The sequence below is a fragment of the Scleropages formosus genome, chromosome 17 (genome assembly GCF_900964775.1).
Source record: "Scleropages formosus chromosome 17, fSclFor1.1, whole genome shotgun sequence".
NCBI lineage: Eukaryota > Metazoa > Chordata > Actinopteri > Osteoglossiformes > Osteoglossidae > Scleropages > Scleropages formosus.
Genome location: NC_041822.1, coordinates 15757042 through 15901220, shown reverse-complemented (window position 1 = coordinate 15901220; position 144179 = coordinate 15757042). Strand labels below are relative to the sequence as shown.

Below are 144179 nucleotides of genomic sequence, written 5' to 3'. Positions count from 1 at the left end.
CAAGAGTGGAATGGCATAGAATTGTTCCTTCAAAAAGATAATCAGTAATAAAAACTACTACATAATTTTAGGTAATAGATATATAATGCATAAATTTTATCAGTAAATAATATTATCAAGCAGGCATGTGACAATCATTGTAATGTGTCATTATTTATGTTTTAATTTCTCACATATTTAACTGCATTTCTTAACTTATGTTCTTTTCAGTTCAGCTGTAAATTTGCCCCGGAGTGTAATTATCTGCTCATTTCACTTGACTGGCACCATAGTTTTGATACTTAAGAAGAAATATTGAACTGAGCTCCATCTCTCTGTATGGAAGATGAGAACATTAATTCAATCCTACCCAATACTATTCATAGGGTATGAATCATATCAAAGCTGGCACCTGAAGGAACTCAGTCTTCAAAGAGTTTGGAAAACAAATTAAAGCAATTTTTCTCAGTCAGAACAAGGGAACTTAAATGAAGAAAATGGTGGCAATGGAGGAGTGTTCAAGTTCAGGAAATACTGATTGGATCAAAACTGAGAGTTAATCCTTTGCTGGTATGGTGTGTCAGTGGGTAACGTCAACACACGCCGAGTCCTTCAGCAGTAATTGAGATGGATGGATGAGAAAAGACAACACTGTAGTCTTGATTTACAGTTAAAAGAAATGTACCTCTCCCTCTCTGACATATTTCCTAAACAATAACAGGAAAGCCGGATTTGCATATCCCAGATGTTGCTCTCTTACCCATTTTTTTTTTACAAGCATAATCCCTAGCTGTGTGTAAGCAATGTCATATGTGCCTTCTAAACAAATCAGTATCACTGATGGTGTGAAGGGATGTTACAGAAAATTGAAAACAAACATTCAATCTAATGTTGAATTTATATCACGTAAAATTTTATGAGTTGTCAGATTTGTTTTTTTTTTTTTGGTTTTCTTGTCTTGCAGTAATAACTGACAGATACCCGCAGCGTATCCTTTAGCTATGATGACTGCTGAAATCCCACGTACTACACTCTACTACAACATATCTCACTCCATGAGCGTTTAACAGAAAGGCGCATTCGTAAAACTGAAAGTATGACAAATGTGACAAGGCCATGCTCATGAATTAGCGAGTTTGTCCGGATGAAGCAGGCTAATAAAGCCAAAAGAAAGCATACTACTAGGAGTTTTGCACTATGTGTTACATCGAGATGCCTCACTTACTTAGATGTACTATAGATCTATGACTTATTACATGACATGGCAAAGTGTGAGCAGGAAATAAACCGACATGTCTTCCCAGCTCTTCTGCAGCAGTTCTCACGATGTAGGACACTTGTGTGTTGCTTTCTTTCTTTTTTCCCTTCTGTCCAGCTTTTCCTATACAAGTATTGCCCAGGTTGCCCAAACATACACAAACCTTTCACTGGTACAGTATGATACAGCTTGTAAATACATTCCTCAAGCAAAATATATGTTTAATAAATAAATAAATAAATTTTCATTAACGGCTTATCCTGGTAAGGGTCAGGAATCACGGGACACAAGGGGCTGGGGTTATACCCTGAACAGAGCTTCAGTCCATCACGGTGTAGCCACAAGCACACACAATCAGCCACATATTCACACACAAATTTTGGCATCAGCAATTGACCTCAACTGCATGTATTTTGAATGTAGACTGTAGAACTTGGTGGAAACCTGTGCAGACATAGGGAGAAGAGCATGCCAACTCTACACAGACTGGGCAAGATTTGAACCTATGTTTGAACAGCCCAGGTGCTGTGTAGAGGCTACACAGCTGTACCGAGAGTTAATAATATACTTAACTCTTTAAGTCTAAATTCATCAAATTAAAGCTTAAAACACTTAATTAAATGTGGTTTATTGTTTTTTTTTATGACAGCAAGTTACAGTAGTGAAAAATAGCAAGTAATTAGCGCATGGGGTGCTTTTCAATTAATCTAAATCATGTGATGAATCTTTGCCACTCACTGTGTGGCGGTTAGCCTGGAAAGGCACTGTTTTCAGTACCTACATGCATTTTAGACTTGAATAAAGTCCAAACCATGTATTACTTTTAAAGGTACCCCCCCCCCCCCCCCCCCCTTTTGCCTTCAAGCGCTTACCCAAGCAGCAGATATTCTTTTTTAGCTTGAGACATCCCTTGGAGAAGCCCACTCTCCATTCTCTGTCCCGGCCTCTGTGGTGATTGCTGCTCCCGAGAGCTACTTAGAGGAAACTCGTCCCTGAGGATCTCTCAGGTTTCCGCCCCGAATGAAAAGGCACTTGTATTCACAGCAATTAGAGAGCCTAACCCCGGGCACAGTGTGCGCATGCAAACCCGCTTCCTCCAAAATGCAGCGGAGGGAAAATCACGGGACACCATTGCTCCCCCCCCCCCCGCCCATCCCAGTCCACCCCACCCCCCGAGTACAGACGTGAGACGTTTTTTTCACTCGGTCAACTTTAAAAGACACCATAACACAAGGCTTTAATTGCACTGCCGCTTGTCAGTTGTGCTTGGAAACATTTCCATTGGCTCAGTTTACTGTAAAATCATTTGTGGCAGCTGAGTAGCACGGCAAACCAAGGGCAAAGATTCAGTGTCAGAATGCTATTATGCGTTTTACACACTTGGTTTACATGAAAACTGCCAAACAAAAGTGTTTCTCCCTTACACTTCCATTCATACTTCAATTCTTTTTGGACAACATCTTACTGTTTTGTTAACTAAAGAAAGATTTTACTTCTGAGGCAATATTTCATAAGTTTAGCATATGTAAAAGACTTGCCATGAAAGAGATCCAGCTGAGGCTGTTGAGGTTTGGCCACAGCTTGGCAGGGAACCTGGAGCTCTAAAATTTGCCGTCAGTCGCACAGCTTCTGCGGCAACAGTAATGTCCAAGAGCTGGGCGGCATCAGGAGAATGAAGCTGAAACATGTTGGCTACGCCATTATTAAATAGAGCAAAAAGTTCAAAGTAACCAAGTGATCCCTGCTCCTTAAGTGAATTACATTAAATTGTCGGTTCATTGATGGTTTAATTTAGAGCATTTAATACTTAGCCATTTGCACAGCTGGTTATTTCAAAAAACAATGTCAAGTTAAGGGGTGCTGTGATGGACTAGCATACCAACCAGGGTGTACCGCCCCTGCCTTGTGCCCATTCATTCATTTCTGATTGTGCCCATTGATGAATTTCTCATTCTGAATGATAGCTACCATCTTGATACTGTACTTCAGTGCTTACTCTCTGGCACCCGGATGGATGTACTGATTGTGTTGAAGTTGTTCAATAAAAGGGCATGTGTAGACTTGAGGTTGGCAGTCTGAACAAAATGTGCATGCATACCATTTTACAGTAAGAATCTGACAGAAATGAACGAACGGACGAACAAACAAACGAACAGTTTTCATTCACGGAAAATACGTACAGCATGTTATATCAGAAAAGCAGTTAGATGCCCTTACAATGCATTCTACAAATATCCACAATATGTCAATCAATCACAGTAACATACTTGTTGAGTATGAACTATATACTGTAATTGGACAGAAAAAAGGTCTTACATCAGAACAGATCAACACCTCACAAATGTTTATTTTTACACTCATAAACCCATGGAAATATTGTGGAGGACTGCAGAGAAGCACATGAATATACAACAGTAGATAATGTATTCACAAGGGAATTCCTTCAGTGGAAAACACATTTGGAAACAGCAACCAGCCATCAAATAGAAGATGCCTCTGGGCTCTTTTTTCTCTTTTCTCCTTTTTTTAATACACTGCAAGGGCAAGTACAATCCATCAGGTTTATGAGGGCCCTTGCACTAGTTGCCATGGAGATTATAGTATTTTTTTTATTCCTCACCCCCTTCTTTACAGCAGTAGATGATGGGAGTGCATCTACTCCTCAGATCTTTTAATCATGCTATTTCTATTGATACATCTTCTCTCCCGAATGTGTAATCGCGTGTAAACCGTGCCTGCACACATGTTCCGACTGAAGCAACGGTAATCAGCGCTGACAACTCCAGCTGCCGATGTTACAGTCAGGTTCATATAATTGCTGACAGTTCAGGCAGCCTTGTTGCTCACAGCATTGCTGAGCCCATGGGCATAATAGACCTAATTGGAGCAAATATCTTTAGACCTATCAATCAAAGACAAGGGCAATATTAGTAAAATTGCAACAGGATTGAAAGACTGTTCATTTTTACAGGTGATAATTTAGAAAATAAATATATCTTAAGATACATTTAATAAGCTGAGAAGGGAGTGAGAGCACTTTAGTAACTAACAAGGCCAAACACTGAGCCCTGTAACAGGGATGACACAAGTCTTAATTTAGAGCAGTAATATGTTTTTGGTTGCCTATTCTGCTTTTTTGACTAGTTACACTATTGTGTAGAAAGTAGAATTTCAGGTTTTTGATTTACACAATAGGTGTTTCAGGTGCTATGGAGACATATGGCTCTTCTATAAAAAAATTGGAGAAACCATCCAGACTGCAGTATATGTGTTTATAATACCAGTGCGCTTCCCATGGCGTTCTATCAAAATACTGAAAAATGAGCTGCAGCAAACCTTGGTGGTGGAAGTCAAGTGTCATGACACCCCCATAACAAACACTTGCGCTTCGCCCTAATCTTCCATCGTCCTGAAATATAACCAAGTGCTGTGTCCAATTTTCCATGAACCCTATAAAAAGCGCACTAACTTTTTGACTGGAGTAACTGCTGCATTTTTCTTTTTCTTCCCAGAGTTGATTCTGCTTGACCCCTGGCAGCAGCTGGAAACCAGATCCATGCTGGCCCCCATTACTCAGCACTGTAACGAGCCATGCCAGGGGCCACGCCGAGAACAGAGCCACGAGTGCCTGGTGCTGAGCCACCAATGAGTCCATAAGTGTAGTGCTGTCGTTAATCGTTAACTGCACCCATGACACCGCTGGCGTTCCCACACAGTGAAGCATGTCAAGCATACCTTGCAGGCTGTCCTGTCCACACACTGACAAACACATAAAAGAAACCTCATTCAAATGTGTTAAAAGAATGTGAAATAGCTAATGGTTAGTAAAGGTGTCCTTGGCGGACCCAAGAAAATGACATCCTTCAGCGCTAAGAAAGAGGTGAGGTAAGTACCTTTGAGTCAAATTTAACTCATGGTGACCACTCACGTGGGTTTTCACGGTAAAGGAAAAATACTGAAGTGGTTTGTCATTGCCTTCAGATTCTGAACACAGGGAGAACATACAAATTTCACATACAAGGGTAGATTCAACCCTGCTCCTGAACATGCAGGTCTGGTGCTCTGAGGACTGCTGTGCCACCATTGTTCTCCAGTTCTAAGCTTTGTTGCAGTTGACACTACTTCATCCATACATCCATCAACAACCGCTTATCCAGAGCCAGAGCCTTAACCCAGCAACACAGCATGCAAGGCCAAAGGTGGAGTGGACACACCCAGGACAGGAGGTCAGTCTGTTACAGGGAACCCCAAGCTGGGCTTGAACCCCAGACCCACCACACCACAGCGCTCCTATGCTGTTTTACACTACATGTGAAACAGGTTATTCAGTCCTATGCAGCCTTCTGTGATTATTGCTTTCTGTATAGAACACTATAAATTTCCTTCATAAAGCAACACAGAAAACTATGTGAAATGTAATGAGACATGGAACCAAAAAACTGCAGAGCCTCATTATAAGAACAGATTAAAAATATTCATGCAGTGTAATTTGCTTAATTGATTGAATTTGCTTAATAATCTTCTAAACTAAACTTTTCAGTCAATGCCAGGAATTTACACATTCCAACTCTCCTGAGCATATTTTGGTTTATTTGGAACACTGAACTCACTGGCAAATGAAAATCTGTAAATGCATTGTTTCGTTCACATCATTTTAGCACACAGCGTTGTAAAAACTGATCAATAGAACCCAGTTTGTCAGTCAATGCCGTTACCAATTAAAATCAACAATTATCTGCAGATGACCACCTGCCCTGGGGAGTGTGGTGGTGCAGTGGGTTGGACCAGGTCCTGCTCTCTGGTGGGTCTGGGGTTCAACTCCCACTTGGGGTGCCCTGTGATGGACTAGCATCCCATCCTGGGTGTGTCCCCTCCAGCTTTATGCCCTGTGTTGCTGGGTTAGGCTCTGGCTCCCCATAACCCTGAATGGAACAAGTGGTTCAGACAGTGTGTGTGACTGCCTGCCCCTTTGGGATGGCAGAGGTATAATGCCATTGAAAATAAATGAGATACTTTATTGTCATTGTATGAAATACAGTGAAATTTGTGTGGCAACCCTCAGAACAACAGCAGCAGAAAGAACACTTACTGTAAGATAAATAATACCTTATTATTTTATCTATATTATCTAAGATAATATATATAGCTGACCTAGAGATAGCATGACTTGTAAATGGTGGAGCCAGTGTATTTATATACATTCAGATAGTAATTTATTATAATACATTGTATATATACTGTATAAAGGAGCAGCTAGTAACATTGTAGTTAGAGCTGAAGCCTTTGGATCCAAAAGGTCACAGGTCTGAATCCCTTCTACTGCTATAGTGCCTTTGAGCAAGGTATTTACATTGCCACAATTAAAAAAAAACAAAAACAACTGTAAATCGGCAAATAATTGTAAGTATCTTAACGTTGTAAGTCACTTCAAATCTACATAACGTATTAGAGATTTTAATCTAATAGAATTATATTCATAATTATGTACTGTGTATATTGTATATAATGCAGCTGCTATGTGTACCCTAAGGTAAATATGCAGCCACCTCTTTACCCTTGTTGGGGTATATGTCCATGGCAATCTTGAAGAATACCCACATCCCAATTTCAACCCCACATTACCCATTGCTTCCTGAACAAAGACCGTTGCTGCATTTATTCCCTGAGAAAGGAGACATGTAACCTGACTATAACCTTTTCATTCATATATAGTTTTTTCAGTTTTAGTTTTTAGAATCTGACTGACAGTATATACATAAAAAAGACTGTTCTGTAACAAATAACTAACAAAAATACTACTGAAGTAAAGCATTTCTTTTTCTCTTTTTTCCTCCCATTCTTTGGCCATTAATGCACAAAGTTTGAAAACATTTTTCTTCTGGTCTAGGTTTGCATCTTTACAGAAAGGAACAACCCGGTGCCCAAACTACTGTGACTTTTTGGAAACAAAGAATTTGTGGGTGGAAAAGTTCAGGTTGCTGCTGATTTTCCTTTATTTCATTTAGAGCAAAAGTAAGAGGGGCGGGAGGTGCGGAGGTGCTTGTGCTGCCAACATCTGGTCTCTGTCAGTGTCAGCAATACTTGCCATTGCTCCGCCACTGGACCGCGCTGTCGCTCGCTGGATAGAAAGCAGACTTGCTGTGATTAATTAAAGGTGTTGCTTCAAAATAAGGGGGCCTCTCTTCCAGAAAATTCCATATGTATATGGATTTGTGGGGGTGGGGGTAAACATTTGGAAATGTTTCTTGTGTCAGTGGAGGCTGGAACTCCCAATGAGTGTTACTGGTGTTAAAGAGCTTGTGTGGGACCAAGGCTTGGCCATTCCCAAGACAGATGAGTTTTTACTCAGTTCTCTAGTCATAATTATATACAGTACAGCTTATTAGACAAGTTTTTTGGGGATACAGCTTAAGTTTTTTGAGAAAGGGCATTGATCGTAAGACAAACTTGTCATATCTCAGTAGGTTTGTCATTCAAAATCAAGGCTCTGAAGTTACACTGATTGTATATTCACATCCTCTGATTAGTCATACTAAATCAGACACGTTGATATTTATTAGATCATTATCAAGCGTAGTCCAGTGCAGGCTCATAGTGACACAGAGAAATTATTTAAACTGATGAGTTACAATATAAATAAGAAAAACATCTACTCTTAATTGGTGATCTATAACAACACATACATGGTACACACAGTACCGTAGTAAATCATTATAGTACGGCATCATTTATATGATTCATGGACACAGGAAATTGATGTTTAAATTGATACTTAGAATTTCACAATTAGCTTTAACTTGCCTCTCCAGCACAATTGTCAAAGATTGCTTCCCAGATGCTCATGGGAATGGGCTAAACCTCTTAACAACTGTGACAAATTCTCATGATGTACACTATATGCTGCATTAAACTGAAAGATTTAGGTGTCAGCATTTCAAACATGTCCTCCTTATTTGCATCAAGGCATTTCAATTGTTAAACTGGATAGCTGATAGCTCTTGAGTGTTTCCTCATTATTTCCAGTACTTGAAAATTACACACACACACACACACACACACACACACACACACACACACACACATCATCTGAAACCGCTTGTCCCAGGTGGGGTCGTCGCGAACCGGTCAAGCCCACTATGCCACTGTGCTCCCTGTACTTGAAAATAAAATATCATAATATGTTAATTATTTTTAAATTCAAGTGTCTCAATGTGTCTCAGTGTCTCAGTTGGCAATTTTCTATTATATTTATCTATTATGATTCTATTACTGTATTTTTGAGTAATTTGAAAATGCTATGGGGGGGCAGGGTGGTGCATTGGGTTTGGCTGGGGCCTTCTTTCTGGCGGCTCTGTTCAAGTCCTGCTTGGGGTGCCTTGCGATGGACTGGTGTCCCCTCCGGGGTGTGTCCCCTCCCCCCCAGCTTTGTGCCCTGTGTTGCTCTGGTTCGCTGGGAGCAACGGTTTCAGACAGTGTTTATGAAAATACTATATTTAGGCATCCACACTCATATATGATATAAAAACTTGTGGTTTTTGCTCTGGTCACAGCAGTGAGAAAGCATTAGTCAAATTTGTTAAGGAAATGCAGTACAGTACTTTTATTCTGTGATGCAGGTACTTCTGCTCCACTAGTGCTTGTACACCTTGGTTCATTTTTGTTTGTGATACAGAAAGTGCACAATTTTGTATACATCAGACTGAGCTGTGCTACTTACTCCCAACACCATTCCCAACACCATTCCCAACTCCCAACACCAAGTCCCAACACCATTCTTGCCGCATTATAACAGAAAATTCTGCAGTGAGGAAGAAGAACCAGAAAGAAAGATCATTGTACACCAGTACTCAGTTCCCTGCAATGGATCCCAGTAGAGTTTAGGTCAGACTTTAAAATCCTATTACTTACTTTTAAGGCTTTTGAAGGGTTTAGTCCCTACTTATTTATTAGAACTCATTAGTGTACATAAACCAATACATCCCCTTTCATCACAAATTTAAGAGTTCTTGCAATTTCTACAATAGATACATCATATTGGTAAAAAAGTTTTTAGTTATAGGGTCCTTAAAATGTGATAATCTATCAGCAAATGCTGTGGAAGTCCCTTGGTTAGTACATTCAGATCTGGACTTAAGGCTCATTAATTTTCCTTAGAGCAGACTCCACATTAACCTGTTCATGATGTTGTCCAGCCACTGTCCATCTAAATCTGTATTTCTGTCATTAAGTGTACAAACCATGCATAGCTGTTCTTCTTTCCTCTAAATCACCATCACTGGCTGGCTTAACATCACTAGGTTTAGAGCTCCAGGCTCGTGATACTTGCTTTGCCCTGCTCATCACCTGCTAACCATAAAGGGGGAGTTATGATGACCACCTGACCAATTCAGAAGTTGCTCACAAACTACTAACATTGTAATATTGTGCAATATTAGCATGCCTAGGAGAGTTAGGCAGCCAATTGGCCTTGGACCCAAAGAGATTTTTTTTCCTCTGCACCAGCCTTAAGAGTTTTTTTTTTCCACATTTCCTGTGCTCCCTTCTGCCTTTTGGCCACACTTGTTTTTAGCTGTGTATAATCAGAGTTACTCATGCTCCTTTATGCAGCAAGTGGTAGGTAACAAACTAGGTTTGCTTGAGACTTTCATGTCTGCAGCTATGTCTCCTTCTCTTAATGTAATGCATAAATTGTACTTTTGCTGAGATGTACGTCACTTTGGACAAAAGCGTCTGCTAAATGAATAAATGTAAGTGTAAATGGGCTTGACCCCGTATGGGACAAGCGGTTCTGAAAATGTGTGTGTGTAAGCGTAAGTGTAAATGTACTTCTGTATTTTGCCCTATCCCGTGTTAAGTGCTGAAAGCCAAAATACAGGGAAGAATGTGCAAAAATAAACTGAACCAAACACAACTGAATCAAACTGAATTGACTGGAACAAGACAACTGCCCTATCAGAATTCAGGAAATCATTTTAGACACGTTACATTTCATTAGGTGGGTTTGGGCCAATTTACAGAGTTTACAGTAGTAACCAGTTTCCTACTACCACAAGGTGAAATTTTATTGGATATTCTTCTGAGTTGTTTCTTCATAGTGATCACATTCGTGTTGCCTATTTATGAATATTTTATCAGCTGTTTTTGGTTTCAGGCATATTTAAGCCTGAAACCAAACCTTTTGCTTGCTCACATATTCAGGACTCAACAACTAGGACTGGATCCTCTCTACTAAGAGCACATTTGTTTTGTCTCTAGAAGGAAAATAGAAAGCACAGAATTTTTATTTTCTGTATTTGTTTAGCGCAGGGAGCTAATCGGGTGGTAATGTATTCGGAAAAAAATGAAGAAATTAATATTTCAGTTAGTGCAGCATAGTGGTGCTTAAAAAAAACAAAAAGTAAATTGGAACACAAAAAGAATAAAAGTAAACCTTCAAGAAACATGAATTTCATTAATCACCACGGGAATATCTTGCTTAAAGAAACACTTAATTGCCAGCTGGTTTCCTTAGAGAGGCTGTATCGCTAAGCTTTATAAGATGCTATTCTTTTTTTCAAGGTTACCAAAGATGAAAAAGACAGCTCAAGGGTCCTTTCTGCAGCTATTGACAATGCAATAAATCCATTTCAGCCTCTTTAGTTTGATAAGGAGCTTTCATACTCTTGATGTGAAGAGTCCCAACTTGTGTCAAGATCAAATATGGTTTTTCTGGTTTGGAGGACAAAAAAAAACATATTTTTTACATCAGTTAAACAATGCAAAGCCCAAATCGATTTCTCCTTTGAATCCAAGCACAAGAGCCATGTGCAGCCGTCTTGAAGATGAATGGCAACTATCTTTTAGTTGTATTCAGTGTCACACAGACCTTTAAATAATGATTCCAATTGCCTGTCCAGTCATGTTCTCTCTTTGGTTCACTGGAGACAGATCGATAGTTCTGTAAACTTTTGTTGTTAAATCCTCTCATGTTAAATCCTTACTTTTCCTTTTGTCTTTCTTTCTCCTTGTTGGTGATCTGCATATCAGACCTTTTCAACATGAGGCACAAATTTATTTTTCGAAAAAGTAGGAGTACACAATATAGAAGACACTTATCAGACTTGTTTAGTCTGGAGTTTCTGAATCACGGTATAAAAAAAAAATTCTACCTTCTCTGGAATTTGTTGCGTTTTAGAGATATTTGTAATATTTCATGTGATATCATGTGACGTGGTTATACATTTCTATAAGGAAAAAACTGTAAAACAGGAACTGTTGTGCTATGTAATATGTAAGTATTCCTGCAATGCATGTGTAAACAATATTTTGGAGACCAAAGTTCTGCATGCATTTTATATGCTGTGATGTAAAACATGGTACTGTTAGACTTTCCAAAATCAACACAGTTACACAAAGAAGGCAAAATGTGGCTGGTTGCTGGGGATGTTGTCATGGGGACATTATTTAATGAAAAGGCAGGTCTCTTTTCCATAGTTCTTCTCTAACCATCTGTGTCCAAAAGAAGAGTCCTTTGAGAAGAATGTTATGTGCCTTGTGGGTGTTTGCTCCCAATTTTGCATACCCCTTTGCCTATCCCTTGAGGAACCTGCAGTAAAGGAAAATAACATATCATTCCTTCATGGCTGACTCCTGAAAACTCCTACACGGGCCACTCAGAACATACATGCAGCTGTACACGGCTGTCGTTCCTGGTGACAACACTCCAGTGAAGCCCGTAATTACATGTCTAACTGACATAAAAAATGTTGCAAGGCCTGAAATTAAGTCTAACTTCACCATGACAAAATAGAGGCTTCACTTAGTGGTTGCAACTACCAGAGGGAAATTCTTGGCCACCAATCTGAGGTTGAAAACCTAAGGATAATTCTGGATTCAAATGTCAAGCCCTGAATAACTTATCAAACTCTCACCAGTTTCATTTTACAATCTAAGAAATGCAGCCAGCGTACAGGATACTGCCTGCATGAGCCATATTATTACAAGAGTTGCTGACTTCCAGAGCCTTGCCACTAGTCAGACTCCCTTCGAACAGAATAAATCTACCAGGCTTTAAGCAAGAACAAAATGTTCAACATAAATATTGTCCTTGATCTTTCTGTGCTAGTTGATCTTGCTTTAGACTGTTTTTTAAGGCTGTTGTGTTAATTTTTCAAGGGCAATGGGGACTAGCACCAGGTTATTTTGGGTGCTGAGCAGCAGCTGGGACTGTGGCTAAGGGTGATTGCAGGTTTAAGTCCCAAAAGGAAACTGCCGTAGTACCCGTCAATTCCCTCATACAGTATGGTTTACAAAAGCAGTTTTTTTTTACGCATTTGCTACTTTAAAGTAAAAGGTTTTCTAGCGGTATTATCAGTATGTTTTTGTAATGCAACATAAACTTCATTTTACTTAAACTGAGCTAATGTCATTTACTAAATGTTGTCCTGTATTAACTTTTAATATGCTAATATGTTCTCTAGATACAATAGGTCACACGCTATAGAACTAAATATGCATTTAAAGTGATTCGACTTAAGCCAAACCAAGGATTCACTTGATATCTCAGTGTTACCTTCCACCGGACATGGGATGATAATGTAACTTTAGTATATGTCCCACTGCTGACCAACTATATTTAAATTATATTTGAAGTCACAATATACAACTAACTGCTAAAAACTGTTATGAAACCACCTTCCAGTTCCAGAAAATGATTTCAACGTTTCACAATGCTTTTTCAATTGGGATTTTACTGATCTATTTTATAGTCTTTGACTTAAGCCACATCTTTATCTCCAGGATAAAGGAGATGTTTTAAATTAGGCCATTTTCACGAACGTCCTTGTTTGAAGTGCCTTTTTTTTTTATCTTGGAATGGTAAAAGTCACACAAGGACTGCAGTATACACAATAAAGCATGCAATGACTAACACAGGCACAAACAGAATAGCACAAGAAAATGAGAAAGTAGGGAAATGATGTGTTATGTTTTCTTCAGTCCGCATATGAGTTGAGTAATGCACTCAGAGATATTTTAGTTCATAAAGAATTAAATGTTTATCCACAAGGGCCGGAAGGAAATTTCACTTACTCATGGGTTTGGAGCCTAACCGCTGTACAGTGGAAATGCACACAATGACACAAATAACTTTTTTTTTTCTGGTTTTTGGGAGTTTGTTATTGTATTTGCGCCATTTTTATCCAAAATAACATGGGGCACCGCACCTGCTAGAAAAGGTGTAACTCTCCACAGCTACGGCCGTTGTGAAGCACAATAGTTGACTGGAAATGAGAAATAACAGTGCTGCTGAAAAGCACTGTTTGCACCTCACACTTGCCACTGGCTTCCTTCATTTGGACTTGCTCAAATTAGAAGCAGAGATAGACATTGTAGAATTGTTGCAATGGAGCCCTGTTCCCAGAAAACATCCACAACTGTGTAAACAAAGTCTCTCTTATACAGAGGGTTATAATCATGATTGTAACCACTTACAGTATGTGTAAACACGTAAGGGCGTGTTGTCGAGCACACAAACACAGACAGGTTGCTATGTAACCTGAATGGCTGGACTGCAACAAGTCTGTCTCAGCTATGAGCATCTGGCCTTGAAACATTTGCAAATGAACGTTTAGAAGATTGAGAGTAAGCGCAACCTTGTACAGTCTCACAGGTCATCGACGTACATTACCATCACAAAGGATCGATCATACATTATTTTAAAAGTGAATACATTTGTGAAAAATCTTTAGCGTTTAAATTTCTTCCGGCGGGGCCCAAGAATCCAGCCGGCAGTTATTCTGTGCCCTATGTAATGACAGGACAACAATCTAAGAACAATTAAAATAAATTAATAGGTTTTTCTCATGATTGGAATTCTTGTCTCTGCAAAGGTAACCTTTCCAGTAAAATTGCTTATAATGTCAATCTCAGTCCAAAACCTGCTGTACGTTCAAGGTGTTAGTGGCATGCAGGAGGATAAAAAACAAGGTTCCTGAACAGTCACACCTGGGGAGGAAACAAGTGCCAGCTGTCAGTACTTGAAAATTGAATTTCGGTGAACTGGACTATGGAACCAAGTTTAACTATGTTTGTTTTTGTGTGGTTTATGAATTGTCTTGTGGTTGACAGTTTTTTTTTTTCTTTGCAGGCACGCATTTGTTTTGAAATAACCTCATTAAGTCTGCTTAATGCCTGGTCACTCCACAGACTGGAGACACGCTGGCTTGTCACAATGCTATTGCTTATTAGTGCTGCATAAAATTCTCATCAGAAAGAGGCACTTTGTGTTTTACTTTTCACTTAGATGCCATGAGGACAATATTTTCACATTCTGTGAACTTGCTGAACTAGCTAGGCAATGATTCATTTAGAACCTCAAAATCCCGAACAAAAGTTAAAGAAAAATTGCCAAAAAAGTGCAATTTCTTAATAAACCTGCTTATGTATAAGTAATGGAATATACAGTAGGTAATTTATTACAGCCTCTGATACCAACAGATTCTGCTGCCATGGAATTCAATTAACATTTACATTTGATTTATTCATTTAGCAGACGCTTTTCTCCAAAGCAACTTCCAATGAACTCTGTGTAGTGTTATCAGCCCACACACCTTATTCACCAGGGTGACTTACACTGCTAGATACACTCCTTACAACTGGTCACTTGTCCATGCATTAGTGGAACACACACACTCTCTCTGTCACTCACACACTATGGTGAAACCTGAACAGCATGTCTTTGGACTGTGGGAGGAAACCAGAGCACCCAGAGGAAACCCATGAGGAGAACATGCAGACTCCACACAGACTGAGCAGGGATCGAACCCACGTCCTCTCGCATCACCCAGGCTACTCGCTGTGCCACCCATTTAACACTACTCAAGAAATAAAAGTAATAAAGTTTCTTTAGCGGGTTACTCAACAGCAACAAAAACAGTAGGACTCAAACCAACAATGTGGAGGCAGGCTCCTGGAACAAAAACGATACACTCCTTCAATACATTTGGAGAGGCTGTAAGCTACTAACAACTTCTCTGATCATATTCACCACATATTTATATAAGATGGCTTAGTTACTGGATAGGTTTGGCAGATTCAAAGAACAAGAAAGGCAAAACATGGGTATATCATAAGAATAAGGGACTTAGGATACAAAGCAAGACAGAGAAATGGCATCTTGCACCTGGGGTCTCAAAGCAGTCATGTATATGTGACCTCTGCAGTCAGCAGTCCAAGACCAAACAACAGGCTGCACAAACCTTTCTCTCACACTGCTCAGTCTCTACACTTAACCTGAATGCTGTGCTCCTCCACCTCTGGGCACCTGATTGTCCCACCAATGAATGTTTTAAAATCGAAAGCCCAGCAGTTGTCAGTCATTGTCCTGATGTGGCAGAATGATCTTCCTCTCTCCCTCATAGCTGCTGAAAATCTTCCAACATTCAAGAAGGGTCTCAAAATCCATCTCTTTCAGATTTATTTCCCTCCCAAGATCCTGACAGCTTTGTAAGTTGGTCTTTCACCTATGCTACTTTTATCTAGATATTTTTCCATTTGTATGTAACTTTTACAGGCAAATTTTATAGACTAGTAAGGTGTGATGGCATTAAACAAACAAGCATTGCTTTAGTAACTGTTTATATCTAAAACTCTTTGCTCTAGAATGCAATTTTTTTTACTATGAATTCATGGTACTTTGGAGAAAATTGTCTACTAGATGTATCACTACAAAATGTATATTTTAATATGGATTAAGCTTTGATTATGGAGCAATTCAGTGTGTGCTGAAATGTACAGTTTGATCATTTTAAAGGAGTCTCTATTTGCTATCTAAATGGTTGACGAGCCAAGTTATATCCAGTACTATCGAAACTGAATAAAAGTCTAACGTTAAAATGACATCACTACTGAAGAAATGTCCACCATTTCTGCATTTTGACTTCGGCCTATAGTAAAAATCTGTTTGTCTGTTATATGTATCCTAAAAATATGAGTAGCAGATATAATATAGAAAGACACATTGACATTCTGTTTTGTCTTGGTCCTTGGAGTTAGACTGTACTTTCTGGATGTAGTCGTACAGATAAGGACTCTAGACAAAGTAGGCATTGTGTCTCTCTAATACAAAAGTGAAAACAAAGTATTTTTTAAAATTTATTGCAGCAATAGTCAAGATTTTACAGAATGTAGCCCTTATTAATAAATCGAGGGAAGTCTATGTTATTAAAGTTTTATTGATAGTGGAGATAACCAAGGAAGTTGGAGTTGTCTGAGGAACGCTGGACTTGCTTAAGAGATGAATCAGTCAACAGTAAGGGTTGGATAAGAGTACATGGATGATGTATTTTTGTTTTCATTAAGTGTAACTGAATTGTAATGTAAAGTTATTTACAACAATGTGTTATAGATTTTTTTATATATTATTCCTTTATAAAGTATTTAAAGAATGTAACCCATGAATATACCAAGGGTCATCTTTGTTATACAGCTTTTATTGATTGTGGTAGATAGGGTAAGGGCCACTGAGTGGAAGCTGACTAATGGTTGACTAATGCCTTGGTCTTTGTGGTAAGGAAGGGTGTGGAAGTGGTAATCATTACCTTCTTCCTCCTATGTCTTTTCACTGTGGGAAGAAACCTATACAAATATTGAGAATATACAGATTCCAAACAAAAAAAGCAAGGATTGAACTCCAGACCTGAAACCACAGCTCAGGCACTGCGAGACACCAGTACTACCCACTACACTATACTGCAGCCTTAATGATGAAGTGACTTTGATGAACAAATAACTAATGTGATGAACAGACTTCCAATACTAACAGAGTTTTGACATTGACAGCAAATATGCATAGCACAGAGAGAGATGTAGCAACACAACAAAGATTATGTAATTTAAAAAAAAAAAAAATTAAATGTGGTACAGTACATAAAATGACAAATTACAAATTACTCTGCACTCCTGACAACATTATCTTTGTACTAACAGTCAAAAGATAAATGCATGTATTTAGCTAGCAGAAAATATTAAATTTGATTATGGAGGATATGTGTTTATATGCTGAAGTGATTTCATTTTTGAAAAAAAAAAAAAATCTTTTTTGTCTTTCTGCCAAAAAGGTCTTACATCTTGTCTGAATTCATCTTGAATACAAAAGGCACAATTTTCAGTATTAGGAAATAATCAGAATTTGAGACTCTGGTGAGAGAGAAAAAAAATCTTGTATCCTATGGCAACAGCAGATCCAAAATGATCTGGTTTTAGGGAAAAATTCTGAAGCCAAAACATATCTTTAAACCTGGAGAAGCAGTTCTTGTCCTCTTAGTCCCTAGAAAAAATTCAAAGACTATTTCCAGGCAATCATACTCAGGGAAAAAACATAATTAAATAACTCAGACCCCTCTTCAGGGATTCTGTAACATGACTGCTATTTTTTCACAAATGTAATATTTATACTAATAACGATCTCTATCTACTCTTATATGTAAATTGGCAAATAGTTGTTTTGCAATGGAAAGGCAACCAAACCTAAGCCTTGAGATATACAATCATTTCCATTGCAAGTCACACAGCAGTTGTCCATTGTGTTCAGGGAAACGTAATATTAAAAACAAATATTTTTTTTCCCTGCTGTCAAAGTTTCCATAGTTCCACAATCCCTTTTCTGACTTTAAAATTTAACTTTAACCACAGCATATGATGTAGCACACTGGCTCTAAATTTCTCTTTCCTTTTCTCTGTCATCTTGAATTACTTTAAATTCTCTTACTGCAGTTTTGAAGCCAACTAACCTAATCATATTAAAGTGGGAAAGGTTTTTGTTCGAGTGCAGCTTGTTTGAATTGGCAAATCCTTGTTTGTCTGAGAATATCCCTTCTGGAAAAATTACCACCACTCCCAGTTTGATGAAAGGCCTTTCAGAAAGCATGGCACAGGGTTTTCAAGAGACAACACATATAAGACATGTGGCTTGAATGATTTCCTTTTGGCACTTGAAGGTTTTAAAGCGTTTTGAGTATGATTTCCTCAACATGATACGTTCTGTTTTTACATTTTATTATTTTGTAGAAGATATTTTTTGTCAAAGCATGTCTTTTGATTATACTCTATATTTATTTAATTTAGCGTAAATCTGATGTAAGATTAATACATGATGATTTCTGGAAAAGCACTGAATTTGGTCTGGCTGGACTAACTGCTGGTTTAACTGATTTAACCAGTGCTGGAACTAGATAAGGGCCGTAGAGCCGACCACAACTCTCAGACTTGGTAGCAGAAAGCCGTAATATCAGTGAACCATGTGAACTTAACTTTCTATTTCTTATGGTTATGAGTATGTATTACCGGTCAATTAAAATTAAGTACATTTTACTATAAATACCCTATCCAAAACAAGTTACAATTGAAAAGTCGATTTTTTAATACATAATACCAATATTTTAAATATTTGTTAAATACAGCTGTATAGCCAGTTTTCTGTTCTTGTTTTAGATATGTGAATGAAAGCCATTGATACATTAAGCTGTCCTACTACTAGTTAAGCAACAAGCCAGGATGCAAAAGGACAAACACAAGAAAACCAGCACTTAGTGTGTCATTAAGCAGTATGTACAAGATAATGATCAGCTGCCTTAGCAACATAAACTAGTCAATAAAAGAAAAGTTAGTTAGCCTATTAGTTTTTCTCGCTATCTTAGCATAGGTCTAAAAATCATGTATTAATGTTAAAGTTTCTCAGTCTGACGTCTCTGTTGACCACTAATGTAGTGATCAAATTATACTGTGTGCACTGAGTATTGTGTAAAAAAGTATTATTTGTCTGTTATTTCAGCTCTCTGTGGTCCTGTTTCTCAGTGCTCTATATTACTTCCAATACTGTATATTTATCATTCTTTGATATATATTTTAAAGCTGTCATCATCTTAGTATTGTTTTCGGCACAATGTGATTTCATGAATCTTTATGCCTAGTGTCCTTAGCAACTTTTTTGTGGAAAAGCCAAAGAGTAACCTTGAATAAATGTAAGTAATACCAATGTGGTTACTGGAATTTTATGTTGTTTTATGTTTATTTTGTGTTGTTTTATCTAATGACATTAGAGTAGTTTGAGATAGTAGCTGTAATAATGGTCCAATATAAGAACCAGGGGCATGAGATCAGCTCCTCAACTATGTCATGTCAGTTCATGTACATGAAGGTTGGCATTTAATTTTAATAAGGATTTGTTTTATGCAGAGGGGGTGCGGTGGTGCAGTGGGTTGGACCGGGTCCTGCTCTCCAGTGGGTCTGGGGTTCAAGTCCCACTTGGGGTGCCTTGCGACGGACTGGCGTCCCCTCCTGGGTGTGTCCCCTCCCCCTCCGGCCTTATGCCTTGTGTTTCCGGGTAGGCTCCGGTTCCCCGTGACCCCGTATGGGACAAGCAGTTCAGAAAGTGTGTGTGTGTATAAGAATCATAGTGTGGTTGCCTAACTAAAACTTGTATCTATAGCAGCTTGCAGTTATATGCAATTGGGGGCTCAGTATTTTTAATGGAACGATCTGCATTCATTAGCCTGCTCAAGGGTACAACTGGGCATCTTATAGCAAACCTTTCTAAATCTTTGTAAATCTCTGCTCACGCTACAGTATTCCCCTAATCTGGATTGTGGTCTATCCTGCAATGTGAGGAACACTTTCTGCAGTGCAGAACTATTTAGTTACTGTCCCGAAGGGCTGAATTTTGGAGGGTCTTGGTCCAGCTAGACAGTGAACTACTTGATTCATCTTAGTGTCTACACTGGACTCTTAACACCCTTTCAGAGCTCTTAGTTGTATAAGAGCTGGAAGGCATGCTGTATTGTCCTCCAATGCTGAATTTGAATAACCTCGCTGTAGGGACACACAAAGCGAGATTATGAAGACGGATGCATATAAAGGCTAACAGATTAGAAATCTCTACTGGCAGTGTTTTCAGTTGAGACTTTATAGTGCTGTTTGTCTTGCAATAAAAAAGTACTTTCAGATTAAATTTACAAATCTCCAGCCAGTAACATTAACATTGCTTAGATATCTTGATGTATTTGTAATATCAAGGTTATTGGTCTTTTCTCCAGTGAAAAAGGGCTTGTGCACATTCCATGAATTCTTCACACTCTTTAACTCTCTGTAAGACTGTGGAATATATTTCTGTCAAATCACAGTATGTTGCTGTTTAAAATGAGTTGCCGTAATTGCATTGCTCCCGCCAATCCTATTTACTGTTAAATACATTATGCTGTATCAACGCTGCATCAGTGCAAATTCAAAATCCACCCCTGTGTCTCTGAACTGCTGTGTAGAATTCATTTATTGGCCCTAATTGGACTTTCCTCTGACACATATTATTACCATGGTGAAGAGAACTTATAAAGATCATATATATTAATTTCACTGTAAAATATGATTACTTGGGTCAAAATCAGTTTAGCGCTGTGGTACCGTATTGCTGTGATGAAATACCGTGTGCCATTTTTAATAAGACCTTTTTAAGATTGGGTCTTTTTCAGGAACATAGAGTTGCTCTGAAGTCTTATGACATGTACAATAATTCATATCTGAAGAGTCTTCGTTAAGGAAGGCAGAATGAGTGCATTATGTCAAGACTGTCAGCTACAATCTGCTATCTGACAGTAGATGTCTGTCAGCGCCAGTGTTTGAGGCTGTGTTCTTTGGAAATTTCCTTCCAATTGATTTTAAAATTGCACCTGCTATATTCCTCTGACATAAATGAACAAGAAGAACATTTGTTGGGTTATTTTAATTTGATGCAATATAGTGTTGCCACATGATGCAATATAGTGCTAAAATAAGAATAAAAATTTTGTACATATATATCTGCTTGTGTAAATTTTGCTTTCTACAATATACTATGGACAAATATATTGTATGATTAAATAGATATTTTTTCCTGCTGTGTCTGAGTGCAACCTGGATTCACACACACACACACACTTTCTGAACCGCTTGTCCCATACGGGGTCACGGAGCCTACCCGGCAACACAAGGCTGGAAGGGGAGGGGACACACCCAGGACAGGACGCCAGTCCGCCGCAAGGCACCCCAAGCAAGACTCGAACCCCAGACCCACCAGAGAGCAGGACCCGGTCCAACCCACTGCACCATCGCGCCCCCCCTCAACTTGGATTCATGTATGCTAAATATGTTTCCTTTTAAATTTATCTGTAAAAAACACAGATGCTTAAAATATTTAACATAAGTCAGCTAAAATTCTTAATGTTAAGGTAATTTTTAAAAAACAGTTGACTTTATTAAATATTTGCATCAATATATTGGAACCGTTTTGTCTCTGTGGTTTTGTCCTGGACCAGTTTAATGTTTAGTCCAGAGAACTTTGACTCAAGTATTGTGAACATCAGAACAACATGTGGTTATAACTTTTAATCATTTATATGAAACCTCAGTGCATGTGCCAAGGAGAAATAGAGAGAACGGACTGTAACACCCATTGCTGCCTGCCAATATTTAGATTTATTGAACACAGAAATTCCAGACTGAGCACAGTGGAAGCCATCTAAAATGACAATGTGCTGTCTAAAAACCCCCTAATCTATGGCTATCCTGAGATTTTGGAACTTCATACAGTTTTTAGATTATGAAAAAGGTTCAATGAATGAATGAATGAATGAATGAACGAATGAATCAGTCAAGCAATCAATCAATCAATCAATCATGCAATCAATCAATCAATCAGTTTTTAATGATGTGTTCAGGTTTATGGGATCCACTACCTTCGAGACACAACTGAGAAAGTGTGGTCCTTTGATTTTGGACTCCCAAGCAAATGGAGGAGTACCCTGCAGGAGAGTAGAGAGTGGTCACATCCTGTAGGTATTAATGTATTACATATAGCCATATGTATGTGTACATAATACAATCTATGCGTATATACATACAGTACGTATGGAGATAAGAATTCTGCGTCTGCTGGAGTAACTATGGTCCGTAATCCATGGTCACTCCAAAAAAAGCTCTCTAAAGGCATATGCCCCCTTTTGATGAACTCCATAGAAAACAATTTATTCGCTTACAATAGCTTTACAATCATTAGACATTCCATAATTATACCGACTGAGATTTATAGAAGCAGGTTTTGTATCCTGGCAATGGAACTTTCTGGTTCCAAATGATTTCTAAAAAATTCTTCAACACTGTTACCTTGGTTACCATCAAACACCCAAAACCCATTGCAGATTTAGGGCCTAGCATGGAGACATTCTGCTTATCACTTGACAGAAATATCGCATTTCTTCCCCACTTTCCAATTTCTCATAAATGAATATTTATGAGTGAATCTTTCCATGCGTGAATGTGTAAAGCCTCAAAGTATAACCTAAAATCTTCCAGTGACACATTTAAAAAAATATACTTTGCATACAAAAGGCATATCTGACACCCTGACATATGTTTGAAATTACGGATGTTAATACTTGGTAATGAAATCGATGCTGTCTTTGTTGTGCACACATTAATTAGCAGGGGGATGTTGACAGCGAACAGTTGGGGACATGGAGAGAGACCACGAGCTGCGTTGAACCGAGGGCCTGTTTATGCAAGGGCCTGTGCGCACGGTGACAGAGCTTATGTCCAGCTGTCAACGCTGACAGGGGATCCGCTGCCTCACATCGAACCAAATTCACCGTGTAGCGTACCTGGGACAGACGTCTCTAGCTACCGTGCCAAGCACACCTGTCCAGGTTTTCCATCACAGAGTCTTGCTGTTCTCAGACACTCAGGCAATGAACCATCCGGTAAAATGCAGCCAAGTACACTTAGCAGTCACTAAAGTTGTGAAACCCTCTAGAAGTCACAAGGTGTAGATCCAAGTTTCTGAAGAAAAATTGGTTGGCTGCCCTGCCCTCTGTAACCTTTGCCATCAAACCAATGTTCCTTCTCTTTGTTTTTTCTCCTCCTCCACCCTGACTCCAGAAATATGCCATCCCTTTGTTTTGGAGGGATGTCCTCAAGTGTCCTCTTTAACTGTTTATATGTGTTGCCCCAAAACACTGAATCGGTAGCTTTTAGCTCAATATCTTTATATTTAAGCATCCGTATTATTAAACCGATGAAAACCAGCCTGAATACTGGCCCAGGTTTCAGTTATTTACAAATGTTTACTTAAGAACCATTTCACAAAATTCATGGATTTTTCACTTATGGTCCCAAAGGGACCATGATGACACATAGTTACTGCATGACAGCAAACCGCTGAGTTTCAGTTCTTGACCGAACCTGTTTAACCCCCTTTCTGTGGTAATAGTGGTGTAAGAAGAGCTTTGAAACCAGTAAGCTCTCTAAGACTGTGGGTTCAATGGCCATGACAAAGACGATACACATAAACATGCACATAGCAGGCTCAGCCGAACCACCGTGAAGAAAAAGACCCCATACATACACCAAAGGCTAACACTGACCTCTCACTTTACAAAGTACTTATTTAAATCATTATTAAATTCATGCTCCTTTAAAATATTTATCGAAAGGAAATGTAGGTAGTAGAACATACTGTCCATTTATAATTACTTGATGAGTAATAGATTGTCTACTAATAGTGTTGAAAAGAGCACTCTATAAAAAAATAAATCAAAAACAAAATTGGTGCTTGGTCTTCATTACTAAATATTAACAGTACCAGACACACTTTTGAACAACTAATTCAAAAACACAATGTTAACTCACCTTTGGTTATCATCCTCGTGCTGATCATCCTCGCGACTTTCTGATCAATGGTTATTAGGGCCTTGTCAGTGATTATTAATTTAGTTATAAAACATTTTTGCACTGTTTATTAGATGTTTTTTTTTTTCCCCTCAGGAAACAGGCACTGTTTGTATAGCTGTCCTTATGTTGCTTTGGAGTTTCATTTACAGCAGCAATAAATAAGCCAAGGCGTGCAGCACTTTCGATGAGGGTGAGGGAAGTTTGGCAGTGCAGTCATTAGAATGGATTTTTCCTTTCTGAGGTTTCCTGAAGTTAACACCATTTGTTTTAAAATGACATTCTAAACTTACGTCCATAATAATTCACACAACTTAACCCCTGTGTTAAAATATGCATTACACTCTTTGGAAGTTCATGGTTTTATCCCCCCAGATTGAATAATGTGATTTGTGTGACTATATTCTCTAAACACAGACTGGTGGAAAAGTCTATAGTAAGGGTGTGATGACAGCTTGCTCCTTTCTCTCCAATAAGTCACCTAACAGTGAGTCATTCTGCTTTCAGCCCTGGGTGGGCCCAAAAGGGAAAGTGATCTCGCTGAGTGTGTGTACTTGGAGAGCTTGCAGCCAGTGTGTGTTGTAAGACCCTGGCATGGTCCAGGACATGCCTCCATGCTGTGATCACCAGACCTTCATGCCCTTCCTGGTACAGGGTGAGGACCGTAAACAGGGTCTAGAAATGGTCATCTGTCAGAAGCCTTGAAGCAGAAGACCACGCGATGCAAGCACCTCAACACAGTATCCAGGCCAAAATCTAGAATACAGCACATTGCACAGACAAGACAGCGACTGCTGCTGTGGGGTTAGTTTTTAAGCAAGAACTTTAATTAAAGACCTTCAGGGTGCTGTTTGAAGCTGTCATACAGAAACTAACACATACAGCGTAGCCTCAAATCAGCACAAGGTTTCAAGAATATGCAGTATTTTAGGTCATACTGTATATTCAGATACTGTGACTAAGTTGTGTTGTAGTTTTTCATATATTTACTCAGATTTTTTCCAGCAAAGCTAAGGCTTTAATAAATGCAATATAGTACAACAACATCTTACACTTTTAATCAGAAACACATTTCTCCATTTCTGAATGGCCTGGCAAGGATTTGAAATACATAACGTTTGGTTCAAATAGCCTTTTAATACTCACCATGTTTTACTCTAAATAAATGAAAAATAAATGAAAAGCTGACTTACTGTTTGCAGCAAAATATTGCATTAGAAAGAAACACATATTTGTTTCCCAGTACGAGCCATTCGGGGAATGTTTGTATATGTAAGCCACAAAGATATTAATTTTGGTAGCTTGGCACAGTGCATTGGCAGAGGAAGGACTTATTTGTTAAAAAAAAGAGAAAAAAAAAACTAATTTGCCCCTGGATTGTAGCCCTTTGTATTTGGCAGGACCACAGAGCCATATGGTGTGCTTTTGTGGTCACATGCCCTCTGCTAACTGTTTTACAGAGTACAGCATGGAAACTTTTTTGTGCCAAAACACTGACTGCACACTTAAAAAGAATAAATTATGAATACTAGTTTCAACTAATAAAAGAATTTATAGTGATGTTAAATCAATACATTGTTGAATGAACTGGCCAGGAACATAATGCTAATAAATACTGAATCGCCATTCTAGCAAAAAATAATAGTGTTTTTTTTTGTTAACTCTAGTAACTAATATCATTATCTTTGTTTCTAGTTAGTTTACTTATCTTTAGTACAAAATCTGTAATACTCAGGACCAGATACTGTTATTATTATTGTATATAATTTTGAAAATTTTCCCAAATTTCCTAAATGCAATATTTTAATTCTATTACTGAAATGCTATATTTATATGTACATCTGTAATATGAGTGCACTTAATGTTATGTGCCTTTTAATGGTAAATTTTTTACATTCAACATTATCAGTGAAGCTGTACAAGTGGGATAAGCCTGCATACAACACAACTTGCATGACTACATTTTAACATAACTCTTTACATTCGGGGTTTGGAAGATGAAAATTTCTTGGTAGTGGAGTGTAGCTCAATGAGTCCCCTAAGCCGGTGAAGGAGCCATTCTGGAGGTAAATGCAAGAGTGAGATTAGTCCTCTGGGCCAGGAACTCCTGTCAGGTTCAATCATGACACCATTCATTGTGAGATTTGCCTGGAAAACACCCCAAAGAGACACTAGACCTGTTCCATGTAATGGTCCAACGCCAAGTAAGATTGAGCAGAGCCTTCAACATTTCGAGGCAGACTTCCCTCTGTAGACAAATTGGATGGATGCACCTGTGTTGTCTACCCCCCTCCAAGTCTATCCAGACATAATACAGACTGTATCCCCTAAGGGTCTTTGTTAACCAAACACTAATCAAGTAGGATTAGATTACACTGATTTGTTTGCACATGTTTCATCCAGGGTGACCAATACACAACCAGATGTCTTCTAAAGCATATTCATGTTAAATACATTACACATAGCTGCAGGATCTGCTCCTCCGTGAGGATTTAAACCTGCAAGCTTTTGGTTGCAGCCCAGCTCCTTAAGCAGAATTCAACTCACCGGCCCAGGCAACAACACAAACTGCAGCAAGTGTGAAACTTTCTCGGAGCCGTTACAGAACTCACTTTTTCTGAAAAGTTCACTGTTTTTAAGCAACATTTTTGCTTGCACTCAGAAATCCTGTATTAAAAGAGGCAACTGGTGGCATAGTGGTTACAGCTGTCTCCGTGCACTCAAAAGCCGCTTGGTATAAACAGCTAAATAACTGTAGGAAGGTTAACACTGTAAGCTGCTTAGAAGAAAAGAGTCTGTTAAATGAATAAATAATAAAAATATGTGTAGGGGCAGCACCTTTGCTTATTGCATGTAGATTGTATTTCACATGCACACGCTTTCATGTATTGTTCATGTTTACAAAATATTATTAGCAATATTAGGTGGGGGGGGGGGGGTGCGGTAGCACAGTGGGTTGGACCGGGTCCTGCTCTCTGATTTGTCTGGGGTTCGAGTCCCGCTTGGGGTGCCTTGCGGCGGATTGGCATCCCGTCCTGGGTGTGTCCCCTCCCCCTCCAGCCTTACGCCCTGAGTTGCCGGGTTAGGCTCCGGTTCCCCGCAACCCTGTATTGGACAAGCGGTTCTGAAAATGTGTGTGTATTAAGTGAGAGTTAAATTCTTAACACGTTTAGATGGAAACTTTATTCTTTATTACATTTTCCAGTTATTGTTGGTATTGATGTTCTCATACTTATGATCAAATATCATTGCAAAGCAGTGCAGTCTGATTCTATAGACATTCAAACCAAAGCAAACTGAAAACTTTTACCACAAGGCACTTGCTGCTGGTGGCCCTGCGCTCTGGAAAACAAACCAAGCCCTAATGTCGTCAAGACAGCGCTGATCCGCCCTTTCCAGGAAATGAGGATTTGGAAGTTTTTCACTTAGACAGCGGCGGGCAGCATATGCCAGATGATGGAGCACTTGTCGGAAACTACGTTTGCCGCACACAACTGGCTGCCACTTTGACGGGCTGATTTACACCGGGGCTGACGCAATAGAAAAAGGCCCTGGAGATAAACCATGCAGGACTTTCTCAGGAAACATGAGGTGTTTAAATCTTCCCTGTTCCACATCTGGCTCAGCTCCACTTCCAAATCACTAATGGAATTGTGTTTTATTTAATGATGATCTGGGGAAATTCTAAAGGAATGTTAGCATAATGCTAAATCTCCTTTCCCGACCCTGCCAACACGTTACTTGTGTTCAGTTATTTATCAGACTGTGTGGTTCGCCAAACTCAGCTACATTTTAGAGTGTTTGTATTAGAATGTGCGGAGCAACCACAGCTAGTTTTACGAGGTACGAATAAAAGACAATGCCATGTTTGGACTTCAACAGCACATGGGTTACTTGTACTGTGGTCCTTAATCACTCCAAAAGTCTCAAACGATTTTTTTCTTCAGGTGTTACTTCCAGTAAGGATTTTCCAGATCTCCAGACTTTGAAATGTTAAACCAATTTTTCTGAACTAAAATTTGAAACCTGAATCTTTCAATCAATAATGCTGGGTAAGCACCAGTGTCAAGAGGCGCTTCACTTCTTCGAAGCGTAGGCCCTCCTGTCTTGGTCCCGCCAACTAAAAGGCAAACTCAAGCTATTTGCTGCCCTCACAGCGACATGCTTTCATTTGGAAGAAACCACCCATTCACTTAGTGGAAGTACCATGTTTGTCCCTCTTGAATCAACATTGCACTGACTGTAGAAACAGATCATACTTTTGCCACTTCATCAGCACTTACCCACCACTGTGTCTTTATAATTTATATTGGTGATGACTATTTCTTATATTTGTACATGTTTTTATCAGTTTTTTTATACATGTCATTATGTGTTATTATTATCTTGCCATTTTGTGTTATTTGCTGCTGTATGTGTTATATGTGCTAGTCTGTCTTTTGTGAAATTTGAGTCTTTTCATGGACAGAGCATGACATCAGAGCAAATCTGAAGGCACTGTATTATGTTATATTGTATTGTTCGTAATGCATATTTGTAGCAGGCAGTTCAACAGGAGGAGATTAACAGACCTGACTTAATAAATGTACCTGTTTTGAAAGATGAGTCAGGTTGAGGTTGCAGACTTGTCCTTTGACCCAAGCGCTCATTCACTGAATAGTACAAACCTTTCGACCGCTACCTTCCCACAGCATCCCCCCGCACCCCCCGCACCTCCTGCACCCCAGCCGCTACGATTGCATCATACTGTACTGCACTTGCCCAACAATCTGTTTCTCTCTTCAGAGGGATTTAAGGAAAACAAAGCAGCCAATTATTGCAATCACAAAGTCCATTTTTCTTTGCAGGGCAGCAGAGTATGTTATTATTATTAATGTAAACTTTTCAGTGTGAGTTATGGCACACAACATTTGCTCCCTTTGAGAATTCGCTGGACGGGGGCCACTGCAGCTGGAAGCCATCGTGAGCTCCAATTACTGTCTGTCTGTGTCAACATCTGGAAACGACTTCTGATGTTTGGGCAGTCTGCACTCCGGAGCAAGCACTGCTTTTGGCCATATAAAGCCAACCGATAGCCGGTGGAATGTGGGGGGCTGGGGGTACAGCGGTGAGAGTGGGCTCAGTGGATACCTTTCGGGTCGGCTTGACGTTGACAAATGGACAGAGTGATCCATTAAAATGAAAACACGGATAAGAAATGGGAAGCACGTGAACGCTATTACTGTCAGTAACTGGGAGGAGGCAGCCAGCTCCGGCTCTACTCCCAGGTTTTCCTTGGTTGAATAACATAACCTGGCCCCCTCAACCTTTAGCTTCCTAGTACCGAAGGAGGTCCTGCTTTAAAAAAACAGGATGGACATGTTGACTTCCTCTTCTGTAACATAACGCCAGTGCGACTGACTACAGAGTAATGAAGAAACTCCCAGAGACCTTTTTTTTCCCCTATCCTCTCCATCATGAGATTTAGACCACCACTGACTAAATCCTGTTTCAGCACAGTTGAATAATTAATCTGACATAAAAGTGATGTTTGTTTTGACTGGAGGATAGTGCTAATGAATATGCTCTTGGCCTATTTTATTTTAGCATATGCTTTCGGTTGTATAAAAATTAGCAGTTACTTTAGGTCTATAAAGTTAAAAAACAGGGTTTGTTTATCCAAGAAAGCACATGAACGTGTACCCATAAACGCAAATCTTTACTCCTTCAAAATGTGAAATCCCATGGCTGTGATCAGAGCAATATGTAGATCAGCCTATCATGTGTCTTAACTTTTTATTCCACAATCAGCAGTGAAGTCCTAAACTAAATCATGTACTAAATTTGTAATTATTAATTTAACTAATAATTACTAGTATTTAATTTATTTATGTAGCAAACAATTTTCTCCAAATACTAAGTATTATTGCTATTTAGTAGTTTTTAACTGACACCTTTTGTCCAAGGCAACTTACAGTCCTAGCTGTATTATACTAAAGGCCCACAGTCATTCACCCATCTACGCAACAAAGCAATACACACCAACATACACAAAGGGCAATTTTTTTCTAACTTGGGAGCCAGGTAGTCAATTAATAATTCCCTACAAATACATTTAGATTGAAGTGTACTTAATTACGAGAGAGGACATTTTGAAACATTCACAAACGGTAATCAAACAGCTATTACAAGAAAGATGACAATATCAAGTTCTATACTTTAGTTATGGCCTACAAACCATTAAAAGATCTGCCCTCTGACAATTGCAGGACCCGATGACCGATTACAGTCCTCTACCTCTGGCTGCTTGGTGGTCCCAAGCTTGGTACTCCATAGTTGTAGAATGAGCTCCCTCTGTTCCTCCCAACTGCTGAATCCCTGTTAACATTCTAGAAATGTCTCAAAACATATCTCTTTCAGGCTCGCTTCTTTCCCGGTCATGTATCTGTTCCATAAACTTGCACATTATCTGTTAAAAGAAAAGAACAAACCTTTTCAGTTCTATATGCAGCAATGCATACAATGTATGCTGGTAAAAAGGTGGTAATGGACTAATTGACTGTACTTCAAAAATCATGAATGTTTGAATCTGTATCTCTCTGTCTTGGTGAAATGAATGTTTGTATTGTACGTATCAGAGGAAAAAGCTCAATGAATAAACAAAGATGTAGATGTTTCCACAATGTCCCACACAGTTTTATTCAAACCAAAGCCTAACATGACATTTGTAGTGTCCTTCACCCCTGTCTAAAGTTCATATATTAAGCTGAATCAGCAATATCATGAGAATGAGATGTAATGTAATCCATTTAGCTCTCTTAGGAATGATGTCCTATAAGGGTACAGGGGAACAATTTCAGTACCGGAAGAGCAGTACATGCGGTGAAATTAGAATCGGGTGAGAAAAATTCAATCCTTTCTGAACCCAAGTGTCTGCAATTTTGTAATTTAGAACTATTAAATAATCCCCCAGTGAAATACTGCATTTTTCGTGTTTTATGTTCTTAATGAAAAGCGAGTGTACCAACTGAACATAGGCTGCATTTTAACCTGATGTGTCATAACAATATTCAGGCTTTTCGGTGAACACCAACTATGCATGGTTCAAAACGAAAATGCAACACTGAGGGCTTTGTAGACTGTGATTTGAACAATCCCGTGAAATTGTCTCCTGTATCTGAAGGTCAATGCAGACCTGCTGGCTGCAGTCCTGTTGGACCAGGACCCTCTGCTCCCTGCTTTGTGACAGTCTGGAGGTCCCTCGCCCCCATGATGAGAGGGCTTCAATATAAACACAAGAAGGGTGTAATGAAGATTAAGTGATACAGGCCAACAAGCAGACCATTGTGTTCTTACCTGCAGTTAAAAAAAGGCTGGGGCCTGGATTTCATTAGGCATTCTGGGAAGTCCAATTTATTGAATCTTAAAGAAAAGAAACAGTATATAACCCTTGGCATGAAATGCACTGAATTCCACTGCCAGAGACGAACACTTATTTTTCATAAGAATCTACAAAACCACAAAAACAAGCAGCGGTGGAAAGTATTTCCTCGCTTTGCAGACTAGAGAGTTCACGAAGACTGCAGACCCCTATTTATTTGTGTGTTCTCAGCAAGGCCAAGACCAGGCCTTTGAAATCTGTGCGGCTGCAGTTTGTGTCACTTTCCTTCATTAACTGCAAACAGACGTGGTAACAAGACTTTAAAATAGTAACAAATTGCCTCGCCAGGTCCATAATCACGTTTGAACAGTTGAAAGTCACACATTACCCTGGTGTGCAAAACACAAGCGTAGTAAAATTTAATAAAAAAAAATATAAAATGGAGTGTTTAATGTGGTGTCCATGGTCAGGAAAGCACTGCCCTTCATAACAGCCGTTGTGCCCATTCGCGTTCATCGACTCACATCTATCGTGATACCGAAGTAGTTGCAATCATCTCCTGAGATGAAAACATTTAACCACTGTCTTATATTCTTCTGGTTTGTGTCCATGCAGACATTGCAAGTCTCAGTAAACAGTTTATACCACATGTGTGGGCTTTAGACCAGTAACCAATAAAGTAACATTATTAAACCACCGCCTTAAGTTTTTTTTTTTTTTTTTTTTTTTTTTTTGCAGTTCTCAGATCAAAACTTTTTCTTAGATGCACACTTGAACCACAGCTGAAATGGCTTCCAAAACCTCACGGGCATCTTGCTGGTAAGTGCTAGAACAGAATAGGTGATGGCAAAGAACAGGGTAAGGAAAAACAAACCGAAGAGTAAATAAATAATTAATGGGATTTATTTTTAAATGAAACTATTGTTCCTGATGAGGTTTCATGCAAGACTTGCTGTCACGGTAATAGCTATTATAGGAAATCCTGGATTATACCCTCAAGGTTGCCATATGGAAATCTCATTGGGTTTCTGGCCAAACGTTCCCTTAAAAAAAGGAAACTTGCATTCCTCGGTGTTGGAGTCATGCAGTATCGAGTTCGATCGACTTTGGCAGGACTTTAAAAAACACAGATGTAGGCCTCTTCAGTACCCCAGTGCTTCACATCCTGCTGTGCTCGTCTGGGCTGGCCACTCTATAATAACCTATTAAGCCTTGAAATAAGATCCAGCCTCGCAGGGTTCACTGCTCCCTTAACTGACCACAGAGGCGCGATTACCTCCCTGCCACACTGACAGAGAGCGGCGTGTTTGTGAAAACACCTTTTCTTTTTTTGTAACCGTTAGGTCCACTTTCTTCCTGTTCGCAAAGTGAAAACACAGTGCTGGATGGATTGTGTGCACTAAAGGACGTGTACGTGCTGTGCCACAAGCTTCAATAGGACACACTTCAGTGCGTTTTCCCAGCATGCACCTTGCTGCCCAGCTCCAAATGGAACTCATTGTAAGCTCTAACCTCGATGTCTCTCTCCTGGCTCATGCATCTAAACACTGCAATGTACCGCATTATGAATCAAACCTGTAAACCCACCCAGGTGCTCGTGATCTGGAGGAGGGTTTTAATCATATTTAAGACATTACAGCTGATTGCAGGACTGGTGGAATCATCTCACCAAAAGAAACAGCTGATTGAACGCAATCACATGCCATATTTCCTATACAATCTACATACTTTAATTCAAACAACAATGCGAGACAGAAAAAAAAAATTGTACGTCAGTGTTCAAAAACAAAAAATTCATGTTTCATTTAGCACGAAAGAACATAAATCCAAAATCAGACAAGAGCACTATACAATTGGGAATGGAGAGGGAAGATATAGAGCCTGAGATGGAGTCGCTCTCATACTGTTTCCCCTTTTCTGTTTTATCTTGCATCATTTCTGCTCTCACCAAGATTTAAAAAGAGTGTTGGAGTATATGCATCCTTAGTTTAGATTAAATAGCCTTATGAAAAGGAGAACAGAGACATGGGAACATGCATCAGATCCTTTCAGCAAAGTAATGGATGACAAGTTGGCAGAACATCTCAGAGCTTTCCATGTTTTCTGATTAAGAATTTAAGATGCTTTCAAGATGTCGGGATGGCACAGAATGTTTTCTGCTGAACGTGCTGTACTTTACATTCTCTAAAACTGGCATGAAACAATATTTATAAACATTGTGCAATGAAGAAAAACTCAGTTTGTACCAAAGACATGTGCCATTAATTAAAATTTATGATGTAACAGTGTTTGGTATGATTTTTGTTAACTGTGCAATTTTCATTGATGCATAATTCTCTAGAAAAGCAGATCTTTGTGCTGTTTATAAAAGAATGCATCCAATACCTCCACAGGTTCTTTCCCTGAAAAGAAGAAAAAAAATCACAGATTCGGCTGTACTGAAATAAAATTTTGCTCATAAGGTGTTTGGTAACCCAAAGACTTACCTACCTATAAGACCTCTGTAATATGTTCATAACCTACCTCTTTTTCAAATTTTTGATATTTACAAAGCTGTAATTATCAAAACAAACTTACTCATTGACACAAGCACTTGGATGTTTGTGTGCTTTTGAAAGCACGGCACATACTTATCAAGATGCAAACAAGATACAACGACTCTTAGGGTCTTCTGCATGAAACTGTTACCTTGGGGGCTTGTATCATTTATAGTTTTGTATGTCTGAATTGAAAAAATATTCTTGCTGTTCCTCCAAAGACTGATATGCAGGAAACCATCAGTGAAACTGATAAAACAGTGTCCAGTGATGTCCCCATTGTTCATAAAATATTTTAGATTGTGTCCTGCAAACAGGGTTTTTTTTTCTTCCCATCTGGGATGAATATTCCGATGACTTAGATGACACCATACTTCTCGTGTCGTTTCCCTCCAGATGTTCCCCACAAATAGGCTGCTTTGCATTTAAATTGGATTTCCATACAGATTGTATGAATAACCTCCTTTTTATGATCGCTGGTCAGACAGGTCGGTAACAATGAGGCCCCTGAGTTTGATGAACTGGAATGGAAAATAACGCTCTTATGAGGCAATAATTGTTCATTTATTTGGGGCCATCTTTTGCTTGATACAAAAATCTGGGGAAAAACTGTAGTGTGGTAGGTTTTTGTACCACACTTCTTTTACCTCCTTTTTCTATTATATTTTTTCTACATTAGAGCAAAGCTTTGGTTTATTTAATTTCATGATGGATATCTGCTTTATCAATCACATAATGAATTGCATTGTAAGCAAAAAACAATGTAACCATACTTTTTGGCTTATGAATGATATTTAATAGCTATGGATTATCTCAGGCTTTCTGCCTTTTTTAGTCCTGTTTCAATAAAAAAAAGAAAAAATTAAATCAGCATGGTATAAAATAAACTATTTGCACTGTGATTACATTTTATATAAACTAATGAAGCACAGGAAAAAAATGCAGAAATTTGGCAGGAGCACCAAAAACAAACATTCTGAAATATTTGCCCTTAGGTTGCTCTTGAATATTATTGGTTGTGATTACAGACATTGGTTGACTTTCATTACTGCCTCTTAGGGGGGCTTTGTCCTTACAAAAATCTTTATGGAATCCTTGACATTGGTACCTAGGGGGTCAAGTCAAGGCAAGTGGCTTTATTGTCATTCCAACGATATACAGCTGGTACAGTATACAGTGAAACGCAACAACGTTCCTCCAGGACCATTGTGCTAGTCTACAGTATTGAAAATACAGGTGAGAGGTTATACACACACATTTTTAGATAAATGTCAAGTAGAAAATGTGTGTGTGTGTGTGTGTGTGTCAAGTACTGTACATAATGTGTGGATTTTTACTCAAATCACTATTGCATGATTTTCCACAGATTGGCTTGTCTTTGTCATGTCACTTGCATTTACATTTATTTATTTAGCAGATGCTTTTCTCAAAGCGACTTCCAATGAACTCTATGAAGTGTTATCAGCCCACACACCTTATTCACCAAGGTGACTTACACTGCTAGATACACTATTTAAAATGGGTCACTCATCCATACATCAGTGGAATACACTCTCTCTGTCACTCACACACTATGGGTGAACCCCTTCAGCATGTCACTTGTATTTAATGATCTGTGAGATAATATTTTTAAATGTGTACAGACCCCTGTATGTTTTGAAAAGCCAAGATGAGAGAGACCCGTGGAAGAAAGTGCAACCATCAGAAGCATAGGACATGAGGATGAAATGCTTGCCCTGTATATCAGACAGTTGGTTCATGTTATTAAAAAGAAATGGAATTCCATTGTAATATAATTGAGATTCTGTTGGGCAAAAGGGCCAGCCAGAAATTTTGGGCTTCACCGACCCCTACCTCCTTGGAATTTGCAGGTAGATCATGTCAGTAGTGATAAATACATTTATCCTCTAGTAGTGCTCAACTCCAGACTTTGCAATGGAGAGGGTACACAGTGTGTTCAGTTCAGCTAAGCTCTTACTTACTGAGCCTTGACTGAGCCAGATTTTTACCTGGTACATCATACAATTCAAAAACAGGTCAAAAAAGTAATTGCAATCTTTGTATCATGAAAAGTCATATTTGAATATGGAACTGTAGCATGCCAGGGCATGCTGGTTTTAGGCAGTGTAGCTGGGAGAATTTACAGCTCTTTTATTCTTTTTCCTCATAGTAAAAAATATACAGCCACAACCAACGTCTTCTAACAATGAAAATGTAATCAGGGCAATAAATAAGAAGCCAAAAACAAAACTCAGACTGACCAAATTAAATGACAGGCACATCAGTAATAAACTTTAAACTACAACACACATATGTAATTGTTTTCTCTTTTACTGGCTTCCAGAATTTACATAGACTTTACCTGACTAACTGATTTATACAATTGGCTGCACTTGGTGCTTATTGTTCCTTCAACAGACTGTTCCCAGATACAACTGTCAATGTTGTGGATTGAACACAGCCAAGCTGGAGCCTTTAAGAAAAAAATGATTTGTTTACACCTTTACAATATTGTTATTTATGATATTAAAGAGAGGGCAGTGGATTTGACCGGGTCCTGCTCTCCGGTGGGTCTGGGGTTCGCCTGACTGAGCACTTTCACTTTCGGTTTAGCCGCAGTTGGATTCGTCTTTCGGCTCTGTCTTCCACTTCACATCATTTTTTCTATTTCAACGTGTCTCCATTTCATCCATATTATATTATATTATATTATATTATATTGGGAGTGCAGTGGTGCAGCAGGTTTGGCCTGTGCCTGCTCTCTGGCAGGTCTGGGGTTCGAGTCCTGCTTGGGGTGCCTTGCGACAGACTGGCATCCCATCCTGTGTCTGTGTCCCCCCCCCCCCAGCCTTAAGCCCTATGTTCCCAGGTTGGGCTCCGGCTCCCCACGACCCTGCATGGGACAAGCAGTTTCAGACAATGTGTGATTTTAAAAGAAGAAAAAATGTGTTTAGATTTGTTTAATTTAACAATAATAGAAGATGTATTTTATTTTCTGGTGTGAAAATAAACATTTAAAAATATCTTTAATCTTTCACATTTAGGATTGAGTTATTTCTTGATTAACACTAATTAGGATTAAAATGAGTAGAAAAGGGGACAGCGGTTTCAGCTTGTGCATTTGGTTTAACGTGAATTGAATTGTGCAACACATTCAGTTAAAATAGCCATCAACGTTGAGAATTTAAGAGCCCGACAGGATGGAAAACTAACATCCTGCGCACGGTAAGGTTTGGACTTGAATTCCATTGCTGTAATGAAGGCCAGCAGGTTATGTGGTCAACTTCCAGCCAACTCAAAAAGATGCGTGTACCTTTTTGTCATACAGCGAAGGGTAGCCGCCTGTGAATGCCTTTTGTCCAGTCACAGCTTCACGGGTGTGGTGGTCAGTATCAAAACACCTCCTTTCCAGCTCCTCCCTCTTCCAAACTTCACCCAAGCAGAAGCATGTGTACATCAAGGTGGACACAGTGTGAAAATACTTTAATGGAAAAGATACTTTCTAAGCTCATAACAGGAGACTCCCTTTTGGAGGCCCTTGTCACCATGCTTTGCTGGATCCTCAACAAGAGACTTGAGAAAAAACCAAAAAATAAATTGTGCCGAATCCCAGTCTGTCTCGCTGTTGACTTTGTTTCTTTATTTCTCTAGTGAGACAGAGCTTATCTTAGGCTGAGCACATAGTATTAATCCATTTATGTAAAGCCTATAGTAGTTCTCGTGCTACCAAGGCTACAGCGGTCGCAATCCCAGGTTGTTACCCAACTGCTGTCCATGCCAAAGCCTCATTAATGGTCTTCCGGAATGGTGGCTTTCTTTCTGTGTCTTGAAGTAGGGCTAAAAAGGCCACAGTCACATATACGATACCTTACCTTAGAATATTTCCAGAGATAATACTTAAAAGTGCTGCTGCAGTGATGAAACAATGGATTTGTCTAAAAGTTAAAAAGACTATTTGGTATAATTTTCATGATATTTTTTGTCTGCGAAAAATACATATTTAACCTGGCTAATTGTAATAAAACTTGCGTAACAAATTCAGTGTTTGTAGCAACACAGTGGGCATTGCTGGTGCCTCACAGCACCTCTGCTGTGCATCTGAAAATGTGTAAAACTGCTGAGTCAGTGTGGGGTTTGCAGCAGTTTCCTCCACATTATCTAGTTTTCTCCAAGAGTCCAAAGACATTTTAAGGTGTTCAAGATGAATTGGTGACTCTAAATTGCCTTTTGTGTGAGAGTGTGTTACATTGCTCAGCTGTGAGCATGGATGAATAACCAAAGGGAGTTTAATGCCATGTATCAGTCACCTTGGAGAAAGGTGTCAGCTAAACCCTAATGACCATTATTTATTGCTTTGGAGAAATTCATCTAGTAACCAAATAAAAGTAACTATTTCATCTATGAGGGGAGTCCAAACTGGTTTTGAGTACCATGGCCAACTCTGACATGGAAGCAGGAAACAAAGGCACCAAACCAGCAAAACTGAAAATAGGTACCACTACCTGGGAAGAGGGTGGGAACCCCAAGCAACCAGAAACCTGACCTGTGACTCATACACACCAAGACCATCCTACACCCTCACAACAGCCCCCACCAGCTGCATTTTAAGTGCTTTGTGATTCCTCTCTATTGGCAGCAGCTGGTCATTATGCCATAAGTGCCTGGCAGGGGCAGGCAATGGGGAGCTGTCCATGATGCCAACCCTGCCTGGGTTGCACTGCCCACCAGCTCGTAGTGTCATTTGGTTTAACGGCATAAAAAAAATGTACACAATATTACAATGTCTGTAGAACTAGAACAAAGTATGCTTTAGTGTTTTATGAAAAATAAAATATTCATTATTACCTATGTTAAGCCAGAAAATGTATGTGCAAGCATGTGTTTAGTAAATTATCAAACCAAAACTTCTGCTTTGGTAAAGGTAATAATCTGAGTACCTTTCTGAGTACTGTCTCCATGCTGTGTCATCCCTAACTGAAAATGACCAGTTTATAAAACTGAAATTTTTCAAATGAGCTAGTATGTCTGAAAAATGTTCTTTTAAAGAACACAAAGATCATGCACTCGGATCATGCTATAATTTTATTTTTCAGATGCAGAATTCCTAAAACACAAAAAAACGTTCCAAGGTTGAGAACTGTAGGGAAAACAATGTGTGCTGTTTGGCATTCAGATATGTTGCCACTGTAGAGTATTTCCAGACATTAGGTATTTCAGAAGGGTTTTTAACTTTCCTGCTACAAACAGTTTAAGGGCTTGTTGTGTGCACTGTAACTATCCTTAATTAAAGTGCCAAATTAAAATAATTATTTAAATTATACATCCATATTTAGAAGTTGAGGTTCAAGCTTCTGGTTCAAACATGCCAAAAATAAAATTTCAGAACCTGGAGAGTATTAAAAACAAAACAGAGTGTTATGAATTTTAAAATGCTTCACTCATAAATATTTTAAAGCCTGGAAGTATAATATAATGAGTAAATGTGCTATTTATGCATATATAGTTAGAGAATGAGGGAGGTTACCATTGTTTAGAACATTTAATTATATGTAATTAATTAATTGAAATCCAGTAACTGTATTTCATCCTTTAGGAACTTTACAGATGAGGTGATGTTAGCACTGAGTATTAAAGGGAATTAATAGTATTAGTCATAATAACAGCAATCCATTAACAGCATTTCTTGTTACAGACAAATTCTGAGAATTCTAAATAACGTTTGGCAGTGACCTCTAGAAATTTGGAAGGTGGCTATAAAAAATTCAAAAGAAGCTGAGTTTGTGCTGGAGTGCTTATTATCAGTACGTTCAAGGACTCGTTATTAAAAAGTTGCGGTTAAGGAACTGCACCTGCGACCACATGGCTGCCAGGTTAAATCCCAGGAGGTTCCTACAATGTAACTCTGAGCAGAGCTCAGACTGTATTGCTTGGCTGAAATATTCAGTGGTATAATAGGGGGGAAAGAGAACTGTAAACTATCTGTACTTCTTTGGATAAGAGCTGCTAAGAACATAAGCAGTGCCTTTCTGAGAAGGGGCTTGGAATCATTTTCCAGTTCCTTACTATGAGAAAATGTGATCAGTTACAAAAAGGTAAAGCCAAAATGAAGAATATATTGAAGACACTGTCATCATCAAAATGCAACATCTTAAGTAACTTTTTGAGGGCGCATCAATGCATTATTCTTGACACCCTCCTTAAATTACAAATCTGTAAAATCTATTCATTCATTTAGCTGATGCCTTTCTCCAAAGTGACTTACTATGTGAGGTTTCTGTACTAAGATGCTGAAAAATATACATTAATCCTAGTAGGTAGTTTTCACTGGAGCAATTGAGAGTAACTATTATCACCAAGGGCACAGCAGTGGGAGGTGAGATTTGAACCTGGATCCTTCAGTTGTTAGAGGAGGACTCTAACAACTCTTCCAGGTGGTGCTCCCATCCTTTTTTGAACCTTAGAACATGATTTGCTGTTGAAGGAAAGAGTTTCATAAATTAGTCTACCTCTCATGAGAAATATCTGGGCAGACTCATTTACTTTTGGGTTATTATGAGGGAAAGTGGGCAGGGTAGATATGCTGGCCAAAAACCTGCTGGTTTCTGCTCTGAAATTTATGTTTGATCAAAAAAGACATTCCAGCATGTTAATGATTCTAAGCATCCATCCAAATGTACTAAAACAAGATTAAGTGAACAGAAAATTAATGTCCAGGACTGTGCATCAGCTGAGAAATTGTGCCAGGAGGAGGTCAGAATCCTTCTGGTAAGTGTCTGAATCTAATTCCTTGCTTGGAGAATGAAAAATGCATATTTGTCATCAAAGTGCAGAACTTTTACTGTGGAATGAACTTTAAACAGTTGTGTTTTCAAACTTTATTCATACATGAAGTCGTGATTGGTATAATGGTGATATTCCCAATTATCCACAATGAATGTGTATTACCAACTACAGTCCACAAGGGGGAGCAATCATGTTAGTATTTTTAAATGGTTTTACAGACTGTGTGTGTGCCTGCGTGTGTGTGTTTACAGCCCTGTAAGCCCTCAGAGTCCACAATGCACAGGAGGGTACACAGATTTTAATGAATTCCTTATCTGAATATTAAAGCACTGAATACATTGAATATTTCTGTTTGGTTGAGGTGTTTTTTCCACCATTAAAGGTACATTAATTTCACAGTGACACAGATCAACCGTACTCAGTTCTCTAAAGTAACACACAGCTGACAAATAAATATAAACAGAAGCTAGAAAAGAGAATTTCAGGCAAAATCAGAATATAATCCCCAAATGTAAATAACAAAACTGATATTTATATACCGCTAGAGTGATGCATTTTGATAACTATAAATAAAATACACTCAATGGTTCTTAGAGACAAGTACTACTGTAAACCAGCAATGGTGAACTCCATGAAGACTGAGCAGATTTCCAAGCATTCTTTAGGTATTGGTTCTTACAACTGTTACCATGGATCTATTATGACCCCTGGTGGATCTTTTTAAATTCCTTTTTTTTCATTGAGTTGATCCTTTTCTCCAAAGGGACTTCTAAAGGTAAAAACACTTTGAATGATTTACTCATTTAGACAGTGGGAAAGTTTTTTTTTTTTTTTTCTGGAGCAATTTAGGAAGTTCTTTGCACAGGGGAATCACAGCAGAAGATGGGATTCAAACCTGGGTCTTTCACATCCAAGGCTGGCAGCTCTGACCACTACATTGCCCGCTCCCCTGCTATATAGTCCATTATATATTTTTTATAAGTAGACACCCTTTCAAGGAATTTACTATAAAAATTAAATTTAAAAAAGGATTTTCTATAAGAGTATAATTTTCTTTTTCATTTTTTTTTTTTTCTCGAGATTTCATTTAGCATAAAAACTGTTGTCTTGCCTTTTTGGCAAGGGAAGTATTAAAATTGTAACCTGATGCCAAGGAATGTGATCTGTGTCTGTTCAAAATCCACCTTCAAGTGATAAAGGCCCAGATCCAGCTCAGTCTATGTGGAGTTGGCATGTTCTCCTCACTTTGTGTAGGTTACCCCGCACAGTGTGAAAACACATTTCGGGTGAACTGGTGACTGAATTTTTTTTGTGTGTGGCTAACCCACTGGCATCCCATCCAGGGTGTGCCCTGCTTGGCCTTGTGCCCTGTGTTTCCAGGAAGCACTCTTTACCACCACAACCCAAACTTGAACAAAGAATTATGTAAAGGAGTGAGTGAATCTATAAGACCATGGTACGAATGAGAACGAGTAGTACTGCGATCGGCTAAAACTTGTCTTGTCAGTTTTGTCCATCTCTCATACCCATATGCCTATATGCAGATATCTGGGCAGACTTTTATTTCTGGGTTATCAAAACAATAACAGACCAATAAGACAGAAGCGCAATTGTGTAAAAACTGCAGCGTGGGAGTAATTTCTTCAGCGAACTAGACTAAACATGTCCACAAGTCGGTAAAGCCACACTGAGTGCTCAGGCTTATTGAAAGGAATTAGTATGAAAGGAAACAGCCCAATGGGGGGCATGGTGGCGCAGCGGGTTTGGCTGGGTCCTGCTCTCTGGTGGGTCTGGGGCTTGAGTCCTGCTTGGGATGCCTTGTGATGGACTGGTGTCCTGTCCTGGGTGTGTCCCCTCCTGCTCTAGCCTTGTGCCCTGTGTTGCTGGGTTAGGCTTCAGCTCACCGTGACCCCACTTTCAGACAAGGTGTGTGTGTAAACTTTTCCACTCCTTGCTGGAAAAGAGCCCCCTCTGCTTCATCTGGACGTGACATGGTCAGGGTACTGGCTTGGATGGGCAGTCCCAGGAATCAGTGCTGTGCAGTAATCAACTCCAGGAGATCCTGGATATGCCGAATTGAAGCCCTAATGATTTTGTTGGTAAGCCAAAATGGAAACATACAAAAAGGCCTCAACACCCTGATACCTTGGCTAAATGTACTGCTCTTTTAATAGTATACTCTATAAGCTGACAGGTGGCCCTGGACTCACTGGCCACAGGTTTGAATCCCAGCTCCTGTTGCAATACCCTTGAGCAAGCAAGGTAATTACCTTGAATTGCTCTAGTAAAAATCTGGTCTATATACATATCATATGTAGCCCCGTAATACTACCAGTTTATTTATTTATTTTTTGAGGGTTTAAACAAAGTTTCACGATTTTAACACAGTTTGTTTGAAGCGGTGCCAGCATGCGCTGAAAAGGTCACAGCCTGTGCGATATTGTCAGTCTTGTATTTATTGGAAGCTGATTGGGTTTTGGTTTGAGGGGAACCAATTAGAGACGTGGGGGGGCGCGAGAATTAACGAGAGCGAGACCCCCCAGAAAGAACAGAGGAAAAGAAGGGGGGGAAAAAAAAAAAAAAAAAACCCTTGGAAGAACCCTGGGAAGTTGATGTTTTTTTCTGGGTGTTTCTAAGAGAATCGAAAAGAGAAAATTATAGCGGTTCATTATGATAGTGTAAGCGCAGGCAGTGTGTTCTGTCTGGAGAGTTTGATACGTTTCCGTTGGTTTTGTACTCGGTTGTGTCGAACGAGACAAAATAGGTAATTAAAAATAGCCCTCGAACGGGAAAGTTTTCACTTCAGGCCGTTACGTCGCGCTGCCGGACGGAGAACTTAAGGAACCCGCCGGCCGATACGACAGCGCTTCGGGCCGCCTTGGACTCCAGTGGACGATACTGGACTCTCCTGGCTGTTGCGTGGACAGCAGACGAAGTAAACTGCGTTTTTTTTTTTTTTACCCCTGACTGAAGCGGCCATATATTTTTTGGCCTCAACGTGAACGTTTGGTCTCTCGAGCAGACCTGCGACGTAAGGTGTTTATATAGTTTAAAAACTTAGCAGTATTTTATAATATAATTATTATATATATACACATACACAAAGTCTCGAAGGTGGTGTCGAAAGGGGGATTTTATTTTTCTTACTTGTAATTGGGTCACTTGTGTATTAACAACAACAGCTCAATCCTAACTAGGGTGAATTGTTGGCTTGTTTTTTTTTTCTGTTTACAAAATTTGGGATAATTAATTTACATTTACATTTATTCATTTAGCAGACGCTTTTGTCCAAAGCGACGTACATCTCTCAGCAAAAGTGCAATTTATGCATTACATTAAGAGAAGGAGACATAGCTGCAGACATGAAAGTCTCAAGCAAACCTACTTTGTTACCTACCACATCGATCGAGTAGGTGCATAAGGTGCATTGGTTAATAAATTGGGCATTTATTCTATTACAAATATATTTGTGCTTCATGTTATAACATTTTATTCTTTAGAACAGAACCCAGGACACCGCCCTTATAATCAGGTTAACAGAGGGCGCTGCTAGAAATATGTGTAAATTAATGTCAGTTGCTTTGGACAAATAAGAGCTCCAACTAGCTAACCATCACAATGTACTGTATGTATAACCAGATTCCCTTAGATGTGGGTATGCTGGTAATATTTTCTAGAACTCTGCCAGAGTGGACAACAAGGAATAATGCCTTCACCCTCATGACTTTCAAAGATTTTATCTGGGAGTCATAAGGCCAAGACTGATTATCTTTGCTATATACACCATTAAGAAGTGTAATCTCTTCTTTAAAAAAAATTGTCATGAAGGGCATACATGACTTGCCCTTAAGTTACCTTTCCTGATGATCATCTTAGTGGTTGTACTGCATACTTAACGTTTTACCAATATCTGTATCATTTGCAGGGATCCGACTTGTAAAGAACACAGATGCAGTTCTTCTGTAAGTTGTTCTATTTACTGCACTAATTAATGTATTCTGAATTTGCTGTTGTTAAAACTGATGAATGGTAAAACATTGATCAGCACAGAGAAAATGCATACACACTGATGTCGGCAATAATGCTGTTATAGTGGCTGTTGACAACTCCATTATCATTTAGAGCCCAAAGTCAGGAAGAGCACTATCTCTTTCAACAGCTTCATCTGAATTGGTCTCAATTTCCATGAGTATTTTAACACTCATAGAGAAGTGTAATGTAGTGGTTAGAGCTGTTGCCCCTGGTCTCGAAGGTCCCCCCATTTAAATCCCACCTCTTGCTATAGTACCCTTGAACGAGGTGCTTACCCTGAATTGCTCCAGTATAAAGTTACCCAGCTGTATAAACTGGTAAATCACTGTAAGCATCTTAACACTGCAAGTCACTTGATTGAAAAGTGTCAGCTAAGTGAGTACATCTGTAATATTTTTTCATAAGGATAGTTTAATTGACTGTCCAGAGGACAGTGTAAATTCACATTTTGATGGAAAGCTCTCACTTTAGGAATCCATGGAGAACTCATCTGGGCATCCAGCTGTTCTGGCAGCAATGGTGTGGAGCAGGAGGTTCTTAACCTGAGGTCCGCAAACCCCTTGGGTGTCTGTTGATGCATTTCAAGGGCTCTGTGAACTTGAATGGTGGGGAAAATGTATTTTCACTAACCTCTGAGTGAAATATACACACACACATTGTCTGAACCGCTTGTCCCATTCGGGGTCGCGGGGAGCCAGAGCATAACCCGGCAACACAGAAGGGGGAGGGGACACACCCAGGACAGGACGCCAGTCCGCCGCAAGGCACCCCAAGCGGGACTCGAACCCCAGACCCACCAGAGAGCAGGACCCGGTCCAACCCACTGCACCCCCTCGTGAAGTGTCTAATTTTCTTTAATTATGAATTTAGGCAACACACCACAGTACTATTAACAGTACCTGTGACTTGGAAGCCAATAGAAATCAGATATTTTCATATCACATTATAGTTGTTAAAATATTATTTACAGCATGTTCATCACTACTTAGAAATTACAGTAGTTATGTTACAGTATTAGGGGTTTTTTGGCAGTGCTGTGTGTTTTATCTCATGCATTTAAATACATTATTCTGAGAAGGGTCCCTAGCCTTCATCAGTTTGCCAAAGGGGTCTATGGTAACAAAGGTTTAGAACCCTTAGCGTAGAGAAGGATTGTAAAAAATGGGACAACTGGTAGTGCAGTGGTTAGAGCTATTTCTTTTGGATCCAAAGGTTGTAGGTTTTATCCCCACCTCTGGCTGTAGTACCCTTGAGCAAGGTACTTACCCTAAATTGCTCCAGTAAAATTACCCAGCTATATAAATGGTTCAATAATTGTAACCTTAACACTGTGCTTTGCTTTGGAGGAAAGTGTCAGATAACTGTAAATGGGCCTTTTTTGAGGCAGACATCCAAAGTTCATTTGCAGAATTTATGTTTCTTAACCTTTAGGGAGTGGGGAACTGAATCCTGCAACACTGCTATATGAAGGGTGACTTTTTGAGTGCACCTCCAAAGATGTGGGTATCACTTGCTAGTGGAGGGGCATAAGGGCTGCCACTCAGGCATGCTTGGCAAGGAGAACGTTGCCATGGAGGCATGCTTGGCAAGATCCCGGCCACAGATGAGCCAGGACCAGACAAACCAGTTCTAGTAGTCTAGCTGGCCCCAGGTGAACCCAAGACACGAGAACCTTCCACTGCCGTTTAGAAGCATCAATATCAAAATGTGTGCAGCAAGAATGACAAATTGGAGATAAGGCTTAAGTTTCAAATATTACTTTTGTAACTTTAAGACTGTACCAAATTTCTGAGAAATTTCAGGGAAGTAAGCAATTGAGCAGGTCATTCTGCTCGGTATGACTGTCCTGATACAGATATGCCTTGTATAAAACATTGCTCATTTAATGTTCTCAAGATTTTCTTGTTGTATGGGTGCCTTGTTTATGTTTTTGAAGGAATTAGGCACATGTTAAGATCAAAGAAATCCATCTAACCCACTATAAGGGAGATTTGATCAAGGCACATGATATTTGGTACTAAAACACTACTTAAGCCCTATAATAGATATCAAAAATATAAGTAATGCATGTGCATCTGGTTCCGAGAGTGACCAGGCAGAGAACAGTTGTGGAGGGATTGGTGCCTCTTTTTTTTTTCTTGCACAAGTAGGCCAACACAAATACACACCACCACTAACAGCTTGCCTTCTCTTAACCCTCTATTCTGTTGATGATTGGGTGTGACCAGGGTGGAGCATGCCACAATTCTTTATTACTGTTAATCAAGAAATGCAACTTATTGTACAGTATTTAAGAATATACAGTCTTTATTCTTGCATGGAAAGGGCTCTATATAAGGATTTAGTGTATTCATAAAGATATACAAAGTTGTTTTTGGTATATTAATTTGTTTTTCAGTAAGGTGATCCTATGCCTCCACACAGCAGAACTTGGTGATGATTCTCCAGCTTTTGTGTTGTTCTGTCCAAACAGACCTGATGTGCTCACATATGGGCTATCCTCATGAACATCAGTATGGAAGAACCTGCAGGGGTAGAAACCAAACATAGGAGGAGCCAGTTTAAATACAGTATATCTGTCCCCTAAGTGCACGTGAATGGGAAGTTTAGACCCAGTGCCCACAGCTCTCAAGATCTGTCTACCTCCACATTGTCTGAGGTTCTCTTCAAAGTTCTGAAATACATTTCTATTCTACAAATTTTATGAAAACAAAGCTGTCGGAAGGATGCTTGCCTTTTTCGTATGAATATTTATTGAGACTAATCTGTGCCTTTGCCCGTGTCAGAAAGTGTGTTGGCCTCCTGGAGAGCTGCGTACCTCCCAGGCAAACTCGGCGTCATTTAGCCATGTGGTGCAAAAGTGATGATGTGTCTGTAGGAGTCACAGGCCCTGGGGAATAGCACTCCCCGCTTTTGGAGACCACTGTCAGCGAGACGCTTCCTGCCAACAGGTGTGAGGCTCTTCAAAGTGATGCCCAGAGCCTGTTTTCTTCCTGCTTCTGTGGATTCTACACCCAAACAGCAAATTTTTACATTGTGTATCACAGTTTAACTATGTAGTATGGGAACCAGTAGAGCTACACTCTGCATTACAGGGACTGATGTAGAAGAATGGCCTGCTGTGATTTATATTTCCTTTGTACAGCAGTTTTGAAGGTTTCATTTTTTGTGCAGAATATATAAAAAAAAATATACAAATTTGATATAATTTTGATTATAATCAAAGTGGTTAGTTTTGTGAATTTTTTTCTAACCTGTTATGTTCAAAAAATAGGTGTCATATGCACACTGCTCATTATAGATTTACCTTGACTTCTAGTATTAGTGTCACTAGTGGGTAAAACCGGTGCTCCAAATTACCTAAAGTCAAGTGTAAGGTCAGATTCAGCTCAGATTGTGGAGATTGCTTGTTCTCCAAAAAACATGCAATACCACAGAATCAGTATCACTTGAAATTACTTGCAAAGCAACCCAGCAAGCTCTGAAACTGACAAATGGGACTTGAAATAAGCCTGTACAGGAGGCCAGTTCAGACCAGATCAAGTGCAGTTTCACATTTAGTTAATGAGCTGCCCACTGGAACATAACCTCCTGCAAAACCACATGTACAATCGTAGATGAAACAATAGCAGAATAATCAGCACTCACTATGAAAAAGAAATGCTCTCCACACCCTGTAGGTATCGTTAGATATGCAGTTCATGTCCTGCATGCAAAGAGGAGCCACCCCTGTTAGTCAGATGCTCCTCAGCTGTCCTCTTCTTGGAAAGTTGCCACCAAGGCGAGAGGGGAGGGGCAATTCGGTGAACTTATAAAGGCCTCGGACCTGATAAGAATGAACTGTGCCAGTCCAGGGTGGCAGACATCCAGAGGAGCTACTACAGCGTACATGCATGCCTGCCCCACGTCTTGCAGAGGTAAATATCAGAAATTGAACTTCTGTTACTCAAGTTTGATAAGTCAGATATATCTGTTAATCTGCTTGTTGTATTAATATTTATTTTTACATGTCACTCCGGACAAACTACTCATTTTCAGAAAAAAAAAAAATTGTATAAATGCATAAGTTGCATAATTTAGTGTGCAATGAGAGAATGCAGTCTGGGTGACAGCTGACTTTGTGATAGCTTCCGTGCTGACTCATGGGACTTGTGGAGTGACATGGTCACCCTGTCAGAGGATGAATATCAACATAATTTTGTTTATGACAACTGCTAAACTGTAGCGCTCCAGGGTTTTGCTCATTAATTGTTTGTGAAACTGATTTTTTTTTTTTTTTTGATAATGGTTTAAAACATATTTTTCCCTCAGAAAAGTTACCAAAACCTGATCACTGCTTAATCTGAATTTCAGCTTTCATATTTTTATTAATAAAGGTGTCTAAATGCAACCATAAAATCTTAATTAAAACAATCTTGCATGGAACAATTAACTTGTCTTTCATCTGTATATGCTTCATGCCAATTTTAGAATTCATATAGTATTGCAGATTTATGTTTCAATATTATTAAAATGACAGCAGATGCAAAAATTTTCAACATTTTTGCAACAAATATGAAATATTGAGCTGAAATAATGTCAATAATAAAAAATATTCACTTGGGTATCTTATTAAAAAACCCTTTTATTATCAGTAGAAATCAACCAAAATTATTGTTCTATGTCAAACTAGGACCACGATGTCATGACAAATGCTTTGTTAACCCCTCTTTATCTCTTGATGAGCAGGCAATATCAGTCCATTGTTCTGTCTGTATGAGTATAATCAGCCAACATTTTAAAGAAAACTTTGCTGAAATCAAATTAAGATTTTTAAATGATAGTTCTAGCTCCAAGAACTCATACTACTACATATGTGAAAATTATGTGACCAGTGACATACCACTAACACCATCTAGAACATGTACATCATAGCTTGAGGAGATGTGGGGTGGAATGTAACCGAACAGCTCTCCGTTCATTTTTTTTCCCCCCCATTTACCTACTACTCTAGTCCAGTACTACTAATTTTGGGAATATTTAAACATTTTTGTAGGATGAATTTTGAATATTCTGTATACAGGTCTTCTGTATTTCAATGGTGAACTTCAAGAGCTACAAATAAATCCAGATATTACCCAACGTGCCCAGTGAAAGTGCAAAAGTGACATTAGCTGTTGTGTAAGACAATTCATTGTGGATCCATAATAGACTGTGAGTTTTTTTCATTTATTAATTTAGCTGATGCTTTTCTTCAAAGCAACTTATAATAAAGACTTAGTTATTTATAGAACTGTATAACTTTTTCAACAGAACAGTTCAGGATAATTATGTTGCTCATTACAGCAGTAGTTAGGACAAATCCGCAGGATTTGTAGATGGCAACTCTAACCACTATGCTACCAGCTCTCCCTGGAATCTGTAAATTGATCAGAAATCTCTGCCTCCCATAGGAATCAATTCTACTTATGATAAACAAAGGCCAGAACGTCATGGAGCCAAAGAAGTCTGAAAACCGCAGCTTATTCCAGAAGACCAAGACCAAGGTGTTCAAACTGGTCTCCTACATCTCAGGAGACATGATGGTCTATGGAGAATGGATGAAAGGTTAGACTGGAATGAGTGTAATACTATTCATCAGTTAACATAGAACCATTAGGGTCATTCAGATTTTAATTGATGACATTTCCTAACATCAGATCTATAAATAATACAGTTGTAAATTGCAATGAAAACAAAAAAATGAAACCTTCTGATTCAGCATTTTTCTGAAAAACTAAATTAATTATGCATATTCTCCATTCACCAGTTCTTATTAATCCCTGAAAACACCAGACAATGAAATTACTCACGTTATAATTTATTTTTTTTTGCTCTAGCTACATCCAAGTTCACTAGAAATCACTCTAAATGATGCCTAATGTCATCAAGAACAAGTGTAACCCATAAAAATTCTGAAGCTTTGCTTTTGTACCCCAGAGAGAAATTCAAAACATATATGTAAGAACAGTGAAGGATCTTTTTATTTTATATTTTATCCTTTTTCTTCTACTTATAAATAGTGAAATTAAAGAGTTGTCATTTTATATTTGCTAATTTTACCTTCTGATGATGATGGTGCATCCATGAGGATGATAATGTGACCCACCACAAAGCACATATTGTGGGTGTACAGGATAATATTATAATCTTATATATTAAAATATTCACAGAAATTTGATTCATGGAGCATCTAGTGTATATGAAATAAGTTTTAAGAATTATGATTTTACAAAGTAAACTTACCATAATAATATATATGGGCTGATGAAAGCTAACAGAACAGGTACACAGTTCCCACAATGCACTGCACTGCAAAGCACTGCACTCTCTCACACAGCCAATTGGCACCATTTTTCAAATAACATCTTAGTTTATTTCATCACACAGAACGTTGCAGATGTGGAACAGATCTTACAGACCAGATCTGGACTGATTAATAATTAGTGATATTAAAAATAGTGAAAATCTGGATATCAGGAGACCAAATAATGTGAGATCAGTGTATGTAAAAAAAAAAAGCCATTGACCATGTAGACTTTTATGACATCTAACTATCCTTTTCTCTTGAACTCAGGACAGTTCTTTTTATTGCAACTGATGGACTGGGTTCTCCGTGGAGCTGCTCAGGTTATGTTTGTCAATAACCCACTGAGTGGATTGATTATATTTGGGGGACTGATCCTGCAGAACCGGTGGTGGGCTCTCAATGGTTTCGTGGGCACCTTGTTTGCCACTATCTCTGCCCTCATCCTCAGGCAAAGCAGGTACCTACATTTTTCCCCACTACATTCTGGGGAGATGCAATGGAACATTCCTTCAGTTTTCAAAGTTTTCCAGAGGTCACTAATTAGCTGCCCTTTATCAATAATAATATTTGATTTCTTAATTTTACTTGCCTGACAACAGTACACTACATTAAATGAAAGGAAAGCTTTCAGTGGAAATATGAAATTGCTTTCAACTTTTTCCCACATATTAAGCAATAGCAATGTTCTCTACACATCAAATGAAACATCAAAAATACCATGCCAATGGTTAATTCACATTATTTCTCTAGAGTGTACTCAAGACTAACAGTACTGTATTTTTTCTCTCGATGCCACATGATATGACATAGGCAAATCTTTTGTTGAGGTAAAAAGAAGTCTAGTCCTTTTGGGTTTCAGCATTTTGGTATTGATCAATTGGAAGGATTGGTTTAACAAAATGTAACACTAATGAGGAGTCACTGTTTTTTTTTTTTTTTTAGAGGGGCAATAGCTGCTGGTCTTTACGGCTACAATGGAATCCTAGTTGGTCTGCTAATGGCCGTGTTCTCCGACAAGGGTGATTGGTACTGGTGGCTTCTCCTTCCAAACATTGTTATGTCTATGGCATGGTAAGCTACCTATCTTTGTGTCAATAACAAATTCTGCTGAAAGGGTCGTTATTACCATACTAGTAATCTACAAATAAAGTATTTTAACAAACCTGTTTAATACAGGTTCTTCTTCATTTGTTGTAGCTTTTATTCTTCAATTTAAAATGCATTTTTCATATAAACAACTGAAGGGACGTGAATTGCTTTCTACGACTGAATAGATTATGTAAGACATGGTAGCTTTTAAAGTCAAGGTCTAGTGGAAATAGGTATATGTATGTAGTACAAACACTCCACTGCCTCTTGAGGTACCTCATGTGTGCTTGAAGTGTGAAAATGTGTCGTCTTACATTTACATTTATTTATTTATGTCGTTTCAATAAAAATGTGGATTTTACATAACTTCAGTTATGTGAAAAGCCAGTTGTAAAGATATTCAGTCATGTCTGCAGTTTTGAAAAGGTCTGAAACATTTCAGGAATCTCAGGAAGACAGCTAAGATGTATATCATAATGGAACTATGCAGACTGCATCACACTGTAAATGTCTGTCAAATAGTGTTTTTTGATGAGGCCACGTGAATCATTTTGAAGATTTTTAAAACTCATTTATTTAATGGTAATGACTTTCTTAGATTCTCAACTGCCATCATTAAAAAAGTAAGGGAAACACCATTTTACTGTGTGCAACCCAAATTTTTCAACATGACATACAACTGTACTCACTTATACAGTTGCATGTTCTACCTAAACTAATACCTTCTCAATGGTACAACAAGAAGGCCTCTCTTGGGACTGAAACCACAAAGGTAGAATTCTGTACCCTTCACCACAACCCTTGCAGGACACGTTTGTTTTGAAGCAACATTTTCTGCTGGATCCATGTCAAAACCAGAGTTAGCATTTTAGGAATTCCTAGAAATCCTATTTGTGGATTTTTCTTTCTATGCTCTCCAGCCCAATAGTTTCAAGTGCCTTGGCTTCAATCAACAGCAGATGGGATCTTCCTGTGTTCACCCTACCCTTCAACATCCTTGTGTGCCTGCACATGGTGGCTACAGGCCACTACAACAGCTACTTCCCCCAGGTCCTTATCCAGCCCAGGACCTCCCCTGTCAACATCACCTGGTCTGAGCTGAATGTGCCCATGGTGAGTCAAATGCCAAAGACTGATTGCCTCAGATGTTGGAATCCATGCAGGTTGAAATCCTTGTATTTTAGTAATGTACACAAAGCAGTATTCCTATGTGAGCACTGGGCAAAAGACCAGAATAGAATCACTATGCTTTACTCTTTTGGTGTTGCATTGTTTTGTGTTCCTTTCTTTCATTAATCCCTTTATTTTATTTAATTTATTCCTTACATCTGCTGCTGGCATGTACAATGCTTAATATTCTGTATTTAGCAGTACTATATATTCTGTTTGTATTTGTATTGTTGCGTCACTCTCTGGGAGTTGAAAAAAAAATTCAGTTTCATCATACTTCTATAATAACAATACAGATTACATGAATTAATGGACACATTTCACTCAATAGTTTCATTTACATGTATCCATTAACTGCAAGCAATACAGTAGTTACCTAAGCAGCACTGCAGTGGTAGTGAAAAATTTGGTTTAAAACAACATTGTTTAATGTTCCCACACAGCTTTTCCGTTCAATCCCTGTTGGAATTGGTCAAGTGTATGGGTGCGACAACCCCTGGACAGGGGGGATATTCATCATCTCCCTCTTCATTTCGTCCCCCATTACATGTGTTCACGCAACCATTGGCTCTGTTGTTGGTATGGTCTCTGGTAAGGGCATTAAAAACTAACAGTAGTAACTTAAAAATTGCTCTTAATACTGCCAGACTTGCTTAGCAGCACAGGCAAATGTTAACCCTAATTGAATTTTGTTGTAGGTAGTTTATTGTGGAACGCTCTGATTTTTGACTTGGTTCTTTTTGTCCAGAAAAATCAACCACAGTTCTCCATACAGTAAATTGCTGTAAAGTCCTGGAATGTTTAGCATGTACACCTGCATATGCACTCCACAGGTTTGGCTCTTGCTGCCCCATTTGAAAACATCTACTTTGGCCTGTGGGGCTACAACTGTGTTTTGGCATGCATCGCAATTGGGGGCATGTTCTATGCCCTGACCTGGCAGGTTCATCTCTTGGCTATAGCTTGCGGTATGCCATCTGATACTCATAATACCAACTATTCTATTACTTGACTGTCCACATTTTTAAAGGTCTGTGTATGTATAGTTCTAGCAATTGACTGTGCTAACTTTTCACTGTCTCTTCCTTATGGCAGCTTTTTTCTGTGCTTACCTAAGTGCTGCCATCGCCAATCTGATGTCCACTGTAAGTAACAAGACTATTAAAAATACATTTGAAATTAGTTTAAATGCGTTCTACAGTTTATGTAATTTATTAAGCAAAACATGTAAGACTTTTTCATGCAGCATTTAGGTTTTTTTTTTTTTTTTTTTATGTGTCCAACTTAAAAGACTCGGAGAACCTGTGTAATTGATTCATTGCTGTGCTTACAGTTTGGACTCCCAGCATGCACCTGGCCCTTCTGTCTGTCAGCGCTCACCTTCCTGCTGATCACCACAGAAACAAAAAGAATACACAAACTGCCTCTTGCCAAGGTGACTTACCCTGAGAAAAATCTCCTATACTTCTGGAAAATGGAAAGAGCTCAGAAGGCTGAGAAAAATGACAACAAAGGAGCTGAGGGACAGAAGGCAGAAAATGAGATGGTGGTAGTCACTGGAAATGACCAAACAGAAATAACACAAGGGGAGCAAATACTTGCAGATCATTCAACAGATGACACAAGAACCGAGGCAGGAGCACAAACGGAAAGGAATGATCATGAGCTGACAGAAGTGAAAACAGAATATTCTTCATTTTGCTGAAATGAACACTTATAATATGCATCATGAATAGTAACTGCAGAAATTAAAGCAATACTAGTTTCAACTGTAAAATATAGATTTCAGTAATACAAGTTATATATTTACAGTTACAATAGGGTTTGCTAAAATGTGCATTGAGAGTTGACCTTTGAAAGGAGCGATGTGGGACAATTCTGTCTCACACCAAACCGAAATACTCACATCTGTGTTCTGGGATGGCTTTGGTCATATATTAGAGGACACATCGCTGTCTCAAGTGGTGCGTTGTTTTCTGCGCATCGGCCAGAGTCACCCAGCTCAGTTGTTCAGTGAGTTCCCTGGAGCGACCTGCTGCGTGACATCACTTTGCACTCATAATTATGCGATACAAGTCTGTTTTCTAATTAAACAACAGCAAAACATTAACTGCCATCTCCAATAGGCTGGTGCTGATCTAGAGTAAGAGAGCCAGGCCATCACAGTGCACATACAGACATTCTGAAACATTTACTGAAAGACTGAAGTCTATGGTTTTTGAGCTACAGTGTTGAAAGCTGTTATGGAAACAATTCCATTTATCCCTTGTCGTTCTGCCATTATGTGTACTGTTTCAGGTGAACACTTTTGTATGCTAGCCTTTATTTTCAGTGGCTCTGAACCTTTATTTTATACAGTATTGTCCATATTTCTTTTAAATGTCTAGTGACCATGAAAACAAGGGTTTGTCATGTGTGTCACTTGTTTCCTCTGTGCAGTGTTTTTTTTTCTGTATATTTTTTCCTCCAGTGTTGCATATTTTTGTATTATGTGAACTCTGATAAAAATACTTTACATTATTTCTGTGTGTTATGAGTGAAATTATGTTTAGATGTACTAATAGCAACTAACTTTGAATTTTAAATTTTGGAAGTCGATTTTATTGAAATCCCAGTTTAACAGAATAGCAAACCTTAGAGTCTTCGTCATTAATGCATATACACAGCTGTTACACCCTCAAAACAATATTTTTGTACCCAGCCACAAACAGACCCCTTTAAAATTACATTCAAAGAGAATTTTTAACACTACACTCCTTACTAATGACTTGTCACAGATGCTTTTTTATTGTTCCACTTGATCACCTCTTGGTCCTCAAAAATAAGCAAATGTAAAAAAGATCCTCATGAATTCCAGCAAAAGCAAACTTCACAGCATCACATTCAAAAATCTTTGCAGAAGCTTCTTCAGATTATCACAGGCATTCAGGAAATTCCCTCTTAAGTAGAGATGCAATGAAAGCAGGGAAAGGACATGCTTGCTCTTTCAGGAAATGAGCTCCCCTGGCACATGAGCTGTGTTGTGATGGCTGAAGACAACAGGCAGGCAAAAAATATTTCCAACATACACAACTCGGTCAAGAGATTTGGTCCCACCTCCGACTTGTGCTATTAACTAACTCCACTCGCCAGATTGTCATGGGAGCTTTCAGAGGTTAGAGGTGCCGGTCAACAAGCTATCTGACAGATCAGCACACCTGATGACAGAAAAAATTCATGACATTTATGGGAACAGCTGATAAGACACATGCAATGAGATAAAGAGAGTTATAGAAAGACCAAGTTATCACTTCGGTCATCATAGAAAGCAATAAGGGCCTGTCAATCACAGACTTTAGAAACCTGCCAGATACAAGCAGGATAAGGCAGGCCCCATTATCTGATTTCTTTGGCCAAAAATATGCACAAGATTACAGCTAGCATTCCATGCATTTTAGAAAAAATGTTCCAAAAAGTTCTTAAAGTTGATGGGTACTTGTGGTAAAGTTAATTTTCTTTAAATACATTTAATTTTTTCATTCTCTTCAGTTAACAAATGCATGTAATGCACATTTAATGTTTAATTGTACACTGCTCTTCATCTTTAAATGGTAATATACACAATATCTTTCTTTAGGTGATTTTTTTGTTGTGTTTTTATATTTTATGTGCCACAGGATTCTTTCTTAAAGCACTTTGTGGGTCATTCCAGGTGAATGAACTTAAATTCCCCAATCACAAGTGTGCTTCCTTAGGCTGTGCTCTAAAAGCTGTCCAGTGGAGAAACGAAACACTTAAAACACTTATATAAATACTTTTTCACATTCAGAGTTATACTTTATTCTCTCTGAAGTAACTAGTTAAATAACAATTTAAACACAAAATTAACTCAGTAACGTAGCTCCTTTTTTCCCCTGGTCACCCTCCATCAGCTTTTAGACTTGATACATCATCACAAATCATCTACCACTGAATTTTTTATTAAAACTGCATTCCTCCCAAAGTTATAAGCATAATTACTTTTTTTAAACTGCATTCATTGTTGCAATTAAAAGCTCTCCGAACACATTAACAACTGTATCTACTTAGCGTACACCAGGTAGTCGTCACGACTCCTGAACATCTCTGCATCTAGTTACCACACACCTGTGCCTGGACGTCTAGTTGCCATGACTCCAGATTGCATACTGTATTTTATCCTTTGGTCCACAATGAAAAGGGACTGACTGAGGGAGTCAGGGAAAGAGAGTTCTGCCTTTCCCCATACCATGTTTCTAACCCCGTGTTCTTACGTGCATATACACCCTGCATTTGAGTGCAACAAACCTGAGCACAACTGTTGCCCTGGGTAAGAGATCACGGAAGTATCACTCTGAGGGACAGACAGAAAACATTTCAATTCAGAATATTGCCCAGCAAACCCATCAATAACAGCGCATAAAGGAAATGAGGTGAAGTTCACTGCATAATCACAATAAATCCACTCAGTTTGACAAGAATGAACAATTAAAGTTCCAGTTGATCAGCTCAAATGTCTTCTGTCTTCACATCACGCTTCCCACATAGAGCAGCTCAGGTAAACTATGATATCAAACACAGTATATTTGCATCTCAGTACCATATATCCTTGGGCTTTACCTCACAGCATTCTGTATTGCTTTTGTACCTAGAACCGGCCCTCACTTTGACAGTCGGACATCTTTAAAATGAATCTACTGTTGCGATTTCCTTTACCCTATAAACACATGTATTTATACTGTATACCTAAATTATTTTCTATGGGATGGTCCATTTGCGGCACGTTTCCATTACCAGCCACAGAAACGTTTAATTGTTGGAAAAATAAATTTCTTTCCTTTCCATGAAACATTCAGCTAATTGTGAACATGACATCAGCTGTGTCTTCGCATCTCTTTTGCAGCACTTCTGCAGAGATGTCGGACACTTGTGGGTTGCTTGGCTTTGACTCTTCTAATGTTCAGGTTGCCCGGGTGTACTCAAAACTTTTGACTGGTGTCGTACTAATTTCACAGTGTTTGGGCAATTTACTTCAAAAGCTCTATTCAATGAACCAAGATTGTTAATGTGACAATTGTTAGTGCACTAGAATAAACAAATTATTTCTTTTATTCTAGTTCTCCATCCAAATTCTTGTTTGGAAATGCACACACTGCTAATAGGTTTAAACTGGAATGAAACATGTGTCCAGTACCACATAAGCCGTAGAGGATATTACTTCAAAAATGGTCACCTCACACCTTTTGAGGTGTGCTTGTGGCCAGCTTCATTCCTAGGACTGAGGACCATCACTCATTCAGCAGAACAAGAGTTTATTGAAGATCAAGTTCAGGTTGTTTCTATTGTCATTTCTCTACATACAGTACTGTGCAAAAGTCTTGTTTTATGTTTTAGGCAGTTCTTTATTGTCTTCTGCATTAGTGTCAATGAGAAAGAGCATATTTTAGATTTACAAGCATTCCTTTTGCAAAAAGTTGCAGTATGGGTATTGTGTGTCATTGAAGAAAGTATACACACACACACTCTGACTGAAACGCTGGTCCCAAGTGGGGTTGCAGTGAGCCGGAGCCTAACCCGGCAACACAGGGTGCAGGGCTGGAGGGGGAGGGGACACACCCAGGATGGGATGCCAGTCCCTCGCAAGGCACCCCAAGCAGGACTCGAACCCCAGACCCACCACAGAGCGGGACCCGGCCAAACCCTCTGCAACCCCGCTCAGGACAAGCGGTTGTTGACGATGGATAGTTACTGAGCTTTGTAGGAAGATGATTAATTAAGAGCATTATTTTTGGAAGCATTCTCACTTTACAGCTTTTCCCCCCCAAGTGCCTAAAACTTTTGCACAGTACCGTAGCTTGTATACAGTGGAACAGAATGTCGTTTCTCCAAAGACCATGGCGCAACACAGAACAGTAGTACAAGGCAATAAAGAAACACACAGGACGTGGACGCGGACATGGGCTGTGAGCAGTTCTTTAGAGATCATAGTAGAGATCTAGAGATCTTAGAGTAGAAGATCTGTCATTATGCATAGTTAAGCATACTGAATCGTGTCATAATGGCTCGTCTTTGTCTTTGACTCTACTGACTGGGCGCATACTGTGTCCTGCACAGATAAGAGCTTCACTCTGATGGCATCCAGGAAAGCACTGGCGCAGAAGAAGCTGCAGCTGGCCGTTTTCCTGGTTGAGCACATTCCGCTTGCGCTCCAGATACAGCTTCTCTAGCAAGGCCTTGTTGTACCTTTGCCAAAACCGTTCCAGTGCTGCGTAGCTCACCATGGCCTGAATGGAGAGAAGAGGAGGTGGACAGTACAGAGACCCTAAACAATTAATTCAGAGTTAACATCTTAAAATCAGTTTATCATTCTCCTGAATTACTTTTTCTGTTGATATGTTGCATCTCAGTTTGTCAATATTTCTACAATATTTTCCCTAACTTTAAAGTATACCCACTCATCACTTCATTCAGTATTTCAGGATGTCAGCTAGTGGGAGGGAAAAGTCTAAGGATTTATTCCTCGCTGAGATAGTATACCTTTATACCTCTTCAAATTTTCATTGGATATTTCATGGGAATCACTTTGCCAGTCCTGAGCTCAGCACAGAATGTGAAGCACTTTATTTTACTATGTATGTACATGCGTGTTGTGCCGTGTGACCTTGTGGGCGCTACCTTGGCCAGCTGTGCGGATGGAGCCTCTATGATATCTTCTCCCCGAAGGCTCTGCTCCTCTGCATTCAAGGAGGAGGTGCTTAACAGCAGCGTCTTCTCCTGGGAAGTCTCGAGCTTGTGGCACATCTCTGACATCCGCAAGAGCTTCTCTCCCTGAGGGGAGGTACGTACAGTTTGTTTTAAAAAAGACAGATTTTACTCAGTAACACCTAGACTGTAAGACCAGATGATCATAAAAAGAGCAGCATTTTCACAACACAGCGTGGTGCAATGAATTACTTCCCAACTGAATAGTACCCCGATCCCATCAGTTCATCATTACTGATTATTTCCTTATCTCAGGAAGTACCGCACGCCTTCCCTGTCCATACCTTCTTCATGACACCCTGTAGCTTTTTAGCTGCAGCGTTGCTGTGCACTGCAAGGATGGTCAGTTGGTTCCTCTTTCTAGCCCGAACGTAGCTCAACTGCTCTTTCATCTGCCGAACTTGAAGGGCAAATTCCTCCTTGGCGGCGCGTAGCTCCTGAGCTGCCAGTTCACTTTCCTTTTGGATGGCGCTCAGCCTGGCACGCATGGCCAAGATAGAGTCCTACAAAGCGTTACAACAGACACAAGGGCCTATAAAAATTATCACCATGGAAAAAGGGGCTGAATAAATTCTTAAATAAAGGGGAGACAAATGTAAGAGCAACACAAATGTCAATTGACTTACAATCTAAAGGTAACAATTGTTAACCCATTTATACAGCTGGGTAATTTTACTGGAGTAATTTAGGTGAAGCACCTTGCTCAAGGGTACTACAGCCAGAGGTAGGGATCAAACCTGTGACCTTGGATCCAAAGGCAGTAGCTCTAATCACTACACTACCAGCATTCCGTTAAACAAATCAAATTTAAATCTAAATTTAAAAAATCTAAAATTTTAAATTTTAAATTTAAAATCTAAATTTAAATCCAAAATAAATTCTACTTAATTGTTTGCCATTTATTTTATTGTTCATTATGTTTTTTCTATTCCTTTCCTTTACTTAATACTGAGACTTGCATGCTGTAGAGTGTTCTAGAATACAGAGTGCCTGCGTGACTTGACCATTTTTCACAGACGCAGGGATAAGATAGTAAAAGCCCTTGACTAACTTTAATAATGTGTTGATAAATAATAAGGTTCAAGCTCTGTTAAAAGAGAGCAAGGAAAATGTGCTCGGGGGTTAGCAGGTAACACACAGGCACATTAACATCAGCAGTAATAAAACTTTTTCTTAAGCTGTATTGTGCCTCATCCCACAGACACCAAAGAACCTGGAATTATCTGAAAAAGACCATTTGCCTGCATCTTCTGTAATTTCCTATTCTGGGCCGCTATGTTCCGGGCACTGTGGTGATCGCGGGACCGGAGAGTCTCATATGCATTTTTGCGGTCTTCCGTAGCCTTGTTGTAACTCTGCAGGACGTCCTGGTATTGCTGCCTCAGCTCTTCTGCAGCACCTTCCAGCTGCATCTGCAACGCCACCTTTTCTTCTATGTTCTGTGCAAAACCACCCGGAGATGTTTGAGCATTTTAATCACTTAGACGGCTTGATCTTTGCGCTTTGCTAGCCGAACAAATCCTTCACGCTTGATTGGTGTACTATTAACAAGGGTCACTATATAAAGAGATTTCAGGTTAAAAGCAGTACATCCGTGTTACGCACTTCTTCTTTCATCATTGTGGCCATTCATTCATCCACTTGAGAACACCAGTTCTCCTTTTTGGCTCCCTTCCTCCCACTCAAGCATACCTTCTTCTTGATGTCATCATGGGTGCCCTGGAAGTCATATTTGGCTTCATTGTCCACCTCATTGTAGTGATTTTCCATGGCAAAGCTCACATCCTCCAGATACGCAATGTCAGCCTCGTACTGAGACATGATCAATTCCCTACAAGAAGTGAGGGCATTTCAATAGTGTTTTCAGTCATCCGGTGGGAACAATGATTTCATATTTATAAAGCACTTTCAAGAGTTTGTGCAAATCGAAAGTGACGTGTAGTTTAAATTAGCAGTTTATAGGGAAAACAACAGCCTCTTATAATATTACTTTTATTCTCAATTTAGCTGATACTTTCCTTATAGTTGCAAGCTACCTACAATTACTGACCTATTTAAAGAACTGGGTAATTTATTTATACTGGGTAATTTACCTATATTTTCACTGGAGCAATTTTACGGTAAGTACCTTGCTCAAGGGTACTACAGCAGGACCACACTGCCTGCTGCCGCTTTTAACTAAAAGCTGCTCATTAAAGTCCTTTCCCCCAAAGGGGACCTGATGTCATACCCTTGAGTGCCATACTGAACCTGATTTTCAAATATAAAATGGATAAATGTACTTTGTGATCTGGTATAACAGTGAGGCGGGTGTGAAGTGAAGATCAGAAGTGAAGTTGACCTCTCGGCATTAAACTCCTTAATAAGTTCGTCAATTTCAGTGTTCCACTCCTGTTCCAGGGAATCCAGCCTGGCCTGGTGCACCTCCAGGAGCCGCTCCATGTGCTGCAGGTGCGACTGCAGCACCCGCGATGACTGCTCCTCTGACTCCTCCAGCTCCACTACAAGACACTGCCACATGCATGGAGAGACTGTCATTGATCCTGACTGAAGAGACATGTCAGGATGCATATACAGCGTTTTTACCAATTACAATTTTTTATTCATTATAATTGCAAGGAAAGACCAAGTTTTGGGTATTTCTTAAATTTATGATCATACACTACTTGCTTTACTTTCACCTCTCATTAAGAGTTGTAACAGTAAATGGCCATGTTGCCAGCTCACTGGTGTTCACTAAGGCAGGTCCATGGCTCTCCTCTGCTGACCTTGATGATGCTGTCCTTGTGAGCCAGCATCCTTTCGAAAGTCTGACTGAGAGTGGGCACGTCGCGGCGCAGCTCATCGACCCGTTTCTTGCGGAGCAGCACCCGCCACTGCTCTGTGAACCTGAGCAAGTTCACCTTGGTGTTCTGCTCTTCCTTCTGCAGCTTGTCCTGAAGGATGTGCAGGAGGAGGTAGAGGGGCATAGAAAGGAAACCCAGTATTGAAAGAACAGGACACATTGACAGATTTAGCTGACACCCTGAAGCGACTTATAATTTTTTACCTACATTTACACAGCTGGGTAATCCTACTGGAGCAGTTCAGGTTAAGTACCTTCCTCCAGGGTACTATAGATGAAGGCGGGATTTAAACCTGCAACCACTGGGTCCAAAGGCAGCAGCTCGAACCACCGTGCTACATGACTATATACTGTAAGAACCACAGCCTAAAGTAAAATTTTCAGTGTAAATTAATAATCATCACAGTCTTAAAACTGTGATCACAATAAGAACAATCCATGCATTACATACATGAAAAAAGAATAATCACGATGTTCACGTTCGTTTGACAAAATTATTGACGCAAATAAAAAAAATATTAAAAAATTATTGGCAGAGTGCATGTTTCATTACTCGTTCCCTAGTACAAGTACAGCTATTATAGTTTTGTTAATGTCCTGTAGTTGAGTATGATACATATTTATTGACATAATTACTGTCATAAGCTATACATACATATCGTGTTATAGTAATATTACAGCGGACCCCTTTATTCTGTGTGATCCATATATTGTACTTGATCAGATCCTTAATACAAATGAAAGAGTTTTATTTACAGTGAGACTAAACTTATTGCAAACAGTAAAAACTTAACTGAAACCTACACATGGCCAGCAGAGCTAAAAGAGCACATTTAAGTGCTTCTTAAATTAATTCAGTTTTATTTAACTGAATGAATTTAGTCAGCTTTTAAGTGACTAAAATACACACACACACACACACACACACACACACACATTTTCAGAACCACTTGTCCCATACGGGGTCACGGGGAACCGGAGCCTACCCGGTAACACAGGGCCTAAGGCCAGAGGGGGAGGGGGACACACCCAGGACGGGACGGGACGCCAGTCCGTCGCAAGGCACCCCAAGCGGGACTCGAACCTCAGACCCACTGAAGAGCAGGACCCGGTCCAACCCATTGCGCCACTGCGCCCCCCGTGACTAAAATATCTGCGACTAAAATGTTACGACGATTTGTGACTAAAATAAAAAACGGATGGCTCCGTTAACAGTGCGCCACACCAATGACTCGAGCGTATCCCATACGTTCATCGCCGGATAGAATACCTTGAGAAACTGCGTCATCTCCTCCTGTTTTGCCACGGCCTCCTCTGCCAAGGCCCTTTGCTCTGCCGACAGCAGCTCCTCCTCCTCAACTGTTCCTGCCACTTTCTCCTCCATCTCCGTCGACATGGTTCAACCGACTTCTTTCTTCTCCGCTTCTCTGTCAAGGTCTTTCTTATGGTTTATTTCCCGATAAATAACTCCTGTTTATTAAGTAAACAATCCGCATAGCAGTTAAAGTATATTGACAACAATAAGAATACTTAGCAAATTTTCAAAACATATCTGAAAAGTTTATCATTGACTTGTGTTTCGTGAACGTGGTGTATCTTCACAAACAGATTCGTTGGCAAGGTTTTCTTCGTCCCCAAATTAAAACATATGTGAACTAACCAGTCCCTCGGTTACGGTAACAGCTGATTTTTAAACTTTCTTACCAAACGCAGCTGGGAGAGCGAACCCCACCAGGTCTGCCCACTGCCTTTTTATTACTATTCTTTAATTGCCGAACCCCTGTGTCCAAGACCTTACAATGTTTATAATTTGTTTCCTAGCAACAGGTATAAAATGACCCAATAGTTTGAGTAACTGTCGCCGTCACCGAGTACTTCTAGCGTTATGAAGTCACTCTGAGGAAAATCTGTTTTGGAATATATTTAATTCAGTAGTTCCGCTGTAGATTATTTTATTCAACACTTCTGAAAACATTAAGGAAAACCGTCACAGTAACTTTCGAACAGGGACCAGTCATCAGAATTACGACTGGACAGTTGGGACCTACCTTGCGGAGTTTAGTGTTGCCAATTAATTTTTTTTCCTTTCTCCGTTTTGGAGGAATTTTTCTTCTCCCAACCACATAGAAGACGTAAAGCTCCAGGTGACGTCAACATCTGTGCCCTTGTCACACTGTGCCGAGCGTCTCTCACCTGTGTAAATGTCTAATCAGGGTGAGTACTTGTGTGATTGAGCAGTTCCTTACGATCCACATGTCACCTCCAGGAACCTTTTACTTTCTACAGTCTGTGAACCTGTGTGTGCTGTCCACATGTGAGTGGTTGAAGCGTGCTTTGAATGCACACCCTGCGTGGAAGCTTTTGTTGATCTTAGCATGTACTTACACACACAGTCTGAAGCCGCTTGTCCCAAGCAGGGTTGCAGCAAACCAGAGCCTAACCCAGCAACACAGGGCACAAGGCTGGAGGGGGAGGGAACACACCCAGGACGTGACGCCAGTCCATCACAAGGCACCCCAAGCAGGACTTGAACCCCAGACCCACCGGAGAGCAGGACCCGGTCAAACCCACCGCACCGCTGTGTGGACTTACAGTCATGTGAAAAAGTAAGTACATCCCATGGAAAGTCTTGCCCTTTTCAACAAATTTGGACATGCAGACATTTTATCTTCCATTTAATGACTGCCTATATATAAAGGTGATGAACTTGAACAAATGACACATCAAACTCACATTTTGATAAGCTGTGGTCCATACTGATGAATCCATCTGTCATGTTCTGGATTCTGGGCTACCTGACTGGCAGACCACAGTTCAGGTGTCAGATGTGGACATGTGCAGTATGGGGGGGATCCTCAAGGGGCAGTCCTGGCAATCCCTCTTGTTCACCCTCTACACCTGACTTAAGGTACAACACCGAATTGTGTCATCTGCAGAAGTTCTGATGGCTCAGCGATTGTTGGGGGTATCAGAGATGGGCAGGACGACAAGTACAGGAACCCAGTGAAGGACTTGAGTGGTGCAAACTGAACCACTTTCAGCCCAACATTTCAAAGACCAAAGCAATAGTGGTAGACTTTAGGAGGCCCCTGGGGATTCACTGTGACCTGTGAAAACTGACGGAATGCAGCTATAGGTAGGGGAGACATAGAAGTACCCGGACAACAAGCTGGGGTAGACATGCAACAAAGAAGTTGCATACAAGAAATCATAACTCCGGGGCTTTGGAGCGTGCGGGTCACTGTAGCCGATGTTCTACTAGTCTGTTGTGGATGCAGTCTTTTCTGCAGTGGAATCCTGGAGCAGGACCGTTACCAAGCGATGCCAACAGGACCAACAAGTTTATCAGGAAGATTGGCTCTGTGCAGGAAATAAGGATGATGTCTTGGGCAGAGACTAAAACTTTGGCCCATCACACACAATGATTGACCAAGGCAGCATAAAGGATGGTAAACAAGGAACACTTCCAGCAAGAGCCTGGTGCTGTTGTGGTTCCAAGGAGGTACAGGAGGTCGTTTCTACCAGCAGCCATCAGCTTCTATAGCAAGTGCTCATGTTCTTAAGGGAGAATGATCTCTTAATGACCGAGTGGTGCTGAGCTGCTCTGCGCCATCTAAATACATCTCGATTTATTCATTTAGCAGACGCTTTTCTCCAAAGCGACTTCCGACGAACTCTATGTAGTGTTATGAGCCCACAAACCTTATTCACCACAGTGACTTAACGCTGCTAGATACACTACTTACAATGAGTCACTCATCCATACATCAGTGCAACACACACTCTCTCACTCACACACACACACACACACACCCCCCCCCCCACCACCTCACTTCACTCTACCCTCTTGTAGTAATGAACTTACCCAGCTTATTCACTTCCATTATTCATCCACTTATTTATCCATGTGTCTTCAGTGTATGTCTATGTTTGCATGCATATAAATTGTATATATTGTGAGCTGCTGTAAACAATTTCCCTCTACGAACACTGAAGTTTACACAATGCACTGCCCTGAGATAATGGCTCCCTCCTCTGATGGGTCTCTGAAACTGCAGCTTTCACCATTCACCAATATTCAAGATTTTCAGAATTCAGCCCCCCCTTCAGAAAAAGGCACCATTTATAAAACAGTCAACATGGATTAGTTTCAACAGAAACTAGATAAACATTTATTTCCTTTTGAAAGTTACAACCACTGTTGTTCTTTCCCTTGTTGGCAAATGTGAAAAAGCAAAGCTTCAAAAAAAAACATTTAAACTACAACAGCCAGATCAGCCACAGACCTTGAGTCAATCAAAAAAAAAAAAAAAAAAGATGGGGTGGGGGGGGAGCTCAAAAGTTCAATAAATAGCAGTTACAGACAACATCTCATAAGATGCATTATACAAAGATTTTATCATGTCATCATTTATGGGTTTCAGTTCCACTTTAAGGGGTCTAATGAAAAAAATGCACAATTTAGGGTATGACGGACATCTGACCTCAAACCAAGTACTGACTTAACATAACTGAAAGTGCATCCTATGGTGTAAATTCTGTAAGCAGAGTAATGGACTGAACAATGCATTTTTGAAACACAACCTGAAATGTAGTTCAGTTAGTATCAAATTTTTGCTGATTAATTACATGATTGTCCAATGGGGTGTAATTACATTCTTCCCCAACATAAAATGCTTGTAAGTTAGACCTTCTTACTCTGTTCTAAAAGATACTGTAGACGGCACAGCGTTCTTGCCAAGCTCGCTCTGCTCGTAACAGTGACAACCTTACTCTAATTTTTGTTTGTATGTGCAACGCTCGTTAGCACATTCATAACTGGCTGGAAAACAAATGCAGAATGCCAAGGTTAAATTGCGTCAACTAGGTAGTGCCTCATACCAGACAATAATATGTCACACCATTACCAAGCATATCATACTTTCAGGAAGGTATGAAATGTTGGTTACTGCCAAGATTCCCTAAAGAACATTGTAAAAAGGTAATGACACTGCTGTACATTTCAATGAAAAATTATGACACTGAAAAAGTGGGAAAGATATGACACTGCACTGCAAGCATGTGAGATCCAACCAGTAGCATCCCATTACGAGAACTCAAGCTAGGTAGACAAGAGGCATCCCTGGCAGCTAAACCGGCACATCACTCATGCAAGTGGTATACTTCAGTAAATACAAAGCTACTATATATTTGTAACAACATTTCAAGGAAGGCAAGTTATTTGAGGAAGTAGAGGAGACTAGAATGGCTGCATACTCTTGTCAAAACTAAAAGAAAGTGAAATATACAGTAAGAACCAGTGTCTTGGGAAATCACATATTTGAACAAAACCCATCCATCCAGAGTCAGTTCCTTCTAAACTGAAAACAGATCCCCCCCAAAAAAAAAAAAAAAAAAAAACCTAACAAATGTTTGAAAGCCCTTAAAAGAGAAATATTGTATACCATGAATGATGTGACAACCTAATCCCATAAAGTACTCAAAAATTGTTAAATTTCATTTTTATGCATGTGCTCACATTCATAGATCTTAACATATAGAATTTCAAACACACTTTGAAACCATCGCAAAGTATACCATTATCAGTAGATGCAGATAGTGTAGATGTCCACATCTGCCTAAAGCTGCTATATGCACACCATTGTTACAAGTTTAAAGTGGGGGGGGGCAACAATGACATGACAATAGTTTGCGGACTATTTGAATTATACATACAAATTTAAAAAAAAAAAAAAAAAAAAAAAAAAAAAAAAAAACACACACACACACACACACACACACACACACACACACACACACACACACACACACACACACACACACACACCATACTCCAATACAATCATAATCCATCTGGAGTGCGGCGTTACCATCTTGGAGACAAACCGATGGGACTGGAGTGAAATTTGATTTGGTAGCATTCTATGCTAATGTGCATTTGATGAGTCCAGTGTATTTTTGCTTTAGCTACCAAAAAGAAAAAAAGAAAAAAAAAAAAAAAAAACCACACGTGTATCAACGCAGAGACACAGCTGTGAGGTTTGGTCTGCAGCTGAACAACCCAGAGTTAAAAGTTCTAACTCAATTCAAAACATGTACCAAGTGGCCCTGAGCAAGCTACAATTCCTAATAGTGCAAAAACTGCGGTTGCCTTCGAGACCTCGTTCCCAGGCACCAGGCAATCACACCTGGATCCACAAGTCGAGATGGAGCACAGTGCGGAGCGACACCTGGGCTAGAGATTCTTCCGCAGTGTCTCCAGGTTGCTGTCCATCCACTGGATATTTAGTGCAATGGTCTCCATCGCTTCGTGGACACACCTCATCTTGGAGCTCTTATCTCTACGTGAGCGGAAGAAGTTCTCCACCTGTGGAAAGAAAGAGGTGAGAACCAAGCTGCAAAATTAAATGCTTAAAAACTATGGAGACATTGCCTGCAAACCTCCCAAAGGAGCCGCTCTGTGGAGAAGTAGCTGGTTGTAGACATGATGATATCCTGGATTGCAAAAGAGCCAATGGGAAACCTGTGGACAAACACAAAGTGAAAATAGTTGAAACTCTAAACTCTGCTGCACCCTTTATGGATTACTTATTTGATTTCAACCTGAATGTACCTGTCCTTAGTAAAGGCAAAAATCAGGACAGAACCAACTGATAGACACAGCAACTCACTTTTGCGTGATCTTTCCCCAGTTCTCTTTGACAAAATCCCACGCGTAGAGATGTCCTGCAAAGTTCCTGCAGACTGTATGGAGGATTAAGGGAAGTTCTTGAGTCTTAACATAACTGCCTTGCAAGCTCTCCTGCAGCAACCTGAAGGTGACAAAAAGAGAACAAAATGTTTCAAAGCATATTTTAAAGAAGAGAAAAATCTGATTGAGTAACAGTTAAAAAAGTACTCAACGGTAAAATGGATTGCTACAGTTCAGTTAACAGCTGAGGTATGTAAGCCCCGCTTACGTTCCCGACTCACCACAACACCTTGCGTACATCCTGAGAGCTGGCCAGTGCTGCCAGCATCTTGCGCCGGTCTGCGTCCACTATTGAGTGTGTGTAGGTCTGGAGCAGCATCTCCCAGCCAGCATTGCTCTGGGCTCCCACAGAGAAGACCACCTTCATGAGATCACCAGGTATCCTGAAGAAGGGAACATAAGCATCAATACCCATGACCAGACTTGTCTGACTGGGTCACAATGCAAGACGCCCAGAGTGCAGACACATCGAATGCTAAATGAGGTGAAATACTATTCACTTAAGCAGCTAAGAGCCATTACTGAAGGCAAGGAGAGTGAAGAAGGGAACCACATACGCTGTAGCCCTTTAGAACTACAGCCATGTTCAGATTCCCCCTACCAGTATGTAGTCTTTTACTTTTCCTCTATCTTCTCCCAGACAACTACATATTTTATATCCTTTTAAACATTTGTAAGTTTAACCAATAAAAAAAAATCTAACATTTATTTAAAAAAAAAAAAATCTACAAAGTAATAACAAACAGCTGCATTTTATGATGGTGCACACAGTACATGAGCTCATTAGAAAGCGCCTCAGCATAACCTGTTCCATCTTAAACTCATTACTGGAGATATTCCTTCCCCAACCAGCGTATTTCAAAGAAACAACCCATCAACGATTACAAGTTTAATAAAAAAGTAAGAGCAACTGCAATAAGAAGTGGTGCTGAAACAGTTTCTTTGCAATGCAAGCACCAGTTCCACAGGTAACTGTACCAGGTGGTTTCTGAGAATGTGAACATCAGCGGTGCAGCAGCTTGTTGCAGAGCAGGTACCTGCATTAAAACGGATGATTCACTTGACTTTATCAAAAGCGACTTGCTGGCCCACTCAACATTAAACTGATTTAGGGAAGGCTACCAGTTCAGATGACAGAGGACAAGGCGTCTCACTGCTGATCCAACATCTCAGCTCCGCCCACCTTTCAGTGCCGTTGGACGCCACCCACTGCAGGAAGACATGCTCAGCACGGTCGGTGCAGTTCTTCTGGCCATAGCGGCACGCCACCTCCAGCAGGGCTGACCGCAGCTCTTGTTTAGAGAGTGGAAGGTCCTGCTCCCAGGACTGGCTGTTCATTTTGTCCACAAAGAGATTCAAAATGTAGTTCTGAGACAAAAAAAAGAGGGGGGGAGAAAGCTTAACAAAAGGTAATCTATGTTCAGGAAGTAAAGTCTTTCATTCCAGGAACACTTTTTTTTAAAAAAAAAAAAAAAAGCTGAAACTCATTTCCATGAATACACACAGCAGAGAAGCCATTACATAAGCCTAAAAACATACTCATATACCCTTGTAATCACACACAAGCCTTACTCATATGAAAAATGTGCCTCATGCATTTAAGAAATGTTTGGTAGCATATTAGACCCATGGTTTTTGTTTGTTTTTTTTAAAAAACAAAAAAAATCTCAGTTTGGAACATCCAGTCCAGAGAGGCACAGGGGAGAGGAAGCCTTTCCACAAAACAGTGGCCAAAGACGTGTCTGTTCACATGGTGGATTGATCAGTTCACACCTTCCCTCAAGAGGGAGGGGGAGACCAGGTGAACTTGACAAGTAGTAAGGCCAGCTAATATGCGTCTTGTGATCACGCTCAACTTTTCATTATATTATCAACTTCATGCGCGACATTTCATTACTTCTTCACCGTTTAGTGACATTTTTGTGCTCAGGACCTCCTAATTTTCTCTGATTAAAATTAATGGTGCTTACAGTCAAGTTCTACTGTAACGCATTCCAGCTATGAGTTTGATGTAATACAAAGATCAGAGTAGCACAATTTGTACAATGCAATTGGGGATTAACACAATCGAACTGCAAAATTGAACTCTGCAACTAGAAATTCCAATCCTCCTCCTCCAGCGAGTTTCTTCATATCCTCAAGGTTAAATGTCAAATTCCATATTCTTTCATTATTGTCATGTCTTATTTACTTGTAACAGATTATGTCTTTGGCAGGTTTTTCCACCAACTTCGAATTTAATTTAAGATATATTTGGAATTGTAGTAGGTGATGACTATTTCATGTGCTTAACCACAGTCCTTTTACCCCCTTCTCCACAGAAACTTATTTTACGATTAAGATTAAAAATGTGTTCCTGTGAAATATTCCAACTGTCACCTTATAGCAGAGCTGACAGAATTTACAAAAACACTAAGATTTCATTAAACTGAAACCTGAGGCAGGGGTCTTTGAGTCTTTCCAAAAATAAACAGTTCATCATTTCAACATATACTGGTAGGATTATGACAAATATGTAGTAACTGTGTATCCAGGAAATTCTCTCACACACACAAACATATGAATTATGGTTTCTGAAAATTCCAAGGCCTTATGCCTTAGCCATCTCTGTTACCATCATGGCAGCTACTTTACCTTCAAATGTAAAGAAAACAAAAATTTGACCAAAACAAAGCACACCTTCATGCTTGAAGCCAGAAGGTCCTGTCTTTTGTCTAGGAGTCTGTAGATGCGGTCGAGTTGGTACAAAGCTTCAGTCAGCGGGGCAGTGTGATTCTCATGCTCTAGGTACACCAAAAGGTTCATGACCTGCTTGAAGGACAGCTTACCCAGCCTGGTAAAGGGGGAATATTATATGACCATCAGAACTGTTTGTGAATGTAGTACAACAAAATCAGTTTTACTGTTCTGTCGAAACAAGAACAACACATTTTTGAATGCACCCACAATCACAAACATACCTTGAGAGTGCAAAGAGGTTATTAATCAGAGAAGCTCTGTCCTCGGGTGTAAGAACTTCATGATTTTCCTTCACAGCTTCGATCAGTGCCCTCCAGCCTTCTTCTCCGTAATTTACGATGTAGAAACCATTATTTCTGAAGTTGAACTTCATCCACTTCACATTTTTAGGAACCTTAAACGTAGCTATTGCAAGGAGGGAGAAAAAAAGATTTAAAGGCAAATAAAATTATAAGACATGCAGCCTCTCCCACCACTTTTGACTATAATCACATGGCAATGAAAAGACATCTTCAGCTTCCAACACAGAATATTAGAGGAAGCCATGATCTGTGTAACCTTACATCCCATACTCAAGATCAGCAAAGGTGAGTAAAGCTAAGATGGTCTGAGTGAAGCAACAGGAGAAAATATGACTTTCAGTTTTACTGGCGTCCTTTATGTTGTTTTCACTACTTCCTTCGTGATGAGTCCAATGTTCCTGATTTTTCTAATGCTAATGTAATTTTTCGCATTCAAACTTCTTACATAGGTGGCACTGTAGCACAGCAGGTAGTGCTGGTGCCCCACAACTCTTGACCTGTGGTTTCAAATCTGGCTCAGTCTGAGTGGAACTTGAATGTTCTCCCTATGTTCAGGTGGATTTCGTACAGCTGCTCTGGTTTCCTCCTATAGTCTAAATACATGGTATTCACAGCATCCATGGCATACCCTGCCTCATGTCTTATGGTTCTCGGATAGGCTCCTTACCACTGCAACTCTGCACTGACCATGTGCAGTTATTGACAGCTAATGCACAGATGGACACTTAATTTGTCATTACATCAATGTCACAGATTACCCATCAACTGAGGTTCTGAGCCATATGCTTCCTACTTGGGGCAGCATGGTGGCACAGCGAGTAGGTCTGCCTTCTCACAGCACGTGGGTGGTGCGAGAGCATGTAGATTTGATTCCCGCTCAGTCTGTAGTGCTTGCATGTTCTCCCCATGTCTGTGTGGGTTTCTGCCAGGTGCTCTGGTTTCTTCCCACATTCCAAAGACATGCAGTTCAGGTTCCCCCATTGTGTGTGAGAGAGTGTGTGTCACTGATGTATGGATGAGTGACCCATTGTAAGTAGTGTATCTAGCAGTGTAAGTCACTTTGGTGAATAAGGTGTGAGAGTTGATAACACTACATAGTATCCATTGGAAGTTGCTTTGGAGAAAAACGTCTGCTAAATAAATAAATGTAAATGTACAGGGAAATTCATGACCCAGCCTGGGGCTCCATTTCCACATGAGTGGGGGGGATTATAGACATTACATGGACTGCTGACCATGAAGGAGAGGACACACATTAGCTCAAAGCCTCTTTGGACCTTGGCGCTACATAGGCATGTGCAGCACTACGTCAACAGGAACTACAGTCGGATGTTTTGGCACCGTAAGCAACACGCATGCAAGAAACATGGACATCCATTTTAGAGATAAGCTCAGTTCACTTTCCTTTCTCACGTTCATATAATCGACACCCAGTGAAACCGCCCCACGTGGGATATGTACCCTCACTTTTCAGACTACATGGTCTATTGGTTTTCATTGAGCACTTAAATACTCAATGTTCATTCCTATTTCGGCCCAACTTTTAAGTCACAGTTCATACAAATGTTAAATCAAATCATTATTTCATGCTTTTTACCCAACAGTTTACCTAAATACCCACTTTAGTTTTCTATATTATATGTAAATATATATTTACATTAATTTCAAAGTGATTTGATTGTATGCACTGTACAAGCAATAGTAATACTGGAAAAAATCTCAGGTGTAAAGTGCAAAGGTCAGGAAAAACTAGTCAACATTAAATGTGGAAACTCAGCTGTGCTACTCATCATACACAAGCAAGATGGAAATCTGCTTTACGGGCACTGAGAACATGTCATAACAGCAATATTCATGCTTCTGCAGTTTGAGCCTCTTTTTCTATTTACACTGGTTTATGCCCTGAAGCGATCACACACAATTTTGGAACACTGGGTCAGAAAGAAACAGTTTCAGAATAATTCTATTCCTAATATTCTAGGCATACAGGCACAGCAATTAGAATGAAAAGAGCAATCTTTACCAGTCTTGTCTTTCAGAAGGAACAACTGCGTACAGTTTGGGGAGGTGCTGCAGCTGTCATTGACATATGTCAAGGGGATGTGCCACAAATCACTGAAAATGAAACAAAACATACAAAACAATGCCTGCTGCAGACATGTGCCTACTGACTCAGCAACTGTACATTTTGAATTCAAGAAGCTTGATATTTTCTCCAACTCATGGTACTCAGTTTACACAACTCAAGAAGTCTCTTGCTCGAAACTGCAATAATGATTCTCACAGAACAGATTTTCTAACAGGACACACTTTTAATAAAGATCTGCATGTGTATCCTCAAAAATACAATATCTTCATATATAAGCATCTCCTGACATTATGATAGACCCACCTGGACTTGGCTGTTTTGTTCACCTTGAGGAGGAAGTGTTCCTGTGATACACTGACTTGGGCACCTGTTCTGTTCACAGTCACTAAGGGAAAACCTTTTTGAAGTGTCCAAGTGTTCATCATGTCTACCACATTGTATTCTTCCTACCCAGGAAGAAAAGTAAAGAAACATCAGCAAACAACAGCTGTCAAAGTCTTGAGAGCATGTGCAATTCTTAATACATTTAAAAACCTGTCTAAGAGCACAATCAGTGAGGGTTAAAAACCTTGCATATACAGGATAGAAGAAAAATGACCAAAAAAGGTTTTTTCCTCTTTTTTTTTTTTTTTTTTTTTAAAAAAGTGTGAAAAGAGTATGAAAATGCCAAATAATGACACTGGCCTCCTGAAAGAATGAAATGCAATATGCAGAACACAGGGTCTAATATTTACCCCAAAATGTGTCCACACTGAAAAAGTGATTATGCTGCTGAGCAGAGCTGGAGCAATCAAGGAAATACCTGGGGAAAGCTGTTCCATAGATCTTCATTGTCAGTGTTCATGTTTCGGTACTTCTCCAAGTACTCACTGACTCCTTTGTAGAACTTTTCCTCTGTCAGTGTTGAGCTGAGCATGAGCAAGGTTGAAGCACCCTAACAAAGGATGAACTACTGTGAGATTCATTCAAATGATGGTAATCACTGAATCTGTGAAAATCCTTTTTTTTTAAAAAAAAAAAAAAAAAAAAAAAAAAAAAAAAAAAAAAAAAAAAAAAAAAAAAAAAAACCCACTTTACCTTCTCATAGGACACAGAATCAAACATTTCCTCCACCTGTTCAGGTGTGGCCACCTCTGTTGAGATGGGGCGTGATGAGTTTAAAGAGTCCTCCGCTAGAGATTTGAAGCGCATACTTAAAAAGTCATTGCCCTGGGGAAAAAAAAAAAAAAGATCCCTGTGATACACAATCATAATTCGCATGAATGGTCATAGTAGTGCCATCAGGACTGAACAATGAGGGGGCTGTTAGATGTATGGCAGTTACGGTATCTTTACTGAATAATTCAAGTTGGGAGGATAAAACATGTCCTAGAACATTTATTTGGTAAACGCCCAGGAAAGTGGTAAACTTGTGTGGCTTTATTTAAAACAAAGTGTACTGACACTAAACGTGTGGCTCAAATGTGATGTAGTCCCTACTAAATATAATATACTGCAAACAACCATTTCATATAAATTACTGTCTTTTTTAATTTAATGTAGACAGAAGCTCCTGCATCCAGGAGTAACTGTGGTTATCTGCTGTATCTCTTAGCAGAAAGAACTTCTTTAAATAGTTTTTACGACCGATTGACCAAACATGTGACAAAGTCAAAGGCTCTTGTAGAAGCCTAGTAAAGATGCATCTCTTCTCAGCTGCTCTTAGTACGAAATTTATATTAACGGGTGAGTTGCCAAATTTGGCCATAAAGGCTCACAGACTTTCATGAAGTTGAAGTCAGTTTCAATCTTCTTTCCCCTTCTAGATTATTCAAGAACGTAACATGTGATCTCAAGACTTGCACAAGTTCAAGGACACAAGAAACTGGAAAACAAACTCATACTGATGCCCCCACAGTAGGGAGGAAAAAAAAAAAAAAAAAAAATAGTATATTAAAATGACAAATTTTATGAACAATTTAAAAAAAAAAAAAGTGTGGAGGAATTAACAGCCAGATGCCAAACGCCATGGCAGAGAGAAACATTTCATCCTGAACTGAGAATGTAATCATCAAATGGAAGAAAGCAACTGAAGCATTCTTCCGCTGAATCTCATATTTATTTGAGGAAATTGTACAACACAGGGGCATATAACAGTCTAATAAATATGAGGAAGCTCTGAGCTAGTTACTGCTGCTACTAGATACAATCAAGTAAACATGAACCACTTACAATTTCAAGTTCTGGAAACACTTTCTCCACAGATGTGTATTCCATGTATGTAGCAAAGCCCTCGTTCAACCAAAGGTCATTCCACCACTTCATGGTAACCAGGTTACCAAACCACTGCAAGGGAAGGAGGTATTTAGCAGATGCTTTCGTCCAAAGTGACTTCCAACGAACTCTACGTAGTGTTATGAGCCCACACACCTTATACCCCAAGGTGACTTACACTGCTAGATACTCTACTTACAATGGGTCACTCATCCATACAATCAATTTTATTGGTATAAAATCTCAAATCTTTCATTCAACACCAACAGTAGCACAGATAAAGTATCTGGGTATTGTTCCACCAAGAGCAATGCAGCCCTTAGGTTCTTACTGGGAATTGTGGGTAAGCAGTACCTGGTGTGCCAGCTCATGGGCAATCACAGAAGCCACCACCTGTTTGTCCATAAGAGATGAGTGATTGCCCACTAGTAGGGTCCTCTCCCGAAACGTTATCAGACCCCAGTTCTCCATGGCCCCAGCCAGGAAGTCAGGAATGGCCACCAGGTCTGCAATCAAGTCACAAGACTTAGAATGGAAACAGCAGGAAGAGCAGCATCAAAAGAGATCTTCTGGTGTGTGGATCTGCGTAAAGTTCAACACTGAACACAAAGGGACATTCATTACAATCTCAAATCTATGCAAAAAGAGCCAATTCACTTCACATCAAACTCAGATACTGTACATCTACAGATACTGCCAAAGAAACTGATGAAATTAAAAAGAAAATTACCCAGTTTCTTTAAGGGAAATTTTATCCCAAATAAAGTATTGTAAAATTTTAACAGTTTCACCGCACATCCCAGAGCATAGTCTAGTTGGTCCACCTTATCTGGAACAGCATAAACAGAGACCTGAAAGAAGCAAGAACAAAATATTACCATACTATGAGTTACCAGCATACCATACATCCTCAGTGGGAGGGGTCACAGTGTACTTTAATTATATAGAAGGGTCATGTACACAAAGTACAGGACAAAGTCACATTTCTCACGGTGTTTTGAAATGCTTTTCAAACATGCTCTTGCGTTCAGAAAAGCAAAAACGGGAGACTGCTTACCAAAGTGTCCGAAGCAATCTGGTTGATCTGTGTGAAGTTTGCCACGATAAACGCCACCAGATACGTGCTCATTCTCACGCTTTTTTCAAACTCGTCCTGGAGAAGCCCATCAGACAATTCAACCGTCTGGTTCTAAATAGCGAAAGCACACCAAAAAAACAAAAATATTCAGAAACAGCCAGAACTGCATTCAGGACAGTCAGACTTTCAAGTTACAAAATAGGATTATAAATATCAAAATATCACCGAAGGATCACAGCCACAATAGGTGTGTAATTATTATTTACAATTTAAAGGTCACAGGGAGAACAAACAGTACCTTGGGCATGTTTGAAAGACTGATGTATCCAGTCTCTCGCTTTATTTTAATCAGAAAAGTGGCTTTCAACGCCGGTTCATCAAAGCATGGGAACGCTTTCCGAGCAGCCAGAGGTTCAAACTGTGTTGCTGCAAGAACCCTGAGAAGAGAAAAGATTTGTGATTGTTTCTATGTGTACAGGGCTGGGGTTTGAACAAGCAAATACACCAGCCCAAGACACACACACACACACACACACACACACACACACACACACACACACACACACACACACACACACACACACACACACACATCTAAATTCTGATTTAATTGATCTTGCATCAAGAATAATATAATAATCTGCCAAACAACTGCAGTGAGTAATGCTGTATAGTTCGCCATAAAAAGTGAGATATTGATAATCATTATGTTTATGAACTTGAACCATGGTCAAATAGCTTAAGCACATCTCATCTGTGTTCCAGAGGCTTGTTTTTTGTCCAAATTAAAAGAAACATGCAGACTGACTGCACTGATTCCCAGTCACAAAACATAAAAATTAATTGGCACTTACCTTTTATTGCCACCCTTATCCACATAGGAACTGTTGTAGAAGCCACTATAACTGTTGGAAAGGTTTGCTGAATATTCCATTGTCAAAACATAAGTTTGCCCCTTTTTAAGGTCCTCTGGGAACTTTAAAGCAATTTGCTGCCATGGTTGGTATTCTAGTTTCTTCACCTCTTTATCCTGGACAGTGACATTAGTGATCTGCAAGCCAGAACTGTGCAAAATTACATTCTTGGTATCATTCAGAACGTCTATGGTGATGGAAACTGTTCCTTGGAAAGTCATGGTGGTCAGGTTCGGGTGGATCAGGAGGTCATAATGGACAGGCTGGACATAGACAGGCAACCTCAGCGAGGTCCAGGGGAACAGTTCCCCATTGGTGGCCCTGGGGTATATGAGTTCCATGGAAGTGTTCACCGTGTGGCATCCTTCCTTGGTGAGTGTGCACTTTGGCAGGAAGTAGATAACCATGGCCACGGAGGCAACAACAACCAGGACAAAGACCCCCAGCAGCAGTGTCCGGTTAGAGGGCATAGTGCAGGAGCTTGACTGCTCCTGGCGGGCGTAGGGCGAGGCACTGGGCCGCAAGCTGGAGCTGCGGTTCATGAACGACATGCCCAGCAGGCGGGCTGATGACTCGTAGTCTTCCTCCTCTTCATCCATGTCATTCTCTCCAAGACCCCGCACTAGCAGTCGGGAGCTGCGTGGCTCATACACCATGTCATCGGGGTCAAGAGGGTATGCAGGTGTCTCCTTAGCCAGATCCAAAACATCTGGCTCTTCCTCAAACATACTGTTCTCAATCATGTTCCTGGGCAAAGAGGCCCGATCTGGGAGAGGGTGAAGTCACAAATCACACAAATAAGTTCAAGGAACCAAATTAACAAAGGTGCAATATACCAAAAAAAAAAAAAAAAAAAAAAAAAAGCCTGGAATGATAAAAACGGAACAAAGGAACGGCACTAAGATTGATTGAGTCCTACCTATCTGACAGATCCTATCAAGTGGTCTGGTGGGGCTCGCAGGGCTCGGTACCGGGCCCGCTAGCCTTTGCAATCTACACCTCTTCCCTCGGCCCTGTCATCACCTCCCATGGCTTCAACCATCACTGCCTACGCCAATGATACCCAGCTCTTCCTCTGCTTTCCTCCTGGAGCATCAGACGTTTCTGTGCGCATCGCTGCCTGCCTGTCGGACATCTCTGCATGGATGTCTGATCCTCGTGGGTGGCACGGTGGCACAGTGAGTAGCGCTGCTACCTCACAGCGCCTGGGTGGTGTGAGAGAACATGGGTTCTATCCCTTTTCAGTCTGTGTGGAGTTTGCATGTTCTCCCTGTGGGTTTCCTCCGACAGTCCAAAGACATGCTGTTCAGGTTCCCCCATAGTGTGTGAGTGAGAGTCTGTTCCACTGATGTATGGATGAGTGACCCAGGGTAAATCTAGCAGTGCAAGTCACCTTGGTGAATAAGGTGTGTGGGATGGTAACACTACATAGTATCATTATAAGTCCCTTTGGAGAAAAGCATCTGCTAAGTGAGTAAATGTAAATCACCACCTACAACAAAACCTCTCTGAAACAGTGATCCTTCACCTCCCAGCTGGCCTGTCTTTGTGTCATAATCAAACTGGACAACTCACTCATTTTGCCTACCTCCTCGGCTAAGAGTCTGGGAGTGATGACTGACTCAAGTCCATCTATCTCTCAGCACATCAAAGCCACAACCCAGATCTACAGATATATCCTGCATAACACCCGCAGGATCCATCCTTACCTCAGAACAGACTCTGCCCAACTACTTGTCCAGGCCATGGTGGCACCCCGTCTGGACTACTGCAATTCTCTTCTGGCCTTCCTACTACTGCCATCAAACAGGTGATACAGAATGCTGCTGCCCGAGTTGTGTTTTGACTTGCTGAAGCCTTCCCAAAGCCTTCCCATGTATTTCCACCCCTCCTCATCTCTCTCTGCTGGCTTCCTATAGGTGCCCGGATGAAATTTAAGACCCTGGTTATGGCCTACAAAATCATTAATGGAACTGAGCCCGGCTATCTATAAGACTTCATCATCCACTATACCCCAAACAGACTCTTACACATCTGCCCACTTGGTGGTCCCATGCACAAAAGGCATGAAGGTTCTCAGTTCTGGCTCCGTTGTGGCAGAATGACCTCCACCTCTTTCTCAGAACTGCTGAACTTGTCCACATTTAAAAAGGGTCTGAAAGCTCATCTCTTCTGGACTCACTTCACCTATGATCTCTTAAGTTCATGCAAGGTGTTAATGTTCATGCACCATAACTTTGAGATCATGCCTGTTAAACAATGGATAAACCTTTACACAAGTACTTCTGCAATGCAAATTACATATATTTAAAAAAATTACTAGAAAGGTGACTAGGAATCATGAATATTAGGATAAAGTTTTATGCTGCTACTTGTGTGATGAGCATTGGTTCATATGGTGGAAAGAAACTAACCATTTAAGAATCACATCTGCAGCCATGTCTCTTTCTGCTAATGTAATGCACACATTACATTTTCTATGGATGTATGTCACTTTGGAGAAAAGCATCTGCTAAATGAATAAATGAGAAAGAAGAAGGGACACACACACACACACACACACACACACACACACACACACACACCACCCTGCCCATTATAACGCAAAAAGCGCAACTCTCACCACACTGCCCATTATAACACAAAAAATGTTGCCCAGTATCACATCCGTTAAGTCACGGGATTTTACGATTATTACAACTCTGTTTTGTGTCATGCATAAGAATAGAAAAGGCCTTTGTGACAAGTGTGGTGGATGTCAACAGGAAGGCCGCCGTTCAAAATAAGCTTTCATGTTTGCAACACCCTAAAAACAAAAGTGCTACCAAACCAGTACAAAGACCTGTTCATAGGTTTATTTCCCACGTTCACAATAACCTTGTGGCAGACATGATAAAATTTATATTTTCTACAGCTTGCATCATGCAATGTAAAGCACCAGCAAGACTATGTATAAATATGTTAGTAACTCTGTTCTCCTACTGAAAACAAAGCAAAGAAACAACATTTGTGCCTATTTCCCATGCATACGCAAAGAAAGTTTGTGCAGCCAGCCACTAAAGTTAAGAAAAAAAAAAAAAAGGAGTTCACAAAATGACAACCAAAAACAAGAAGGGGGGGGGGAGAGACTAAAACAGCACGCAACGGTTTTTGTCTTGCAGTTTGTTTTGGCTAGATTTATTCTGGTGTTTAAAAGAGGAAAAAAAAAAAAAACTGCTTATGGTGAAAATGATCTACACTTATCGCATAAACTAAGATGTATTTGCACTTTAAAAATCTTGTTTTAAAATTTAAACTAAAAACCCTTTTAATGTTTATTTTTTCTTAGGGAATTTTCCCCTCAGAAACCCAGCTTTAAAGAAAAAAATAATTCTTAAAATGACAGGCTCATCTACAGTAAGTAACAGGAATGTGTGACATGGGAATAAGAAATTTTAAATGAATGAGATTAAAAAAATACTGAGTGAATGCTGCAAAACAATGTTTGGTAGCTTTACAATAACGATAAACGTAGTCAAAGCAGGTACCGTGTCCCTATTGCAGGAACTGTACTGTAAATATGTGAAACTTTGACACTTGTTTTGCTCACTGTCTAGTTTCCTTTCACTTGACAGGTTGCTGCTGCTCTGCCTGCAAGCGAGGAAACCATGAAACAAATCAGACTCCCATACAGTCCCTTCCCTTTTTCGTACAATAAGTGAAACACACTCACACACAAAGGCACATTACAGGCTTACAGGATGTTAGAAAGGCAAACACCTCATGTTAAAGTTCAAGATCGGGACAGATAAGAGCTAGCAGTACAAAAACATGCATCTACAACTTTAGATATACACAAAAACACCAAAAGGTAAAACATACAGAGATCAAAAAAAAAAAAAAAAAAAAAAAAAAAAAATCCTACATGAGGCATACTGACAAGTCAATCTTTTTTCAAGTACTAAGTAGAAATGTGCCAACTAAACAGCTCAAGGTTTCTTCAAATTTTCCACAAGTCAGTCAAGTGCAAAAAGCTAATTTGTTCTTCAACAGACTAATATCTCATGCCATTTCTCAGCCCTTTAAGTGTTCATTTGAAACGGTGGATTTTTGTTCTGCCAAAAGCAGACGATGTGAACACCACACAATCTTTTTAGGCGCTCAAAGATACTTAGAGCATCTCAGTATCTGAGCATTTATGCAAATTATTCTTTCTGAAAAACTGGATTTTTTCCCAGTCATTTCAAAGTACACTTCTTTCTATTTTTTGTTTCACTTTGAGGAACCAAGTAAAAAATTAATGCAATTTATTAGTGTTCAAATGTGCAGTTATTAATAGAATAATACACAAAGCTAGCTTTCACAGGAGACAAAATGTGGTGTAAAATTTTGGTGTGAAAGAGATACAGTAATAGCCATGACAGCCAATCAAGTCCCCTTTACCAGCCAACTGTGGTGAAAACTTCATAGAACAGAGCTGGTTTCCTACAAGACATCTGTGCCATGGAACCTTGCCGTGCCATATGGCCACAGTAAACACAATTAGCTCCCAAGTTCATATACAATAATTATCAAGTACAGGAGCACCTATCTTGATCATAAATATACCCCACCTTATCATAAAGGCCCCCACCCTTTTGTTTTTTTTTTTTTTTTATTTAAAAAAAAAAAAAAAAAGGGAAAAAAAAGCTGCTGCCCACATATTGGCAGTGCTCACTCAGCCAATATGCAAATGGAAAACTGTGCACTGTGTAAAAGCCCAAAAGACAATGGCGCTAAGTGCAAAATAACACATCAAGGACACATTACCAAGTTTCCCCCAACACTATCTATATGCTGTCCACCGGTGACTTCTCAGTTTTCATATCCTGAGAAGGTCTGGCCATGAAACTGGCCTGAAAGCTCAGAGTGTCATAGATGTAAGAGGCAGAGCAGAGGCCCATGGGTAATAGATCTACATGGGGAGGAACTGAAGGTCACATCTACAGCGTTGATTCTGCAGATTCGTAACCTCATTAAAAACTCAGATTTTCCTCAGAGCAAAAGAGTCGCAGCAGCACTGTGGAGCAAAGGGGTCAGAGTTGCACACTCTGGACACGGAGGTCACAGGTTCGAATCCCACCTCTTGCCGTATCACCCTTGGAAAAGGCACTTACCCTAAACTGTTATGGCCAAAAAATGTATCCAGGTATATAAATTTGTTAAATATTGTAAGATACTTTGGAGTAAAGCACTGGTGAAAATAACGAATATAAACTGCAAGTCATAGGGAAGTGTGTGCATGTCACTCCTGGGGGGTTTACATTTATTCATTTAGCAGACGTTTTTCTCCAAAGCAACTTCCAGTGGATACTATGTAGTGTTATCAGCCCACACACCTTATTCACCAAGATGACTTACACTGCTAGATACACTCCTTACAACAGGTCACAGCAACTTCCAGTGTTTAAGCTTACATTTATTTACCCATTTATACAGGTGGGTAATTTTACTGGAACAATTTAGGGCAAGTACCTTGCTGCAGGGTACTACAGCCAGAGGTGAGGATCAAACCTGTGACCTGTGGAGCCTAATGCAGTCACTGTAACCACTAGGCCACCAGCTGTCAGGACACTACAAACCCCACATGTGCTACTAGATACAGTGATTTGTCTGCAAGTGGGAGACTGTGCTCCCAAAACCCGGTGCAGTAGTCTGGGAACATTTGGTTGTAGAGGGCATATACAACAATGCCAGCTCAATACTTTATATTTAAAATAAATAAAATTAAAGCTGCATGCGCACACAGCATTCAGACCCTTGTCTAAATATTTCATTTTACTGAGTCACAAACAGCACACCGAAATTAGATATCTTGCAGAGAAGATAAATTGAGAAATTAAGGAAAAGAATATCCTGTTTTACAATTTGTAATTTTTCTGCACTGCCTTCCTATAGCTGCCCAGATCAAATTCAAGAGCCTGGTTATTGTCTACAAATGCATTAATAGAACTGCTCCCAGCTATTTATAAGACTTCATCATCCACTACACCCCAACCAGACCCCTTCACTCGTCTACTTCTGCTCGCTTGGTGGTCCCGCACAAAAGGTAACGCACAGAGGTTCTCTGTTCTGGCTCAACTGTGGTGGAATGACCTCCCCTTCTCACTCAGAACTGCTGAAGCTCTGTATACAGACAAGAAGGGTCTGAGAACTCACCTTTCCCAGACTGACGTCGCCCAAGAGTTCTCCAGCTCGTGTATGGTGTTACAGTGCATGAACATTTACTTTATGATCATCCCCAGATAAGCCTTTATACAGCCGCTACTCCGGAATTGTTTGTGAATGTTTGTGTACCTTATTTTTTTTTTAAAAAAAAGAATCTTCCTACATATATTTTTTTTTTTTTTTTTTAAATCAGGATTCATCTATCCTGCGTTTTATTCACCTACTCGAGTGATGAACATCAGTGCATCAGGTGGAAAATAAACTAGGTTTACTTAATCACCTGTCTGCAGTTATGTATCTTTCTCTTAATGTAATGCACAAATTGTATTTTCACTGAGATGTACGCCACTTTGGAGAAAAGCATCTGCTAAATGAATAAATGTGTCTGTGCAAGCATTCAAACCAACACATTAATATTCATTTTAAGCTGAAAATTTTTTTTAACATCAAGTCTCAAGCAGAACAGTAATGCCCGTTCATGGTGACCTAACTAAGTGATGTTGGTACCAAGCAGTCCAGCGATACAGAATACCAGTGTTTGAGTTTTTTTTTTTTTTTTTTTTTTAAAAAAAAAAAAAAAACCCGCCTCAAGTCCTGGACACCAACCCAGATCCTCTTCATAAACACCGTTGTTCTCGCTCTCCTCCTGGACCAGAATTACAGCAATTCTGTCACCCTTGCTGCTATCTGACCTACGACACTGCCAGATTTCTACTGGAAGAAAGATCCAATAAAAAGCACTAATATCCGTTCATACTTCTTTGAAACGGGCTACATCAAGTTGAGGAAAAATACCCCCCACAGCTGTCTCTCAGCTAAAAAATAGTTAATGATTCTAGCAACACTGGACATGTTAGCATTTAGCAATATTTACTCCCTTTTAGATGTTAGTTCCAGTTTGTACAATGTAGTACTATATGTTTCTGCTGCATTCTGTTCAAATGAAGGAACATGTTGTACTCATTCAGCTGATCAAACAGTGATTTAATTTCATACATAATGAAACTATTAGTTCTGTTAAACTGAACTTTTTTGTGTAACGCTATGGAAAATACCCTACTGAAAGGTCCATAATAAAGGGGTAGTAACTATGATATAAAGGTCCACAGTTAAAATTCTGTTGCCCTGCCGTACCACTGATCAAGGTACTCGTACCCTCAGTTGATATTGTAAGAATACCCTGTTATATAGATGTGTACATATGTGTCAAGGTCTTTATGTAACAGTGTAAGTCACACTGGACAAAGATGTCAGATAAGTTCAATGTAATACACAGCAGTTTATGGAAGCGGAATTTAGCTTTTTAGATTTTGGCACAGCTGTAAAAATTAGCAAGAACATTGTTTTTAGCTAGAAAAATAACGCCAGAACGTTCCTGTTAATACACAAACCGGTTTCGTTAAAATGTTATCTTGCTACGTTTTTGTTAAGCACGAAGCTGGTGACTCATTGCTGCAACGAGGGATCCGCGAGCACCTCCACACGAGCTGAACCTGCACTGCAGATGTCAGTAAGTCTCCTCTTTAAGGTGAACCAGGAATAACTGTGGGTGAGAAAACAGGTCTTATAACCGGATGCTGAAAGTAAGTTTGGAAAGGGGGGGGGGAAAACTACCAATAATTTATTCATTTAGCTGATGCTTTTCTCCAAAGTGACTTACAATGTTAAAGTTACCCACAATTTTTTTTTAGCCATTTATACAGCTAGGCAATTTTTACTCAAGCAATAGGGTAAGTACCTCACTCAAAAGGTACTACAGCTGGAGGTGGGATTTGAACCTGTGACCTTTGGATCCAAAGGCAGCAGCTCTAATCACTACACTACCAGCTATGATCATAACTGTAAGACAGTAATATTGCTACCATCACCCCCTCCCTACACAAAAACTTTGGTTTCTCACCACCTTTAGTTTACCTGCACATGGGAGACCAGATCAAAACAAAGCACTGGCAGTTATTACACACAGAACACGTGGCATTGCAATTATTACTGGTAGATGCATTTCCCTAAATTGAAACAAAAAACATTGGCCGTTGCCAGGAGGACAGAAAAGCTGACAGAAGCAGGAACCAGGAGATGAGGCTGCAGTGAGTGAGAAGGGTGCACTTTAAGTCATGTGTGCTTTACTAGTCCAGAAGAAGACAGAAAGAGCTGCTCACCCTTGACACAGAGTATGCGTTCATAGTAAATCATGCACACAGGGGACATGATCATGATGATGAAGCCTGGTGCTAAAAACAGTGGAGGCACTCAGAGAGCCCACACACACAACAGTGTGACACTGGTCTGCTTGGAGGGTGCAGGACCCGTTTCCTTAGACTGTGACCTAACACCCGGAGTCCGGGCCGGACTCGAACCCACCACCACCACCTGTGTGGGACTCGAACCCACAACCAACCTGCTGCTCTGCACACGATACATACAAAACTTACCGCTCTCAAATGGTTCCATGTCTCCGAATTCCTCTGCCGAGTTACACTTCCGGCTTATTTCGGCTTAAGTTAACGAACCTTCGCAAATCAAACACAACACGCGCGAGTCCTCATCCTCGTGACACACTAGCTACTACTACTACTAGTCTCTGAGCGCAAAGATACTGCTGCTGCTGACTGCACCGCAACCGCTCACAGCTTGTTGTCACTGACGAGTGCTGCTCTCAAGAAGAGTCCACGGACCCCACGGAGGAAAGGAAACGAACCGCTGCAACTACAGCTCCGATTTGTTGTGCGACGTCGACTTGCTCAACCGAGCGTTTCAAGGCACAGCGCCTCTTCCTTCCTTCTTCTGAAACGTGAATCGGGCCAAAATCTAGGGCCGTGGAACCACAGAAAGAGCCGTGTTTTCATTGGTCCTCGCCGAACAAGAGCCGACGTTTGATTGGCTCGAACTGTGACCTTGTCAAAATATAGTCCAATTGCAACAGGGTTAGGCCGCCGGAGTCAGCGCATGCACGTTTGTTTGTGTTGTGTGGGGTAAGAAACGTGTCCGCTGTCCTCCATGACAGGGACAGATGTTGGCAGTACTAATAACTTACACATTAATGAAAGATCTATCTTTATGTAGTCACTCACAGCTGAAACAACAAAACTTCGCCAGCTTTTCTATTTAGTTTCTTTATTGAAGTTCCAGTTAGGGGTTGCAATATTCTTAAGGACAGAGTGTTTAATAATTGGAATTTTCCTAGGGATGTGGATGACCTGCGAATGCATTCCTATTAAATATGAAAAGTGGGGCAACAGTTTTGCGTTGTTCGTTGAATGCCCCATCCAAAGCAAAAAAAAAAAAAAAAAAAAAAACAACAAAAAACACTGTTAGCCTTTTTAAAAACACTTGAAATACACTCTCAAGGAAATAGGACACGTGTCAAATGCACAACTCCTTTATAACTGTTGAGTGAATAACAAATGGACAGTAGAGACAGAGCTGTACAATCAACAAAATCTAACAACCCTTGAACTCAAAGCTGAACATGATATTTCACATTTCACTTGCTGGTGATGAGAAAAATTCACTGGTACTCCATTCATTCGAGCCATGAAGCAAAATATCATTCAAAATATCTCTGCTATGCAAATGTGACAATTTCATAGTTTATTAATGTAAACATTTGCTTTTGTATATGAAATCACAAAGTTCTTAAAACACTGTTGAGTGCGAAGGAGAGTTCTTTGCCAGCCATTTATTGAGCCCGTGCAGATTTCTCTCAGCCCAGCGGATGTTCTTCTGGATGGTTTCCAACACAACTTCTGCCAGCTTTAATTCATGCCCATGGGACTTCAGTGTGTCAAACAGAGCCTTTGCCTGTCAGCAGGGAACAATTTACAAATTAGTGCCGAAGCTGTCAGTATCTCGGTTTTCTGCAGACACCTGAATGTTGTTGTCTTCACATTTATGACTTTAGATATTTTGCAGAAACTCCTAACACATGCATGGTCCATATAAAAGAAAATTCAATAGTTGCAAAAACTGTAGCAACAATGAGTGGTAAATAAACTATCTTGATTCAAAGGGAGTGCCTTAAACCTGTTTTAAAGGTAATCCCCTACCTCGGTTTAGCACTGGCACATGCTCAACCCTTCATTAAAACACACTTGAACCCAAAATTAAAAGTTGGGCATGAATAAATCTCACCTCTTTCAGCCCGTGTTTGGACGCAAAACTCGACATGGTTCCTGAGAGGATTCCTCTGATAGGTGATGAACCCAACTGAAATCTGGAAAAAATATATATGTTCATCGCTAAAGTAGTGTTCATTCACCATCCTTTACTTATCTGAAGGCAGGGTTGTGGCAGTCTAGAGCCTATCCTAGAAGAAGAGGGTGTTACGTGAATTAGGGAACACCTTGGATGGGACGCTAATCCATCACCGATTGCAGTCTAGTGTTTACTACATGAAACTAAGATGTTTTTGCCATTGTGTGGTCTCGGTGTGCTATTATAATACAGTATGTTACAACTGGAAATAATTTGTTTCTGTATTATTGTCAGTATTCTCGGTTTTGTCTTTGGGATAACGGCATGGTAGTGTCAGAAATGCCCCCCCTGAATTTTTAACTGCCTGGATTTCTGAACATTTCAATCTTGCAGCCTGGCTTTTGTTTCTGGCCAAAGACCAGTAATTGGACTGCATTTTTAACACAGTATGCAAGTATTGTTCCTTGCAGGAAAAGGGAATGAGGTGAAGTCCATGCTTAGGTATGTTCTCTATATTGTATACACAGTATGGAAAGCATGGTGACAGAGAGGAGACAGGGATCACTGCTGTTTGCCTTTAATTTTGTTCCCCTTACTGATCTATGAAAAATGTGCATCTGCGCCTATGATGTCAGGTGCTCATTTTTCTCGTAAACTGTTGAATACTACACTTTTACAACCTCAGATAGCCAAAACCCCTCAGCAACAGTTATTTCTGCATCAAAGCATCAAAACCATTTCAACTTCATGTCATCTGTTTTAAAATCACCTCATACTGAAATGCCCAACAAGGAAATATAAGCACGGATTCAAAGGAAATCTTTTGGAAAGCAGATATGACCATACGATGGTAATCAGCTGGGGTGTGTGTCCTAGTCCTAACAAGACTGAGGTCATTGTTCACCATCATCACAAGCGAACACTTTCAACAAATCTCCTCTGTGATGACTAACTGTCTACTACATGCAACATTCATGCATTCCTTTCAGTCTGAGGGGACTCAGTACCTCGTAAGAATACACTTGTATGGAGGTATTGTTTGCCTTTCCAAGAGATCCAGTCAGCAGTGCACCAGGCCATGGCATTAAACAAAAGTCTACTCACATAAATGGGCAACATTTGAGATTTCAGCACAATAGCCTGCCTAAGAGAGACTGTATACTGTAGCGAAACCCCATGGCACTAAGTAACCTAATCTTTACACGCTGCAGTAAACGCTTACTTCTCCAGCAGCTTTTTCCAGTTTTTCTGGACAAAGTTCCAAGCCAGCACCTGTCCTACAGGGTTCCTGGCAATTGTGATGATGACAGCAGGAAGATCCTGAGTCCGGATTACCTCTCCTTCCATACCCAGTTCTATGAGTCTGTCAAACAAACAAAAGCAGCGTCACCTGAACGAATAGCACAACAAAGACTTCATTAGATAGAATTATTCGCAGTTTCATTTTGGGGCTGATAAAACGCAAAAATGAGTTACTTTGGAGAAAAGCATCAGATAAATATCCAAATGTAAATGTAACACAGTGGTTGCCAGTTCATGTACGAGCAGCAGGTGGTGTAGTGGTTAGAGTTGCTAGGTGCTAGCAGAGTTTGAATTGTACTTCTGCTGTTCCAGCCTTGAGCAAATTAAATTAAAACTAAATTGCTCCAGGAAAATTGCCTAGCTGTATTAATGGGTAAATCATTGTATTAACCTGATTTACCCAAGGAAAATGTCAAGCTGTTTTTATGAATAAAATCTGGATTAAACAGTCAATAAAGCAACAACACAATAAGAACTGTGTAGCACTCGTCTATTTTTATGCTACAAGCTCCAAAGTAGACTTTCTTCTCATTTTATTTTAACTGAAATGCATACTTGCTCAGCTTCTCAGGGTCTCTGGTGCAGGTCAGAGCAAACAGAATCTTCTTCTTTTCTGCAGAGGAAAGCGACTGGCTATAGGCTTGAAGAAGGAAGTTCCAGTTGTCTGTGTGCTGAGCTCCCACAAGGTACACTGGTCTCAGAACAACAGTGGGCACGCTAAATCAAGACACCACACAAGGATCTTCAATGGTAACAGACCATTCAAGTTCGAGTTATTCTTTAGTTTGGACTTCACCTGTCGTTTTGTAATGTCGTTTTGAAACTGAAACGTGTTTAAAGGAAAGTGCATCTCCACCGTTGATGTATGAATTATCTTGGAACTTCAATTTTATCCATTATCATTACATAGACACCCATAATCCTTTGCACTAAAATGTGAAATCACAGGACGCTACAGTTGCATGTTTATACGATAGTAGTGCTGTCATTAGGAGAAGTGCTTCTAGGTGCAGAAATACTGGCTGACCTCATTGTTCTGTTTGAAGAAACCCATTGCTTGAACATCTCCAAGGCCTTTTCAACACAAGGAGGGTATCCCAGGTCACATGCCAATTCCAGGAGCTCGGCACGGACCTTCCTTTCTGACAATGAGCCATCATCATTCCATGTCTGCTTGTCTATCACATCCTTGAAGAACCACAAAATGTAGTTCTGAAAAAAGAAACAACCCAGAAGGAGTTCAAAAATGTTTAAAAACAAGGAACAGCAAGCAAGCTTATAGTTTGTATGGTACCAGCATTAGAAAGGGTGGTTTTAAGCAATGAACCTAATATACCAAAATACATTAAAACCCATTCGAATTTTAACTCTTCAGACAAAATCTGAAAAATGTTGCTCACATGCAGTCATTTTCAGCCTTTGGAGGATAACATTTGGAAACTTCACACGCCACTGCCAGTGTTTGCAATGTCACTTTTGAAAGCCTAGTAAGTGATCCATGCGCTTTCAGATATCTATCCCTCACTGTTTCATGCATGTATTAATGTCACTGCCCTTTCAATGTCTGGTCATGTAACTGATATAATGACACACTTCCTGTCGGCCATTTTGTGTTCTTTGCAATATGGCAAGACAGTTTTGAAAGTTTTGTCTTCCAGAAGGTGCAAAAGTCATTACAGACTTTTACAGTGTCAGAACAGGATTATGTAGAAATAGATGGCAATGCATAACAAACTAATGAACTCATTATGATACAATGGCCAAACTGGACACTGACTTATGGGTACATTTTCAGAAACTGCATCAGAATTGTACTTCTAAAGACAAAGGGACAGAAGCTAACCCTACCTTTAACTTTGCTGCTGTGTCTGGGATGTTCATCTTCTCCATCATTCGGTAGAGGAGATTGAGGTAGGCAATGCCCTGCAGTAGAGGCATGTTCTCTGTCTCCTTCCTCAGGTAGCGGGTGAGGTCCAAGGCTCTTTCCAGAGATAATTTCCCAGTACTTCATAGCCAGTCAGTCAGAAGAGGAAATAATTCAATTTCAGGAGAGTCTGTAATTTGAATTAATCTGCTCCTTCCACTTCAATCTATACAAACCACTGCTGTAACAAGGGAGCTAGGGAGGTATGAACTAGTTCACCAAGCAGTGTTCCAGCAGGCCCAGTTAGTCATTCAATATTTCTACATAATTCCTCTGGTGTATTGCTAATATTTTTGAGCCTGACAAACATGAATGTGTTGTTTCACATCTAGTTAAGTCTAGCTTCAATATGTTCAAATAAAAGATTAAGACAACAAATTGATTACACTGATTATTTATTGAAAAATAAATTAAAAAAACAATAATCTGATTTTAGAGGGGGTGCGGTGGCGCAGTGGGTTGGACCGCAGTCCTGCTGTCCGGTGGGTCTGGGGTTCGAGTCCCACTTGGGGTGCCTTGCGACGGACTGGCGTCCCGTCCTGGGTGTGTCCCCTCCCCCTCCGGCCTTACGCCCTGTGTTGCCGGGTAGGCTCCGGTTCCCCGTGACCCCGTAAGGGACAAGCGGTTCTGAAAATGTGTGTGTGTGTGTGTGTAATCTGATTTTATATTTAGAACATGGATGGAATTTGCTGCACTCTCAAGCTATTTTAACTTCAAAAATACTGAGAGGTTGAGAGAATCACTTTGTGTACATTACCTGACCAGTTGAAGGGCGTTGTGAATGAGGCTTGTCCTGTCTTTACTGCTTATTGCAGAATAGTCGTGCTCCAGTAGGTTAATGAGCACATCCCATCCTTCGTCTCCATAGTGCACCACGTAATACCCACTCATATCCACGTTAAGCTTCATCCAGCTTATGTTTGCCTGTAGTTGAATTGTGTCTAATTTGAAACAACCAAATTAACATTTTTAAATCCACACAGTAACCAAAAATAAGAAAAACAGTCCTAGTTTAAACCAAATCATACTATAATCCCATCCCAAATTTAAACCAGAACAGTTACCATCAAGATCATAATGGAAGAGTAACACAAAATAGTTATAAATGCCGGAGGGGAAATAGCCAAAGATGATAGTTCTCTCTGTGAGGTTGAAGTTCACGCTTTTGTATAAACATGCCTGTCTTTGTCTTTAGAAAGTGCTTCTGAATTCTTCTGGAATTGCTGGTTATATAGGTCAAAGGAACATGCCACAGGTATCTGCGGAAAGGAGATCACATTAAATTTAGGCAAACACACTGCATGACAAAGGCAAAAAATATACTCTAAGAGTAACTATTTGTTTAGAAATACATAATTCTACTGGGGTAAATGAATTGGGTCCTGTTCTTCAGTCTCTGAGTACTCAAACATCCCAGACATCAGCTTAAAGATAGATACTTGCAGGTCAGCTGTGACATGCACTGAGTAAAATGCAAGCTGGTGTCATATACTGATCATGTGACTCTGCTTGAGCACACACCCTTCCTGCAGCGCAGGGTACTCCGGGTCCTCCTCCAGCACTCCTTTCAGAAATCGCTCCTGTTGGATGTGTACATGGAGCCCTCTCCTTTCCACTGTGATCAAAGGGACACCCATCTGCTTGGTCCAGGTGTCCATCATTTCCCTCAAGTCGGGCTGGGAGAGGGTGTAACGGCGCTGCCGTTGCCGATGGGAAAAAGAGACACTTATAAAGGATGGATGAATGGATGGATGGATGGATGAATGGATGGATGGATGGATGGATGAATGGATGGATGGAAGTTCTAACATATCACTGCAGCAGAAACACAAGGCAGCATTGGCTGAGTGGGAAACCATGTTTCTTCTACTTACAGCTATCGTTTCAGCTTCTGAGGATGTGTAGCAGAAACCCTTAGACGAAGTCTGCGGCCAAAGAATAGAAATATTTACCTGTCAGGATTGAGCTTTTTGATGTGACAAAACTCACAAGGAGATTTCAACTTCTTCCCTCGTAAGAGCCAGCACTTACGTCTGCTATAGCATTCCATAGGTCCTCGCTCCTGGCGTTACGGTAGCTGTACTGCTCCAGGTAGCTTGTGATCCCAGTGTGGAAAACCTCCTCGGACAGGAAATCCCTCAGCATGCTTAGGATACAACCACCCTAGGATACACACATGGTGTGTCCCATCATCACTTCATAAACTGTTAACTTCTGAGGGTGGATATTCAAATTAATACCTACCTTATCGTAGGAGACCGTATCAAACATTTCCATGATCTGTACAGGTGTCTCAGCAGGGTTAGAGATAGGGTGTGAGGAATTAAGGCAGTCTCTGCCGATGGCTCCGAAACACACATTTAAGAAGTAGTCATCCTGAAAGAGTGGATGTGTGTTTATCTTTCAGGAATGCTGTCACGGGTACAGATTTGAATGCAAACGACACGGATAATATTTAGTGCAGTCAAACATTTCAAAGTATTTCCACTTACTACAGGAACCTCTGGAAACGTGAGGTTGAGTGCCACCTTTTCCATGTATCTGGCAAAGCCTTCGTTTAGCCAGATGTCGTTCCACCACTCCATTGTCACCAAATTGCCAAACCACTGAATAGGCACAAGACAAAATAAGTATACAATCTCAGGCCTCATTAGATGTCCCTGGTATGGTGGTACACATGTTTACTGAGAGCATTCTGAAAGTTTCCCATACTTGGTGAGCTAATTCGTGACCAATGATTCTAGTGATTTCCATCTTGTCTTGGGCAGATGAAGTTAGAGGATCAAAGAGGAGGGCGGTCTCTTTGTATGTAATTAAGCCCCAGTTTTCCATAGCCCCTCCCTGGAAATCTGGGATGGCAATGAGGTCTAAAAAACAAAAACATGTAATTATCACATGTGATTATCCAGTCTCACAAATAAATATAGCAAAATATATTTAGCACGATGTAAATCCATTTAGAATATCACTGCATTAAGTGAAGTGGTATAGATTTTTTTCACCTTGTTTTGGCAATGGGTAACTAATGCCAAAGTAACTCTCATAGAACTCCAGGAGTTTTACTGCCGCTTCAAGTGCATAATGGGTTTGATTCCATTTCTCAGGGACGGCATAAACTGAAACCTGTAAACACGTACATGTTAACATGTTAAAGGAACCTCTCACTCTCTCTGTCATTTTTCCCAAATTGCTCCTCTATTCAGTCAAAACTGTGGGCCATATCAACTATGCAGGCCAAACTATCTGAGAAAAATAAGGCACATATATAGTATTCACCCTTAGAGGAAAAATTAGTTGACAGTTTTTGCCTTTTTTAGCTGGTGAGACAAAGTATGTTTATGCATTTATGCTAAATGCATGTTTAATGGATTATTGTGGTGCAGTTACTGTACACATGGTTTTAGATTTAGAGGTTAACAGCAAACAGTGAAAGAAGACAATGAAATACTAAACAATCACATATAAGTAATGTACAGCACTGACAGGAACCACACAGAACCTGAATAGTAAAATTTTATGACATAAAAGCAACCAAAAAGGAAAACAAAGCTCCTCACCTGGACTCCTGATGTTGTTTTAGCTGTGACAAATGTGAAATCACACACTACATATGCCACCAGGTAGGTGCTCATTCTCACACTACGTGCAAAATAATCCTCTTCTAATCCATTATTAAGCTCAACGGTCTGAATCTAAAAAATGAAATGAAAAGAGTAAATGAAACTAAAAATTGAAAAGAACAAAATTATAATATTGGAATTTATCTGCTGAGCAGTGTAATGTTTAAACATTATAATGCGAATATTGGTACATTGCAGTCATAGTTCCCAAAAGGGATTGCAATGTTTCAGTAAATATTATCCACATAAATTATGAAAATGCTAAATCAATATCACCCTGAATTAAGGTGTCTTTCATGAAAATAAAGAAAAATATGGAAAAATGAACTAGGCTGTAAGTAATGGTAGGTAATAGCCTGTGTAATGTCCAACATGTTCCCATTCAGACAAAAATCATGAGCTCAAACTAAGGCGCAGTTCATTGAGGAAGATGCAGATTGACCACCTTTGGCATGTTGGTGAGTGCAATATGTCTCTTCTCCCGCAGTAACCTGATGGAAAATGTGGCTTTGAACTGTGGCTCATCAAAGCATGGAAAGGCCATCCTTGCAGCTGTGGGTTCAAAGTCAGTGGCAGCGAGAACCCTGTGAAAAAGAACTTGTGATGACCAGATGCGTGAATTGCTTTTTGAAGTTATATGATGAATGCAAATCATTTGAATCAAGTGTCTATCATAAGAGAGTTGAAGATGCACCAACACATCTAGATGTGTTAATATTACTAGTGGAAGTAGCCTATTTGACTCTTGTTAGACTGTTTATTATTGTTTAGTTTTCTACAGCATTTATTAAATTTATGAAGGTAAGTCAAAAAGTATCAGCATTAACTTGTATTTTACCAGTTAATATTCAATATTTTTATTGTTAATATTTAATGTTTAATAATTTAATGTAATACTTGTGAAAAAAGTTTTGAGGAAATACCTTTTTTCTCCATTTTTGGCGTGGTACCTGCTTTTATAAAAACCATCAAAGCCATCGGCTAACTCTGCCTGAAACTCAATGTTCAAGTGGTACTTCTGGGAGCTGCGGAGCGGCTCGTTGGGCAGCAGGGCGATCTGCTCCTGGGTCACGTGTTCCAGCACTGCGAGGGGCTTCCCGGCGTCCCCTGCCCTCCAGCCTTCCTCGGACACGACTGTGGCCAGCGTCACCCGCAGGCCTTTGCTGTGCAGAATGACGTAATTCGTGTCTTCGGTGACGTCAACCTCGATCCGGACAGACCCCGCGAATGTGAGCGCGGTGAGGTTCGGATGCACGCGCAGCTCGTAGTGGCGCGGCAGCACGCGGATGGGAAGCCTCATTCGGTCCCAGGGGAAAACTGGGACTCCGTGGCTGTCACCCGGGGCACCGATGCACGCTGCGCTCACGTGAAGCCACACGAGACATGTCAACGTGCGTGTCACGTGCCCTCTGCTTGACCGCCACATGTTTTCAAGCCGCAGTACAAGAAGAGACGCAATCACGGTTTCCTTCACCGTTTTCTCAAGATTATTTTCTCCACCCAAGGACCTCCTTCCTCACAAGAGGAGAAATATGACGCCAGACGAAACGAAAACGTTTGGTTTGTGTTAGTGATTAATTAATGACACAGCCGAATTCGTAGTGTGTGTAACGGGAAGGTCGGCCGCGTGTAGCGCTCCGTTCTTCACATTCCCTCTCACGCTGCATTACCTTCGCATCTTTTTCATCAACCGCATCGCTTTCCTCAAAAACAAAGCACTGCACGTAAATAAACTAGACTACAGCCCCAGAGAAAGAGTACCCCGCGGACCAGCCGCCATGATATCGTTAGTACGGAACTGAGCACTTTCACTTTCGGTTTAGCCACAGTTGGAATCGTCTTTCGGCTCTGTCTTCCACTTCACATCATTTTTTTCTATTTCAACGTGTCTCCATTTCATCCATATTATATTATATTATATTGGGGGCATGTAGGTGCAGCGGGTTTGGCCTGTGCCTGCTCTGGTCTGGGGTTCGAGTCCTGCTTGGGGTGCCTTGCGATGGACTGGCGTCCCGTCCTGGGTGTGTCCCCTCCCCTCCAGCCTTGTGCCCTGTCTTGCCGGGTTAGGCTCCGGCTCGCTGCAACCCCACTTGGGACAAGCGGTTACACACACTGGCGGAAACTGCTTGTGTGTGTGTGTATGTAAATACAAATTCCAGTCTGGGGTGTGCCCCCACCCCCTCCAGCGTTGCGTCCTGTGTTGCCAGCTTAAACTCTGGTTTAGCCCAACCCCGCTCGGGACAAGCCGTTTCAGACTGTGTGTGTGTGTAAAAACAAATTTTAAAAAACTGCTTTACTTCTGCACAAGAGGTTTAAAAGCCGTTTCTGATTTTTACTAATGGTTTTATTCAAATGTAGCTATAAATAAAATTATAAGCTATCTGTCGTATTTTTTCAATGTGTCTGCTATGCAAGATGTGGAATGAAAGCATCTAGGAAGAATTAAATTAAATTCCCATAGAGACAGGTCTCCCCAAAGGCAGTCATCTCTACAGCACACTGAGATCCAGATTATGGGCTTGATAGATATCGCTCGCAGTGGCATTTCATTCTGAACTAAAGCATTATAAATTTTAGAGGAAGTAAAGAGAATTACATGCCTAAAATAAGCCTATAATAAGCCTTTGATGTATCCATAATAATTTGGAATTTATTTTTTATTTTTCATGTGTTCCTCAGACCCTTCAAATAATTACCCAGCACCATATTAATTTATGAAGTTGTATCAACACACACACACACACACACACACACACACACACTTTAATATAGAATTTGAAACAACACACACGGTACAAAAAACTTAAACCTTGCTATCTGAAAAAAGAAACAATCAAGCAAGCCATTGCATATCCGGTTTCAGCTGATTCTATAAAATATTGTCAAAAAATTATCCCAGAAATATTAATACACCTATGAGTTCTACCATTACTGACATCAAGCCTCATAAGGAAATCATTTTCAATTGTTTATCCAGTCCAGTGATTTAAAAGCTAGGTAAATGACATTGAAATACAGCTATAATTACAGCCCTTTGTAATACTGTAAAATTACAGAAAAGTAAAAATACTCTGGATGATTGTAGTCCGTTATGTACTAGAAAAGCCCACAGACATCTATGAATCACAGCTGTTCCCGGTATTCCGTTAAGTTTGTATGACGGAGTGCTCTCAGCTCTCAGCAGTGCATGTGTTTCCCGCCTCTGGCTGGTGGTCATGTTTTGATCCTGTCTGATCCTTAGTAAATATGTTTCTGCAGCCAGGTCCTCAGGGTCTCCAGGTTCCTCTCCAACCACAGAATGTTCTTCTGCACATTCTCCAGTGCGACCTGCGTGACCCTCAGCTGGGAGGATTGCTCCTTTATGGAGTCAAAAAAAGCCTTGACCTAAAATAGCAAGGAAATGACTATTGGGTGCCTGAATTGGAATTTAACACCATGATGTTTTCCATTCAGCACTCGGTCTTTGTTTGTACAGTAATACGGCCTGTATCAAACACATGATTCATTTCACATGTGAAAACACTGTGTAAATGTACACCAGAATTAAAATACAAGTCAGTTTCCCATCACCAGCAACAGGGAAGTGGTGACAACTAACCTCGTTAAGCTCTTCTTTAGATGAAAACTGAGCTGTGGTGCCTATTATTATACTCCTTATGCAGAATGATCCCAGCTCAAATCTGTAGGATAGAAGATGAGAAGAGAATAATAATTAGCAGGTGTGACACCTGGTCTAAGTGAGACTGAACAGGCAGTGATCCTCCTGTACCCATATTCAGATTGAACACTTACGGAAAAGGAGCCTCATCCCAATCAGCAGTTAAGTAAACTACAGTTCACAGATTTTTCTTCTTTAATGGAATTATCATTATATTGAATTCTGTCTTTCCCTGTATAAGTAGCTTTGCATAGGGTAGGCTCAACGTTGATGTTATGTGAAATTTTTGACAGGACTGAAGATTTTTACACGTACTTCTCCACTAGAGCATGCCAGTTTCTTTTCACAAATTCCCACGCGAGGAAACGACCTGCTGGATTTCTGGCCACACAGTAAATTAACGTTGAAAGGTCTTGCGTCCTGATCACAGTTCCCTCCATGCCAAGGTCCAGCAATCTGCCATTAAGACATACTTGTCAACAATTAGAGCATTTCTAGCACTTCAGGCATATTGTCCAGGATCATCCCAAGTAATATTTGAATAAAAGCAGAATTTCAGACACCTTGACAGTTTATCTAAGTCTTTGCTGCTAGATAAGGCCCCCAGGATTTTGCTTTTCTCTGCTCCGGACAAGGAGTGGCAATACTTTTCCAAAAGAAAGGTCCAGCCTTCATTCCTCTGAGCCCCAACTGAATAAACAGTTTCAGCCACATCTGTAGGTAAACTGTGCAAATAAAAAAGGAACCATGGGTTAAACAAACCGAAGCATACCAGGATACCTCAGAAATACCTCTCTTTATTTATCTAATGGGCAGACCTTAATGAATGATGAATGAACAGTTTTACAAAGGAGCGGCCTTTAATAAATGGTTTGAGAGAGTTCACAAAACAAATGAGCAAATAAAAGATAAAAATGTATACCAGAGTTTCATGTTATCATTTCTTAAAAATAAACAGCACTTCACTGAACAGCAATGGTTTAGCGTGTTCATTTGCCAAAGAGACTATGAAACTGTCAGTAACTGCCCAGCTTGACAGTCTCATTCACCAAGAATCACTAAAGTAGTAAAAAAATATCTTTATCAGAAGGATGAGTATCACAAAATAATAAAGAATTAAATAATTCTCCTAATCCATCCATCCATCCATCCTATCCTTCCATTTTCATTAACCGCTTGCCCTTGCCTGTTTGTATGAATGAATAAAACCCTTGGGATTTTCATTCAGACTGAATGAATACTATGTATTAAATTGTTTATGAACAGATTTGCAAGTAACATTAACATAAATATCTGCTATATTACCGCAACATATGATTTCCCCTATTCACAATGTTCTCAGATGTACAGACCTGATGGTGCCATTTGACTTCATCCAGTCGTTAAACAGACTGTTTGCCTTCTCAAGGCAAGGCGTGTGGTGAAGCTCACAAGCCAGTGAAAGGATCTCGGAGCGCAGTCGACGGTCCGAGATGGACCCATCGTCGCTCCATGTCTGCTTGGTGAACACGGCTCGAAAGTACTGCAGAATGTAGGCCTGTTTTACGAGAGCAAAGGAAAAGTTAAATCTGCGTCCAGGTATTTATTCAAGTTCAGGTGAATTGTGAATTATGAATTCTGTTTCAGATTAAGGAACTTCAGAATTAATTTGTTCAGCAGAGACTTTTACCTAAAATTTAAGTTGAAAAATACATTACTTTAAACCGTTCAGGTCAAGTGCTTTTTTTTTCCTCCAAGGGCACTACTGACTTTAATAAATTAGATTGTACAGCAGTTGAACACAACAACAATGCCTCCCTGCTGGTCATGAGTCTAGTTCTTTTTCCACTACATATTTACAGTTATTAAGTGAAGACGTGTGCCAACCGTACTTTGAGGTTTTGGGATACATCAGTAATGTTCCTCTTCTCCACCATCTTGTAAAATGTTTCCAGGTACCCAATGCCTTGTAGCAGAGGCACATTATGAGTCTCGTACTCCAGGTACCCCATCAGATCCAGGGCTTTGTCCAGAGACAAGTATCCTGCACTGGACACATGACAGATCATTTTACTAATTAAGACTTATCATAGACTTTTCTCTTAATCGCTCTGTTTTCCTCTCTCCCAATCTCCCTTTTTCTTCTTCACTGGGTCACGTGTTCTGGTTCACACACACACACACACACTGGCTGTGTCTCTGTTGAAAATTCGATTAAAAGCATGAGGTTTTCAAAATGTTGAAATAATCATTCACACAACGAATTTCAATCTTGCATAACATTTTCTCATTTAGGTGATGCATTTCTCCAAAGCAGCTTACAGTGATTTACCCATTTATATAGGTGCGTAATTTTACTGGAGCAATTCAGGGTAAGTACCTTGTTCAAGGGTACTACACCTGAAGGTGGAATTCAAACCTGTGGGTCCAAACTGCATTATCAGATGTTCCCCTTATTTGTAGCTGTTATTGGGACCTGTGGTGTCAATTTCCTTTAGTGTAATAATTCAGTAGTAATATTTTTTGTTGTGATCCATTCCAGACATTCCTTCCGTAAAAACAACATATGGATCACTCAAAGAATGAATTTTCTTTTGTCAAAAGAAAATAAAATTAATCTGTATGACAACTCATGAATTCTGAACAGTGGGATTTTTAGACTGTGACAGTTGATCACACTTCTCAAGTATTGCAGTTCTTTGTCCTTGTGGTATATATTTGGATGTGTTCATAATATAATTACAGTATAATATATCTGTTTTTATATAACTGTGACCCAGTGACAAACTGTTAGTCTAGGGATTTTCTTTGATTAGTGAAAAGCAAAAAAAAATTAACATAACATTAAGATGAATAACCTGTGCAAAGCTATCATGTTTAATTCAAACAGCGTAAAAAGCAAATAATGAAAAAAATGTGTACGGAAATCTTGTCAGACATGTTCCAATTGTGTTTGCCTGGTCTGCATGGATTACATAAGCAAAAACCTGCATATTTCATAATTTATTCAAAAAAGCCCAGCATGTCTGTATCTCAGATGCCTGTCACCAACACACAGTGAACCACTCAAGTTGTCAGCACTCACGTGACCAGCTGAAAAGCATTGTGGATGAGATTGGCTCTGTCCTTGTAACTTAGGGCAGTGTGGTTGTCTTTCATGAGGTTTATTAGCGTGTCCCACCCATCTCCCTCATAGTGGATTATGTAGTATCCATTCATGTCTGTGTTAAACTTCACCCAAGTGACATCCTCAGGCAGTTCAATGGTGTCTGAAAGAAAAACTACCATTTAGATACCTTAAAAGTGTGTATGCATATTGACACTGTATATACATACATACATATATATACACACACACACACACACACACACACACATATATACACATATACTTTATGTATGCATTTTCTTTTACATCCTTTTACATACATATATAACAAGTTATGATATATATCATAACAGCATAACATAGATGATACATATAGATTTACAGGATCAAAGACTGGCAGTGATGTAAAAGAAAAAGGCTGCAAAATTACAAATGACAAAATAAATTTCACCAATAACTTGCTGCAGCATCATTAGCTTCTGCCAAACATCACACTGATAGATGCTGGACTCTTAGGAAGTGGGTTTTGGATGTACAAATTTTCAGCCATCATGTCCCGCATGACACATGACCTGCACTCTGCTATAACCTGTATTCAGACCCACACAGCCTGAAGTGCTCAGCAACTACATAAATAAGGGAACTTTGCATACCTGACTTGGTTTCCAATAAATGTCTGACCACATTTCCAGAGCTGCTTGTCATGTATGTCAAGGGAACGTGCCAAAGATATCTGGAAGGCAGTATATGATAGGCTTATACATTATCATGGTTTGCAAAGCCCTTCTATACAGCGCATTTCAAGTGACACCAGTGATGCAAACACAGTGTCTGACAGCAAGCAGTAAACCCAAGGAAGGGTGCCTGGCTCCTCTTACCCATGTTGCAGGGACTGCCAGGAGGGGTCGCTGGGTTGGACAGTCTTCAGAAAGCGTTCCTGTCTTAGTTTCAGCACCGAGCCCTGCTGCTGCACGGTGACCAAGGGGATGCCCTTCTGCAAGGTCCAGGTGTTCATCATGGCCTTCAGATCCCAGTGCTCCCCAGTGTATCGGTACTACAGCACAACACCGCCGATTAATGGGTCTTAAAGCATGGCTTTGCAGCTGGCACTTGTCCACAGCTCAGTGGTACAACTCAACATTCTGAGCCATGCATCACCGACACAGAAAAGCCAAACTTGATGGGTCCAAACTCCTTCATCAGCATGTACTTCATTGTTATTACCATGAACCGCGAATGTTAACATAAAGCACAAAGGTTCACTCACGGCGTTCTTGGACGCTTGCTGGCGGCTGTAGCAGAACTCCCCTAAAGTAAAATCGTCATCGCTGCATGTCTAAAGATGAGCAAAACGACAGACTTTTACACATGTGGACAACGTGTCAAGGCGAACACAGCAGGATGTGTTGAGTGAGAGCAGGGACTGGATGAGTACATTAGCTAAGCTGTCCCACAGGTTCTCATTCTTGGCATTTCTGTAGCTGAACCTCCTCAGGTAACGGACAATGCCGCTCTGGAAGACGTCATCGGTCAGGAAATGTCTGAGCATGTGCAGGATGCAGGCTCCCTGAGAGACCAAACGGGAGACAAACAGTCATCAAATTCCATTTGACACAGAACTAATGTCATTGTGCATAAGGTGCCAGGATGAACTCCTGTGATAGCTGTAAGACTTTTAATGACCTTTTAAAAATTACACACACACACACACACACACACACACACACACACATTTTCAGAACCGCTTGTCCCATACGGGGTGACGGGGAACCGGAGCCTACCCGGGAACACAGGGGCGTAAGGCCAGAGGGGGAGGGAACACACCCAGGACGGGACGCCAGTCCATCGCAAGGCATCCCAAGCGGGACTTGAACCCCAGACCCACCGGACAGCAGGACTGTGGTCCAGCCCACTGCGCCACTGCACCCCCTCTTTAAAAATTACAAAAAATATTAAATCAATTCCTAAGGCAAACTATTTCAGCACATAAATAAGAGCACCGAAGCTTTCATTTTGAAGTTGCTGACTTGATGCAGTGTCCCACCTTTTCATAAGACACAGTGTCAAACATCTCCTTTATTTGAGTGGGGTTCTCTGCCTCACAGGAGATCGGCCGCGAGGAGTTCAAGGAATCACGGCCAATGGCGACAAAGCAGGTGTCCAACAAATGCTCCTCCTGAGAAATAGATATGCGTCATGCTTATGGCTTCAGGAAAAACATCTTCTTTCATATATATATAAGACTGTGACCAGTGTTCAATGACAAAGTTAACCTGTAGCAATCTGAAATATGTCTCAAAAATGGAAAATTCCAACTTCTTACGATTAGAGGAATAATAAACATGTTTACTATCGCCCTGATAGAACATACCGCCTTCATCTCTGGAAAGGTAGCATCAACAGAGACAATTTCCATGTATCTGGCAAACCCTTCATTTAGCCAGATGTCATTCCACCATTCCATAGTCACCAGATTACCAAACCACTGGAGGAAGGAGGAAACAAAGTATAACGGTAAACAAATAGCATTTTCTCTGAAGAATACTTACCGTGAAGTCTGAGTTTGAGTTATGCAGTTTTCATTAGCAGGAAAAGGTAGGAAAATGAGTTGCTCGCTTAAAAAACCCGAAAGAGATTATACACTTCCTACCTGGTGTGCTAGTTCATGGGCAATCACCAGTGTCACCCACAGCTTGTCAGAAGCAGATGAGGTAACAGGATCGAACAGGAGGGAGGTCTCACGGTAGGTAGTCAGACCCCAGTTCTCCATTGCACCCGACTGGAAATCAGGGATAGCGATCAGATCTGCCAACAAGGTGAGAAGGGAGAGACAGAGTTAAATTTATTACCAGTGTATCATCTCTGAAAGCTATTCAATTGTTTTTATTAAATGGTAGAAAAAGCTAACACTAACACCTTTGTAGCTTTTTGATAGAAGAGCATATACCATTTTAAATAATCATCAACAGAAGTTTGTTTTTATTACTCAGAACCTTTTAGAATCACTTTATCAATGTAGTTTCCAAGATGAAGTTAAAAAAAATCCTTAAAAAGATGTAAATGTGTAAAAAGCGATGTGAATACCTTGCTTTGGGAGGGGATAGTAGATGTTGAAGTATTTTTCATAGAACTCCAGAAGCTTGATTGCAGCTTCAAGGGCATAATGGGTCTGATGCCACTTTTCTGGAATGGCGTACACAGACACCTACAATCAGAGAAAAGAGTCAGTGTGGGGAAAACAGGGTCAGAATAGGGTAAACAGCTCTAGAGTAGGGGAAACAGAACCACCTTAGTTCAAGAAGTAACGATTTAATGACCTGCATTAATGTTTCATGTCAGCTCCATGGTTCTGAACCTTTCCCACTCAGCATGCCGACTGGCCGATTTGTCACATAATCCTTTAAAAAAGAAAGTGCATTTGGTATAAAAGAAAACAGATGAGTGGAACGTACATCAATTCCAGTAGAGGTCCTCCCACTGACAGACCTGAAGTCACACACGACAAAGGCCACAAGGTATGTGCTCATCCGCACACTAGCTTCAAAGTGGTCCTCCAGCAGGCCGTCTCCAAGAGAGATTGTTTGCTCCTGCCAGAGAAACCAAAAGGAGACACGTTCCTTAGACACAATCTTCAGTGCTAGCATAACTCACCTGTGGCTAATATTCACCATGAAGAGATGCTCACATACTTTTAAACATTTGATAGTTACTGAGCATTTGGGAAGTTCTAAAAATGTCATACTGTCTTATTATAGACCATGACAAAATCAAAATTCAGGTTTAACCTGGTGTAAATGCAGAGGCAAGTGTCTACGTACTATTGGCATGTTGGAGAGAGCCACATGTTTTTGACTCCTCCTGATTCGAACAGAGTAGTTGGCCTTGAAATTCGGCTCATCAAAACATGGGAAGGCCATGCGCGCAAAGGTGGGCTCGAAGTGTGTGGATGCCAGTATCCTGTGCAGGGCAGCAGAAAAAAAAAATGTACAAAAGCAAACATGTTAGAAAAATATTGCATGTCCAGTAAACTGCACTAACCGCACCAACACCGCCCCTCCCAAGAAGAAAAGTACAGCAGAATTTTTGTGAGTTATTATAAGAATACAATTACTATATGTAATCATTGATTTGGAAATGACAGTACCTTGTTTCTCCTGTTTTGGTTTTGTAGGAACTTTTGTAGAAGCCAAAGAAACCATCAGCTAAGGGAGCTGCAAATTCAAGATGCAGGAAGTACTTCTCCCCTGCGATCAGTATTTTTGGGGAGAAGATGGCAATCTGCTCATGAAGCGGGTACTCCAGCACAGGTAGGATCTTCTCTGACTGATAGGCTTCGCTTTCATCCAGAATAGTCGCCATGGTGATTGTGAGATTCTTGCTGTGCAAGACGATCCAGTTGGTGTCATTCTTTACGTCGATCTCAATCTTGGCCGACCCCGTGAAGCTGAGCGTGGTCAGGTTGGGATGGATGAGCAGGTGATAGTGGATGGGGATCACATAGTTTGGCAGCCTTAGCTTGCTCCATGGGAAGGGAAGGCCATTAGATGCCATATGGGTCTTCGCCATAACAGTATCTTTGGAGTTAAAGGCAAGGCCCATTTCAATGCATAAATAAGGCAAAATAAGTAAAATGAGGGGAATCATCTTCAAAACAACTGACTTTAAAGCATGTTAATGAGACTGATTGTTTGGCGCAGATTTGATGGTCCTATGCAGCTGCCGTTACCATACTGCGCGCGTCTGGGAATAATGCAGATCTAAACCTAAGGGGGGGGGGGGGAAGCAACAGAAATTGTATGAACAGATGAGTCAGACCTGTCTTTCATTTAGAATACACGCTCATGTTTTTTGCTTTAGCTTAGTCTCTGCAACAAATAAAACTGTTCTTTGCCTAACCTGAAAAGCACAGCGAATCAGCCACAGCATAAAAGACAGCTGCGCAACCTTTAGCCTACCCACAGGGGGGAAATAGAGCAGTACATTCAGACTTAATCCCTCCTGCGAGCAAATGCTCAGCGTATAGGTCACACGAGCACAAGGTCAGCATGCATACGATACGTTCGTGGGCTCGCTGTTGACGAAAGAGAAGGCCGCGTTTAGCTCGACTCGCTAAACGCTAGCGTAGCGCCACGCGGAGAAACGTTCATTCATTCATTCCACTGCCGATCTTGTAAACACTAACAGGAAGCTAAGCCCACTCGTAGCTTCACGTGCATGGTGAGAAATGCAGTGAGGAAAACTCGGAAGCGCAACGAGCGATTCGGGACCAGAGTTCAGACAGCGAGCAAGCAGAACACAGCGCTGCCCCGTGCTTTGAGGCACACGTAGCGGAGGACATATTTACCTTCACATCGGCTGCATCATTTAGGCCTCGGCTGCTCCCCCGCTGCGCTCCGCTTCGCTTCGCTTTCATTTTCTGTTTCATGTAGGCTACCCAGAGTTCCCTGGTGCGCAGCTGCTGCCTCCCCGAGCTGCCGTCTCTGTTCTATATGCAGATGGAAGCAGAAAGGCGCTCTGTGTCCCGCGGCAAAAAAAAAAACAAAAGGCAGCGAGAACAAATGGTGGGGCTCAGGCTGCTATGTCAGAGGTGCTACGTTTAGACCTGTTTTTAACTCTCTGGGTTGCATGAAAAAGCTCTTTTGCACTTGGAAGAAATGTATAGTCTATTATTTTGTTGCTTAAATGAGGGTTACTAACTCATTTGGCTGGAATCAAGCTTCGCATGTCACGGTTATTCTGTAACTGCGGAATAAAAGAGTGGAATACTCGTTTTTGTGGCATATGGGGTTTGATATATAGTTAGAAAGGTTGAATAAAAGAAGAACCCAGAAGCTAACTGGTTGTATCTTGAGCTAGGATCTCAGTTGGAACCGTTTCAGCCAACTTCACACCCATTTTTATCTTCGCACATGACAAATTGTCCCAGAAAAGTTCTGGCAAAGGAATCTGATGATCCGATGCTGTAGTTAAATTTTGTGTTTTTTTGAGAAATTATGGGCAGCGAAAAACTTGAATAATCATAAAAAAAAAACATTTGAATGGTTCTAAAAAAATGTTAATATTTCTTTTTTTTTCTTAATTTAGCTGTGTTGAAATCTGGGCAGTATGGTGGATGGATCAGCAGGTGGTGAGGTGTTCATCCACTTCCAGGGTTGTTTGCTTGAATCTTGAAGCTCTGTCTGTTTGGAGTGTGTGTGCAGCCCCTGCATTGTGATTATACTGCTGCACGTACTCTAGTAAATTACTGCATTCCGAAACATGCTGTTTTAAATTGCTTTTAGATTATGACATTGCATTGCATAGCAGTGTGTGTGCGATTTCCCTGCAATGAACTGTAGCTCTGTCCTGGATTTACATGCTTGCGACATCATGCATGTGTCATTAGACATATTTTGTGTTTGTCTTCAGTTCATTCTGCTTGCGATCATTAAAACAGGATAATCCTCAAACCAAAAATTAACAGTACGATTCTTAACATTCACACACGGACTGATCTCGCTCTGAAAATGCCTTCAGTTCAGATCACTCTTCAAAAGGCAGCAGATGCATTTGTTTGCACTAAATAAACCGAAGGCACGAAAGATGGAAAATTAACATGCATTTCTCAAAAGTGTTTTGAGTAGCAGCTCTCAGAGTGCCAGGTGCTGCTTGGAATAACTGCCCCTGTCTGAGCAGGTGCGTACTGTTGCCGGGCAACAAGACCTCACAGAGAGAGCGACTCCTCTTCAAAGAGCCCAATCGCACACCATCAGCACCTTCCCTCCGAGCTGTCCACACTGGAGCAGGTGTGTCACAGGTGTCCTGCACCCTGCGTGCGCTCCTTCAGAAACTCCCGACCTCTCTGCAGTTCCACTTTTTTGAATATGTTTGCATCGTACACAGTTGTGTCTCTTTTAGGTCACCCAAAATCCTTCTTACCACGGTAATCCTGTGAGATGAACCCCCAGATATAAATTAAATGCAGTAATAAACAAACAGTAAATACCAGCTATCAGCACCCTCTCCACCTGGTTGTAGAAACTAAAGTTTTCAGCTCATTTCACACCACTGACTGCTGACATTTCCCAAAAGCACTTCACAGCTGGTGGAAAATGTAATTATTTTCTGGGGAGTTTAACGTTTGAGCCTCTTTTAGATGTATTTGGTTGACTGCTGGGGGTGCGGTGGCGCAGTGGGTTGGACTGCAGTCCTGCTGTACGGTGGGTCTGGGGTTCGAGTCCTGCTTGGGGTGCCTTGCGACGGACTGGCGTCCCATCCTGGGTGTGTCCCCTCCCCCTCTGGCCTTACGCCCTGTGTTGCCAGGTAGGCTCTGTGACCCCGTGTGGGACAAGCGGTTCTGAAAATGTGTGTGTGTGTGGTTGACTGCCCTAGACATGCACACAGTGCCTTTACCCTCATTACCCCTATTCATTTTGCTGTCACCTTTCTGCAAAGCGACTTACTGTGTTCAGCTCAGTACAATTAAAATATTATTTCAGACAACCCTCTAAAAGCTGACTTGAATAGTACAGATCAACTGTCTCCTTTCTTTATTCCATCCTTGCATCTACATTTATTTATTTAGCAGATGCTTTTCTCCAAAGTGATTTCCAATGGATACTATGTAGTGCTCTCAGCCCACACACCTTAATTCACCAAGGTGACTTACACTGCTAGATACACTACTTACAATGGGTCACTCATCCATACATCAGTGGAACACACTCTCTCTCTGTCACTCACACACTATGGGGGAACCTGGACAGCATGTCTTTGGACTGTGGGAGGAAACCAGAGCACCCGGAGGAAATCCACACAGACACGGGGAGAACATGCAAACTCCACACAGATTGAGCAGGGGTCGAACCCATGTCCTTTCACACCACCCAGGCGCTGCGAGACGGCAGCGCTGCACGCGGTGCCACCGTGCCGCCTAAAACGTGCTGCCGTGCTGCACATCTGCTATCATTTACTGCATGTCCAGGGCAGGGTCACGATAATCTGGATCCTCTCCCCATAGAATACGGTATAAAGCAGGGTACCCCTTAGATGGTACACCAGTCCATTGCTGGTCTGTTTTCTTTATGAACTTCTCTTAAACAGCACTTGTGTTTTCACAAGGTCCTGAAAGACACATCAGACTTCATAAGAGGCCCGAACCTCTTCATAATCACTGCAGGAAGAGTTTGGATGGTTTCATTGATCGATCATTTTATTGTTCAACTCGTATGACATGAGACCGCAGATAAATATTAACAAAGTGAACAGAAAGCAATAGGAACAATAGTTATGATCATATCAGTAACCACGCTCACTTTTACTCGATCACGGCGGTTTTCGTGTCTGTCGGTTTAACTGTCTCCAGGTTTTGGCAGGTTGCCTGCAGAAGATGTGCTGTGAGACAGGGGCGGGCTTCAGTTCATGCGGTGGAGACCTCATAAGCTCTCGTTTGAGACGTTCGGCTCGGAGAAAGAGCGCAGAGAAGCACAATGATATTCTGCTTCCTGACAGTGCATTTCGTGACATGTAAGTACACGTTCCTGAGAAATGTGCCTCTTGCTGGAATGTGGGCTTCATACCAAGGTAAAGCGCTGCTTGAAAGTGGGCGAACCGCTTGCGTCCCTTAGTTTCACCACAAAATCCTTACCTAATGAGAAGCAATTCTGGCTGTTGGTTTAGTGCGTAGTAGGACAGGTACAACAGGTACAAAAATAAGCGAACCCCTAGTTGCGTTGGTTAAACCTAGTAGGTAAATAGAATCAGGTGTGTAAATCATAACCATTTATTCATTTTACGATTTAACTTTAGATTTTATTGAGTTTAATATTTTCTTTAAGAATAATAGCCATCACTATAGGGTTCACATACTTTCAAGCAACACTGTAGCTGCCAACGCACCAGTATGCGTGTTTGTCCAGAGATGCCGCTGACCTTTCTTTGTACATTGTGCGTGTACGTGTGTGTGTGTGTTTGTTTGTGTACAGCGGCAGCGGAGGCGGACGTCTTCGCCACAGCAGCTCCTGTGCTCCACCTGCCCGGAGAGGACGGGAGCAGGACCGTCCTGGTGTGCGTGGTCAGCGACCTGCGGGACGGTGACGTCGAGGTGCTCTGGCTCTCCGGCCGCACGGGGGAGCCCAGGCAGGCGGGTTACGGCTTGGCGCGGGACGAGGACGGCTCCCGCAGCGCCACGTCTGTCATCTCGGTCGCCTCGCACGAGTGGGAATCCTTTGTGTGCTTGGTGAGCTACAGGGGCCCGGGCAACCGCAAAAGTACGCGCTACATAGATGTGGCAAGTAAGTAACCGGTCAGTTCACTATCGCGCACGTTCAGTTACAGCAATGTAGGTTTACGAAGAACTGAAATGTCCAACATGGCAATTCTGGGTCCGAAAATATGTCGTGCTGCATTTTAGGAGAGGACTCTGACACTACCTGTCTTGAAGGTCAAAGCAAAGTGTACGATGGTAAATTTCTTTTTAATTTTTTTGAACATACAGAAATAGAAGAATGCTTTCAGCAGCAGGATACTGAAACTATCAAAGGAGAGTCTATAATCACTAGCAGTAAGAAGATATTATTAGTTACCATTAGTAATAATTTAATATTACGAGTTACTATTAAGAATAGCATATTAATAACAACTTATTATTAGTAAGAACTTATTATTATTATTAGTAGTAGTAATACTATTAGTAATAGTAATAGCATATTAATTCTTACTATAATTATAACTGTTACTATGTTACTATCAGTAAGAACTTATTACTAGTTGTTATTACATATATTCTACATAGTTCTACATATCCTGCATAGTTACACAGCTAATGTTTTAGTGTATAGTTAATATCTCTTCTGAAAAGCAGGGTGCATGTGGGGGACTGTGAAAAAATGTATGAAAATGTGTTTCAGATGTACAGACACAGACCGATGCTGTGATCATCTTGGCCCTCAGAATCCTGCTCATAAAAACAACCACGTTCAACTTCCTGTTGACCACACAAGTTGTCATGACGTGGTAAGCTCCCTTTTGGGTTTCCAGCGCTGTTCTACAGCTATGGGACTCGTCAGCCACGGAGAGCAGCGCATGCGGTGGTGTGCTCGTGATGGAGATATTTACAGGACCTTCAAGGCTAACATATCAGAATCGCAAAGCAGTGCAGCAGTAGAAGGATCTGCAGGGTCGCAATGATGGGCACAGCGAAGTATTTTAATAGGTGTCATAAGGTACAGCGGCATGGTGGTGCAGCAGGTTGCGCTGTCGCGTCGCAGCACCGAGGCTGTTTGGGTATAGGTTCGACTCCGGTCTGCGTGGAATTTGAATGTTCCCCTTGTATCTGCGTGGGTTTCCTCCAGGTGCTCTGGTTTCCTCCCACATTCTAAAGACATGCAGTTCAGGTGAACTGAACAGTTAAAATTGTCCATAGCGTGTGTATGCGTGCGTGGCTACCCCGTATGAGATGGGTGCTCAGTTCAGGATGGACCCCACCCACCCTTGCACCCAGTAATTCTGGGATAGGCTCTGGACTGCTGTGACCCTGACCAGAAAAAGTGGTTAAGAAAAGGGAGTGGGTGTTATAGGGTATGGAAAGTACCATATAAATGTCAGCATATTTTTATACAGATATAATCCATGAAATATAAGTGCATTATTCTGAGATTTCTGTTGAACACACACATCCTACGCTGTACCCCAGCTCAAAATATAACCATGGATTTTCTTCTGTTTGCCAAGCCGGAACAGGAATGAAGAACAGGTTCTGGCTGTCGGCCTGGATGCGGTCCTCGTGCATTCCTTGGTCTGCACGGTTCGCTACAGCGCAGGGGCATGACACAGGTGCGCCCTCACCGCACAACGTCACACTCCCCTGAAAATGAGCACACAGTTACCGATATGTGCAGAACAAGGGAATCAGAGGAGTTTGCTGAGGCTAAAGGAAACTGCGGAACCCACCAGCTCCAGCTACTGCTAGTGGGGTGAGATTCCAAAGCAGGGTAGGGATGGACCCAGGACCCAGGAGTCCTTGGGTCAAGACCCAGCACTGTGACGGGTGCTGTACTGGGTTCAGGGCAATTACTTTTCTAACTCCTGCTGTAATACTTTGGAATACAGAAGATTTAAAACTGCTAAGTGTTACTATGAATAAGTCATGAGATGGAATAAATAAGCGCTGCAATATGCTGAATGTACTGTACGAATAACTCAAGTACAAGAAACAGACCTTTCTTCTTCAGTAAATGTATAAAATGATCAGCTGGAAAATGCCAGAGAACCTACAGTTTGTTTTATCTTAGAGTGCATGGTAAAGTGTGGTAAGACAGACACGATACTCATTACCACACTAGGGCACATTGATAGCCTGCAGCCCTTCTGTATGTTGCAGAACAGGTGCGATGCATTCTGGGATTGGGGGGGCGGCCTAACCCTAACTGACGTGGCTTTTTCTACCACGGTGCCCCTTGAATCACACAGTCAAAATGAGAAGATCACTAACAACATGAATATGGTTGATTTTCATATGTTTCAAATATGACTACATATGACTAAATATGAAAAAGTTTATTGAAATCTGGGAGCCCTACTCAGCAATATGAACAACGTCAGCGTGATTCTGGATGTTCCATAATGCATCTGTCCCACCTGCCACAGGTTCAATGTGTGACAGGCCTTTCTCTGGTCCAGTGTCCTCTGAGAAATGTCCGTCTGGTGAACACAAGACATGGCAGTAGGCACCATGGATGGCTTCACCTGCCCTCATCCACGGCTGGGGTTTGGCCTTCGGGTGGAGGAACCACTGGCATAAGGTGAAGACGACACGCTGTGCTGTTACAAGAGGACTATGACGTGCAGGAGATGTTGATTGTTCCTCCATCATCCATCCATCCATCCATCCATCTTCATTAAGCGCTTGTCCTGGTCAGCGTTGCAGGGGTCCGGAGCCTATCCTGGAAGTGTTGGGCACAAGGCTAAAGGGGGGTACATCATGCCGTCTCAATACGGCTTCATTCCTTTTCCTTTTATTTACTCATTTTCGTATGTTAGATCTTTTGTATTTGTTTTTCATTCTTGGGTCTATACAAAACAAAAGAATTATTAATTCATCAGTCAGTAGGGGTCAGTACCTAGTACAACAGTACTGCAGCAGTGCGATCTCTGAGTCCAAAGGCAGCAGCTCTAACCAATACGCCACCTGCTGGCCGTACAAAGCAAGCACACCTCCGGCTTGCGACGGTCAGGGTTCGTCCCCACTGCTCTGGAACGTGGCTTTTCAGCACTGCTCCTCCTGGACCTGGGCACGTGCTGCTTTTTGTTCTCGCTGAGCCTTTCATTAATTATGGCTGAAGCACTGACTGGATGAATTATGGAAGCAGAGGGTCTAGTGCGGAGCGCAGCCTACTGTTTAAGATGTTTCGGACCGAATGGCAAGAAATCCTCTCTTTCAGTGGGTTCTGCTCTGCGTACAACTTTTTTCTATTATTGATAAATTTATGTGGGTGTTGAAGACAGCTGGCGGGGAACATAAGCGATTAGCAGCGATTGTTTCTTTTGTGAACAGCGTACCGCTTAGATTTATTACGTCTTCTTTCTTCTTATGGTTAGCTAATTCATTTGAAAAGAAATCAATTAAAAAAATGAGAAAATAAAAAGTAAAACTCTACAAAGGGTTTACAGAAGCTTGATTTTATCCCAGTTTTAAGAGAATTTAAAGGCGACCTCCAGGAGGTTTGAGTTACCGTGGCCTTCGACTGGTTACATCAGTCTTTCCCCTGAAAAACATTGTCATCAACTATCTCTAGACAAGTCATCTCAGATATCATCAAGGCTTTTAATAATAAAATTTATAATCAATTTATCCTGCAAGGAAGGAAGCCCAGATTTTAAATCAAGACTTGGCAGCTTCCTGTGGCAGCCGAAGGTACGACCGTAGCGAATTTACTCCAGTATACCATATCCAGTGGGGTGTGTACAATAAATGGGACACGCATGTGCAGTTCTTGAACCTTAATGGTGAATCTCTCTCAAGATGTGTCAATAGTGGTAACATATGTGGTACATGGGGCAGCAGATGGAGTAGCGGGAAGGGTTCGTACCACAAATCCATGCTCTGCTGTAGTAACATTGAGTAAAATACTGACGCTCAACTGCTCCGGCGTTAAGTACCGCGCTGTATAAATGGGTAAATAATTGTAAGGATCTTAATATACAAACTTACCCTTGTAAGTTACTGTATGTACTGGACATACACCTGGTGTCTCAAAAATGTATACACACTATCATGTAAAACATGTTCTGTATTATTAGATTATGATGGCGGTAAATAGACATTGGCAATGTATTATTTTTGGTTAAACAAGGGTTTTTGGGAAATGGTGATTTAGGTCAAGTGTTCAAAATGTTACTTCTGGACACTTCTGGATACTTCTGGATTCTCCTGAAGGGTGAGCAGAACAACTAAAATGCACATAATTTTTGAGAAGCCTTATATATTGAAATAGAGAAATATCTGAGGATGAAGATGATGTCATTTCAATAAAGTTAACCCATCGGAGTGCATCATGGGTAGCCTAGCACCCTGTGCTTCTGGGATAAACTCCAGACCCAGACTGCAGACTTAGAGATGCAGTTACCAATAGTGAGGGTGAGAGAGTGTAAACAAATTCCCAACTTTGTTAGAATGTTTCTGGAATGTTCTCCATCTCTGCTGCATCTCTGCTAAACTGAATGGCTGCAGTTTAATTGCCGCGCTCTCACGGTTCTTCCATGTAAAAGAAAAAATTTAAAAATTAAAACATGATCTTGTACTGACATTGTGTCTTTCGTTTTTAACTTCTTAAAACTACGAAGTAGAGGTGCACAGATTCATAAGCGAAACATTTTGTGTTTAGTTAATGAGCGGAGCTTTTCTTTCAGTTGCAATGAGCAATGGCTTAGAACGGAACCGTTTAAAGGGGGAAAACGGTCTTCGTCAATTCCTGGTACATCTCGCACAACTGGTGGGGGGGAGGGTAGTATAGTGCTTAAGGGCACACACCTGTACTATGAAGGATACTGGTTCGCACCCCACTCCAGTCGACATCTGTTCAAGGTCCTTACCCTGAATTGCTTTATATAAAGCGTTAAGTACCTCGCAGTTGCTAGTGTAGTGGTTAAACATACTGCCTTTGGACCGAAGGTTGCAAGTTTGAATCCCACCTGCAGTACCCTTGAGCAAGGTACTTACCCTGAATTGCTCCAGTAAAATTACCCAGCTGTATAAATGGGTAAATAAATGGGTTGTAACCTTAACATTGTAATCTCTGGAGAAAAGCATCAGATAAATCTAAGTACTTGGGCCAATTAGGATGTCACTTTAGATAATAATTGCAATAAAGAAAAAGTCAGAATTAATTTCAATTAAAAAAAAAAAAAGAAATTGGCCTTGAGGAAGACTTGACTGAAGTCAGCCGGGCCCTTCTGCACACTTATACTTCTATACTGCACTCTACTCTCAAAGTCCAGAAAAGGTTCTCGCGCGGATTCCCAGCCTGCTGGAAAGGTTGCCGCTATTTTCCAAAATCAGTTTTGTTGGGGAGGGGGACGCGGTGGTGTGGTGTGTCTAGGGTTCGAGTCCTGCTGGGGGTGCCTTGCGACAGACTGGTGTCCCATCCTGGGTGCATCCCCTCCAGTCCCACGCCCCGTGTTGCCGGGTTAGGCTCCGCCTTGCCGTGACCCCGCTCAGGACAGGTGGCTTCAGTGTGTGTCCGTGTCCCATCGTCGGAGGAAACGTGGGCCTTCGGAGTCGGGAGAGCCCCGCGGACCTCGACAAAATGAGTCGAATGGACACGGCAACATCCGCGACCTGTTACGACAACAGGCAGCACTGCGAGTCCTCGAAAAACAGCTGCCTGGCCACAACTTTCTCGTTGAATATTTATAGTCATTTCCTTGCAACGGTGTGTATTTCGTCACATTGTCCTCCGGGTAAGAGAGGGCACGGTAAAGTGCAATTTACATGGTAAATACCGAAACGAATACACAGACGCTGCCATCTGCCTCTCGCTCATCTGCGCCACTTCTCCGATGTGAACCTAGTTCTCCCAGGGAGAATGAGAAGTGAAAGGAGCCACTGGGAAAAACAAATCTATGTACAATTGAAGTGAAGGCGCCTTGGGCGTGCTTTGGTTTCTCACTTTTTCCACGTACAAAATATTTCGGTTGATGTCTCAAAGCGAGGGCGCGCTGCAAAATTTAATTAACCTTGATTCTGGGCCAAATTCTTCTCAGAGACTATACTTTGTGCGACGACTCATCTGTACATCTAGAAATGCCGGGCATCCAAATCGTTTCCGCCTCGATTATTTCATCGATCGATAATCCAATAATTACATTACAAAAACAATTAAATTAAAAAAAAAAAAAAAAACCTATTTCAACGGAAAAATCTGGTTAGGAACGATTTGAAAGCAAGAGAAGTCATTTTTCTTGTCATTTATTATGTTTTTAAATAAAACACTTGCACACATTTTCACTGCAGCCAGTAAGATTAAAACACTGACGTAACAACTCTGGTCCACTAGGTGGCGGTACAATCACATCTCAACATTTTTTCCAACAGCAAGAACATGGAGCTTAATTTCCTCTACCAGGACACTACATTTATAAATAATTTAGGTACTTAAACATTGAGCAGTCATTCTTCACAAAACAGGTAACGGATATTTATACACGTCCAAAAAAAGAAAAAAAAAAAAAGATAAAATAAAATTTTAAAAAATTAAGCAAACTGCTGACCCAACGAAACACAGGATGAAGGCTTACTTTTGTACATAATTGCACTGCGAGGCCGTTTTTCTGGCACCGTACAATATCTGTGGTTCTGCCAGCCACTGCCCAGTGTTCCGTCCACAGTCTACACAACTTATCACAGTATGGAAGCAGCTCTTCAAGCAATGGCAGTAGTTACAATGAATTGGAATCCATTTACAGTAGCTGAACGGGACCGGGGATGGGGGGGGGGGGGGTGATCGGTGGTTGAGTTACATGCTGCCATTATGCTCTTACACGATTGTGAGTACCAACATGTCACTAGGAAAGGCCTCAGGACCACAAGTGCTCTCACATTTAAAAAAAAAAGAAATGCAATAAATAAAATAAACTCAATTGATGGACATAATGTAATTTCATAGAATTTCACCTTCCACCTAACCCGAGGCAAATGGGCTTCAATGTCGGCGAAAGATTGAAATTAAATTCCCCATTTCCACGGGACCGAAAACGCAACGCGCGCCGCCAGAGCGGAATAGCAAACGAGGCCCTCCCCGGCGCAGGAGCTCCGCGTCTGCGGAACGCCGCTGTCCTGCGGGTCACCTTCCGTCAGCCGAGCCGCGACGTAAAAAGTGCACTAAGCGAAGGCGACGCGGGCGAGTCGCTCCGAGCGCGGGAGGGAGCCCGGGACAGGACGCGCCGGGGGAAGGGCACCGGGCCGCTGGCGGCAGCGATGAGAACAAGAGCGACATAGTGCGTTGTGACGCGGTGACGCACCCGGGGCACGGCTCCGCTTCCCGCAGCGTAAGACACTCTCCGGAAAGGAGGAAAAACCAACACCGTACTGGCGTACTACAGATCCGAGCAGGGGGGGGGACTTCTTTGGTTGTAAAATAAAGTGGGTTGGAAAAACAAGTGGAGAACTCCTTATGCAAAACAGCAAAATCCTCCTGCTGACAATCGACGGGTTCGCAGGAGTCCGAGGAAAAGGGAGACAGAACTTCGGAGATCTATCGAGTTCCTCCTCGGGGACCTCGGGGAAGGGCTTCGCGGGGGTTCCGACGGTACCGCGCCAAGTTCGGACTCGCTGCCGTAAGCAAGTCGCCGGCCCTTACGGACTAAGGAGTCCAGCAGAGGGAGAGCGTATGACCTGAAGACGGCCGACAGGTTGAAGGACAAGGCGTCGCCGCGAAAGACGAAACGGAGATGTGCCGAACGGAGTGGAGGACGAGCGCTTCTCCGCAATCCCACCTACATCTTCGGAGTGCTTCTGTCCCCTTAAGTAAAGGCGAAGGTCTGAGGAAACCCTGAAGTTCAAACGTCTCTCCCGCAACACACTAAACGAAGATAGGAAAAACCTGCCGCGTTGCGCGGAAGTGCAAGTTAAGAAGGGCTTCCGCGCCCAGCTCTCGTCACTCTTCTCAAGCGCCGAGAGCAAGGCGTTCGCACCTGGCCCGTCCCGGAGACCCGTCCTCAGCGGAGAAGCCGCATCCCTCCGGGAGAACCGCGCCAACACGTGTCCCGCAACGCACCGGGTGCGGCCCGAAGTCGTCTCGGCGCTTCCGGCGACCGGCTTTCCGGCCACGTCCCTTTCGGCTGCACATAACCGCCGGAGCTGCGGATTCATTTCATCCCGCGGGCGCCTTCCCTGCGTCTCCGCGGCAGGCGAGACGCCTCGAGCGCAAACTGCCCTAAAGGAAAATGCACATATGTACAGTGTAACTTTAAACATTGCCTTTCTGCTCCTTTTTATGCTTCACACAAAGCACTCCGTCTCTTATATTATTTAGAAAAGAAAAAAAAAAAAAAAATTCAGCTTGACTGCATCAACACACCGGTCTTCATCAGAAAGGCGCAGAAATATCCCACAGAAAAAGAGGAAAGAATTACTTTTTTTGTCGATACTGTACACGGCGTCCACCGTCAGCGGGGGTCCCCATCCGCTCGAACCCGAGGCCAACGGCCCGCTTACAAACAGCGCTTAGAGACTGGGCTGGAAGTGGCTGAACAGGAGCCTTGCAAACATCAGAAAAGGAGGAGAAACCGAATGGCTGAACCCCCACCCACCCGAACCCCGAAGAAAGGGAACAGCCGAGGGACCCCAGCTCTGGTCCAAAGGAACACTGTTACATGCTTGCAAAATAAAAAATAAAGTGCTTGTCACAACACCCTCATTCTCGAGGTATTACAAAAATTAAGTCACCAAAAAAAAAAAAAAAAAAACACCGGAAACAAACCGAAAATCCCTACGTACAGCGTTCCTGAAAATAAAACGTACATAATATTTACAGTCAGGAGTGTTGGTTTTTTCAGCATTTTCTCCCTTCATATACACAGTATATACACATATACCTCTTTCTTGTTTGTTGGTTTCTTCAATATATTATGACTAAATATATATATATATATAGACACACATATATATATATTTTCATCTTTCAGAGTTCTTAGACAAAGGTCCTACAAAAGCATGGCGACGAGAAAGCAGAGGAGGAGCAGAGGCAGCAGGGGAGGCTGGGAGCGGGCGCCGTGTCCCCTGGGGAAGATGTGCCAGCGCTCCTTCCTGGGATGGAGGCTCTCCATGTCCTTGAGCGCGTTGTACGCGGCCGACGTGAAGTTGGCGTCTCCGGTGGTGAGGAGGTCAAAGACGCAAGAGTGGAAGTATATGTCCCTGACCTCCAGCTGCTCGCGGCACTTGGCCATGGCGCTCTCCAGCGTGAAGGAGGCGCCGCGCGGCACGGCCTGACCCTGAGCGCCTCGGGGGTGCGAAGCGGCCGCCGCCGGCTGCTGCAGACCCAGCACGGGTAGCGGCAGGTGGCCGTCCCGGTCGATGCGCTCCGCCGTCGGGCAGCCGTTAATGCAGAGCTGCAGGTCCTGCGACTCGTCGTAGGCCATGGCCAGCTCCTCGGGGACGCGCACGGCCAGCGTCAGGTAGCGTCCCAGCTGGCGCACGATGACGGTGACGCCGATGTAGCCGGCGTGGATCTCGACGTGCCGCCCCGGCGCCTTCTCGGCCATCCACAGGCTTCGCGCCTCGCTGTCGCCGCCGCTCACCGTGCCGTCCATGAAAGCGGCGGGCAGGTCGTCGGTGACCGCCTGGTACACCTTCTGCTCCGTGCAGTCCTGGTACGGTTTGAAGATTATCGTGATCTGGGGAGGAAGCGTAACAGAGTGAGGGACGAATAGCCATCGCACCACCGCCTCCGCATCGGGGCGTTCGCCGTCTGCAGCCCGACGTGGCGGACCGAGTTCCCCCCGACCCTCGGACGTGCCGAGTCCCTTCCGGCAAGAGGGGTCTCGACGCCCAACTCTTTCAGACCACCTTCTCTCACAGAAATGTGAGTCACACCACCTGTCACAATCTCCTTTGCATTCACCGCACTCTCTGCTACGGAGAGCGACTGGCACAGTGCGCGTCAGCAGAAACACCGGGATCAAACTATCTGTCCTTCACAGATCGTCTCTCTGCGAAATGCACTTTTTAAATTCAGAACCGCACGTCGCTTTTCAAGCGTCTGCCAAATGAATAAACCTCAAGGTAAACGCCGGGTGCGTGTTTTAAGAGCTCGTGCTGCAAACAGCAGGGCGTGTAGCGGTTAAGGAACTCAAGCTGCGGACAAGAAGTGCTCATTCAAGTTGAAGAAGAGACACGCGACCCAAGTTCCTTCTGTGGGCACATAGCTGTATACGATGAGTAAAAACGCAAAACGCGTCACTTCGGAGGGAGAGAAAACGTGCTGAATAAAAACGATAAATACGTCGCATCTCTCAAGATAGCGACGACCGAAATTAAGTTTCTCCGGGTCGAAGCGAGGGTGGAGCCCCAAGGCCTGCGACTCCACGTGCTTCTGCAACAGCGCGACAGAACCCCCGCGCTTTCCGCTCAGCTCAGAAAGAGCCGGGCGCATAAATAAAAGTGCGGAGACGCGTCCCCGCGGCCTCAAACCCGGCAACGTTCGCGTCCTGCGTGTCCGACGGAGCCAAGAGCAGCACTGAATCTTCATTTTCATTTTCCACGGGATATCAATCAATACGAACGCACACATCTGCGCTCATTTCAAGGCAAATTTAATTAGTTTTTTTTCCCCCTTTCTTTTTAAGATGGATACCTGAGGACCAAATGACTTTTTAACCAGATTTGCTCGGCGGCTGCGGCGCGCAGACCCAAACTGCGGGGCTCGGAGCGGACGTAATGCAAGTTTGAGTAACGAGCGGCGGGGCCCGGCGCTACGCCGAGCTCAATGGCAGCTTTGTGTCGAAGCGCCGCTGGATGAAAAATGACGACTGGGGGGGGGTTGAGGGGTGGAGCGAGGGGGGGGGGGGGGGGGCGGGGGTCGTCATTAGGACCCAGAACTAAGAAAGAGCCCTCAGTCGCAGAGAGTGTGCCAATAATTATGTGCAATGACAAGAAACAGTCCCTGCCCCGGCGGGTCAAAACACAGAGGTGCTTTGCAAAAAGATGTGCCCCGAGCCCCCACTCCGGATCGACGGCCGGGGGCACCGCACGCTGCTCTCGGACGCTCAGCAAAGGTGCGTTTGCTCGCGTCACGCCTAGCGCGCGACACCTAGCGAGTCGAGTCCGATCATTTAAACAACACAAAGCCTCAAGGATCCTCTCCAATGCGATTTGGGCTGAAAACCAAGCCGGTGTTGTAGGCAAGGTACGTGTGTGTGTGTGTGTGTGTGTGTTGGGGAGGGTGCTGGCACCCCCCAGACACGCCTGGTAAATCAGGTAACAGAAGGCTGCTTGTTTCCACGAAAGGATCGCTGACGGTCTCCACTTGAGGCCATTAATACGGTTAAGAATTTATAGATGCCACTCGGGCCGCCTGCCCCGGGGAGGCGAGATCTACGGCCTGCTGCCTGGTTCCGTCTGCACCTGCGCACGGACGGGTCAAAGTCGACATGGATTTATCGCTCACGGCGAGCGCCGCCTGATAAAGCCCTTTCACCTGGGAGCAGGAGCTCTACTTGTTTCAGTGGCAAAAAGCAAAACGGGACCAGAACGGAGAGCTGTGCTTTTTCTTGCACCCGCGTCCCGCCACAAAAAGCAGCGCAGGCAAAATCAATTGAGCACTTAACGGGGGGGGGGGGGCGCGCACACACACCAGTGTACAGCGAGGTTATATTTACACATTATATGAAACAAACTCCTGAAAGCTGAACAATTTTTTAAAAAGCACTCTTATGTGATGTGGTCATTATTTCAGTGACTATTATCCTCTTCAGCTGACACCTGTGTCCAAGGAGACTTGCAGTCTTAGCTAATCAGCTTTGCAATGATTTACCCAGTTATACCGCAGGGTAATTCTGACTGTATCAACTCACGGTAAGTACTTTGCTCAAGGGCACTACGGGAGAGGGATTCTGAGTTCGGACCTTCGGACTGCGGGGCAACAGCCCCAACCGGGACACGAACACTACACCCCGACCTAACACTGCTTCGTACCGTTATCGGGCTATCGGGATTTTAAATGTTACTTCTTGTGTGCCGCAGGGCACAGCAGCAGGATTGGGATTCGAACCACCCGCTTCCACATTACAAGGACGCAACCCTAACCGAGGCACCACCTACTGGCCACAAGTGGACTCATCACAAAGCTGTCAAACATAAATGCATGCAGCGCAGGGTGATTCTCCAGCACACATGTAACAAAACGATGCCCGCACACTCATACACATACAGACGTCAAATCTATATAAATGAAAAAAAATTTAAAAAAAAGGGCCAGGAGCGAAGGTTTCGGAAGAGCGGGTTATTCTTCGGGGGCGACCGCCGAGCCGGTGCTGATGCGTTGTCTGAAGCGAGCGCACCGGCCACTCCGCAGCACTTAGCCGTCCCTGGAGTATCGACCTTGTCTGTTGAGAAGTCTTCCTAACAGTGCGGGTGACGTAGAGGTGATGTAAAGGGCTGCTTTTCTGCTGAATTTCCATCGTTTTTCTGCTTTTGTCTGCATCTTTCATTCTACGTGGCCCATTCCTCTTTAAGACAATAATATCGTCTAGTTGCAGAGCTCAACAAGCCAACGTGTAGGAAGCTGGGCTTTTCTCAACACCAACACTCCAGAAGCCTGCAAAATGACATCCAGCGGCAACCAAAGTGCGGAGATTAGAGAGCATAAGTCACGCAAATTTGTGCGTAACTGAAGGACAGTCTCCAGCTGCTTTTCAAGAAAAGGGAAAGAAACTTTTCAAACTAAGCAGCAAGCCGCCCAGACCATAATCCCAGCACACTCATGTTGTGAAGTACAGCGGTAGGAGACGGTTGGCACAGATATTCTGAGGATAATATGGAAGAGAGGTACAAACTGCCTTCATTTAAGTCACATCTATGCATCCGTTCTTCCAGAAATCCCAACAAAAGTACGCAGCTTATTGAAGATGTGACAAGAGCCATGCGCTCTAGGAAGCGGCAAAACTAAGACCAACGAGCGCGCTTTAAGACGCGTCCCGATGACGGCCGGACTGGAAAAAGAGAAACTTGAGGTTGAGAAACCGGTTTTACGGCAAGCCGCTCCGAATGGGAGTAATTTCAGAAATGCCTTATCAAGCGCTACAATTTATACTGTAATTAAAGTCGCCGCTTCCCATCGCTGGGTCAAAACATCACAATTTTTCCCGTTCCGACGAGAGCGAGAGCCAGCGCTGCTGACACCGATTGCATAAATTACCGTTGCAATTACCGACATAATTGGTACTTGTGACATGTGGAAGTTATGATTTGCATCATGAAGTTGCAATAAACGTAAGTAGTACAATGAGTTAGAAGGCATGCTGGAGCAATCCTCTCTTCAAGGCAACGGGTTTGCCCACAAATGGTGGCCACGAGCGCTACGTATCAAAGCCACGGCCTGGGTGACAAATTCTCACGACTTTACTCTTCGTTTTGAGGCAGGATCCATAATAGAAAAAGAAGCGAGAAGGGCTTTGCTCGCTCTCAACGGTCATCCAGTCCACTCTTGACGCACATTTCTGGCTGCCTTTTGCGGCGAATATTTGCTTAAGCACAATGTTCGTTCTCAGGACGCCAGTAGGAGACCTTACGATTTTAAGACAAAATGTAATCTCTGCTCGATAGTGGAAAGGCTAAACAAACAGCCCATTTCCTGGTCATTTATCACCAAACTCAAGAAAGAAAGGAAAAGAGGGAGGGGAAAGAAAACTTAGAAAAAGGAACACACCCCATAAAAACAGAAATAAAAATCAAAGCAAAACACTTGTTCCCAAGTTTGGCGGGTTGATTTCGGAAATGCGCTAATTTTAGGCACGTAAACGGCTGTAGCTCTGCATCCTACCACAACGCCTTCGTTACTTCCGCGTGTTGCCGAATTTATAGCCGTAGTCTTTAAACTCTCTATTGCTGTGCATAAAAGCACGTATTAAATCAATAATTTCTAATGTGCAGTAAAATTTCTTTAGTGTGCCATAAAATTGTCAAAATGTTCAGTGGGCAGGTCAAGCAGATTAGCACAAATCTGGCTTCGTTAACAATGACGATTAAACGGAGCAGCTCTTCACCTCTAACGTGGTACACGTACAGTTATGCGGTACAAGCCCTTTGGAATTTACTACGCCCTATGAGTAATGAGCCCGAGACATCCGGCGATGGTCCCGTCTCAGTGGGCCGAGCAGGCGACACGCAGCCTCTCCGGCCCTGGAGCGCACACACGTCACCCCCTCCGAGGGGAGGCTGCGCCTCGCCGTCACCGCCACTCATCGTGTCTCACTACGCTAGGGAGCACGTGACCGCGCTCTTCGCGGAGATGCACGCATCCTGAAAGCATGGTTTTTTTGTGTGTGCCGCGTTTGGCCGGGCATCCCGTTTCCGCTGTTTGCACGGGTGCGCGGAAGGTGTCTTTTCTGCGTCCGCTTTCTGGTCACCGTGGCAACACTTCGACGGACTCCGCACACCCTGGCTCAAACGATGGAGAGAGATGCTTTTTCGAGGGCTCAGTGCCGGTCCACTCCACAAGACGGCCGGCAGCAAAGAAACGGGCCGTTTGTGGAGCCTTGACACAGTCCAGCGGAGACCGCACTTCGCATCGAGCTTTAAGGTCTCTTACCGGGGTCCTGGTGAGACGAAGACTGACCACAGCAAGACAGTGACTCCAATGCTCACTTCCTTTAAATTGATCATGTCAAAATGCACCAGCTTCACTTCATTTTGACTCTTTAAATGGTAATTTTACGGTCACCTCTTAAATTCCTTGACCCGTTGTGGGTGCAAAGCTGAAGGTGGAAGAAAACCCGGTTTCTCCCATTCATATCCATGAGCGTTTCTCAGTTCAAGCTGCAATGCCTAAAGCATCGGAACGACAAACAAGCCAGTCAAATTACAGCCACGCGCAACCGCGCAACGAAAAAAAACTGACCTTGTTGGTGGCCGTCGCACTCGATCCCGCAACCACGGGGACGTTAGTGACCTGCACGGACAGGTAGTTGTTGTCGATGAGCGGCCAGGCACCTTCGACCTTGCACGTCTGGAAGTGGTCCTTGAACGTCCGCAGGTGGGGGTCGCCGAAGAGGCCGCAGAAGAGGTAGGTGGGCCGAGCGTGCTCCCCCGCCCGCGAAGCATGGTGCCGGCTGTGGTAGTTGCAGGGTTCTACGGGGGTCTCGGGGTGGGTCGAGGACGTGGGCCCGTCCTTGGAGCAGTTGCGCTGGCTCATGAGGTCACTGATGCCCAGCATGGCGGAGTGGAACACCAGGTTGCCACGGCAGCTCTTGGCCGTGCGCTGGGTGCAGGCAGAGTAGGCCCTGAGAGCCTTGCAGAACTCTGTGTCGAAGCCATCCAGGGAGGGGCTCAGGTGCGAGGTGAGCGACACAAAGTCCGTGGTGCACTTCTGGATGCGGCACTGCGTGGCGTGGACCTGGCTGCCCCCTGGGAGACGGCAGACAAAGAGGAGAGGTGGGCAGGGGGTGCTCGGTTACTGTCGCACGGTATCGGCCGCAGCGGCGATCGGCGTTGTAAAGCATTGCTAAAACCGCCATCGCTTGCGGGAGGCGGAGCGTCACAAGAGCGCGGTCACAAGACCGGAGGCAAAGCAACGCGCAACTGCTGCGGGAAACGCCGCAGCCACCAATGACGCAAAAACGCAAATGACTTCAGGAGCCTCCTCTTGTACAATCCTTCAGCACGGTACTTAGCCTGAATTCACGCGGTAAAAATTCAGGTATTGCTCTACGAACGTTGACATCGTAAGCGGTGAAACCGCCCGTCTACCTCATATATTCCATTTCTCTCGTAACCGTACTCGCGCACCGATGGAGGCAAAGGGCGAAACACTTTATAAAAATTAAAGTGCTCATCCTAAGCTTGTGTGTCCCGTTGCCTTTTGGCATTTATAAAGCAAAAATTACCGATAAACGGGTAAATAATCGTACGTAGCTAAGCGTACAAACTTCCGATTTTAAGTTGCTTTACGCCAGGGGTTAGCTAAGCAACGGTTAAGAATAATAAACACGTTTCCTTTCGAGAAATGCCAACTCTGATTGCTTACGCTATCAGCATCCAGCTCACTCTGTCCAGCTCCTCTACAGCCCTTTAACGTTGCGTACGAGGCATCGACTGGCGCGTCCGGAAGCCCCTCCCACTACGACACCCACGCCCACGCGAGCCGACAGCGCGCGCATCATCCGTCATCCGCGAGCAACGCGAAAGGGCCTGGATGGGAAGAAGCCAAGAGTTGCTTTTAGTACTTGGACCCACTTTATCTCACTGCTGATAACAGCACTAAAGCCTTCATATTTACAAGGTGTTCTAAATACGGGTGTAAAATTGCCTTTTATCTGTGGAAGAAGCTACATGAGAGCAATAAAACTCGGCGCACAAGCAAGATAATCTCCACAGCGATTTAAAGTGGAGCTCGACAAAGCCCGGAGATAAAGGCTATAGACTCCGGGGTGTTGGATACCGGAGCTGAAAAGTGTAAAAACAAACCGACTTCACTATCTCAGAGGTGAGGAGGAAGAAGAAGAAGAAAGTTTTATAGACCTTTCTTTGGTAGAAGGAAACTTCTAACTGGGACAAGCAGGAAGAGATTAACTTTGAATTGCTTTCGTTCAGTTTTTTTTCTGTTTTCTTTTAAACTTTGCTCATTTTTTATTCCCTGTTCTTAACGCCCAGGGTTTTGCCGGCCGATTCCACGCGTGGGTATAAGCCTGGATTTGATAGCACCATCAGGCCTCTCTGTTCCACCCTTCCTCGTCCAGCCTTTCCTGAGACAGGCAACACAATAAATGACGTTCAGACATACGCCTGGATCCGAAAAGAATACCCTAGTACTTTTTAGTCACTTTCCTGATGTGTGGATATATACTTAACATGCAATGCTGCTGCTTAAGAAACACATTTTTTGAATCGGTCTCACTAGAGGAGCACTGTCCTTACATGCTCAGCGGCAAAGATTAATAAAGCCAAAGTGAGGACAACTAAGGTCTCGACATCACGATTCTTTGGAGTGACCTCAAGCAAACCATTTGTTATTCCTCCCTACTGGGACGCGCCCTGCCATCACGACGCCCTTATCTTAGAAAACATTGAAACCGCAGCTCTTCCCGGGCACTTCTGTACATAGTTTCTCGTCTCTGCTTACTTTTGTTAAAATAAACATTAATAAAGAAGAAACACGTTTTTGTTTACGTTTTTACCCACTGTGGATTTCAGATGCCTGTATGGTTTGTAAACATGAACTCTCAGAGCATGATTTTTGCATAAGTTGCCATTCCATTGCTTGGGGCCAAGGTTAGACATCTGGAAAATATCGAGCAAATAAAAACTGAAAATAAAACATAAATAAAACAGTGGACAACTCAAATTAATGCTTCGTGACATTCTACTTTTATCTCTGCTGCACAAAAAAATGCTGTTATACCGAGCCTGCTATTCTACATATTAAAAAGGGGGAGAAAAAAAAAAAAAGTCACAGAAAACAGACTTTAAGGGGATGCCGGTGCTGACACCGAAACAGATCCCTTAACACCGAGGTGCTCAGAGTGATCCCGAGCCGGGCAGCTCCATTAACGGACCTTTAATCACTGGATCTTACACGCGCAGAGACCGCCATCTCCCCATCTCCCCATCGGATTCCAATAGCTCACACTCACATGACAAGCGTTCGCTTGGGCTAATTTGGTTATCAAACAATTCACTGCCAGGCACAAGCAAACATCCGAGCCTTTTGGGAAGCCAAGCTGGAAAAAAAAAAAAAAGAGAAAGGCTGCCAAACCCTTTCAGCGTCTCATTGTTCAACCCCTGCTGTCAATCACAAGGCAGTCCCAGCTGATATAATCTCAGGGTGCGACGGCGCTGGCATAGGCCGCGACGCGTGATGAAAGCGGTCCCTCCTCTCCCCCGGCTCTCCGCCGTCTCATCACATCCAACATGTTGACGGCCCTATCGCAGACGACATCAAAAAACGCTGGGGCATATTCAAATTCAAAGCTAAATGACAGCTTGGTTGTGAAACTTCCTCCTTTGTATGCCGTTGATGGTCTTGATGAAACCTTTCTCAATTCGCACAGATCACTTGGAGAGACCATCCTTTCAGCATCAACAATACAAATTATTAAAGCAATAATATACATCTAAATATAGAGATGCTGAAAACTTCAAGCACATCGGATTCCAGTGATCATGAATGTATTTTATACATCAAAGTTGTAAGAACGTGTGTAACAAGCAAATTCTGGAAGGTGAAAAGATGCTGTCAAAGACCTGACCGCATCTTCATAGTAACAAAATTCCAGTTCGCACTCCCCCATGTAACCTGTCCTTGTCAACCACGCAGTTCACAAAAAAAAAAAAAAAAAAATCATCAGCGGGGCTCGACTTTGCATCCGCCTCATTGCAAAGAATCAAACAGCGGTCTGTCAAAAGATGGACTGTCAGGGTTGTGCCCTTTATTTTGTGCTCAAAGGGTGAAGCAATGAACGAGAACCAAAAAAAAAAAAAAAAAAAAAGTTTTCACCCGCAGTCACGAGGGAGCAACGGGAGGCAACAGCAACGCACTCGTCGTAATGGATCTGATGCGGATGCTGACGGACGCAGAAATGGCGTTCGCTTTCAATACAGAGGACCCCCAGCAGATCACATTACCAGGTGGTGGCAGTGTATCACTAAAGATCACATACGGCAACAGAACATAGCAGCTACTCTTAGAATTCGGCAGCTCCGCGTTGAATCTCCATGCAGATGTTGCACTTTGGATACCGTTTCCACCATGAAGGGGGCAGGATCAACAAAAAAAGAAAAAAAAAAAAAAAAAAAAATCATGACCAGCCATCCAGAAAGAAGTGTTTCTTGTAGCACTCCGCAATCTCAGCAGCCTCCTGTGTCCATGAAAGTCAATGATCTTTCACAATTGTGCAACAACAGATACACAAACCTTAAAACCTTATCCACTGATCTGTATAACCTTTGAATTAAGTTGTAACGAAGCTGTAATTCCAAGAACGACCTTATTTACACACCCGGCGTGAGGAGGAAGACAGAAGCGGCCATTGTTCCTCCACTGCCGGTGACACACCCTCGCAGGCTCAGCACAGCCCGGCTGCGAACTGGTTAACTTTCGTTTAACAACAGGTAGCCAGAGATCAATGACAATCACAACCCCGGGCCGTCGAGCTCAAGGTGCTCCGGCTGAGCTTTGCTCTCTTTTCCTGCGTGCCGCAGCAGTTGAAACGAGGCCGAGGTGCGAGAAACAAAGGGAAGATGTGTGTGTCCTTACCCCAGCCCCCCAATTTAATTCCCCACTGGTAAAGTTTATTAAAGTCATAGTGGGAAAAACACAGAGAGCGACATATTTCGTTTTATGCCAGTAGCATGAGTTTCGTGCCTTGGTGAAAGCCAGAGAGCAGCACAGTGAGGAAACACACAACACACCCCTAACACAAGTAGGCAGAGAATTTAAAAAATAAAAAAACATATATATTTTCAAGTCTGCCCTGTGGGATAGCCGGGCCATCAGCCCCGAGGGAGCTCCCCTCGTTCTCCTTGCTGGAGAAAAATTTCACAACATGAAATTCAGCCAAAGCAGACATGTTCACAACTCGCAGTTTTAACACCCATGATTCAGGCTTGACGTTCGCACGTCCTTCTCCACTGACACACTAACGGTATCCCGACAAAACCTCTGGGCCAAAATCGCATTTGGGACGAGTTAGGGGTTAACTGAAAGCGTGGGGAATTTTGGCAAACAGGAGAATAGATTATTCCTCTGTACAGGGACACTCCGCCCAGCCCGAAACCCTTCAGCAAACAGCTCCTTTTCATCGCAATTTGTAAAGTTTTCTTTGTGGGCTTGTTTTCGTAAGCGGCTCAGAGACGTGAAGTGTCAGTCAGAGCCCCACACTCGTCCGCACAAGTGGCTTTTAAAACAATTCATTTTAGAGCCTACATTTTAAGCAGCATTAAAAACACCGAAGAGGCTATCCAGAGAGAAACACTAAAGCTTTCTGTGTAGACAGGTGTGGTAGCAATCATGACTTTATATAATGGATACAAAATAAATACCAACATAATTATTAAATGTTTAAATTTTCCACGGAGGATAAATCACAGTTCCACACTTGTCTTGTTATCTGCAACTTAAATCATGCTTTTTTGCTTAAGACTGTCAATATTTGTGCAACTTGGAAAATTGTGCCCTCTTCTGTTATTTCCAGATTTAAAAAAAAAAAAAAAAAAAAAAAAAAAGTGTTCCAATTTTTATGCTTTAAAACCTCAGATGGGAGTACATGCAGCAGCAAAGCCACACTGTTCAGCATGCTCATGTGATTAATTTTTTTTTTTTTTTTTTAAAAAAAGCTTAACTTGATTTCGTAATTTAGTGAAGTAGTTCTCCCTTCCCTATCTTGAAAAGATATGTACACACCCTAATGTCATCCCTAATAAAATCTACTCAAGGTGAAAGCAGTTTTATTTTAATTCTAGATTAAAGTATGCTTTAGGATTTGTCTTACAATTAAATTAAAAATTACACTGGATGCAATCTTTACAAAACGTGACAAAAACTCATTCAGCCTTCCTACACCACTAATGTGTGCATGAAGGTACAAGTGTGCACCCGGTACCCTCACAATTTTAAGGAGGAGACAAAGGTTTCCACATGCTCTACCGTGCTCCGGCTGCCAGCCCTTTTCCACAGCGAACTCCTGAACACCACATTGAAAACGTAGGCTACCACCAGAAGCAATTCATGATTTTATACATTTCAAAATGTGGAAAAATCATTTCCTGGGACACAGTGAAGCACTGAACCCTTTACATCCAAACATGCTCCTCCTGAGGAATAAAAGTTTTTTTTTTTTTTTTTTTGGCCATATTACACTAGACACTAATTTCACTCATGCCTTTCAATCTCAGGGAATTCTCCAGGAAAACGTGAAGAGCACTCAAGTGCATTAGGTCCAGTGGACCAGGACCGTGTTTTAACGATCAAGGTGTGACTACTCAGTCATGGCAGAGCTGGATTCCGGGTTCCAGGTTCTTTGCCGAGGGAATTCGATGCATCCTGACAAAGGACCTTGTATCTATGACCCCGAATGTGCGGTTATGACGTGTCCTCCCCGCCAAGTGTCCAGCTCAGCCTCGGAATGGCAATGGCAGCGGGAATGGGAATGGGAATGCCCTCTGAACCCCTCCAGTCCAACCGCTCTCCCTCCATGTATCTTATTCACAGGAACCCTGCGGTTTTCGAAGAAACGCAGGCCAGGCGTGAACGCCAAAACTCCCTCGGCATTTCATTAAATTAGGAGTCCTTCTGAAAATGCATAACGCATGACACATCTAAATGAATTAAGAATAAAGGTGGGGGGGGGGGATATTCCTGAAGGAAACCGAAACACCACCAATAGTGACTAGATGGTCGAGTTGTATCAACTCAGAACAGTGAGAGGAACTGTGTTTCACTGTCAAATACCATGTTCCTGCTCACTCTTACTGCTGCGGCTTGGCGAGACACACACACACACACACTTATTAAACTGGGGGGGGACAGGTTTGCAACTTATAAGAATTCTGTCACCACTGACTGAAGGTATTTGGGCGGTGAACGATGATGGAGCTGAGAGTTTAGAAACGCCCTGCAGGACTTGCACCAAAACACACATTTCATGTCACTTTCTTCACAAAATCCTGTCCAAAAAAATTAAGCCAACAAGTTTAAAAAAAATAAAAATTACGGTATCATGTAAAAGTTACAGGTTTCACCACACATCTCTCTCTCTCTCACACACCGCAACTCTTCTCCGCAAATCTGAATTAAAAAGCAGAGAAATAATAAATGCGAACCGCTTGGCGACATTCATTTTCGTCCCCTTTTTACACGCGGTCGGACTCATTCTGCTCTCTCTCATGCGACTTTGACTCAGCACTATTTTGCGAAAAGGCAACGATACACATGATCATAGCTACAGAAACGAGACCTCGTCGGTATTCGCGAGCCGCGACACGAGACAAAGGCACACGCGAAGCATGCATGCACGCGAACATCGCGAGGAGGGACCGCAACACACGACACGCCACGGGGACCGAAATAAGGACAAATATATATATATATATATATATATTTGAGGGAAACGTGCGGTTTGGCTGCACGGGTCCGCAAGCAGCTGGAGCTACGCGTCTCCATCCGTGGAGTCGGAAACCCAAGGCGCCGCGGCGACCTCGGAAAAGTTTAAGAAGTGCGAACAGCCCCTGTGAGGCAGCGCGAGGAGGGCGCGCGAGGCGCGTACTCACCGATGTGGAGCCGCGCGGAGAGCGTGAGCACGCAGAGCAGCGAGAGCAGTGGCGGCGGGCGGAGGAGGCGCTCAGCCCCGGGGCAGCAGCGTCCTGTTTGCCCCATGCCCATCCATCCAGGTCGCGATGGTGGCGCTCTGGGGGTCCGACAGTCCGCTGGGGGGAGTGGCCAAGAAAAACGGCACCGGAGCGACCGCCCGGCGACAGCGCCTGGAAACGGGGCCTCTCTGCTGCTGATGTCCTGCCCTCCGCTGCGCTGCCGACGACCTGCGCACTCTTGTATTACAAATGTTAAAGATAAATAAAAGTCGAATTAAAATGGGAACGCGGGTAGGCGGCGCGAGGGACTCTTTCCGAGCGCGTGAGTTAGTAAGTAAGCGAAAGTGGTGCTAAAGTCCAACGGGATGCGCGCTGTGTCCGGGGCGCCGGTCGTGGGGCTGTGTGTGCAGGGGCCGCTGCTGGTGGAGCAGAGTAAGCCGTCCTGGCCCGAGCGAGCGTCTCACTGCTGCCCCGATCAATCTGAGCACTGCACTCTGCTCACTCCGCTCGCTCGTAGCGCATCTCCCTCCCTCCGTTGTCTGTCTCTCTCTCTCTCCATACACACTCAGGGTAAATCCTGTGCGCCCCCCCTCCTCTCCTGTGCTGAACTGACTGCAAATCCAACCAAACGCGGTCAGCGGAGCGGGACTCAGGAGCGCCGCCCAGTCTTCCGCGACACGCACTGTTACCGCTCTCCTCAACCAAAACGAACACAAGTGCCGCACAGGCTCGTGCCAAATTTTCCGACGTCCAACTTCTCCCAATGTACAGTATAATTACTGACGAATCACTGGAGAAAGTCGAATAATCGTATCATGTAACAAACACGGAGTTGGTAAAACGCACGTAGGAAAAGCACGTATTAAGTTCACCTTGTTGTTTTAAATTTCAACGTAGTGACACTGGCGTCTAAAATTACTTTTCCCTCATTACTAAGCACATATTTCTGGATAAAGGTGTAGGAATGTCACAGCCACGCTGCGGTCTGGGGAGCGCGTGCCGCCCGTATGTGCCACAAACTGATCCCGGATCGGTGCGTCTCCCGTCCCACCTCCCCGCTCCGTGTGTCGGTTCGCGCGCCTCCAGCAAGTTTGGTTGAGAACCTCTCGACGCGGAGCCGTGGTCACGCGGCGAAGGAATCGCGAAGGAGACCGTTGTCGTGCTCCTGTAGCCCACTGCGTATGTGAACTTACAACAAGGTGCAAACGCAGTGCTGTTTTATATAGCACCTTGGCTGAAAGTTACAGTGGCAGTGAGTGGCTATCATGTCACATGTGTGGGAATAAGATAAATGAACCTAGAAGGCAATAAAAAAATAGTTATCATTTCACACACTTGTATTGTCAAATGTCTTGTGTTCTTGAGCTAAGTGTGTGTGCAAGGTGATCATCTTGTAAATTTTTATTTCTATGAAATAAAAAGAAAGAAGAGTATTCCTTACACGGGTCTTCATCCGCGGCAGTGAGTCCGGCCGTGGTGCTTCATTCATACGGGCCAACTTGTGAAGACGCTTCCATCATGCATTTGGGGAGTTTAGCACCGCCGGTGGGACAAATCCCGTTTCCAGTGGCAGGGCCGCGGACTTGGGATCGCTGCGGCAGGAGTGACCGTTCACAAAGCCCGCCAATCACCATGGCAAGGACGTGTCGCAGACATCCCTGATCCGCCTTGTCCCGCTCCTGTAATAAACTATATGTTTTGGAGTTTGTCACAGCTGCCGGCCTCCACGTTCGTGGATGTGTGTATGGAGTTTGCATGTGCTCCAGGTGTTGGTGTAGGTTTCTTTCGGGTGCTCTGGTTTCCTCCCACAGTCCAAAGACTTGTGTTTCAGGTCAGACTGGTATCACTAAATTGCCCAAAGTGTGTTTATGTGTGAGGGAATCTATGGGGTGGTGGCTGGTGTCCTGTGCAGGGTGTACCCTACCTCGTACCCCTGTGCTTTCAGGGTAGGCTCTGGACCACTTAACACTCTGCACTGGACAGACAGTTATGGATGGATGGATGGGTGGAAGGTATCACTGGGGAAAATAAGTTTAAGGTTTTGGTAGTGCCTGTACCTTTGAGATACACTGTCAGCTGTAAATGGCAGCATATGATGTAAAGCAGTGGTATTTAACATTGTTATGGTTAACTGGCACTTTAACCAGACCCATTTCTCAAACCAACTGTCATTTAATTGTCTGAATGTAAGAATTTTTATACATTGTCTTGAGTAAAGAAAATGTTGTATAACTATAAGGGAAATGATAGCTGGTTATAGAGCTGGTTTGTCCCTTTCTCATTTTTGTGTCATCTTTCCTGCAAAAAAAAGTTGAATAGAGGGTAGCACGGTGGTTAGCGCTACTGCCTTTGGACCCAACAGTTACATGTATAAGTCCCACCTCCTGCTGCAGTATCCTTGCGCAAGGTACTTACCCTAGATTACTCCAGTTAAAATGACCCATCTGGGTAGATTAACATTGTAAGTTTTAGAGAAAAGTGTCAGCTAAACGAAAAACTGAGGTAGTGAAGTCTTACTGAATGTAGTTGTATCTGTACCCCCTAAAACACACTCTTCCCACCCACCCATGGATGAACGGAAGGGTCAGGATCATGTCTTCACTGTGTTAAGGTTTTGTCCCCAGTCGCAAGGCTCCTGTTCCTGCTGCGTTAAGGTTTTGCATCCGCAGTTTGAGGTCTTAGTTCCTCCGCTTCACTGTAGCCATCCTTATATTTAATAACCATATTACCACCAGGCCCACCAGTGGCATTCATTACGTAAATGTCACGCTATTCTGCCGTTTCACTGGCTATTACCGTTTTATTAGGATCATTAGGGGTCAATGATAGTCTGACTTTAGTCTCAAAAATATATTTCCATAGCTGGCAAGATCGTTTGGCTAATGACTGGAATCATTTTGCATGTAAATGAGATCTCATCTCTTTTTCTGAGTCGATGAATATCACAAAAGAATCCAAAACGGATTTTGTCGGTAATATGCATCATCTGACAACTTTAATCTGGGACAAGACAGCGTTTCCATTTGCAGTGGTTATAGCTTGATTATCGGGTTGCTAGGTGCAGGGTGCCAATGCTAATGTACAAACATCACTTTTCATTTCCGTGTTTTAATATAGTTAACCCAAAAAAAGCACCTTGCCCCAAGGGTCATGTTTATCCACGAGGGTATCAAACATTCACCATCTGTCGGTTAAACGATCAAATAAAGATGCTGCCAAGTATTATTTCCATTAATTAAAAATAATTCTAAAGCAACATCTACATCTCACAAAGATTATTTTATCTCGTACTTGTTTTCATTTGGCATCATATTCCAGCTGAAAGTTTTAATTAATATTTTATCATGTTCTACGTTGTGAATTAATCACGTTTTTCTGAAATTTTGGGCAGGTCTGAAAGGTTCCACTTGAGGAGCGATAAGCAGAAGCCGACTGAACTCAATAAGCATTTTGCAGGGTGCATCTCAGTGTGTCACGGTGGCTTATAGAAATGACCTTATCATCTGCTTCTTCCTTTGAAGATTCATCTCTATCCTCCCATTTCCCCTCTGCCCCGGAGCTCACAAATCAGCCTTTCAGAGGGGTGTTAAGCACTGCCCTGCTGTCTTCTTCCATCTGTTTTTGGGCCCCCCTAGTCCTTGGGTCAGTGTCTAGCCTCCCAGGGCCTTGGCAAGAGCAACTAGTATATGACCTAATGCGGGTCATATGGAAGGCATGACCACAGCTAGGACACGTCCCTTCAGAGCGCAGTAGCCGCTCCACTGTCCCGAGTCACCGGTGAGAGAGCGAGTTTGGGGATCCCTGGATCTTCGCCCCACGGATGTCCAGCAGCTGTTACTGTTGGCCGCTTTAAGGACGTCCACTGCCCCTTCTCTCCCTCCCAGCTGCCAGCATGCTCCAAACAGTGCAGATATTGTGCTTTTTGGAAAACACAGATGTTTTTTTTCTTTCATTTTTTTTCTGTCTCAGACGCAGGGAGAAAGTGGGCTTGTGTGCCGGGTGGTTGTCCTACGCTGCTCCACAGTAACAGCTGGGAGAAAGTGTGCAGGGCAGTGATTTATTGCTCTAATCCCCTCACGCTCCCGCTGCCTAAGTAGCCTGTCCAAAGCCCGCAAGGTGTTGGGCCCACTTTGGCAGCGCCAGTGGGAACTGCCGTTCAAATTAGCCTTGCTGCTGCCCTGTGTGGTCACGGCTACAGCGCCCAGGGCGCTTTCTGCAGGGTGGATGGGAACAGTGTGACTGCATGGAGAATGTTTGTTTTAGTGTTTTCAAAACACAGCCTGAGTAATGTGCTATACTGTGACTGAGCGAGCTGTGCAGATCCGCTGTGTTTTCTCTCAGGGCATTGCACAACTCTCCCAGTGTGTTTAAAAGCGTTTTAATTACACATTTCCTGACCCTATTTACCTGCTATGCATGTTTATTTTTATGAGGATATGACTGTAAGAAAATGCTAGATAAATTTCCCATTATATATTGCGTACAAATTCACAAAGTGCCTTCAGAAAGGAGCTTCATTGTGGACACATGCAGTTCAGCGCCATTAAAGAGACTTTGCCACTTGATTAACGTGTTTAGCTGCCTTGACAAATGGAAAGACATTAATCATCTCTCTGAGTTAGTATGGAGTTAGGGATCCAATATGGGATGCCGTACCATGTTACCCCACCCCACAGGCACGGACGACAACCGTTTTTGCAGAGTAATGGGAAAAAAATGTGTGATGTCAGTTGAAGGCACTGTTACAGAGCTGGGAGTGAATTGAAAATTGCACATGGTTGTCCTCTCATTTTTAATGTCAAAACCTAAGTGAGATAGATCTTTCAGGGGTTCAGATCTTTAATTAACCTGTATTTAGGTGACACCCTTTTCCAAGGTGACTTACAATGCTACATACATTTCTCTACACTGCTTGCAGTTATTGACCCATCTACACAGCGGCTTAACACAAACACACTTTCTGAACCGCTTGTCCCATACGGGGTCACGGGGAACCGGAGCCTAACCTGGCAACTCAGAGCGTAAGGCTGGAGGAGGAGGGGACACACCCAGGATGGGACACCAGTCCATCGCAAGGCACCCCAAGCAGGACTCGAACCCCAGACCCACCAGAGAGCAGGACCCGGTCCAACCCACTGCACCACCGCACCCCCCATATTATGGACAGCTTAGAGTCAATAATTCACCCGAAACCCATGTGAACATGGGGTGAACACATAAATCTGTCACATGCTAAGCAGGATTCGAACCCACAGCCCAAGAGCTCTGAGGCACCAGCACTACCTGCTGTGCCACCCATTTAAAACAGGAGCAATACAATTTTCAGTTTCCTTTAAACAAACTGTTAGACCGTAAGTCTTTCTAACAATTTTTATTTTGTACTATTAAGAGCGTGAGGAGAATGCCCAGTGCATAAGCATTGCTGGGGGGTCTTGACCTAAAGGGGTGAAATCTGGTACAATGTCCATCAGAAACTTTCTGCCCGTGGGCCTGAGCAAGGACGGAGCACAGGTGAATGGTCAGTGGAGTGGCTCTCTTGACTCAAGAGCTTTTGAGCACCACAGAACACACATCAGAGAAATCAATACGATCACCACAAATGTGTAATAATGCATAATGCATAAACAACTCATGCATAATATGAATAATGTGTCACACTCTCAAGTCACCAGGGGGCTTGGAGCCTCCTTTCATAATTTAAAAGAGAATATCTGAATCAGGAGAGGTGACTTTTGTGTATCTAAAAGCTTATAAGGAGAATGACGGAAGCCTAACGAGATTTTTTGCATGCGTGGCATACACCTTTTTCATTTTTCTTTCAAAATTTATTTTAATTCAAACAATTTTGTCATTTTAAACACATAATGAATAAACAAGTAGAAACCAGTCCTCAAAGAAATCAGTTGATATAAAAAATATGATCTGTCGTTTTAATACTTACTGAACACATCAGCCATTGCAGTTGAGCTTCATTAAAATACTGTCAAGAAATTCATGATAATATAATTATATGGCAATGCGATTTAATTAGTTAGGAATGGTACAAAGGGAGACTCTCACAGGGGAAGTTGTATTTTTACCCTTACGGGTCAAATTTGGAATAAATACAGTAATTAGAAAATTGTGGCACACTCAGGCTTAATTGCTATCACTTAGCATAAATTATGTAATTGATTTTAATAAGTTTACTTGGTTTTAATAAATTTAGCACAAACATTTGAAAAAATTCATCACCACGATTCAAAAGTTTTAATGACATGAACTGATTGAAGCAAATAATCTAAAATATTCAGATTTTAGGATTAAGCAAATTGTTCCTTCCTCTAATTAATATACTTTAATTTTCTGTATTCCATTTGTTCAACATTTTTTGTCAATCTTGAGAATAGAGCCATCATTCTGCATATTGTTAATCCATTAAAAATGTGCTGCTTTCTTTTTTCCGCATTATTTTTTTTACTTCTTCCCCTCTTGCAGCGGATCCATCTCTGCACCTCATTATGCATATCTGTTTCCATGGAAAGGATCTGCTCTTTGTGTTCTCCTCGCTGCGGAAATAGTGATGTTTCAAGCAGAAGCGTTCACGATCACCCTTCAGCTTGGACGACCACCTTCCCCGTGCATGGTTCGCAGGACACGGGGGGCTGCCCTCCGTCTGCCCTGTGGGGGCTGTCGGCACAACCCATCTGCGGGGTCTGGAGGCGGAGGCCCCGGACACAGTCCCAACAAAGGCCTGACTATTGCACTGAGACACGGATAGAACTTCAAGGCACTGTGACTGACCCTTATCCCACCCCCATCTTCGCGCACACATACACACATACGCGGACTCACACACACCTTCCAACCGCAGTGAAAGCATACCCTGTACAAATGACAGCCTGGCTTTGTGAAGACACACGAACCCCTTCTTTTGTTCTCTTATCTGTATATCGTTTCGATGCTAAAACCACTAGCTAAGCAGAGAAAGCCACGTTATACTTTAATATCCCTAAGTGCTCCTCGTAGTTCTAATAGAATTTCTTTCATAATCCGCATATATTTGTTGTTCGCAATGCTTTGGGCAGTTCCGCAGTAGTGTATTTCATTACCTCAAAACGGGATGCATGTATTTTCCCTGACTCCTTATGTATGATTTATTTTGCCACTTAGCACTGTAAAAGTGTACCAAACACTTTGATTTGCGCTGATGAATGAAAGCCATTTGTTTCGTGTTTTCCGATGGCCTTCCATCCGTGCCCTCGTCTTTACCAATGCCTTTTAAAAACAGCGTAGCTCTTAACAAGCCTCTCAAAGGATGTCAGGTGTAAAGATAGCAGACCCTGCAGGACGCACAGCAACGTCAGTGCCAAAACCGCAATGCATCAGATTCCCAGATTGTATGACAGGCCGAACAGCCGGTGGAGTATTCCCGTGCAACAAAGGCAACCTGTTCAAAGGTGTACATGCCCACCCTGCCCCTGGAACAAGCCCCTCACTCAACAGGTAACTTAACCCACCATTAATCAGTCCCAAGGTAACACCAGCCAACATATCCAAGGCCCCCCAAACAAACTCTGCCTGACAAGACTTTTCAGGGGCCATTGGTAATGTGGACGTTCTAAGCTACCATCTGTCTTAAGCGTAAACAAATACAGAACAAATGGAAGCAATACAAAACAGAGAACTGCCATGTGGTGGAGTAGCGATGGCAGCGGTGCCCAGCAGCACTGAGGATGAAACAAACCAAAGGCCCGAGCAGAGCTCTCAATCCTGATCCATATGCTTTCAACCGAGGACAAACTCCAACGAGTGTTCCACACAGCAGGAGAACAACCCCACACTGAACCACAACAGTGTGTGAGGTTCTCTTGGTATTGGGGTACACACCACCCCGGATTTAGATGGGGCAAAGAGGAATGTACAGGCAACATTCATTTCAAACATTCTATTAAACACCAGCACACAGAAGCAATAATGCTCTCAGTCAGAAAACCCCCATTCCTTCAGGAACTGAGCTTCAAGCCAACCTTCCCCACCTGTTTAGGACCCTCAAGCTCTCTCCCAACACCCTCCCACACACGGTCACCCCATAATTTCCCCCAGAAGTGCCCCCAGTGGTTGTACACCTACATTCCACATTTTTCCCATAATGCAACTATTTACACCAATCACATCTTCCCTCCTAAACGCAGTAACGCGGGTCGTTGCAGTATAATTTTCTAGAATGTGCAGTGAAAGAGTCTCCCCAGAATCCTGGAAATGGGAGTGAGAAAATGCAAAGTTGGTGACTTTAGCCAGAGAAAGGCTGAGATTCAGTAGATGCAGATACACACGAGACACTCACTTGTGTGTAGGCGAGTTTTCGCAACTAATTGGATTGTCTGGCAACAGTGAACACATATAATCTTAGTGACAAAGCACGCGTGTGATAGTGGAGATAGCTCAGGGTGGCTGTGGGTGGAATCTATGGGTGGCTGGTGACACTGAATACAATTAAATTTCTGTACTGTATGTGAAGAATGTAAAAGCTGATTTTTCACACTGAAGCAAGTGAAAGTTGAATCATTCTACCTCCCTTTCGTTTGAGGTGTGAAATTGTAGGATTGCTCTCCATGAAGAATAACAACATTTTTGAGGTTAGGGAACAATAACGCAGTACACTGCCTAATTGCCGCAAGCGATTACAGTAAGCAATGATACATGTTTCTGCGTGTCTGTGCTCTCATTTAGAACAGGCAGGTACAGCTGATTGAATTCAGTTTAATACAAAGACGACATAAAGTGAAATCAGCGTTCAAAAAAAAGCTGTGATACTTTAATCAAAGTTTTTTCTTGTGATTCAATTCAATAGATTTTTCTATAGCACTCTTCAGTGTCATAGAGCGCTGAACGACACCATATGTGCAGCTGACAAAGTGACAATGACATGAAAGCAAAGTGACAGTGAGCACAGAAGACAGTTTGCTAATGTGCAGATCTGAAAAGAAGTCATCAAGAAACCGAGGAAAGGAAAACAAAAAACACTCCCTGGCAAATTAATAGTGAAAAAAAAAATCTATAAGCACATTAACAGGAACCAGTAAATAAATAGTTAATTTGCATGTCTATAAGATAAAGTCTTGCTTTATATGTATTCTGAAATATCACGTTTTCTATATTCTATTCCTGTCACAGCCTCAAAAAATTGTATTATTGCCACGCCCACACCATCGACACAACGCAGAACACCTGGGGGCGCAGCAAGGGGAGAGGCATAAAAGGCTACAGAAGAGCAGTAGCAACTGCAGAACCTCATTCAGCCAATCTACTTGCTACTGCGCTCTATTGCTTACCTTCCCTCTTCTCCCGTCCTCGTCCTCGTCCCTGTTCCTTCGCCTCACTCCTGACCTCCCCCTCTTTGCTTAGTGTGTTTTGACCAGTGCCTGTACTTTGACGGCGACTTTGGATTATCCTGATAACCACGTTCGCACATCGACGACCTTGCCTGTCTTGAGACCACGATTCTTGGATTCCCTCAATAAAATCCGGCGCTCTGCAATTGTCTCCGACCCTCTACTTCCGGCTGGGAACATGGCAATTATGCTGTATATATTTGGATGTACATGTGCAACATACACACCACTCAAAAATTCACAAAAGGGAAACATATGATTGTATTTGTTATCATGATCTTTACTGTTATTTAGTTGCTTAGCAGACATTTTTGATTCACAGGTTTGCAACTTTCCACAGT

General features: G+C 41.9%; 6 protein-coding genes across 10 annotated transcripts; 1 reads left to right on the top strand and 5 right to left on the bottom strand.

Moving 5' to 3' along the window:
- Positions 1–43257: 43257 nt before the first annotated feature.
- slc14a2 (solute carrier family 14 member 2) lies at positions 43258–54986 on the top strand. 4 transcript variants are annotated; one of them, XM_018759082.2, is made up of 11 exons: positions 43258–43679; positions 44574–44610; positions 45152–45227; positions 50113–50266; positions 51276–51465; positions 51951–52079; positions 53018–53210; positions 53711–53858; positions 54101–54235; positions 54363–54412; positions 54601–54986. In XM_018759082.2, exons 4-11 carry the CDS (start codon positions 50128–50130, stop codon positions 54970–54972), a joined length of 1356 nt encoding a protein of 451 aa, XP_018614598.1. In that variant the 5' UTR covers positions 43258–43679; positions 44574–44610; positions 45152–45227; positions 50113–50127; the 3' UTR covers positions 54973–54986. The 4 variants fall into 4 exon arrangements, with proteins under 4 accessions (XP_018614598.1, XP_018614597.1, XP_018614596.1 ...); XM_018759081.2 differs by having other exon boundaries at positions 43258–43684; XM_018759080.2 differs by lacking the exons at positions 43258–43679; positions 44574–44610 and having other exon boundaries at positions 45220–45285.
- A 4102-nt stretch (positions 54987–59088) lies between these two features.
- Positions 59089–64615, bottom strand: LOC108938418 (dynein regulatory complex subunit 2-like). The gene is made up of 9 exons (XM_018758972.2): positions 64576–64615; positions 64142–64341; positions 62795–62962; positions 62368–62537; positions 61719–61857; positions 61268–61465; positions 60311–60529; positions 59940–60092; positions 59089–59548 (listed from the first exon to the last, which is right to left on the bottom strand). The coding sequence occupies exons 2-9, from the start codon at positions 64265–64267 to the stop codon at positions 59318–59320; spliced, it is 1404 nt and encodes a 467-aa protein (XP_018614488.1). The 5' UTR covers positions 64268–64341; positions 64576–64615; the 3' UTR covers positions 59089–59317.
- A 4234-nt stretch (positions 64616–68849) lies between these two features.
- Positions 68850–87962, bottom strand: lnpep (leucyl/cystinyl aminopeptidase). The gene is made up of 18 exons (XM_018758913.2): positions 87616–87962; positions 78938–79763; positions 78382–78520; positions 78063–78194; positions 77736–77856; positions 77360–77511; positions 76964–77077; positions 75830–75961; positions 75555–75686; positions 75056–75198; positions 74687–74778; positions 72583–72766; positions 72302–72455; positions 70806–70990; positions 69844–70005; positions 69543–69683; positions 69313–69394; positions 68850–69238 (listed from the first exon to the last, which is right to left on the bottom strand). The coding sequence occupies exons 1-18, from the start codon at positions 87632–87634 to the stop codon at positions 69107–69109; spliced, it is 3042 nt and encodes a 1013-aa protein (XP_018614429.2). The 5' UTR covers positions 87635–87962; the 3' UTR covers positions 68850–69106.
- Positions 87963–88320: 358 nt separating this feature from the next.
- LOC108938655 (endoplasmic reticulum aminopeptidase 2-like) lies at positions 88321–98006 on the bottom strand. Of its 2 annotated transcripts, none has more exons than XM_018759459.2 (18): positions 97147–98006; positions 96669–96807; positions 96161–96295; positions 95606–95726; positions 95316–95470; positions 95096–95209; positions 94848–94979; positions 94635–94766; positions 94478–94528; positions 94125–94300; positions 93783–93862; positions 93361–93544; positions 92528–92684; positions 91707–91891; positions 91235–91396; positions 90600–90740; positions 89315–89396; positions 88321–88984 (listed from the first exon to the last, which is right to left on the bottom strand). In XM_018759459.2, exons 1-18 carry the CDS (start codon positions 97647–97649, stop codon positions 88820–88822), a joined length of 2814 nt encoding a protein of 937 aa, XP_018614975.2. In that variant the 5' UTR covers positions 97650–98006; the 3' UTR covers positions 88321–88819. The 2 variants fall into 2 exon arrangements, with proteins under 2 accessions (XP_018614975.2, XP_018614976.2); XM_018759460.2 differs by having other exon boundaries at positions 96669–96820; positions 97147–97215.
- Positions 98007–98897: 891 nt separating this feature from the next.
- LOC108938656 (endoplasmic reticulum aminopeptidase 2-like) lies at positions 98898–108503 on the bottom strand. The gene is made up of 19 exons (XM_018759461.2): positions 108314–108503; positions 107114–107732; positions 106788–106926; positions 106422–106556; positions 106054–106174; positions 105620–105774; positions 105341–105454; positions 105014–105145; positions 104405–104536; positions 104237–104305; positions 103848–104023; positions 103623–103702; positions 102946–103129; positions 101753–101909; positions 101234–101418; positions 100445–100606; positions 100197–100337; positions 99822–99903; positions 98898–99607 (listed from the first exon to the last, which is right to left on the bottom strand). Exons 2-19 carry the CDS (start codon positions 107611–107613, stop codon positions 99461–99463), a joined length of 2811 nt encoding a protein of 936 aa, XP_018614977.2. The 5' UTR covers positions 107614–107732; positions 108314–108503; the 3' UTR covers positions 98898–99460.
- A 12422-nt stretch (positions 108504–120925) lies between these two features.
- Positions 120926–135182, bottom strand: rgmb (repulsive guidance molecule BMP co-receptor b). The gene is made up of 3 exons (XM_029259309.1): positions 134426–135182; positions 127062–127567; positions 120926–121839 (listed from the first exon to the last, which is right to left on the bottom strand). Exons 1-3 carry the CDS (start codon positions 134535–134537, stop codon positions 121150–121152), a joined length of 1308 nt encoding a protein of 435 aa, XP_029115142.1. The 5' UTR covers positions 134538–135182; the 3' UTR covers positions 120926–121149.
- Between the last annotated feature and the right edge of the window lie 8997 nt (positions 135183–144179).

Coding starts and splice junctions, on each gene's coding strand:
- LOC108938418 (XM_018758972.2), bottom strand. CDS start 64,267: ATGTCGACGGAGATGGAGGAGAAAGTGGCAGGAACAGTTGAGGAGGAG. Junction 62,963..64,141: donor AGATGACGCAGTTTCTCAAG/GTATTCTATCCG, acceptor CACATCCTTCAG/GACAAGCTGCAGAAGGAAGA. Junction 60,093..60,310: donor TACAGGGTGTCATGAAGAAG/GTATGGACAGGG, acceptor ACCTCCCCTCAG/GGAGAGAAGCTCTTGCGGAT.
- rgmb (XM_029259309.1), bottom strand. CDS start 134,537: ATGGGCATGGGGCAAACAGGACGCTGCTGCCCCGGGGCTGAGCGCCTC. Junction 127,568..134,425: donor CTCCGCGCGGCTCCACATCG/GTGAGTACGCGC, acceptor GCCGTCTCCCAG/GGGGCAGCCAGGTCCACGCC. Junction 121,840..127,061: donor GTGCGACGGCCACCAACAAG/GTCAGTTTTTTT, acceptor CTTCCTCCCCAG/ATCACGATAATCTTCAAACC.
- LOC108938656 (XM_018759461.2), bottom strand. CDS start 107,613: ATGATTCCCCTCATTTTACTTATTTTGCCTTATTTATGCATTGAAATG. Junction 101,910..102,945: donor AATGCTTTTCAGCTGGTCAC/GTGAGTGCTGAC, acceptor TCATGTGTCCAG/TGCAGGATACTTGTCTCTGG. Junction 100,607..101,233: donor AAGTCAAATGGCACCATCAG/GTCTGTACATCT, acceptor TTATTTGCACAG/TTTACCTACAGATGTGGCTG.
- slc14a2 (XM_018759080.2), top strand. Junction 51,466..51,950: donor CTCATCCTCAGGCAAAGCAG/GTACCTACATTT, acceptor TTTTTTTTTTAG/AGGGGCAATAGCTGCTGGTC. Junction 52,080..53,017: donor ATTGTTATGTCTATGGCATG/GTAAGCTACCTA, acceptor TATGCTCTCCAG/CCCAATAGTTTCAAGTGCCT.
- LOC108938655 (XM_018759459.2), bottom strand. CDS start 97,649: ATGTGGCGGTCAAGCAGAGGGCACGTGACACGCACGTTGACATGTCTC. Junction 93,863..94,124: donor TACCCTGCGCTGCAGGAAGG/GTGTGTGCTCAA, acceptor TCCTTTCCGCAG/ATACCTGTGGCATGTTCCTT. Junction 88,985..89,314: donor CCAAACACGGGCTGAAAGAG/GTGAGATTTATT, acceptor CCCTGCTGACAG/GCAAAGGCTCTGTTTGACAC.
- lnpep (XM_018758913.2), bottom strand. Junction 77,857..78,062: donor AGATTGCTTCGGACACTTTG/GTAAGCAGTCTC, acceptor TGCTTCTTTCAG/GTCTCTGTTTATGCTGTTCC. Junction 69,684..69,843: donor GATGTACGCAAGGTGTTGTG/GTGAGTCGGGAA, acceptor TGTCACCTTCAG/GTTGCTGCAGGAGAGCTTGC.